The 144,179-nt window shown below is 39.0% G+C and overlaps 1 protein-coding gene across 5 annotated transcripts; it reads right to left on the bottom strand.

Moving 5' to 3' along the window:
* Positions 1-26,648: 26,648 nt before the first annotated feature.
* Positions 26,649-67,652, bottom strand: LRAT (lecithin retinol acyltransferase). 5 transcript variants are annotated; one of them, XR_009540124.1, is made up of 9 exons: positions 67,528-67,652; positions 64,402-64,475; positions 46,462-46,552; positions 34,987-35,098; positions 34,222-34,380; positions 32,202-32,742; positions 28,023-28,474; positions 27,749-27,788; positions 26,649-27,598 (listed from the first exon to the last, which is right to left on the bottom strand). XR_009540124.1 is itself a non-coding variant. In XM_060147154.1 (8 exons), the coding sequence occupies exons 6-7, from the start codon at positions 32,739-32,741 to the stop codon at positions 27,765-27,767; spliced, it is 564 nt and encodes a 187-aa protein (XP_060003137.1). In that variant the 5' UTR covers position 32,742; positions 34,222-34,380; positions 34,987-35,098; positions 46,462-46,552; positions 64,402-64,475; positions 67,528-67,652; the 3' UTR covers positions 26,649-27,598; positions 27,749-27,764. The 5 variants fall into 5 exon arrangements, 3 of the variants coding, with proteins under 3 accessions (XP_060003137.1, XP_060003135.1, XP_060003136.1); XR_009540125.1 differs by lacking the exon at positions 67,528-67,652 and adding an exon at positions 67,063-67,100; XM_060147154.1 differs by lacking the exon at positions 28,023-28,474.
* Between the last annotated feature and the right edge of the window lie 76,527 nt (positions 67,653-144,179).

The raw sequence follows: 144,179 nt of genomic DNA, 5'->3' as shown, positions 1-144,179 counted from the left end.
TTTGTAGTTCCCTTTGTATTTGGTGCCTGTCCCCGGTGGCTAAGTTTGGTTCAGTGGGCTCTGTAGGTTTCCTGGTGCAGGGGACTAGTGCCTGTATTCTGGTGGATGAGGCTGGATCTTGTCTTTCTGGTGGGCAGGTCCACATCTGGTCATGTGTTTTGGGGTGTCTGTGGCCTTCTTATGATTTTAGGCAGCCTCTTTGCTAATGGGTGGTGTTGTGTTCCTTTCTTGCTAGTTGTTTGGCATAGGGTGTCTAGCACTATAGCTTGCTGGTCATTGAGTGAAGCTGGGTCTTGGAATTGAGATGGAGGTCTCTGGGAGATTTTCGCCATTTGATATTACATGGAGCTGGGAGGTCTCTTGTGGACCAGTGTCCTGAAGTTGGCTCTCCCACCTCAGAGGCACAGCACTGACTCCTGGCTGGAGCACCAAGAACCTTTCATCCACACGGATCAGAATAAAAGGGAGAAAAAATAGAAAGAAAGGAAGAAAGAGGATAAAATAAAATAATATAAAGTAAGATAAAATAAAATAAAATAATTAAAATAAAAAATAATTATTAAGAAAATTTTTTTTTAAAAAGTAAAAAACAAACAAAAAAAATGAATGGACAGAACCCTAGGACAAATGTTGAAAGCAAAGCTATACAGACAAAATCTCACACAGAAGCATACACATACACATTCACAAAAAGAGGAAAAGGGGAAAAAATAATATACCTTGCTCTCAAAGTCCACCTCCTCAATTTGTGATGATTCTGTGTCTATTCAGGTATTCCACAGATGCAGGGTACATCAAGTTGATTGCGGAGATTTAGTCCACTGCTCCTGAGGCTCCTGGGAGGGATTTCCCTTTCTCTTTGTTCACACAGCTCCTGGGGTTCAGCTTTGGATTTGGCCCCACCTCTGCGTGTAGGTCGCCTGAGGGCGTCTCTTCTTCGCTCAGAGAGGACGGGGTTAAAGGAGCAGATTCAGGGACTCTGATTCACTCAGGCCAGGGGAAGGGAGGGGTACGGATGCATGGCGAGCCTGTGGCAGCAGAGGCCTGCATGACATTGCACCAGTCTGATGCGCACCATGCGTTCTCCCTGGGAAGTTGTCCCTGGATCATGGGACCATGGCACTGGCAGGCTGCACAGTCTGCCGGGAGGGGAGATGTGGATAGTGACCTGTGCTCGCACACAGACTTCTTGGTGGTGGCAGCAGCAGCCTTAGCGTCTCGTGCCCTTCTCTGGGTTCCACGCTGATAGCCGCGGCTTACGCCTGTCTCTGCAGTTCCTTGAAGTGTCACTCTTAATCCCCCCTCCTCATGCACCAGGAAACAAAGAGGGAAGAAAAAGTCTCTTGCCTCTTCGGCAGGTCCAGACTTTTTCCCGGACTCCCTCCCGGCTAGCCGTGGTGCACTAACCCCTTCAGGCTGTGTTCACCCGGCCAATACCAGTCCTCTCCCTGCGATCCAAATGAAACCCGAGCCTCAGCTCCCAGCCCCCACCAGCCCCAGCGGGTGAGCAGACAAGCCTCTCGGGCTGGTGAGTGACAGTTGGCATGGATCCTCTGTGTGGGAATCTCTCTGCTTTGCCCTCTACACCCCTGTTGCTGAGCTCTCTTTCGTGGCTCTGAAGCTTCCCCCCTCCGCCACCTGCAGTCTCCGCCCGCGAAGGGGCTTCCTAGTGTGTGGAAACCTTTCCTCCTTCACAGCTCCCTCCCACTAGTGCAGGTTCTGTCCCTATTCTTTTGTCTCTGCTTTGTTTTTTTCTTTTGCCCTACCCAGGTACGTGGGGAGTTTCTTGCCTTTGAGGAGGTCTGAGGTCTTCTGCCAGCATTTAGTGGGTATTGTATAGGAGCAGTTCCACGGGTAGATGTATTTCTGATGTATCTGTGGGGAGGAAGGTGATCTCCACATCTTACTTTTCTGCCATCTTCCTCTCCCGGGCCCAAGCATCTTTTCTGACCAAACACTATGAGACTAGAAATCAACTACAAGAAAAAAAAAAAAAACCTGCAAAAAACACAAATATGTGGAGGTTAAACAATATGCTACAAAACAATGGATCACTGAAGAAATCAAGAATAAATAAAAAAAAATAATAATACCTGGAGACAAATGAAACAAAAACACAATGATCTATAATCTATGGGATTCAGCAAAAGCAGTCCTAAGAGGGAAGTTGTAGCAATAAAAGCCTACCTAGGTAAACAAGAAATATCTCAAAAAATGTAACCTTACTACCAAAGGAACTAGAAACAGAAGAACAAACAAAACCCAAAGTTAGTAGAGAGAGAGAAAAATCATAAAGATCAGAACATAAATAAATGAAATATAGACTAAAATAACAAACCAATAGAAAAGATTAATGAAACTAAAAGCTGGTTCTTTGAAAAGATAAACAAAATTGGTAAACCTTTAGCCAGACTCATCAAAAAAATAGGGAGAAAGCCCAAATCAATAAAATCAGAAATGATAAAGGAGAAGTTACGATAGACACCACAGAAATACAAAACATCATAAGAGATTACTTCAAACAACTATAACCAAAAAATGCTCTACCTAGAAGAAATGTACAAATTCCTAGAAATGTACAATCCCCCAAGATTGAACAAGGAAGAAATAGAAAATATAAACAGACCAGTTACCAGTAATGAATTTGCATTAGTAATAAAAAAAAAGAGCTCCCAGTAAACAGAAATGCAGGACAAGATGGCCTCACGGGTTAATCCTACTAAACGTTTAGAGAAGAGTTAACACGTATCTTTCTCAAGGTATCCAAAAAGTTGCAGAGGAAAGAACACTTCTGAACTCATTCTATGAGGCCACACTCACGCTGATACCAAAACCAGACAAAGATATCACAACAAAGAAAATTAAAGGCCAGTATCACTGATTAATATAGATGCAAAAGTCTACAACTAAATATTAGCAAACCAAATTCAACAATACATGAAAAGAATCATACACCATGATTAAATGGGCTTTATGCAAGGATGCAAGGATGGTTCAATATCTGTAAATCAATCAATGTGATACACTATAGTAACAAATTGAAGAATAAAAATCATATAATCATCTCAATAGAATCAGAAAAACTTTTGACAAAATTCAATACCCTCTTATGATTTTTTAAAAAACCTGTCAACAACAACAACAACAAAAACCTGTCAACAAAGTGGATATAGAGGGGACATACCTCAACATACTAAAGACTATATATGATAAGCCCACAGCTAACATTGTACTCAACATACTCAATGGTAAAAAACTGAAAGCATTTCCTCTAAGATCAGGAACAAAACAAGGATGCCCACTCTCACCACTTTTATTTAACACAGTATTGGAAGTCCTAGCCACAGAAATCAGAAAAGAAAAAGGAATAAAAAGAATCCAAATTGGGAAGAAAAAAATAAAACTGTCACTGTTTGCAGATGATATGATACTATACCTAGAAAATCCTCAAGATGCCACCAAAAAACTACTAGAGCTCCTTAGTGAATTCAATAAAGTTGCAGGATAAAAATTAATATACATAAATATATTGCATTTTATACACTAACAACAAACTATCAGAAAGAGAAATTAAGAAAACAATCCCATTTATCACCACATCAAAAAGAATAAAATACTACAAATAAATCTAACTAATGAGGTAAAATACCTACACTCAGAAAACTATAAGACACTGATGAAAGAAAATGAAGATGACACAAACAGATGGAAAGACATACTGTATTCATGAAGTAGAAGACTTAATATTGTTAAAATGGCCATAATGCCCAAGGCAACATTTAGATCCAATCCCTATCCAAATACAAATGGCATTCTTCACAGAACTAGAACAAATAATTTTAAAATTTGTATGGAAACACAAAAGACCCTGAATAGCCAAAACAATCTTGAGAAGAAAGAGCAAAGCTGGAGATATTACACTCTCTGATTTCAAACTACATTACAAAGCTATAGTAATCAAAAGAGTATACGTCTGGCACAAAAACAGACACACAGATCAATGGAACAGAATAGAGAACCTAGAAATGAACCCATACATATGTATAGCAATTAATCTATGACAAAGGAAGCAAGATTATACAATGGGGAAAAGACAGCCTCTTTAACAAATGATGATGGGAAAACTACACAGCTAAATGCAAAAGAATCAAACTGGACTACTCTCTCATACCATGCACAAAAATAAATTCAAAGTACATTGAAAACTTAAATGTAAGATCTGAAACCATAGAATTTCTAGAAGAAAACATAGGCAATACACTCTTTAGCATCCATCTTCATAATATATTTTTGAATATGTTTCCTCTGGCAAGGGATACAAGAGCAAAAATAAACAAATGGATCTACATCAAACTAAAAAGCTTTTGCACGGCAAAGGAAACTATCAACAAAACAAAAAATTCACCTACTGAATGGAAGAAGATATTTGCAAATTGTATATCTGATAATGGGTTAATATTCAAAATATACAACAACTCATATAATTTAATATCAATTAAACAACCCAATTAAAAAATGAGCAGAAGATCTGAACAGACATTTTCCAAGGAAGACATACTGGTGGCTAGCAGGCACATGAAAAGGTGCTCAATATCACTAATCAACAGGGAAATACATATCAATGTCACCATGTAATACCACCTCACACCTGTCAGAATGGCTATTATCAAAAAGATAACAAATAACAACTGTTGACAAGGATGTGGAGAAAAGGGAACCCTTGTGCACTGTTGGTGGGAATGTAAATTGGTACAGCCACTATAAAAAACAGTATGGAGATTTCCCAAAAAAATAAAAATAGAACTACAAAATAGAACGTGATCCAACAATACCACTCCTGGGTAGAGATCGGAAGAAAACAAAAACACTAATTAGGAAAAATATATGCACCCTTATGTTCATTGCAATAGCCAAGATATGGAGGCAACATAAGTGCCCATCAGTAGATGAATGCATAAAGAAGATTGTGTGTGTGTGTGTGTGTGTGTGTGTGTGTAAAAATGGAATGTTACTCAGCCATAAAAAAAGAATGAAATCTTGCCATTTATGACAACATGATGGATCTAGAGAGTATCATGCTAAGTGAAATAAGTCAGACAGAGAAGGACAAATGTCATATGATTTCACTTATATGTGGAATCTAAAACAAAACAAAACAAATGAACAAATGTAATAGAAACAAAGTTATAGATACACAGAACAAACAGGTGTTTGCCAGAGGGTAGGAAAGTAGGGGGAGATACGAAATAGGTGTGGGAGATTAATAGGTACAAACTTCCATTTGCAAAATAAATGAGTCATGGATGTGAAATGTACAGTGTGGAGAATATAGTCAATAACTCTGTAATGTTTTTGCATGGTGACAGATTGTAACTAGACTTATCATAACTAGATTTATTGTAGAGATCAGTCTGTAAGGTATAGACATATTGAATCACTATGTTGTGTAACAGGCACTATCATAGTGTTGTAGGTCAATTATATTTCAAAAACAAACAAGCTAACTCACAGAGAAAGAGATCAGACTTGTGGTTGCCAGAGGCATGGGTGGGGGTGAGGGTTGGTGGAGGGGGAAATGGATGAGGGCAGTCAAAAGGTACAAACTTCTAGTTGTAAGATAATTAAGTACTGGGGATATAATGTACAATATGATAAATATAATTAACTATGCTGTCTATTATATATGAAAACTGTTAAGAGAGTAAATCCTAAGAGTTCTCATCACAAGAAAAAGATTTTTATATTTTTTTAGTTTTGTACCTACACAAGATGAGAGGATTTATGAAATTTATTTTGATAATCACTTCATGATATATGTAAATCAAATCATTGTGCTGTACATCTTAAACTTACATATTACTATATGTCAATTATATCTCCATAAACTAGAATATTAAAAAAAACACAATGAGATATCACCTCATACTTGTTAGTATAGCTATTATCAAAAAGACAAGAAATTACAAGTGTTGGTGAGGATGTGGAGAAAAGGGAACCCTAGTGCACTGTTGGGGGGAATGTAATTTGGTGCAACCAGTATGGAAAACAGTATGGAGTTTCCTCAAAAAATTAAAAATAGAACTACCGTATGATCCAGCAATTCCACTTCTGGGTATTTATCCAAAGAAAACAAAAATACTGATTCAAAAATATATGTGCACCCGCATGTTCATTGCAGCATTGGCCAAGATATGGAAACAAGCTAAGTGTCCATTGATGGATGAATAGAGAAAGAAATTGTGATACACACACACACACACAGGAATATTATTCAGCCATAGAAAACATATGAAATCTTGCTATTTGTGACAACATGGATGGACTTTGAGGGTATTATGCTAAGTGAAATAAGTCAGACAGAGAAAGACGAATACCACATGACCTCTCTTATTTGTGGAATCTAAAAAAAAAAAAAAATGAAGTTTATAGATACACAGAACAGATTTTTGGTTGCCAGAGGTAGAAGGTGAGAGGCCAGAGAGATGGGTGGACTTGTATCTTTTTTTAGTTTAAATAAAATGAATTAAAAAAAATTTAATGTATACAGTTTGCAATAAGAAGCATGAATGGGACCACCAGAATAAGTGTAAGGTTCAATGAGTGGCAACAACCATGAACTTGACTGCTGGAATAAAGTCAAGATTCACTAAGTCAATACAAACAAGAAGATAAACGGTAGAATAAACTTAAAGTTCAGTGTGACAAAACAACCATTAATGTGGTCATTGGAATAAGGTTAAGGCTTAGAGTGTGTCAGCAATCTAAAATATTACTGGTGGCATAGATTAAGATTCAGTGTGTCACAGCTCCCGAGAAGATGCCTGCTAGAGTGAGGCAACATGCAGGTGAGACTAAGCATGGTGCTGACTGCTGGAATAAGGTTAATGTTCAGTGTCCAATAATGCATGTGAGGATGACCATAAGTTTAAGTTTCAGTGCATGACAACAAGCATGATGATGAATGCTGAAATGAGACATTTACCAATAGCATTTTTCACAGAAATAGAACAAAAAAATTTACAATTGTATGGAAACACAAGAGACCACAAATAGCCAAAGCAATCTTGAGAAAGAAAAGCGGAGCTGGAGGAATCGGGCTCCCTGACTTCAGACTATACTAGAAAGCTACAGTAATCAAAACAGTATGGTATTGGCACAAAAACAGAAATATAGATCAACAGAACAGGATAGAAATGACATGTACACACTGTTATATGTAAAATGGATAACTAATAAGAACCTGCTGTATAGCACAGGGAACTCTACTCAATACTCTGTAGTGGCCTATATGGGAAAAGAATCAAAAAAGAAAAAAAAAAGAGTGGATATATGTATATGCATAACTGATTCACTCTGCTGTACACCTGAAACTAACACAACATTGTAAATCAACTATACTCCAATAAAAGTTTTTAAAAATGAAGTAGATAAGTCAAGACTAAAAAAAAAAGTGACTGTTGCCGTACCTGGGTGTGACAGGAACACTTATTCTCTCAGGGAGGAATACACGCAGCTACATTGTTTTCAGTGGCTAATGTGTCCCATCTATGGCTGGAACCTAGGCTCCAGAGAAACAAATTAGTCACTAGGATAGAAGGTGGCGTTCAAGGCGGGAAGGACAGGTCTGAAGTTTCTAGATGCAGTGGGGGTGGGGGGCCTTTCTCCCACCTATAAATTAAAAAAGAGAATAAAAACAGGGCTTCCCTTCTGTTACTTGCAGATATCCTCACTTCACAAGGATCCTGAGAGAAGCAGGCACTTAGCATTCACGGGGAAACAATAAATTGGGTCTGTTGTGTATATAGTACATTTAGAGAAGGAACGAAGCTCCCTGTGAGTGGGAGGCTGCACAGAGTCCTTTGTGTACCATGAATGGTCCTGCTTCTCTCTGTACTCCTTTCTCACCGTGTTTTCAGCTGGCATCTCTTACGTGCGACCTCTAGTGAGGTCCTTGCCCAAACATCAATCACTGTGTCATCAGATGGAGAAAGAAAGGTCCAAGCAAGGCCTGACTCTGGGAGGAAAGCCCTAGCGGGACCTCACAAGTCTATTCTTTGGAAATCTAGCAGTTACTAGGCTCCTCTGTACAGCAGAGACACCTTGACCTTCTGCCCAGTCTAGCTAGGGAGTTAGGAAAGGCAAATGGAAATACACTAAAATCCCAACAGTGGGTGTAATTCCAGGTATATGGATTTTTGGTGATTTTAAATTTCATTATATATTTTGAAGTCTCTAGATCTACATGAGCACATATTACATCTATAGTTTAAAAAGTCATTTCAAAAAGAATAAAAATTAAGCACATCCAGACTTTCTGTATGTTATGCTTTTTTATCAAGTACTAGCAAAATTGTCTCCTACATAGATAATCCATGGAATTTAGGTCAGTGGCCTTGGCTCAAAGTTTCAATGATAATTCACTCTCTTTCCAATAACGATAATAACAGGAAGGAGGAAAACACAATCCAATAGTTTTGTAATGTGGAACACATTACCCCAATAATTTATAGCAAATTAACATTCCCACCAGTGAGGAACCATTCACTGAACAGAAGGCACTTGAATGGAAAGGGAGAGACTAGTCTAGGAGTCAATTCCTTGGGAAAGATCCAAGGAGCCAGACTCCTCTGTAAATTCAGACAAGAGTCACCTCCCTTTTCCTTGAGGGTGGGAGAGGGGTTGGTTTTCCAATTTTGGAGATTGCCACAAAAAACCCTCAGAGAATAGGTTTAAAATAATATATTTAATAAAGTTTCACAGATGTTTTATCATCCAGTCAGAAACACAATGAAGCTGAAACATTTAACAGGAGAACTGACCAATCACAGCTAACATTTGTTTAGGCACTATGCTCAGAACTTTAAATAAATAAGCCTTAAAATAAATAAGCCTTATCTTATTTATTTTTCACTGCAACTTGATAAAAAAGTACTTTTTTTTTTTTTTTTTTTTTTTGCGGTACGCGGGCCTCTCACTGCTGTGGCCTCTCCTGTTGCGGAGCACAGGCTCCGGATGCGCAGGCTCAGCAGCCATGGCTCACGGGCCCAGCCGCTCCGTGGCATGTGGGATCTTTCCGGACCGGGGCACGAACCCGTGTCCCCTGCATCGGCAGGCGGACTCTCAACCACTGCGCCACCAGGGAAGCCCCCACAGGGAAGCCCCCACAGGGAAGCCCCCAAAAGTACTATTTTTTTAATCCATTTTGCAGGGAAGAAAATTAACACTTGGAAAGCTTATATTGGGACTTCCCTGGTAGTACAGTGGTTAAGCATTCGCCTCCCAATGCAGGGGATGCAGGTTCCATCCCTGATTAGGGAACTAGATCCTACGTGCATGCCACACCTAAGAGTTTGTGTGCCACAACTAAGGAGCCCACTGGCTGCAACTAAGATCCAACACAACCAAAAATAAATAAATAAAATAATTTTTTTTTAAAAAAGCTTAGGTTGTTTTGCTTTTTTAACTTCACTGTTGCTGACGTTTATAGATAAGACTTTAGCAATCACTTTCTCTTCAAGCATTGCCTTATAATTCTAATTACAGAATCTCTAGAACAAGTTCTCAGTAACAAATGCCAATACTCACAGAGAAAAAGGAAAAGACAATACCCTGGGTAAGCTGACAGTCTCCATGGGAGACAGGGAATACGGAAACACAGATAAAGAGCTGGATTTTTTAATACCTTTTTAGAAACGTTGGATAATCAATGTCTTGAAATATGCAGGTGGATTATTTCCAAACTTCTTAGTGAGAACCCTGTGGATCATTAACAGGCATTATCCTTGACTTCTGAGCACCACAGTTCTAAATGAAAAATATAACTTTTCATTCATGGAACTGCCATTTTCAACAATATGATTATCATAGTTGTTAACTGCCATAATGTTGGAGGACATATAAATGCCCAGGAACTTGGGCGTTTACTTTGTTCATAAAATGATATGTGTGATGAGATTGTCTACACACACACACAGACATACAGACACACACACAAATATACGTATAGATAACTGAAGCAATATAGTGACCATTTAGATGCTTTGTGTTTAGAAATGGATTTACTCCTCATGAGGCTAGCAGCCCTGAAGGACTGAGTAGGACTACTGGACTGAGACTATCCTGGTAGCAAACTCTGGAGGGGATTCCAAAGGCAAAACAAGCACCGCACTGAGAAATTACAGTGTCACTGCAAAGCCGCTGATCACTGTGTTGACGGGTAGTGCTATACTTAGGATGTTCAGAGCAGTAGAAAAAGATTTATCTTCCAAGTGTTTCTTAAAATTGTCCATAGTTAAGAAACATTTTCTCAGGTAGTTAAGGGAAGAAATTAGTAGAAGATTTTCTTACCCATTTATTTATTCTGTGGGTTCTGATGAACCATCGCCTACTGTTTTCATGGTCCTATACAAGTAAAGGTATAATGTGTACCATCCTTGTCTTTGGTTGGTCTAAGAAATAATTGTAAAACTTCTTATGGACCTTAAAAACCATGATGGTGGTTCTCATATTTGATTGTGTTCAAGAATTATCTGAGAAAGTTGTTAAAAATGCAGTTTTTCCCATCTACAGATTCAATGCAATCCCTATCAAATGACCAATGGCATTTTTTATGGAACTAGAACAAAAAATCTTAAAATTTGTACGGAGACACAAAAGACCCCGAATAGCCAAAGCAGTCTTGAGGGAGAAAAACGGAGCTGGAGGAATCAGACTCCCTGACTTCAGACTATACTACAAAGCTACAGTAATCAAGACAATATGGTACTGGCACAAAAACAGAAATATAGATCAATGGAACAAAATAGAAAGCCCAGAGATAAACCCATGCACCTATGGTCAACTAATCTATGACAAAGGAGGCAAGGATATACAATGGAGAAAAGACAGCCTCTTCAATAAGTGGTGCTGGGAAAACTGGACAGCTATATGTAAAAGAATGAAATTGGAACACTCCCTAACACCATACACAAAAATAAGCTCAAAATGGATTAGAGACCTAAATGTAAGACTGGACACTATAAAACTCTTTAAAACTATAGTTATAAAACTATAAACTTTCCTCTTAGAGGAAAACATAGGAAGAACACTCTTTGACATAAATCACAGCAAGATCTTTTTTGACCCACCTCCTAGAGTAATGGAAATAAAAATGAAAATAAACAAATGGCACCTAATGAAACTTCACAGCTTTTGCACAGCAAAGGAAACTATAAACAAGATGAAAAGACAACCCTCAGAATGGGAGAAAATATCTGCAAATGAATCAACAGGCAAAGGATTAATCTCCAAAATATATAAACAGCTCATGCAGCTCAATATTAAAGAAACAAACAACCCAATCCAAAAATGGGCAGAAAACCTAAATAGACATTTCTCCAAAGAAGACATACAGATGGCCAAGAAGCACATGAAAAGCTGCTCAACCTTACTAATTATTAGAGAAATGCAAATCAAAACTACAATGGGGTATCACCTCATACCAGTTAGAATGGGCATCATCAGCAAACCTACAAACAACAAATGCTGGAGAGGGTGTGGAGAAAAGGGAACCCTCTTGCACTGTTGGTGGGAATGTAAACTGATACAGTCACTATGGAGAACAGTATGGAGGTTCCTTAAAAAGCTAAAAATAGAATTACCATATGATCCAGCAATCCCACTACTGGGCATATACCCAGAGAAAACCATAATTCAAAAAGACACACGCACCCCAGTGTTCATTGCAGCACTATTTAAAATAGCCAGGTCATGGAAACAACCTAAATGCCCATCGACAGACGAATGGATGAAGAAGTTGTGGTACATATATACAATGGAATATTACCCCGCCATAAAAAGGAACGAAACTGGGTCATTTGTTGAGACGTGGATGGATCTAGAGACTGTCATACAGAGTGAAGTAAGTCAGAAAGAGAGAAACAAATATCATATATTAACGTATGTAGGTGGAACCTAGAAAAATGGTACAGATGAACCGGTTTGCAGGGCAGAAGTTGAGACACAGATGTAGAGAACAAACATATGGACACCAAGGGGGGAAAGCTGCGGGGGGTTGGGGATGGTGGTGTGCTGAATTGGGCGATTGGGATTGACATGTATATACTGATGTGTATAAAATTGATGACTAATAATAACCTGCTGTATTAAAAATAAATAAAATTAAATTAAAAATTTTAAAAAAGGAAAACATAGGAGAAAATTTTTGAGATCTTAGGTTAGGCAAAGATTTTATAGAACATACATAAAAAACAGAACCCCTAAAAACTGGATAATTGAATTTAATTCCCTGCTCTTTGAAAGACACTGAAAAGAAAATAAAAAGACAAACCGCAGACCAGAAAGAAAATGTTTGTAAACACATATCTGATGGGAGACTGTATCAATAATACATAAAGAACTTAAACATACTCATTAAAATATTTGAACAGATGCATTACCAAAAAGAAATGATTTGGAGAGAAAACACATAGAAAAGTGCTTTCCATCAGTATTCATCGAAAAATTCACATTAAAATCCCTATGAGATACTACTACACAGCTACTAGGAGAGCTAAAATTAAGCAACAACAACAAGAAAAATTGGCAATACCAAATGCTTGAGTGTGCAGAGCTGGATCCCTTCTACATTGTTGATGGGGTGCAATGGCACAGTCTCTGAATAATCTTAGATATTTACCCAACAGAAATGCAAAAAAATACCCACGCAGAGATTTGAACATGAATGTTTATAACAGCTTCATTCATTATAGCCACATACTGGAAACAACCGAACTATCCACCAATTTATAAAGAAATATACAAATTGGGACATATTGATCTAAAGAAATATGAGCTGAGCAATAAAATGGCACGAACTACTGATGAATAACAGGATTAATTTCAGAAGTGTTTTGGTATGTGAAAAAAGCCAGGTAGTTTATAAAACATTCTAAAAAGGCAAAACTGTAAATACAGAGATCAGTAGCTGCCAGAGCCTGGGAGTGAGGGATTGACTGTAAAGGAACAGGAGTAAATTTTTTTTCTAATTAATTTCTATTGGAGTGTAGTTGATTTATAATGTTGTGTTAGTTTCTGCTGTACAGCAAAGTGAATCAGTTATACATATACATATATCCACTCTTTTTTTGAAGGAGTTAATTTTTGAAGTTATAGAAAGATTTTCTATCTCAATTGGGGTGTGATTATCCTTTATATTTGTCACAGCTCACCAAGCTTCACACTAAAGATGGGTGAATTGTACTGTTTGTGAATCGAATTTCATTAAAACTGACTTAAAATTTTTTTAAAAATGCAGCTTTTCAAGAGATTTTGAATCAGCAGATTTAGCAAGTGGAATTAGGTCAGCTGCATAGAACAGAACATTCTCAATGGCCTAAGTGAAGTAGCAGCTTATTTCCTCTGGAGAAAGCCAGCCCAAATCTGATAAGGTGTTACCACAGGGACCCAAGGTTCTTTCTTCCTTCTTCACCACCTTGGGTACCTGGGCTCCGTCCACAAAGTCATCTCATGTTCCAGAATGGCTGCTGGCATTCTAGCCATTGTGTTCACTTTCAGGCTGGCAGAAGAGAAATAGGAAAAGAAAAAATGCACTGCTTAATTTGCAAGGTGCCTTCCTGGAATTCCTAGACAACACTTCTGCTTTCATTACATTGGTCAGAATACTGTCATGTGGAAAAGAAGGCCAGGAAATGTAGTATTCTAAGAGGTGTATTGCTAACCCCAACTAAATAAGGATCATGTTACTAAAGAGGACAGAGACAATGGTGTTGTAACTAGTAATCTCTGCTACACTGCATGTGGAATGTTGCCCAGGAACCTGCCACTTTGACAAGTTTCCCGGGTGATTCTGATGCAGGTGACCCCATGGAGTTCACATTAAGGAACAGTACTATAGGAAATCAGAATAAGAGAAAATTATAATTGGCTGGTATTAAGGTTTAATAAGCAGTCCATTTGATGGAGGCAATCAAGGCTAATGAAATGTATATCTTGAAAAGAAAATTTATTTATTAAGAATGCTAGAAAATGAGGTGTGGGTATTAATAACATACTTTAGTTGGCTAGGTATTGTCATATTATTATTAATCCATATATGGATTATTATTCCCAAATATTTAGGATAAACACTGAGCATGTGCACACACACACACACACACACACACACACACACACACACTCCTCCCCACACACAAATTGATCACAATTAGCTCTTCCCCTCAGTTGGAATCTTGAATGCTGTAAAACCCCATAGTTATTATCAATATGATTGCTATTACAACTGTACAGTTACCTTATTTCCTAGTTTCCAATTTTGGAAAAGGAGGTTCATTTACAATACAAGCTCTGGTTCCTACTCCTGGCGTCTGTGTTAAGGCCACACTTCCATTTTCCCTCCCTCCTCCTTTCCCTGGCTGCTTCCAAACAAACCCTCCTGTTACCCAGCTTCTACATGAAAAGTTCTTCACTGCCCGTGGCCCTTTCTCTTCATAAAGTCCTTGCTTTAAAAGAGCCAGCACACCCAGTTGCTGTGAGCCAGGCCAGTGTGGCTGCTACTAGGATTTCCTAAAGGTCAGCAGCTGGGGCACATCATTCAAATGGATGGACTGACTAAACGACCACTGGGCCTTGGGCCCTCCACTCCACCAGCATCAACGCACCCTGCGGCTGAGCCAGACCCCCTCTGGCCATGCTCCACAACGTGCGTCAGCTGGTGGGCCAAGCACCAGCCTTGTTTCTGATAGCTAAGTTGTGGTGCAGAAGCTGGAGGACAGGAGAATCCCTTTTAAAACATTAACGGAAGGTATTGATGTGTAGATCCCAAAGGAACTGTAAGCCTCCTAAAAATACTGCTCAGAGTATGCAAGAGGTGATACTAATATACGGCCCCTTGGTTAACATTTATTAAGCATATCTATGTGCCAACCCACTGGGGGGCTCAACATACTTTAAAAGCTTCATGATAATCGTGAGAATAAGTAATATGTTCCCTCACTTATACTTGAGAAGATTAAGCATGAGACTTTGCCAGAGTCTCCAGCTGGTCCAGAGCAAGACTCAAAGCTAGACATGTTCATTTTATCACAAAGGCTCCCCAGTGAAGACTGAATAGACTCGTAGAGGAAAAGTGCAATTATGATAAGCAACAGCAAATCAATGTGATAATGTTTATGAAACAACAGAAAATTAGAGGATTAAACAAGAGTAACATTTCCAATATATATAAATAGATTTTATTCCTATTAAATCGAGGAATAAAATGATTTTGACAGTCTCCCATTAAATCAGATGGTAGGGGCTTCCCTGGTGGCACAATGGTTAAGAATCCACTTGTCAATGCAGGGGACATAGGTTCGAGCCCTGGTCCAGGAAGATCCCACATGCCATGGAGCAAATAAGCCAGTGAGCCACAACTACTGAGCCCGTGAGCCACAACTACTGAGCCTGCTAGCCACAACTACTGACGCCCACGCACCTGGAGCCCGTGGTCTGCAACAAGAGAAGCCACCGCCATAAGAAGCCACACACTGCAACGAAGAGTAGACCCCGCTGGCTGCAACTAGAGAAAGCCCACGTGCAACGTAGCCAAAAATAAATAAAACAAAAACAAAACAAAAGAAACAATGGGGCTTCCCTGGTGGCGCAGTGGTTGAGAGTCTGCCTGCCGATGCAGGGGACACGGGTTCGTGCCCCAGCCCGGGAAGATCCCACATGCCGCGGAGTGGCTGGGCCCGTGAGCCATGGCTGCTGAGCCTGCGCGTCCGGAGCCTGTGCTCCACAACAGGAGAGGCCACAACAGTGAGAGGACCGTGTACCGCTAAAAAAAAAAAAAAACAAAAAACAATGGTGGGCAAGAGGAAAATTTGCAAAACAGAACAGGTTGCTTTGCACTTCTGGCAGCACATCACGCGGGGTGCGGCCCGTCAGCCAGGTGGCCTGGGGGGGATCACGCCCTGGAAACAAATTGGTGCATACCAAAACTTTTTTTGATATTATTTATCTGGGCAACAGAAGAAATTTAGGAAGACCGAAAAGAGCATTTGCATCACAAACCGAGAGCCAAGTCCTAAGAATGAGGATTTTAAACCATGAGATGCGATGGTAGAGATAAGCAAAAGATTAAAAAGGACATTAACAAGGCAGAGTGATAAGTGCCACGTTTACGCATGTGGCTTACAAACCACAGCCTGAACAATGTCACCATCACTACTGTCCGGCAGGGGAGGGAGAGAGACAGCACGGAGCCACCCTCGGCCGCCCTCTGGTGGTGAGAATCTCTGCGGCCTTGAGGGCCACGTAGCCGCCAACCAGGCACAGTGCCTTCCTGGCACCAAGCGCTCTGTGTATACTTGTCGAAGGGTTGTTTAGATGTTTGAATGTAAGTCTGCCGAGGAACTAGAAACGAGAGACCTTTCTTACTTTGGCCGCCTGGCAATAGAAAAAAAAACAAAAAACAACCACCTGTGGGACAGTGAAATTGTACTTGTTCTTTAGAATTGATTGAACACTGTCCTACACACTTAGAAACACTTTAAAAGAGCTTGTAGTTTAATTGGGGAGCGAGACAAGCCCGCTGTCAACAAGGCCAGTGCAAGGATCTCAAACCGCAGTGTGAGGTGTTTCAGGGTGGGCTCGGCCTTTGTGCTCGGCCCCAGCCCCCATTTTAGGGTCACAGATAAAGGGAGCTGCTGGGCCTGCATCCAGTGGTTCACCCCCACTCAGGAGGGGGCACTCCGGTGTGAGCTTCGTTTTTGTTTCCTCACAATGCTGCAAAAATTCTGTCGGGCACTTAACAGGCACTCCTGGGTCCCCATGAAGCTGGGAGGCCTGTCCTTGTCAGAGACTTGTCAGGCCAACCCCCTGGCCTTTGGACAGGGCCATCCTGAGCCCCTTGCCCCGCCTGCTCCCACCTCTGCCTTCTGTCCTATCTCCTAGGCTAATTTCCACTGTAGGGCCTTACCCTTCAGACCCCACCATCAGCTCCGTCTTGGTTTCTCAGTGGCCCCTGTCAACAGGGATTCCAGGGCTTGTTTCACAAGTGGTATAGAGACTAGAGGAAAAATGTTTAGAACTATATATAGGAGGACAATCAATCCTGTCTGTTCTCAGAAAATGGCCAAGACGGATTTCTGCTGAATCAAAAATATTGCATATATCACACATGTAAATAATATCCTTGGATCTGTAACCCAGGCCCCTTATTGTTTGTGATTCGACCACCTGCAATAGGCCTACAAGTTTTGTTTGAGGATTTGCATGGTTGCCTGTTGGTGGAGAGCCAGGATGGTCCACTTGTCATCTCCCCTGCGCCTCAGCTCTGCAGTGTTCACCCAGTTAAGTTCCAGGGCTGTGATTTGGATTGTTAATTTCATTGCCCAGAAGTGACTCCTCACATACCCAGAGGATAAGTCCCAAACACCAAGATGCCCAGCTTAGGGAGCTGCTGTGCATCTGTGTGTGTACCAAAAAGCAGATGGTAGACAGACACACCTATTATTATTGTGATGGGCTTTTGTTTCATCTTAATACCATCTTGGCATTTCTTCACAAAAGGAGGCTGCTTTGTAAACAGTTCACTGTGGAATATGGAGTGTTTCCTGGTGTCGCTCATACCTCCGTCAGAGGACGGCTGAGCTTGAATAGCATCTGGTGTAACTGGGTGCAATTTGCATGGATACCTTAACAAAACTAAAACCAGACATCAACTGTGTCAGCTAAACTTTCAGATTCCAGGGGCAGGGGCCAATCTACCTTTCTGTTTCACTTCCTTGGGTGAGGATTTAAAATCTTAAGAACTGTTACATCATATAGAACTAAAGTTCAATCTCTGTGGCCAGAAAGCACAGGTAAGGACTAGGAAAGTAAATAAACCCCTCCTCATGTCGCGTGACCACCGGCTAGATGTAGCAGTATGATCTTGGAAAGAAATTGATGACTTCATCTGCTTGATTGCACACAAACAGGGCAATGTGAAATAATAGAGAATTTAGAGTAAAAATACCGTAGTTTGAGTCCTGATACTACATTTCTGACTATGGGCTCCTGAACATTTAACCTGCTTAGCCTCAGATTCCTTGACAGTTAAACAAGAATAACACCTTGGTGGTTAAAAACCACTCAATATTTTATTTATATATAAGTATTTATAGGCTCAATATTTATAGGCTCAGTTTCTTCATTATAGGGTAATAATTATTAAATGAGTGAATGTATGTGAAAGCCCTTTGTAAAATAACAAATGCAAAAATGTCTTATTTTCTAAAGTCACTTTCAACTCAGATAGTTCCAATACTATGGTTGCAACATACCTGCTCCTTCAGAGTAGAAACTTTTATCTTCCACCTCTGAAGCCCCTCTGCCAAGCTCAGTGCCTAGGATATCATGGACACTCAATACATGTGAGCCACATGGAAGGAATGAAGCAGAATCTGAATCATTTGTTGCGGGAATGAGTTGGCTGCCTTCAGCAAGTACTTAGTATCCTAACCCTGAAAGTACAAATGTGGAGTGGTTGGTAAAATTGCCAAATGTGGTTGGTAACCACAGGGCATGAGAGCTCCCCCTTCTGGTCTCCCAACTCTGTTTATTTAGGTTTCTGTTTATTAATTTTTTTCACAGATTCTGGGTTGCTAGGAGAGACCTCCCAGACCCCACCATGTCTACCTCATACCAGGCAAAAAATGTGGGCTTAGGAGCACATTCTAACGTGCCAACTTAGGAGCACGTCAGTAAAAGTTCCTTGAGCCTGCCTAGGGAAAGAGCTAAGCAAGGGTGGGGTGGCAGTGAGGGCGGGGGGAGCAGATAAAAGTTGACCTTTTCTAGTTTTTTTCTAGTCTGCCTTGTTATCTAGGTGGGAAGATAACTTTGGGATCAAAGGGATAGCACTTGGTTCCAGAGTGGTCATGAGAATGCGCACTAGCAAAGTAAAGAAATCTGACTGAACTACAGAAGGAGATGTAACAGTCCCTGCAGGGGCAGCAATGGGAAGCATAGGTGTAGCTGTTCACCTACAGAGGAGCTTGTCCCTCAAACACATTGCTGTGGTGCTCTAAACCCACTTCCTTTCTTCTCTTCATTTTCAGATTTTCTCTCTTCTTGTCGTATGTCTTCAATTCCTTTATAGCTTTTAAAATAATTGTCACAAACGTTTTTGTCACTTTATTGTCACTTTCAATCCTCATCCAGGTGTTGACCTGAAACAAATAGACTCCCAGATATTTCTCCAGCAAAGATGGGTTTATTTGGGATCAGCACAGAATTGCAATTTGAGGTCTGCAACCATGGTGAGCCATGTGAAAGTCCCCTACAAAAGTGGAGAAGAGGACTGTTTTATAGAGGGGAACGGAAGTTGGGAGAACTGTAGTAAACCAAGGGTCCATGGCTTTTCAGTGGCTGAGTCCTTCACGGGAAAGAAGAGGAGTCTTTCTTCCTACTGGGGTCACCTATCTTCACAGGGCATGAGAGTTCCCCCTTCTGGTCTCCCAACTCTATTTAATTGAGGTTTCTGTTTATTAATTTTTTTATACAGGAAAAATTAGGTGTAGTATGAAATGAAAAGAATTTACCATTGTTTGAAATAATGCCATTTGCAGAAACATGGATGCAACTAGAGATTATCATACTAAGTGAAGTAAATCAGAAAGAGAAAGACAAATACCATATGATATCACTTACATATGCAATCTAAAATTTGACACAAATGAACCTATCTATGAAACAGAAACAGAATCATTGACGTAGAGAACAGACTGGTGGTTGCCAAGGGGGACGGGGTTGGGGGAGGGATGGAGTGGGAGGTTGGGGTTAGCAGATGTAAGCTATTATATATAGGATGGATAAACAACAAGGTCCTACTGTATAACACAGGGAACTATATTCAATATCTTATAATAAACCGTAATGGAAAAGAATATTGAAAAAAGAATGTATATATATGTATAACTGAATCACTTTGCTATACAGCAGAAATTAACACAACATTGTAAATCAACTATACTTCAATTAAAAAAACAAACAAACAAACAAAAACCCAAAACAAAACAAAAAACAAAAAGAATTTACTGTTGTGGAATTCCCTGGTAGTCATTTGTCTGTGAATTGCTAGAGGTGAAGTGGAGAAAGATTTGTGTGGAGAGGTGGGAGTTTGGAGGAGGTGTTGAGGGAGGCTGGAGAGGAAATCAATCTTGATGTCCCTCAAGTATGTAGCAATTGCTACCTCTTTGGTTTCCACCCAGCAGTGAGACACGTGGTCAGATCAGGTGTCTGGACTAATGTGGAGCTTAGGTTCTTCAGCCTGAGCAGATCCTTGGAGGCAGCTGCAGGCCCAGCCAGGCTTAGCCAACAAAAGCTGTTTATCTGATAAATCTTGGAAGTTCAGCTCATTGTTTGACTCAGTATAAACAAGGAGACTTTCTCAAGAATGCTAACACATTCTTCTTCAAAGAATAGGTGACTCAGTCAAGTGCCAGATAAAACTGTCTCAAAATTCTTCCTGTATTGGGGTCAACATAGGACAAAGGGATAAGAAATCATTATTTTGTACAATTTTTGTTGGACATGTTAGCCATTTGGATTTGTTTAATCTTCCATTATGATTTTTTTCATGAATATTTGTGGAGATTTAATTGTAGAGAATCTGAAGAATTTATGAGGTCATGCTGCTCAAAAAGTTTCCAGAAGCAGTTGAATCTGAGTCTTGTATTATGTCTTGATCTCTGCGCCATCATTCTGTGAAAGGGAGGAAATGGCAGTGGACTTCCCTCAACAGGTTGTTGGAATTAAGAGCCCAAGACTAGAGTCCTGTGCAGTCTGTTTTATATTTCTACTCCTTCCCCATTCTCCTGACTCTCCTAGAATTTCTTTTATTTTTATTTTCATTTTTTTACTGAAATATAGTTGATTTACAAAGTTTCAGGTATACAACAAAGTGATCCAGTTATACATATATATGTAAATATATATTCTTTTCAGATTCTTTTCCATCATAGGTTATTACAAGATATTGAATATAGTTCCCTATGCTATACAGTAGGCCCTTGTTGTTTTTCTATTTTATATATAGTAGTGTGTATCTGTTAACCCCAAATTCAAAATTTATCCCTCTCCCACCTTTCCCCTTTGGTGACCATAAGTTTGTTTTCTGTGTGTGAGTCTATTTCTGTTTTGTAAATAAGGTCATTTGTATCATTTTTTTAAGATTCCACATATAAGTGATATAATATTTGTCTTTCTCTGTCTAACTTCACTTAGAATAATAATCTCTAGATGACCCTGCTAGAATCTCTATCTGAATATGTGTTCTTTTCAAAGAAGCCAGTAGAAATGGGAACGTTCATTGATCTGACTGACCCTCTGATACTAATCACTGTTCTGAAAGAAAAGTACTGTTCTGATGATATTACAAATAGGGTGTCTCTTAGAAAAGAATTATGAAAATTAACTTCTGATTTATGTTCTTAAATGAGGCGTAAAGCAGTTCATAGTATGTTTCATTCCAAGCAAGGCTGAAGTGAAAAAAGACATGTCAGATATTATACTGTTCTCTGAGTCTTTGTGCTTTGTTTCCTTCCTTTCCCCACCAAACTACTACAAAAAGAAGCCCACGCTCCTTTCCCATTTACATTCCGACCTACAATCCGCCTTCTCCCCTAACCTTCCTAACACCCTGCATCTAGCGTTAGTGGGATGCTTACCAAACAAGGTCACTCTGTCTCCTTGTTTGTCAAATCCAATGTGAACAGTCTTCAACCCTTCTCTCTCTTCTCTATCTTGATGCTATTCATACACTTCCTTCTAAAGCTCACCCCTCCGCGGCTTCCTCACAGTCTCTTCTGGTCTGCTCTAAACTTTGTACCATTATTCCTCAGTCTCCTTCTGGAAATGTTCTTGATCTTTCTTCCTCCCTCTTACTTGTTTGTGACTCTAGTCTCCTATCATTACATTTTATTTTAATTCTTCATAGACACCCCAAAATGGTCTAATTCATAGCCTGGGCTACATTTACCACTGTTATAATTCCCAATACCTCTCTGTCTTGAGCGTGAGATTCCAATTTCCAGTTGTTTATATTTCCACCCATGGGGCCCGAGGCTACTCAAACTTTGTATATACCAAACCAGGCTCTTCCTACTTCTTCCAAGGCCCACTCCCCTAAATTAGCCAGTATGGCACAATACGACCAGTTATATTGATGGGTGCCCAATTGTTCCTGTTAGCCCTCAGATATATTTCTTGACTTTCATAGCAGGCTGTCTCCCAGGCTCTCCTGTCAGCTGCTTTCTGGCTTTGTTGGCCAATGCAAGGCCCTCACAAGAGATTGGAGGCTGAGTGGAAGAGAGAAACCAAGGTATCACACACACACACACACACACGCACACACACACACACACACACATACATTTACATCTTGCCAGACAATACCTAGCAAAGTTTGTGTTCTTGGTTGGACACCGTATGAAACACACTCCCCCTTTTACACTCCTCGAATCATTCCTTTCTCTCCTCTCCATCCCCACTGCCACTGACTTACATCATCCAGTCTTCATCATTTCTCTCCTACATCTTGGTGACAGAATGGATGTCCTTTGAGTTACGTCTCCTCATGTAATCCATCCTCTATGTTGTTGCAGACTGAGCTCTCGAAGGTGATGATCAGGTACTACTCTCCCTCTAACCTGGCTGATAGCCATCTGCAAAGGAAAATCAGTTACAAGTAGCTCCTTAGAGTAGCTCCACCATGATTTGGAGCCCATGGTTGTGCAACTTGGCAACAACTGATTGGCCCAAGGATGTCACCTGATCTGAAGGTATCTGACCTAAAGGATATGAGAGTGTCCAGTGGCCCATGAGGCAGCCTGGCTCAAGAACTTTGTTCATTGGAAGCACCAATACTGCACCATGACTAGTCAGCCTAATTAGATCCTTTGGCATTTTCAGTGAGAGATAGAGACCTGGTAGAGTGAAGCAGAAGTGAAAGAAACAGTAAAGGATTTAAGGAAAGTCATGAAGCATCAGAAGCAATGACACACTGAGTGTTAGTAGCAGCAGGCAGGCAGCCATGGGAATAGCAGTTAAAAGCTCAATGGGAAGAAATGTCGGGGACAGAATCTAGAGTCAGGAAAAGGATGGCACCAGGGTCGCTGCTGGGACAGGGGAGCAGCTGTGAGCTGACTGGGGAGAAGGGAACCATAACCTGTTTGAGGAGATTCCTGTACTTCCCGCTTCTCCATCTACCTTAAATAAACCTCTGTCCATAAAATGTTTCTTTTCCTCACAGTCTGATTCCACCCCCATTCATCATGTGTTTCACAAAATTGCACGCTTATTAGATTCAGCCGAGGCACTTGGAAAGTTTAGGAAACATTTTCTCTGTACTCGGGACTTTAACAGTGTAAAGGCCCCCATGGTCTTGCCTCTTGTCTCCAGCATGGCCTGAGCAGAGGAAGTGAGTTCTTTTTAACCCTACTGGGCACCTTTTTCGCAAGGCAACAACATAAACACAGGTGATTGTTCTTAATGACTAGCAGCAATTCAGCTGCAGGAGGGGTCTCATGACTGTGCCTTTGTATTTACTGCTCCAGGTGCCTGCAATGGCCTGAAAAAGGAGTTCTCATTCACGTTAAATGTATTCTTTACAGCTCAGTTAAGGTGTCAGTGAAGCCTTCTCTGCCATCATCCCTCTCCTTTACTGACCGGTCTCATCTCTCTGTTCTTCTGACACCTCTACAAGCTTATCGTTTTGAAATCTATTGACTTGCCATTCTCTCTCCTTATACTGAGCAGCTACAGAACTAAGATTCTAACTAGTTCATTCTTGTGTGGCTCTGCTTGGAGTACACAGAAGGTCTGCAAGAAATTAATACATTCATTGGAGGAAAGCTTGTCCAGTTTATGGGAGGCCTCAGGGAACTGATGTGGTACAGTGGAAAGAAAGCTGGAGTCAAGGTTGGGATCTGGCTCTAATTATTTGCATAATCACAAAGTATCTCAACCTCTGTGCCTGATCTTCCACCTCTAAAATCTGGTTAGAGGTTTAAGCGTTCAGCCCAGTAACTTCTGTGGTCCTTGCAATGCTGTGAATGCATTTCAAGACTGGCCTGGGACTTGTTCCCGTTGATGCCTCATCCGCACCACACCCATGGCCAGTGTAAAGCTGCAGGCTGCGTCGGTAGCATTACACATCTGGTTATAGAGTTCATGCCCATGGCTCTGATTGTTGTTGTTGCTTGATTTTGTGGAATGGAGAAGGGATTTGTTATTTAATATTACACAGAACCCTTTTCTACATAATCAAGGTAGGCTTCAAGATGTAGATAACATAGATTATATCAACCCGAAGGCAGATCCACAAAAAATTTTAATTTCAAATATATAAAACTATGTTCAGTAAGGGAAGCTTTGAGAGGCAAAAACTTTCAGGGTACCATGTTCAAAAAGAGTGTTTTGTTATCTACTTTTACGTATTTCAAATTCAAAGATGAGAAGGGACAGTATGTAAAATTGATTTTATTGAACATGCATGTATACCAAATATAAAACTAGTTGAGCTGACAGATCTAGTTAGGTAAAGCTCTCTAAACAGATCCTATAAAACAGAATATTAGCAGTCATCATTTCTTATAGCCTTCTCATCTATAACAAAAGACTTTTGCCATTGGCATAACTTTGATATTGCCAGAAAACATTTTTGATACTTGAAAGTAATAGTATGAAATATAAAATGGACAAATATGAAATATATATTCTGAAAAAAATATTTTTTTAAAAAACAAATCTATACTTATTTGCTTGTTCTTGGTAAGAAACATAGAGCAGAACAAAGATCTGGAACATCCAATTTACACATGGTCACCACATTCATTTATTTTTCAGGAACCAACTTTCTGGCAGGAAAGAAGGATGCATGACTCCTCCCTGACACCCCACCAGGAGTTACTCATGAGTCAAATATAAGGATTTGGCTAAAGTCAGCTGACATTTCCTTGACATGTTTGCTCTCCGCCCTTACAATTACAGGCCATTACTTGAGAGATTGAGGACCATAACTAGTCTCCTAAGATCCCCTTGTTGTCTTGCCCCATGCCTCCATCTTCTGACATGCTTTTGGGAGTTACCTCTCTGAACCCCAAGTCTCCATTGCCCGTTCATAAAGTCCAAACTTGGTCTACACAAGACTTGCACCTTGGGTTTCCCTGGTGGCGCAGTGGTTGAGTCCGCCTTCCGATGCAGGGGACACGGGTTCGTGCCCCGGTCCGGGAAGATCCCACATGCCGCGGAGTGGCTGGGCCCATGAGCCATGGCCGCTGAGCCTGCGCGTCCGGAGCCTGTGCTCCGCAACGCAAGAGGCCACAACAGTGAGAGGCCCGCGTACCAAGAAAAAAAAAAAAAAAAGACTTGCACCACCTGATCACTCTCCCGGCATTTCTCCTCATCAGCCCTGCTCTGCTCTAGCCTCTGAACCACTTGCACTTGCCTGAATGCCCCATGCCGTTTCAGGCTTTCAGTCCCTGAATTAGAAAGTACCTCACTCTTCTGTGCCAGGCACGGTGGGGGCAGTTCTCGTGCATTTGCTCATGCTGTCCCCAGTGTGTAGAATGTCCTGCCCCAAATCTGTCCTTTTGGAAAATACTCCGATTTTCCAAGTCTCAATACAGTTCCTATAATTTTGACCTTATCAGTGAAAACGAACCACTTCTTTTTCTGTGCCTTCAATCAGCTCTATTGCAGAAAGTCTTAATACATCCTTCTGTGTATATGAGACCATCAGCTTTGAGGAGAAGGTCAATGTCTCATTCATCTTTTCATCCCCAACACCTGCAGAGCACCTGATACTTGCATTATCTCATTTTAGCCCTGGCTAGTCCTGTTCAGCCTTTAGCGAGGTATGGCAAAGAACAAAATAAGCCACCAAAAGCTGTATCAGACACTACTGGATTATCATTTCACAAGTTAGAATAGAAATTTGCAGGACCATAAGGATGAATCTTAACTAATGAAGCCCAGAGGAATTCACTAGAGACATTAATGGCTCAGGGTTTCTTCCATAACCACAATCAAGGATATATGCTTCTCTTTCTACCTTGTTAAGCAACTAATCAAACTGAGCACAACAAAACGAAAACTCTCCTTTTCTCCTAGTAGTTCAACAAATTCTAGGGAATATAAACCTTCCTTCTGGTTCCCTCTTCCCACAAGTATTGGAACACGTCAGTATGAGGAGACCCCCCCCCTTACTATTTCTCTGCCTGATGCTGGTACTTCCTCCTTCACACAGATTTCTCTGACCCTTCAGGAAGACTTCATTTCTTCTAACCCTCATAGCACTCACAGCACTGTGTATACTCTAATACAGGTAGTTAACAAATAATAATAATTCCAGACCATGAAATTGTAATAGGTCAGTGTCTGGCACATAACGAGCGCACGAATGATGAACTGAGTCTTGCTTTAAGGATATGAGTCAAGACTAAATATGTTCATTCCAACCTTAAGTACTTCCCTTGGCTTTTAATGAGGGATCATGATCTTTGAACACAGATTTAACATCACACAGTGGTTTTTGCTACCTGCAATACCAAAGTCTGCAGAAGAAGATGTTAATTATTTATGAGGACACCATCTTTTTTAAATGAATTTATTTAAACAATCGCTACATGAGTAATATACAGTAAGTGAAAAACCACTAATACAATGGAGTTCTCATAGTGGTTGTTTTTATGTATACACACTTAAGATAACTTTAAGTGGTTGGAATAGGCCCATAGAACACTTTATTCTGTGGTGTTTGTCATTTCATGCTTCAATTATTCAAAATATTTAAATAATTAAAGTTAAATCATTATTAAACTCCAACTGAATTTGTTTTAGGTAAATTAGTGGTGATGTACTAAAATCTGCTCTTAAATTTGTTTTGATTTGAGTGACTAACCCCACCCTCCTCATACCTCTCATTATGTGACTCATTATTTTGTAATTCTTGACAGTTTATAAAGCAATTTTAATACTTGAAATGCAAGTCTAGCTTGTAGCTTACTTTTTAGAATTTGGTAATTTTGTAAAAGTACTTGCATGCTTGCTTTAACACTGCTACATCTCAACTCTGATATTAAAACAGCCTCTGTGTAATCAACTTACATGCCTGGTGGTACTAAGACACTTAAAAATGATTTCTTATAGTTATTTCCTTTGCTCCTACTTGTTTGGGTTTTATATATTGCTGAAGCATCATTCTTTTAAGGATGTAAACTATACTGACTTAGCAATGAAATGGAACAACTGAAACAAATCTCAGGGCTTTTACAAATTATACAGTGCATTAGTAAGTGCTTTAAAATTAAACTATCCAATGACGACATACATGCAAGTTACACCACAGACGCAACGGCATAAGAAAATGGATTGAACATGCTTTTATGTTCACTTCTACCAATGCTCTATACTAACTACTCTGGTATGATAATAAAGCAATCAAGAACTAACAATTTGTCTCTCATCGGTCTGAGTGTATGTGGATATCTGTGTATTCAACTGGCACATACGCACTCCAAGTACCCGAATTATTTCAATCCTATGTTCATTTTCCTCTCAGAGTGGTTTACAGTAACTACAGTGAAAAATAAAAGGAAAAAAAATGAATTCCAGGTTTCCTATTAAGTAAAGCCAAATCAAATCAAACTATAGCATTAGTAGCTATTTCTGCAGGAAAACACAGATTTCTATAGTTCTGGTCAGTTACTTTAGCATTAAACCTTACCTTTGTCAATATTGTTTCAAGTAATGAAGTTATTCTTGACCTATTGGAAATTATATATAATAGGTGAAAAAATTGTGATTTTTAGGCCAATCATCAAACATGTTTTGAATAAGGGAAATTTTTTTTAGTTTAATATAATTTTTCAATGAAACAATATAAATTTACAATAAAGTTAGTGGTCTCATTCAGTAAATTTTCCAATCTTCTAATTCAGGTTTAACAGAGAAGAACAATGATTACAGGAGGGAAAAAACAAACAAACAAAAAAAACCACAAATAATCTCCTGCGGCTATCATCTTAGGGGCTGATTTTCTTGTAATGGAGAATTCCAGCACAGGCTGTCACGTTTCCAAGATTCACAGTGCTTTGAAATGGAACTGCCTGGGAAGATTCAGAAGGGCTTTGTTCTTGGGCTTACACGGTAAGCACTTTGTGTGATTCTTAATCACATTTTTATCCAGAACGCAGTATTACAGGTCACATTTTTCTCAACGATGCTTATACTGATTTGTGCTCTATAAATATAAACATATCTACACACAGAATACACACACTGAAACGAGGGTATGAAGTTAGCCAGCCATCCATAAGCAGAATGGAATAAAAATTGCAGGAAGGGTAGTATATGATGCCAAACCCAGACAGACTATAGATGCCAATCCCAAGACTGCCGAAGCAAGAACACTTCTCTGATCACGAATAATTATCTTCACATTCTCACAAAACTGGAAAATAAAATTTAAGAATATTAGAAAAGGTGGCTAAACCTAAGAAGAATCACATATACCGAATAGTAGAGCTCAACTTTCCCAGCTATTTTCTATCTACCAGAAGAATTAGAATTTTTCTCATGATCTTGGAAAGAATTTAAGATGTTAATAGTTCAGTTTCTTGATTCTACATCCCATAGTAGCTGAAATGATTCTTTAGGCAACTAGGTTAATACTGGCAGTTACCTTTGTACATACACAACATTTATAGAAAACCACAGAGAATGTAACCACATAAAAGTTATTCAGGATTAAAGGTTAAAGACAACATTAAACTGCCTCTCAATAACAATAACATATTCTAAAGTAAAATGAGCAAACGATCTCTAATCTCAAGCAAATAGAATTTAGCCTATCATTATTGGTAAATTCAATTCCTACAACACACCATTCTAAAATTTTGTGATACTTTTGATGATAACATTCTGATGTCTCAAAATCTAAAGGCATAGAAAGTCTACTTTTGTTGTCATATCCCATTCCCTGCCAAAATATAGTAAATTCATAATCAGTTATGTGACACAAAATTGACTGCTAGAAATAAAGATAAATTAAACAGGATCCTTACCCCCCGAGGAATGCATTTTTCTAAGATGTATAATTTTTTCTCCCTAGAAAACTAATTTTTCTTAGAAATAATGGCCTATGTCTGAGTCCTGGATCACCTTTTAATCATTTAACATGTCCAGACTACCCTCTTCTCCTCCATGGGAATACTGAGGTTGTTGTGAGGATCAGATGAGATTTTTTTTGCAGGAGTACTTTGTATTCGTCTGCATGCTGTATAAATATAAGGTATTACAACGATTGTTATCACTGATAATCTGTTGACAATTATCTCTACTTCATCAGTGTCGGGGCAGAATTCAGCAATTAATTGCTCCATTTTGCTAAGAGTTTCCTACTCATACTGGTTTTAAGCTCCTTTTCTAGACGTGTCATTGTATATGCTTTTAGGGTCTCCTACAGTGGCGTATTTAGTACTGGAGAACTGGGTTTCCAAATTCTTCATGGAATGAATGCACAAGTCCAATATATTTTAACACACTACCTTCACTGCAAGCCTGTCTCTGTCTGTACTTTTATACAGTATCTCAACAAATATGAAATTTCCTGTTGGTTATCCAGATGTCATTCTTTTTATATGTCAAACATATGATTTGTCTCTTTTTACTAAACTAACAAGACATTGAGTAACAATTACACAATCTTAAAATGATGAGGATCAAACTGAATGACGTTTTCAGGACAATGAGAAAAGCTGCTTGGCAAATAATGGGGAGATATACATTTAGGTAAATAAGAATGTTGTCTTGATACAGTCATGCTTCTTTTTTCTTTTTCCAATACTTTTTAATTAAGGCCAACATAAAATCATTGTGGACTCTGTTTCCCCCAAAAGAAGACTTACACAAGGAGCATCTTGTTTCTAATGTCCTGTTCATGTTCATTTGGCCATCAGTCCAGGAAGTACCCCTGGTGTTGCTCCACAGTAGGAAATGTCCTCTAGGTTCTAGTTGTTAAGAAGCCTACAGGGGAACTTTTGAGCACTGAATCCCCGGAAATTAAAAGGGGTATGTGTATTCATTTTGGCAATGCAAAGCAATATCAGCAAAGAAAAAAAAGCATAAGGAATAGTAACAGTTACTAATTAAAGGGCTTTATAGTTTATGAAATACTGAAACTGTTAACAGTAATATAAAATAGTTTAATTTTATGATTTCTAAACTTGTAAAGAGCATCACTACAAAGAAAAAAAAAAGATTCTCTTCCAGTTCACTTTCACATTAGTTGCAGTGTTTTCCTGAGGGAAAGTGCTCTTGAGAGCTTTTATAAAAACAAATTTAAGTGAGACAACTTTGCAACTCTCATGTTATACTGATAATAGTTATATATATGGAGAACTCATCCATCAGTCCCAGAATTGTCATTCCTTATGTTTCCAAAAAATAGAAACCAGTCCTCCTTCAGTACTAATGACCTACTTCTCTCAGGGCATGTTCAAAAACAGTCCTTAAAAATTGGAAAATTTGGGATGGGGATTTTTTTTTTCCCCGGGAAATCTACTCTGTGGTCAAATTGTTAGACCATTCAAAGTGAAGACAAAAACTCAAGTTTCACAAGAGGCGCTATGCAGCAACAGCAATTAAAGCACTACTCTACGTCCATAAAATCTTACAGTTTCCAAAGAGGAAAAACTACTCCAACTAGTTATTTATGCTGATTAAACATTTTACTACCTTTAAAAAGCACTTGTACTGTGTTTTTTGTTTTTTTGGAGAAAGGTACAATACAGTGCTATATGTGTTCCATGAAAGGGTAACTCCTAATTATGAGAGGGAAATACTGTTTTTCCTTAGAGAAATGATTTGCTTGGGTCCTAAGTAAATCTGACGTGTTTCCTTTTGAACAGTTTTGGAGCCAGTGTTTGTAAATGTGGTGAAGTTTATTTCTAAACAGGCATGGACTGAAGCTGTGATTCTTGAATCACTGCAGAGTGCTCTAACTGTATTTTTATTTTGCTTAGAAAATAATCCCTAGATCGAGACTGTTGTGGCTTTATAAACAATCTGTAAGGAGTTTTATACACAGATGTATACAAGCACTATACGTTCATGATCTGCGACAGGAGAGAAAGATTTTCACATATGGGTCAAAAAATTAAGATGTGGAGCAATAAAAAAATTGGTTATATGGACTTAGATTCTTTTGGTACCCAAATATCTAAACATGAAGAGTATAATCTGAAGCTCATTACGTGATTGCCCAGGTTTTCATTGTGAAGGGTGCGCACTAACAATACCTCGGCTTAAAATTTGATTTTTACAAGTTAGGAGGTTTCAAAAGGCAATAAAAATCCATTGCTTTTCCTTTGCGTTTGTAGCTAATTTAATCATCTTAAATTCTAACAGTTTTTCCCCCCTTTTTATAGTACCCATAAAATTACCTTCGAACATTTAATGGCTCTTCTTGAAAGCCAATTGTTTTGATCTCTGGGGAACCCAGAAACAATGTAACGCACCTGTGGGGCTAGTGTGTAAAGGATGCTTAACAATGGGGAAGTCTAGATGGGAATTAAAGCCAACACAGAAGGAATGCAGAATACCCAGGAAAAGACTTCTCTGGAGCTCAGCCACAGGAGTAAGGGATCTACCAGGGAGGTCTTCTTAACGGAAAATTTGGCAGTTTATCTTAAGCAAAGGGAATTCACTCTCTGCAGCTTATAGATGGGGAAAACAGCATGCTTCCTTGTTTTAAAGGCACAACAATTTGTACTATACAGTGTTACGGATTAAATATGAACTCTAGACACCTTCCTTCCAACTGCAATTCTTGGGTAAAGTTGCAAGCACACGGCGACAGATTTTCTGTGACCCTCCCAGTCACCTGCCCATTGTCATTTCAACTACGCTGGATGGACACCCTGATGACTTCTGCAGCAATAACTGGGCAGCTCTCTGGCATCGCTGGCAGCGGTACTGCATTGCCACACTCTTTCACCGTGCATTTCGAGATATCCTGCAAGGCACATCGCCGTTTATTTATTTATTTGGCTTCCCTGACGAACACCAGAGGGTTCGTTACTAAGTCTAGAACTCAGTCCCTGCTCGCAGGGGATAGGAAAGGTTAGGGATGGGAGGGGGCGTCCCCACCGAGCCCACCGGGGAGTCACACGTGGTACCTTGTCGGCCTGGGGGCTGATCGCGGTGCCGAACCTGCAGTAGGTGACGAAGTGCTCGCAGTTGTTCCACAGGAGGCTGTAGGGAGTCATGCCCAGCAGCTTCTCCGCCCTCCGCGCCACCTCTTCGTTGAGCAGCGCCTTCTTCTTGAGGGACCTATCCAGGTGATTGACCAGGATGTCGGCTCCGTAGGCGAAGTCCTCCACTGTGTCCACGCGGATGCTGGCCACTCTGCCAATGACGCCCAGGATGAGACGCTTGTTGGAGACCACCTTCTGCGTGAGCTCCTTGTCGTCAGTCAGGGCCAACAGGATGTCGGGCATCATATGGGCGACACGGTTGTCGCCCAGGTAGATGCCATAGTGTGTCAGGTGGGTCCGAGGCACCTCCAGCACGTCGCCGCGGAGAAAAGAGTTGATCTCATAGAAAGTGTTCCTTGCCTTGTCTTCGCCCGGGGCGCCTGAACTGAAGAGCTTGAAGTTGGAGATAAGGAGCAGCTTCTCCAGCACTAGTGACACCGCCTCCAGCATTGGGTTCTTCATCCTGCAGGGAAAAGTGTGTCTTGGGGGGACCGTCGCCACTCGGGCACGGCCGGGCCGGGCAAGGTGAGCTGGCCGGACAGGGGCGCTGCGCCGCTGCTCACCCGAAGGCCAGCAGCCCAGTGCCACGGGGCACGCCGTCTGTGCAGGAGGCAGTGAGAGAAAAAAGGGAGGGGGAGAAGCCAGGAGATCGGCTTGGCCGCACCGCACTGGCGACTGAGGAGGATGAGGAGCTGGCGGCGGCTAGCCACGGAATCAGCGGAACCCGCCCCGCAAGCCCCAAGCCGGGAAGCGCACCTGGAGGCGGTGCCGGGAGCAGGGCCGCGCGCGATGCACTCAGCTACGCCTTTTCTGTGGCCTTTTATCACCCTCGAGGGGGCGGGGCCGAACGCCGTCACAGACCCAGGAAGAGATCTGATTGGGCGCCGGCGGCAAACGCCGCTCTCTGCGGTGTAGCGCGGGACCGCAGGCTCTTTGGAAGGGGCGGGTCGCCTCTGGGCTTCTAAGTTCCGCCCTGCGACCCCTTCCACATGCAGGCTTCCTCTTGCGCTGGATACCTTAGCACTTACCGCCTTTAAGCGGCCGTTTTTGGAGAGTAGTGGCCGAGGCGTGACCGCACAAAAGATCTTGCACCTGTCTAGACTGGGGCGTGTTCTGGGCACTTTGGGTCGTTTTCGGTGGAAAGTGCCCTCGGGCGAGATTTCTGAGCAGAACCACCTCCCTCTAAAGGGTTCTCGGAGACCGCGGCTTACTAAAATATTTGCATATACTCTGGGAACTGTGCGCGCCTCGAAAGCTTGCAGACTCCTTCCTAAACTCCGTAGAGGCGTGGCCCCGCACATCGCGCACCCTCCTTCCCTTTAAATGCCAGGAATGCCCCTAGCTTTCAGCTGGCGCGCGGGTGGAAAGCGACCGCGCGGGTGGGAAGCGACCCCGCGGATGATCGGAACCCGCGGCGCCTCCGCGCTCAGAGGCACCAGTGACCGTTGAGCGTACGGCTCCCAACGCTCAGCACGTAAAACGGCGAAGCGCCCAACGTCCTCCTGGAAAGCCAAATTCATGTCAAGTTTATTTCTCCTGCTTCAGGGTCACGTGGATCCAGCTTCGGTTCACCCATCGAAACTTTGCCGCTCTCTTAAAAGCGCAGCCCCCCGGAGGTGACCAAGGAAGGAAGAGGTCCTGCCCCGCAGCGGGCCCCAGGCTTACCGGCGAGGCGGTACTGGGGAGCACTTAGGCTAGGGAGCAGCGGTCTCGGCGTCCGCGCCAGGCTTGGCACGCGGTGTCCAGACCCAGCGCAGAGTTCCGTGCTAACGCATTAAGTAAATGCTTGAATTCCTCGGACAAAGGCCTCAATGGAGAGCCTCGAATTGTTCCACAAAGCCTCCCTGTGTGGGGCTAATAGGTCTCCTCAGCGAGCAGATTCTCCGCTCGCCTGGGGGAGGGGCCTCCCGGCGGGTGATGGATGAAGGGACATTCATCTTACCTGGAAGATGAAGGGGACCATGGAGACCAGACGGGGAGGAGGCCGGCTCCCCATTATCCTCCGAGACCCGGCCTTCGCTCCCGCCCCCTATCTGACAGTCGTCCCGCTTGCTGGTGACTTTTGTTCATTTCACAAACGATTTCGAATCACATTATAGTCCTGGCAAAGAGAAGAAAACTCCATTTCCCACAAAAGAATCGAAAGAGGAAGGCGGGAGAGGCAGTGGATGAAGAAATTTTAAGACATCCATTTCCCCAGTCTTACCCCAAAATTTAAAGAAAAGTGCAATTAGTGGGTAGCTTAAACTAATCAAACTCCTCCGCACACAGGCGCTTGTTAGCGTCCGGCCAGCACACCAGCTCTGTGGCTGGACGGGAGCTCTGGGCAGTCTCTAGATATTTTTAGAAGTCTGATCCAGACCTTGCTGTACACCGTAACTGCAGTTACGTCGGACTGCAGACCAAAGTTTCAGGCTTCACCTTCCAGCAAGAGACGTCCGACTCTTAGGCGCTGCACGCGCTGGTCTGGTCCAGTTCTGGGAAAGCACGGATACCGGGGCCTCCAGGGTCAAGAGCCAAACGGCCCGGGGAGATCAAAGGGGACTTGGTAATTAGCGATTTCCGTCCCTAGTGGTCACTAACCCGGCTTATAACGCTACGGCCGTCTGCACCCGGCGAATTTGCGGGAGACAAAAGCATGGAGAACTGCCTCAAGGCTCCACAGAGAACTCTTTTAGAGCAAAAAAAAATGTTAAGGAGAAATCACCTATAGACCCTCCTCAATGGCCGCATCCCCACGACGTTTTGTGAGAGGCAGGCAGCACCAAGCTGATTTGCATTTTTCTTTCTTTCCCGGTGGGGTTAATTTTTGGGAGTCACTTAAAGAAAAAAGGAGATGAGATTAATATGAGGCATGCATCCGAGTACCTTGCTCAAGATGTAGGCATTCTGCTGTCTTGGGAAATGAATGGTGGTGGCGAGTGCCCATAGTTTCTTTCTTGAAGAATATTTTGCCTGAATGTTATGCTGTTAAATAAATTAATTTTTCTCATTGAAACTGTCCTAAAGCTGCCCTCTTTGCTTGCCTGCGGGAAATTCGGCTTTGAGGAGCCCGAAGGAGACAGTGGAAGGTCTTCATTTGTCCATTTCTGAAGTCTCAGATTTATTAAGCTGGGAGGGGTTAGTGAGGATTAGGCTGCTTTTCAACTGGGAAAATGCAGCGTCAAAAGAGCTCTTGTTGGCTGAACTGATTGCCCTCTCCTATTCAGCAATCGTTGAAAACTTCCCTTGCAACTACTCAACGTTCTCAGAGTTGCATATAAGTATGTCTGTGAGCGGTCACTTTTTGATGGCTCCCTAGAGGCACTCTTCATAAAAATATGTATATACACTAATAGGCTCACATTCCCACTAATACTTTCCTGCCTGAATCAATTTGAGCCAAACTAAGGGAAGACCAATTGCTATTAGAAGGAAAAGCCCAAGAGAAATCTAACATCATAACTTTCTCCTTCCTAAATCAGAAGGGGTCATTTATTCATAGAGGGGAGAATCTGGCTTGGTAGAGAGACCCCTAATTCCTCAGTTGTACGACATTCAACAAGTTTCGATGTGCAAATGCCTTAAATGCACTCAACTGGGTTGCTGGGTCTGGCTGGGGGATTGTGAAAGAGCCGTGGCCGTCCTGGTCAACACGTGGACATCAATGCACTGTGGACTCTCTCCTCGACCACCCCTTCCTGCCATCCCACAGAAACTCGCAAGACAGCCACAGAATCTGCTCAGGCCCAGGTCCATGTCTCCCAGTGGTGAAGGCCAAGATTCCACTGGATTTCTGCACAGAGGAGCCTGGAAACAGGGCTCACAGTGCCCACCTAACTTTCAGGTTTCACCTTCCTGCCATGGATCCCATTGAAGGTCCCAGGAGATAGAGCTCCTGTTTTCGGGGACAAGGGGTGGTGGAGTCCTGCAGAAGCCAGGTAGGCTAAGGGATTTCCTACCTAAAGACTTTTTACCTCTGGAGACCCTCTTCCTCAGAAGTCTTTGGAGTGGAGAATAGGATCACAGTATCATGTGCTTCCTATGCGCTAGGCACTGAACTAACAAGCATTTTCTCAGTCCTCATAGCCCTATGAGGTGTCCTCTCCATTTTACACAGGAAGAAATTGAGGTTATAGCTCAGTCTCTGTCGCCGTGTTAGTGTGGATCAGGACTGAACCACAGGTTCTTTGCTCCCAGGTCCACCACCACTGGGGAAGGTCTGACCTCCCATCACTTCATCCACCTGTCATCCATTCATTTACTGAGTGCCTGCCATATGCCTGGCACTGTGCCCAGTCCTGGAAACTCAGTGAAAAACCCAACCCTAAACTTAGATTCCACAGCTTTTCTTTTTAATTTGGACTTCATTTCCCTGCTTCTCTAGTGCCACGGATTCCAATTTTTTTTTTTTTTTTTTGCGGTACATGGGCCTCTCACCGCTGTGGCCTCTCCCATCGCGGAGCACAGGCTCCGGACACACAGGCTCAGTGGCCATGGCTCACGGACCCACCCGCTCCGCGGCATGTGGGATCCTCCCGGACCGGGGCACGAACCCGTGTCCCCTGCATCAGCAGGCGGTCTCTCAACCACTGCGCCACCAGGGAAGCCCTTTTTAACATCTTTATTGGAGTATAATTGCTAGATTCCAATTTTTAACGTCAGTTATTTTATTGCCATAGAGAAAGATCTGGTTATGCTGCTGGTTAATAGTATACCCTCACCAGGCAGGCCCCAGCACTGGAGTGGCCGGTAGTCCTATGCCCTCCTTAGAAACAGAAATAGGAGCGGGGTAGGTTTTGGGTATCTTGCCCAAGGACACAGAGTCAGAGCAGAACCTAAGTGCAGTGTCCCAGACTTCTTACCTCTTAGAACTTTTCTCCTAAACCTGATAAATCTGGCTTTCTAAACCTCCTGTTTTTGAATTATCATCCTTCAGGATTATTATGTTGTTTTTCTTAGGTTTTTTTAGATTATTACATCATTGGACACATAAATAATGATGGTCTTAACACGTTATTCTTCTGAATTAGCTGCCCATCTACTTTCAGTTCCTTTACATACGCTTAGCTCTGGCCCCATGGACACAAACAGGCCTTAACTAGCTAACTCTAAGGAGACAGGGAGAATAAAAGCTTTTGTGAACTTCCCTCTGGAGGCAGAGGAAAAAGGGCAGACACCTTTTCACGGAGCCTCAGAACCCAGGGCTGCCTGGAGTGTTTTCTGGCAGAATTCCATTACCTCCTGGGAGGAAGATTCCCCAGCTTCCTTCCTGGCTAGCTAGCACCTTATTATGAGGGCCTCAATCCTGCCTAGAGTCTTTAGAAAGATTAAAGGCAGCAGCTCCACCCAGACAGGATTTAGTTGTTTTGTTGTTGTTGTTTTGGAAACCATAAACTAAGAACACTAAGCACAACAAGTAATTTGACAGTTGATGTTGTAGAGAATCACGCCCCTGTAGATGAACACAGCTTACTATGAAGTAATCACAGGTGGGGGAGGCTGCGATGTGTGGGGAAGGGGGCAGAAACTCCGAGCCTAAGGCCTGTGCCACCCTTTCCACCCGCGTGAACTCTGACAAGTCGTTTGCCACCCACAGGCCTCAATTTCATTGCTCTAAAATGGCAGTGATATTTAGGAGGGCAGTTTTGAGGATTAAGCAGAACCACACATATTGCAGCATTGTATGAAGGTTCATACCGTGAAACCCCATCTCTAATATCATCTGTGTTATTCACCAGTGAAGCAGAGTAAGGCAGAGGCGCTTTTCCCTTTCTGCCTGGACAGCATAGTCATCCAAGAATGCAGAGTAGACAAAGGACGTGCTTTTCCTCACAGACCCCTTCCGATGTCTCAGCACAGAGCCACAAGGGTGAGCGGAAAGTAGGCACATAAGTGTTTGGAGCTCTGCTCTCTCCACTGCTCACTGCCAAGGAAGTCCTCTATAATTCATAAAAACAAAGATAAAAACCCGCCATTTGTTCGAAAGTGCATCTCACAGGATGCAAAAAACCCCCAAAGGTCCATTTTAGAAATGGACATAATACCAGAGAATGACTAAAATATCTGAGATGTCCATGACACGTAGGGCACATTTCACTTTAAAATACAAATAGTAAATGGCAAGCAATGTTACTTCCTAATAACTTGGAGCAGATAGCAACTATCTTATAAATTCATCTTTTTTTTCCTTTTGATTCTAATTTACCATTATGAGGCAATAGTAAATACGAATATTGGGGGACCCAGGTTTGTTAACAAAAGCAAATGTGACAATAACCTTTGGCTACATATTCAAAAGACAATTACCACACCACTGTATTCATATAGGAACTGTACAGAGAAATCAGGTACTGTTACGCTTCAAACAGGATAACACTGGCGATTACCAGTAATGCTAACTACCAGGAACGGTGATGAATGCCATGTTATTGTTTATATTTCAAAAATCCTTTCTAAATACATAGACACCCTAAGGGTAAAATGGCAGGTAACTGAATACAGAACTTCCTTAACATCAGTCTTAGCTTTTGCTACTCATATCTGATGGTTTGTGAGATCACTGAGACTCGTGAGGCCTCATCTGTGAAGTGTGCTGAGCTGGATTAGAATGAGATGCTCTCTAAACCCCTACAGTGTGAATGGTCCCTGGACCTATGAAAATCAAATTACTCAGGCCCTTCAGAGAGTCTTAGCTGTTGTCCTTGGTGAATTTTCACAGTGAGTAATTAACAGAAAAAGAAGATAAATCACTGTCTACTAATTAGAAAATCTAAATAGTGTTCACAATGACTGCTTTAAAAAGTGCAATGCCTCAACTGAATTAAAAAAAAATTAAAAAAGAAATCACTCATACTCCAGTGAAGCAGTAATTACACAAGGAGGAGAAAAGAGACTGAGCAGGGGTTTGGCAGCAGTTCATGCTGGAAATCAATGACTCTTTTGATAACATCTGTTCAATCGTACAGAAATTTTAAATAATGTAAACACACTGTTTCATCAATATTTTGTAGCAGTATATACCACTGATTGTTGAAATGAATGTCTTTAATTTCTAAAGTTAATTTGAAGGGAAGTGAGTGTACCGTTCTGGTATTTTTGTAATTACATTTACTCTTACCCACCCCATGCTAAAAGAAAATCCAATGCGGTTCAGCTAAAGCTGATTCATACCTAAACAGCTCAAGCAGTTATAAAAAAGGGAAACTGGATTTTAAATTGTCTCATACTTCTTAACTGGCAGAACTCCAAGTGGGCAGCTCTCTCATGAAGAACCAGGCTGCCTGTGTTCTCCAGGGTAGGCACAAAACTTTGTGCTTGAATTAAGTTCACTTATTTTTACCCTAGTTACCCTCTAAAATGACTTGCCTTTATGTTGGATTACATAAAGTTACTTTCATTTTATTTACACCCAGACTTCACCTGTAAAGAATGTGAGCAGAATAGAAATTGGATCACACAGAATTAATACGGAAAATAAATTCAATAACTTTTTTCCTTAAAGATGAATTAAAAATCTTTGAAATTGTTTTCATCCACATAAGAGTTTAAATCAGAAATCACTGTAATTTTAATGTTCAACTGGTTTAACTTTCAAAAAGAATAAACCAGGATATGCGTCCTCTGGTCATAATTATTTCACATTTTAACACGTGTCTCGCACTTTCTCTTTTCCCATCTTCATTCTTTTACCTCTCTTATTTAATTCCTGAAGGGATGGTTCTGATATTTTTTCATGGTATCCTCTAAGGGCACTATTCCCACTGGAGGACAGATGGCATCCAGAAAATCAGGGTCCTAAGTGTGTTCTGGAACCTGGGAATGCAGGCTCGCAGCACAAAAGTGGGCTCAGGGCCCTTAGATCACTGGCCTCATCCTCTAGGGACTTGCCTCCCAAAGAACAGTAAGTAACCAAACCAGCCAGGCAAGAACCTCCAGTGCCAGGCCAGACCCAGCAACAGGGAAGCCACTGGAGAGCGACCCTGGCGCTGGGCCCAGAGGTTTAGCCAGACTTAGACACCCTCAGCATCAGTATTAGATTTCCTACACTCAGTCCTATATCACCAAGAATATTGTCACAACTTACTTTGTGATTCTAAGTATATTGGTTAAACTTTTCATGCCCTGGTCCGCTCATGTACAGAAGCGGTGACTGGCGATGATGACTCTCCTGAAATTTCTGGAATTCAATGTAGCAATAGCTCTAGACAGTCCTGCACACCTCACCACCAAGTCAAGTATAAGATGACAAATCTAAACTCTGTTTCCTCAGACTATGGTTCCTCCTGCATTTGTGTTTCCTTTTGTTGAAAGGGAGCAGATTTTCTTATATGTCTTTTATGGCTATACCATTTGCTTTTCAAGTAACAATTTCTGATTTTTGTCCTTTAAAAAAATAATAAAGTGAGGCCTCCAATGTAGAATATCTAGCAGAGGTTTATTCTTTTTTCAGAATTACAAATTAAGGAAGAATAACTACAGAAAGAGTGATTATTGATATTGTAAAAAAGATGTATTGCCAAGGAGCTATTTTAATAAATGTACTTGACCAAAAATGTGACTTTTTAAAACTCATTTCAGGGGCTTCCCTGGTGGCGCAGTGGTTGAGAATCCACCTGCCAATGCAGAGGACACGTGATCTCGTTCCCTGGTCCGGGAAGATCCCACATGCCGCAGAGCAACAAAGCCCATGTGCCACAACTACTGAGCCTGTGCTCTAGAGCCAGTGAACCACAACTACTGAGCACATGTGCCTAGAGCCTGTGCTCCACAACGAGAGAAGCCACCGCAATGAGAAACCCACGCACTGCAACAAAGAGTAGTCCCCGCTCACCGCAACTACAGAAAGCCCGCGCGCAGCAACAAAGACCCAACACAGCCAAAAATAAATAAATTAAATAAATAAATAAATAAAATTCATTTCAGCAATATTATCTAGAAATGTATCATCCTTGATTAAAACAGTAGTCATAAATCTTCCAAGTTCATGGTGGGCATTCAATAAAAACTCCTACTTACAATTTTATCTTAACCATTGTATTTAAAATTTTAATTATAAGTTACTCATATTTGGATTAGTTAAGAATCTTAAATCCCTTGGCTAGTATTTCAAAATTATTCCTGTGTTTAAGATTGTATTGCCTTGGGTAAAGGGTCATCTTTTTGAGTGACCTTAAAAGTCCCTTTGATTCTAAACTTCCATACTTCTTTGAGAAAAACAAAAGTAGTACATTTTAGTATTCTCCCGCTAGCCAAATGTCAAATTTATAAAGCAAGTCTTAATGCTAATAAAATAGTAGCATAATTTACATTTTATTTAACTATTTTAAAATTACAGATTATATATCAAAAAATTATTTATATAAGTAAAATATTCCCAAATAGATTAGAAGAAATGTGCTGAGTCATAATATCTGTGTATTCCTGAAGTCACATACATTTGTTCCTCCCAAATAAGTAAAAACCAAGGGGTAGGCTGAGTCAGCACACTCCAAGTAGAAACGGTACGGGGCAGTTGTTAAGAATGTCTACTCTGTAACCAAGTTGCCTGAGTTCAAATTCTGACTCTTTTACTTAGCTCTGTGACCTTGGGTAATTTACTTAACCGCTCTGGTCTCAGTTACCTGCTCTTTAAAATGAGTATGATGATAAATATGACGCCTACCTCCCAAGGTTGTTGTAAGGATTAAAGAATGAACATGCATATATTATTAATTTAAGAACAATACCTAGTTCTTATTCAAGAAATGATGGCTACATAATAGATTTCATTCTGGAACACATTTAGCAATCTGCGGATTATCCATAGCTCTCATGTACATTTGCAAGAGGCGGCAAAGATCCACACAGTAGTAAGAAAGTCTGTGAATGGGGATGGGAGAATTCTAATCTCTAACCTACCTCCATAAGGATTTGCTGAATATTTCATCTCAGGTTCTATGTGGGCTCAGAAATACAACAGTGAATGAGGTGCTGTCTCTTCCCTAATGGAACATAGAACCTGGCCAGGAGGAGACAGGCCTAAATAAACTTACATAATTCAGTGTGATGTGCTGAAACGGAAGCAGGTACTACAGGTTCTGGGAAATGGATGAAGGAGCAATTCATTCTAACTGGGGCAGGGAAAGTGGGAGCTGGGATAACAGCGAAGTGGTACCGTGAGGAGTTTGTTAGGCACACACAGTAGAGGTAAGTTAATGCCAAACGGCCAGGCAGGCTAAGGAAACATGAATAAAGGCAAGATGTTTTAAAAGTGTTTGGTAGGTTTTACCAAGAGCAATAATGCAGCTCAACCAGAATGTAAGGTGTATGCTTCTCTAACAGCAGAGGCTAGAGCCCCACCCAGGAGGTTTGAGGGGGCCGTGGAGGCCCCCTAGACCACGCCAGGAGCTCAGACTTTATTCTGCAGGCAGTAGGGAGCTGTGAGAGGCTTTCAAAAAGGGGAAAGAGAAGGTCTGGGTTGGAGGGAGAAGGGAGAGAAGCTGGAATCAGAAGGCCATTTAGCAGTCCAGGGAAGAGAGCTAGAATAAGGGGAAGGAGATGGAGGGGCAGGGGAAAAGCTGAAAGGTATTTGTGGAGATAGACTGACAAGGTTTGGTGACCATGAGGTAGTGCTGGTGGCCAGAGTGCTCAGAGGAATACGGGGACCCGGGAGGACTCTGAAGTTTCTTGCTGGAACAAGTAGACAAGAGTGAAACCCTTCACGGAGAGGAAGAAGGGAGAAGCAGGAATAGGTTTGTGGGAGGAAGAAAATGAGTTCAGCTTGGGGTCTGTTGTTTCCAGAGTCTACAGCTTTTCAAGTGGGGACATTCATAGGCAGATAAATGGTGAAGCAAGATCTATGGAGAAGAGTCTAGCCAAGAGAAAGAGCTATGGGAGTCGGAAGCATGCGGGTAGCAGGTGAAGTCTTTGGAGGAGGGGGAGCTGCCAGGGGAGGCACTCGGCATGGAGGAGGGGCGGCCAGGACAGAGCTCTGCAGAAAGGGAAGGGGCACTGAGGCATCGCCAAGGTGCCTGAAGCAGGAGGAGAGGCTGAAGAAAGGCGCGGAGGAGGGCGGGCTCAGAAGTGTCCAGGGCAGACAAGCTAGCAAGGGGGTCAAGGGGCCCTTGGATGAGGCAATAAGGAAGGCCCTAGTGCTGGGAAGGGGGCCAGACAGCTGCGGGTGGAGGCAGTAGGGTTAGGCAAGGGGGAGGGCCAGGCGAAAAACGGAGATGATTATTTCCAAAAATTCTGCAGTGAAGAAAAGGAAAAAAGGATCAAATGGAAGGTTTCTTGTTGTTTGTTTCTTTCTGTTTGTTTTAAGGGGGAACACATGAGGATATCTGTACATAAAAGGAAGGGAAATCAGGGGAGAGGAAAAATGTATAGCTGATGGAAGTCAGTCCCAGAGAAAGTGGGACTCTGTGGGACCAAAGCTCCAGGTAGGAGGAGACTTAGAGCTGGTGATGAGTAAGGATTGCTATTCCCCTGAGTCAGGAGAGCAGGAAGAAGATAAGAAACGGAGATTTGGAAACATCTGGAAGTGGAAGCAAAAAGACGACATTGCCCTCACCCACTCACTCTAGTTTGTGCTGTAGACTCTGAAGAAGGAAACTGCCAAACCCAACCCGCTGGCAAAGTCTGAATAGATGCCTCAAGATTTCATGCAACAAGGGAACTCATGCCAGTTGATGGGTGTATAATAAGCTGACACAGTGACAGCAGGCCATTTGCTTATGGCACAGATCTTAATGAAAAATGAGAGAGTTCTGAGTTCCATTCCTATTCAGAGCATTTGTTTACAGTAAATTTTACAAGCATGTTCCCAGGAACTTGATCTTTTTTCTCCCAATTTGTCAAGTAACACTAAGCTCTTCCTTAGTGATGTCAATCTCTAGTATTAAATTAGAGGTGTGGTGGGGTGCTGATGAGGGAATCCTAGTCATGATGGACACTAAGGAAAATTAGAATCATCAGGATAATTCATTAAAATTCTTACACACATTTTTATTATGTCAAATCGCTTCAAAATTATCACCAAACTATTTACTACAAAACAGAAAATATTTATAGTTAAGTTAAAAGTGGTTTGTCCCCTGGACTAAAATGCAAAAATAATTTTATGGCCAACCTTGAACTTAATTTGAGTTCAAAGTATTAGGTCACTATACTATTAACTTTCATCAAACTCTTTCCTACTGAGAAGGATAAAATATTCAAATATTTTCTATTTTCTCAAAATCAGTGTGAGGATACTACGAATGTGTTAAAATTGTATAAGTAATTGATAGACTGCTTCTTTGAACCTTAACTTAATCTGTACACTTATGCATGAAGATTATTTAGAATAGGTAATAAGATGTTTAAACAACAAGGAAGAGGAAGATACTCTTTAAACAAATCACAAGATTAGCCGAGCTTGGATTTGGGTATTAGAGAGAGATACGCTAAAAGTGAATATATTATTAAACAAATCACAGTTTATTAAGATTTTAAAGTGTATGCTTTACAGAATAAAAGAACACCTTTATCAAATGCCTAGAGAATATATCTATCAGTCTTCTTGTCTGTCTCATATGTTAAATCTTTATTGTTTATAGTTCTGTGTTAAAAATCACCTACTCTCTTCTGCTTTCCAGTGACCACATTATTAATGCTGGTATTCAATCCACTCAAGTGGGTGGATACTTATAATGCGTATTTTCTACATCCTTTTACCTTGGATTCAATTTTTCACTTGTACTAAGAAACAATAAGTTTCCCAATGCCAAAACTCTTTATCCATCTACTAATGACTTTAAATCAGGAACACATTTTATCTGAAAGTCCAGTACCATTTGTCCAAGTGCTTTGCCCTCTTGAACAAAACAAACAGAAATGTACTGAATGTTCAGAGGATTCTATTATAGTTACTAATTTTCATGTCACACATTTTTAAAAACTGACCTCTATTTAAATGATTTGGATAAATAAGATTTTATTTGATATAATGACAATTAAGAAATTTTAAAAACACATACTAAGGGAACACAGTTACAAATAAAATATATTACTTGGTAGATGAATTCTAGGTTAAGCACTAATGAAAAAAGTATGACAGTAGAACTACAGAGAAGCTGAACTGAGGATAATTTATGTAGTTCTGGCCTTTTAAAGTTTGGATTGAATAAAATTATTTCTATGACTTCTTATGTATTTTAATTTGAGATATTAAGTACATGATGTGGAAAGAAATATAAAAGAGATACAGAGGAGGATAAAGATCATTCAATTTTTAAAATTTCGTTTCAGGACAGTTCTACTGAGAATATTTTTCCTATATTCGATGCCTCAGAATCACTTTAGGAGCTATTTACAAAGCAGGTTCCTGAGCCCCACATCAAGAGCTTCCAAGTGAGTAGGTCTGGGGTGGAGCTAGGAATCTTCATTCTAACAAGCACCCCAGGTGATTCTGAGGCAGCGAGTCCTCACACTTTGGGAATCACTGAAGCTTGTTTTTCTTCCTTACAATTCTTCCAAACCTTGGATCATTGCTGAGAGGTCATGGGGCCAGGTGAGGTTGACAGTGGAGTCCAAATGGTAAGGAACCCCCACACACATATGTGAGAACCTAAGAGATACGCCCACTAAAAAGGTATTGTAACAATACATTTATTAAAAATTACACAGCCACCACCAGTTGTCAATAATAAGTAAGAAGATCTATCCATAGCAAAGTTTCAAAATAATGGCAAAATTTAAGGCTAAGTGATACACTGGACTGAGTTAAAGTTACAGACTTTTGTTCCTTCCTGGGATGACCCAGGCATATTTGAACCCAAAGCCATAGTATCTGGCATCAGCTTATTCTGCACCATGGTTATAAGATAACAATTTTCTTTACCTCAAATAATGGCTCTTCTTAACCTATAGAATACTAAATACTCTTCAGTTTCAAGATTAAGTCATATATTAACTATTTTCTTAAACGTCGAGATAAGCTAAGTTTTTTCTCTTGTTATATGGTCTTCAAATCCCCTAAAGTGACCCTCACTAAAATGAAAACAATTAGGTTTCACTAAGAGGTTATCTAAAAAAACTTCACTCCTGTTTTATTCCTCATTCTGAACTGAGAGCTCTGTCGTATTAGTGTATATGTTTCATAGAATGTTGTTGATACAGGCTGGCGTCAACAACACATGGGAAAATACGCAAAAGAGAAAGTGCTCACTGTTTAGATGCTTACCTGTGAGTCAGTTCTCAGTGAGGCAGTGCCTCCACCACCAAGGCGATTTTTCAAAACAAAGTTTAATGCATATGTTCCTGGCAATTCATATCTATGGAGTTAAAAAAAGAAAAGATGAATTATAACAAATTTTACCAAATACAAGAACTGCTGAAGGAATTATCCATCTCCCAAGGAAACCCTACAAGTCAGCCTTTGGATAGCCGTGAAAAATTAAGGTTGGAGACTTAAATGTAAATATGAATGTAAACAGATATTTTACTCAAGAATGCAATGAGGCTAATCACCCAGGATATTTTCATTCAAAAAAGAAAGGCACTTGGTAAATGGGAAGAGAAAAGCATTTTTTTCTTTTAACTTTTACCTAATTACAAACTTCTAGAACAGTTGCAAAAATACGAATTCCCTATATTTTTCACTCAGATTTTCCGAATCTTGCTTTATCCTTTCTTTTTCTTTCTTTCTGTGCACACACACACACATACACACACACATTCATAAACAAATATGTACTATTTTTTTCTGAATTGTTTGAGAATAAGCTGTAAGTATGATGCCCCTTTACCCCCAAATCCTTCAATGTGTTTCCTAAAAGTAAAGACATTCTCTTCTATATCACAGTATAATTATCAAAATCAGAAAATTAACATTGCTACAATTATCTAAACTACAGATTTATTCAGAATTTGCCAATTGCCCCAGTAAAGTCTGTTACAGTGAAATAAAGTTCTAAATCATACATTGCAGTCAACCCAATGTCTTCTTTAATCTAGAACAGTTCCTCAGTCTCTTTCCTTCTCGACACTGACATTTTTAAGGAATACAGGCCTGCTATATCCACCAAACTGTATTTGATGTTTCCTCATGATTAGATTCAGGTTCTGCATTTATGGCAGGAATGCACAAGAGCGATGATGTTTCCCTTCTCATATCAGTATGCATGTGATGTTGATCTGTCCCATTATTAGTGAGAATGAAAAAAGAAGTGCCTGACATCTGGGATCTGAGGATGCCACCAGCTAGGCCTTGGTGTTGCTAGGAGCTGGGCTGGCACTCATAGCTGGGCCTTGGTGTTCTATCGCACATAAACTATTTCCCGAAATGTCAATATTAGCCAAGACCACTCTGTGACATTGTGACAAGACCCTTCCATTATCATGCCTGCACACAGACTAAATAATGAATATTGTCATCATTATACAAATGGCCAAACATCCCTCTATCCTAGCTGATATGTGCACCTGTGATTTCTTCATCAATTATAGCTCTAGTTTCAGTCTAGCCTTCCTTCCTCCTGTATAAGATTTAATGAGATACCCAAGACAGAATTACCCCCGCTTCCTGACAGTTTCCAATCCCCAGGCACTTCCTTAACCCTTCTCCCAAGGGTTGACTTAACAAGCCCACATCCTGAGTCCTTATTCACACCCTCTTACTGAGAGGCCCCAGGGTTTCCCACGCGTGCATTTGCCCTCACTGCTTGTTCAATTACAGGAGTGTTCCTGGCAGTCTTAGACTGCAAGGCACTGACACTAGTGATGATAACTTTGATCAAATGGTTAAAGGATGTCTGCCTGGTTTATCCATTGTAAGTAACTATTTTCCTTTTATAATTAACATGTATCTTATAGGGGGATAGTTTGAGACTATGTATATATCCTGGTAATAATATCCAACTTTGTTTCATAGTTTTTGCATCCACTGATGATTCTTGCCTGAATCAATTATCACTAAGGTGTTTGCCTGTGATATTGTGATTTATAATGTTATCCAACTCAGGTTTGGCTCCTTGCCACTTGAGAGATGAGTGTCGGTTGGGAAGGAAAAGTTACTTTATTCAGGAAGCCAGCAAGCTGGGGAGAAGGTGGACGCATGTCCACCAACTCCAAAGATTCTACTTGAACGTTAAAGTTTTTAAAGGGAGAATCATTTGGGGAAGGGGTCAGAGTTGTTATCGTCCACTGTGCGCAGACTTACTTTGATTGGTTGGTGGTAACAGGGCAGTGCTTCAGGTATCTTGTGCCCAGCCTGAAGTTACCATCCTCCATCTGGATGGGGGCCTTAGTTCCTACAGAAGAACTCAAAGGTTTTGTTATGTATATTTCTTGAGGAGGAACCAGGACCCTGCCCCAAGGCTGCACTATTGTTTCCTGACTCTCCTCCTTTGTTTCTGCATCCCCTCCCTTCCCTGATAAGCAACAGTTTGAATCTGCCCTTTGGAACTCAGGGAAGGTCAAGGAGGTTGAATGAAGCCTATTTCCTACAAGCAAGAAACAGAAGACACAGAAAGGATTTGTACCTGGGAGAGCCCTACAGGATTCTGCTCTGTTTCAGTAAGAAATATATATTTGGTCTTCCTCCCCATTTCAGGCACAAAGCTTCTAAAACACTTGGAATTTCTTAAGAAGTGCTGAGAGGGATCAAGGTGTCTTTTGTTATGTTAATAAGGTGACTTTTGGAATGTTCCTAGATCACCTAAGGATGGGGGTTGTTCACTAAAGGAAATAACCACATGATTAGAGAGTTGAAACTTTCAGTCCCATCTCCCTGACCTTCAGGGATTGGAGAGGGGTTGGTTGGACATGGTATCAACTGCCAAATGGCCAATGATTTAATCAACATGCCTATGTAATGAAGCCTCCTTAAAAACTCAAAAGGACAGGGTTCAAGAGAGCTTCCAGGTTGGTGAACACATGGAGATGTGGGGAGAATGGACACCTGGAAAGGGCAGGGAAGCTCTGTGACCCTTCCCCTATGTATCTCTCCCATCTGGCTGTTCCCAAGTTGGATCCTTTTATAATAAATCAGTAATCTAGTGAGTAAATGGGTTTCATGAGTTCTGTGAGCTGCTGTAACAAATTAATTGAACTCAGTGAGGGGGTTATGGGAACCTTTGATTTATAGCCAGTTGGTCAGAAGCACAGGTGAAAATCTGGACTTGTGACTGGAGTCTGAAGGGGTGGGGGGGATAGTGTCGGAACTAAGTCAAACTGTAGGACACTCAGTTGTCCAGAGAATTGGTGGTGGTGTGGGAACACCCTCCCAAGTTGAAATTGGGTCCAGGAACCCAAAATAGTGTCGAATAGTAATATTACTATTTTCATCATTCTTTCTACAGTAAGGAGTTAGATTTCTGTCATAAGGGAAAGCTTTCCATTCTCCCCTACATATTAATGTTGTTTTCAACTTCATTGTATTTTTATTTTATTCAATGGATTACAATCCATAAACATTTAATTTATTTTGATGGTCAAATTATTGCAAGTTTGTCTTGTGGGAGCTCCTTCATAATGGCCCGGGTCTTCTTTTGCTTTGTCTCTGTCATTCTTTGAGCATTTCTCTACTTTCTGCCACCACAAGATGTTCCAAGCTCATCTTTTTCTTCCCCATCCCAGTCTTACAATCACCATTTCTCACAGCCCTTGTTCTACTTCTGGGTAGAATAACATTTAGAAATAAAAATTTGGACACTTGGTATGTTCATTGCTACTGGAGTGTCACTGCTTCTAGACCCTCTTGGCCCACAGAAAAAGGAAATAGCTGTATATACATACACATACATGTATACACAATATATGTATATACACACACGTACATAGGTACATGCACTCATATGTTGTACTCTACATCGATTTCCTTTCTCTTTATATATTAAAAACCATGAGTTTATCCTGATACCTCCAATCTAATCCTGCCAAGGTCCTTCTAGAGTCAGACTGCATTTTAAGTACACTCGAGCATCATGAATAAGAGTACAGAGCATGCCCTCAACAATGGCAGCTGTAATCAAGGAGGCATTTACAGGATAAGGATGCTATGGTCCTTATGGACATGAATGTCCAGTGCTGTGTTTAGCAATCCCTCTGCCTAAAGCCCTGATGAGAGTCAAGTGATAGTTTCTTCCAGCTACTGCCGTACAGTTATTCGTTAGTCTTCCCAAGTCTCAGCAATGGTAATGGTGGCCTTCATATCAGCAACGGGCTTCCATCAATCCTAAATTGATTTTTTCCCACTGTTTCATTGACAATTAGTTTGAAGAAGGCTTAGCCCATGGTAAAACTTGCATGTTAACGTATACAAAATTCTTTCCAGTTTCTTTACTACAGTTTCAGCACCAGCACTAGCACACTGCTATCAGCCTTAGAATTGAAAACTGTTTACCAGGACAAAAAGTGGGTGGTAGAAAAAAAGAAGTCTACACATAAAGCATATCTTGTGTTAATCGTGAGGCTGGTATCAGGATGAATTATTTTTCCTCTGAAATTTTTGCCTTCAAGCTTTTGATCGTGGACTAAACCAGGTACCATGAAGTATATGCTGAAGTCAGAATATCTCAAGAGACAGTTCATGAGAGGGTTCCAGGGAAGATTTATTAATGACCACAAGACAAAGTAACATTGTATCTTCTGTCCAGTGTTCATTGCACTTACAGCATGGGGAAAATATATATGTACACACACCAGGTGGAATGTGGGCTTAATGAGGAGATTGAAAATTATATGAGAACTGTTATTAATCATACTTCTATAATTACTAAAATTATATTCTCAAAAAAGTCTGCTAGTGAATTTCAGGTGATACTGAATTCTCCCCAGACTTTTTTCATTCATTTCTTGATTTACTGGACAAATATTTCTATGCAGGATATATCCTAGTCTTCCATAACAATCCAGGGCAGCGTGTGACAAGAGAATAACATAAGGTCCTTTACGAGCTCAAAGAAGGTTGAAATGTTGGCCAAAATTGATTCATATTATACAAAGCTGAATCACTTTAAGCACATCAGTGCTAGGTCAGGGCAAAGCCCCAAATCCACATGTGCCACACAAGCCATCATGCTTTATAAGCATCAATGTCCAACTAATGCAAGAGAGGTACACCTAGTTACAGAGAGGGAAACTGTGAATGAGATCAACAATTTATCTGCAAAAACAAATAAACATACTTCAGATAACTAAGAATCAAGATACTAACCTTAATATTTTAAAACTGTAAAAATATTTTACCAGAGACTTGAAAAACATAAATTCCAGAATCTTGTTCAAACTAGCACCAAACTAAGCTCATGATACCCACATTATTAAATTTTGGATCACTTTAAACATATCAGTGCTAGATCAAGGCAAAGCCTGAAACCCACATGTATCGCACATCCTGTTACCTTGGAAGCATCAATGTCCAACTCTGCAAAAAGAAATACTGCAAAGGAGAATGTCTGTCACCTGGCTGCAGAGAGGGAGACTATGGGGGCACTCCTCTGGTGAGGTAAGGGGTTGGAGCACAGGGGTCAGGAGCACAGACTGGGGAACTAGACTGCCTGGGTTTGAATCCTGGCTCAACTACTGTGATCTTTGGTAAATTGTTTCATCACTGTACTTCCCGCCCAGTATCATAAGAAGGTTGTGAGGAGGAATAAGTGAATTAATAAGCACTGAAAAAACCCTGAGTAGATCAGATAGACTTTCACTAAATAATTGATACCTGTCAATATGTGTTTATGAGGTCCTTCTACATGCAGGACATTGTGCTGGGGTTTACATGCTACTTCCTGCAAGGATCTTTAATACGGTCAATATAAAATTACCTGTTAAGCTTTAAAAAAACTGTGATTCAGAGACCATTTTATTTGTCAACTAGCTTATGTCTTGTGTATTCACTTCCACTTATCTAATCAGTAGTAAGTTGGGAACACATACTGATGCTGTATGAAGTGCTGCTACTATTGAAATGGAGGAGGACCCTCTGGGGCCTCTGGGTACCAATCCTTTCCACGTTCCCATTTCCCATTTGTAGGAAATAGGTTTCATTCAACCTCCTTGACCTTCCCTGAGTTTTAAAGGGCAGGTTCAAACAGTTGCTAATCAGGGAAGGGAGGGGATGCAAAGACAAAGGAGGAGCAGCTGAGAAACAACAGTGCAGCCCTGGGGCAGGGTCCTGGTTCCTCCACAAGGAATATACATAACAATATATTCCAGTTCTTCAGCAGAGGCTAAGGCCCTCACCCAGGTGGAGGATGGTGACTTCAGGCTGAGCACAAGATGCCGGGAGCACTGCCCTGTGTTCACACCAACCAATCAGAAGAAAGTCACACACCCTGCAGCTCTCACCCCGAAGTTTGCCTATTAAAAACTTCTCCCCGAAAACCACCTTGGAGTTCAGTGTTTTGGAGCACAAGCAACCCATTCTCCTTGCTCGGCCCTGCAGTAAACCTTTCTCTGCTCCAAACGCCAATGTTTCCATTTGTTTGGCCTCACCGTGCATCAGGCACACAAACTTGGGTTTTCTAACACCCAAGTTTGTGGGTGTTAGCGACATCTCTTGGGTCACACCCAAGAGATGTGAGGTCAACTCCGCCTTAGAGGGTCTTAAGTGGTAGTAGAGTAGATAGGACTTACAAGCAAATGATTACAAAAAGGTGGCATGTATCAAGTGATAGAAAATACATTTGTATGGGTAAAAATACACAAATGAACAGTTATTATCAGGGTCATTCTTTTTCAGTTCAGCATGATTGACTCAATTATTTTCTCTTGGATTGCTGTTTCAATTTCATATTGCTACTCAAGGCTTAATGTTTAAATGGGCCACTCCATTTCCAAAAGTTCTATTTCTCTGTGAGTTTGTTTTGTTTTAAATTCCTAAAGAGTTTCAAAGTAACTTGAATGCTGGGTCCATATGTTAATTTTTCAACTATATAGATTATTAAATTCAGTTTGTATTTCTACAACTGGAGGATGATATAGACAACTGGTAGAAAAAATGAAGAGAGCAATAGAGTGAAGAAAGATTTATAGAATAGATTTTATAAAAAGCAAGGAAATTCATGTTATGTAGCCATGAGAAAATAATCTAATGAGTTAGTGTCACTCAGCAGGGTTTGCCTGCTGATCATTTCCACAGAAAGAAGGATACAGGTGATTTGCTGTAAAGTGCATCCAGAATTATTTAAGTTAGAGATCAGAAAAATGGAAAGCATTGCAAAGTAGTGCTACTTAAGCAGCGGTCTGTGGGCAGGCAGCCCCTGCATAGCCTGGAAGCTATTAGAATTGCGTGTTCCAATCCTTGCCCCAGACCTACAGAATCAGGATGGGGGTGGGGCATGGGCAGGGCCAGCAATCTGTTTTAACAAGCCCCTAGACGATTCTGTGACACTGATGCGAGCTCAAGTCTCTTAAGGTCTTCACTAGGAAGGGTGTGTACTTTAAATACTCAGAGGGCTTTTATTCCCCCCGGAGATTGCTAACCTGAAAGCAATCTGACCAACTGAGGGGTCTCTCGGGTCCCACACCTCCACCCCAGAGCTGTGCCTGTCACTGTGAGCGCTGCTCACCAAGCCCTTCAGACTTCTCTGCCTCCCCCGACCCAACACCCCCAGACCCCCAACGTGACACAAGCAAGCTCGCCAGCACCCAGCACTCACCCTGAAAGCTCACTGCCCAGGAAAGGGTTTGGGGAAAAGCGAACGTACTGAAAAAAATGTGATAGGAGGGAAAAATGGCAAGAAGATAAAGTGGTGACCCAAATAGAGAAATAGCTCAGAAAAATGTCAGAATAAGAAATAAGTATGGGGCTCCCCTGGTGGTGCAGTGGTTAAGAATCTGCCTGCCAATGCAGGAGACACCGGTTCGAGCCCTGGAACTGGAAGATCCCACATGCCACGGGGCAACTAAGCCCATGTGCCACAACTACTGAGCCTGCGCTCTAGAGCCCGGGAGCCACAGCTACTGAGCCCGAGAGCCACCACTTCTGAGCCTGCGCGCCTAGAGCCCGTGCTCCGCAACAAGAGAAGCCACCGCAATGAGAAGCCCACATACCGCAACAAAGAGGAGCCCCCACTCACTGCAACTAGAGAAAGCCCACGCGCAGCAACGAAGACCCGACGCGGCCAAAAATAAATAAATAAAATAAATAAATTTATATAAAAAAAAGAAAGAAGTATGAACATGAGAACATAGGAAGCAAGAGAGGAGATTCTACATCAAGTCAAGGTTGGTTTCAATAAGGGGGAAAAGGAGAAGGAGGTGGGGAGTTTGTGAGAGAGTCGCTGCCAGGGTGACAGGAGTCAGCGTGTGGAAGCGCAGGTGCTCGGTAAATGGTGGACACTGTCAAGGGCTCGTCATGACCGTGACTGCGGCAAAGAGAAACAAGGTGGATGAGCAAGAGGTAAGAAACCACATGAGCTAAGCACGTTCCGGGGGGATAGAGGGCAGCCTGTTGTGAAGTACAGTGATGAACCAGATGACCTCTGCAGTCTATCACAATTAACGGTCATTATAGGACTGGTATGTTATACAGCATGTACACACACACACACACACACACACTTACTATAGTGTGTGTATATATAATTAGCTAGAAATACCTGTGGTACTTATTACTTTTTTTTTTTGCAAATTGAATAGGTACTTCTATTGGCATGTCTAGGCCATTTGCTTCAAAAAATCCTCTTTAAGTTACATGAGGATAATTTTAAAAATAAATATTTATAGAGTAGCGTTGCTACTAACAAATTCTTTAAAATTTTTGTCTTAAAATGTAACATACTTTAAATTTGACAGAAGCTCATAAAAATAGAAAAATCCTCTGTTTTGGCTTGACGCAGCATACCTAAACACAATGGGGTGCCTTCGTAGTTACTTCCTTTAATGTGCTGAGCTTGGTTTCAGTATTCATTAGAAATCAGACTTCCAGGTCAATTTCCTGTTAGTTTTGGCTAAATTATTACTGGTGAGTTATATGGAAAAATAGAATATATCAATTGATTATAGGTACTTTCTGGAAAGTATTAAATAAAAACACAAGAAAGAAAATATCTCTGCACAGAATTAGAATAGCAATGACAGATGATCAGACTGAATCTCAGAACACAGCAGTGAAAGTCAGCTCTCTCACTGACCAGTGTTAGTAATAATTGGCACCATATGGGTTTGCTCAAAGCAACTAGAAACAATTTACTTCTTCTTAGTGAAGTTACCAGATGGCCCCACGGAAAGTATACAGTATTTCTCCAATTTTATTTATACAAAAAATTAAAATCTTAAATATATTGCAACTTTCACAATTTCATCATGATTGAGCACACCTAGGAAATGATGTTACACAAAGAAAATCCCAGCCCTTTAGAAATCAATCTAAACATTAAGTTATTCAAATATATTCAAAGAGATGTTTTTTGTGGTATGTCCAAATTACTCTACTATGGTGAGTTTATTAGGAAGAATGACCAACGAAGTCTTTTGTTCTCAGCAAAATTTCAGCACTGCATGTTTGTGTGTGTGTGTGTGTTTCTGTGTGGTGAGGGAGGTGGGTGGGTTGTGGTATTGCTGGCCAGAAGGTAAGCCATGTGGTAGCCACATGCTTGCCTAGGTAACAAAATCAGAAATGGCTTTTCTAGCTGTACACATTTCCCAGAATTTGGTTCTTCAAAGTATAGATTCCAAGATTATCCAAATGCCAATAATGGCCATACTATTTTTAAATTATTGTATTCTGGACTAGTATTTAAATTCAACACCCCATGCTGTTCGTGCTCTTTAGCCCAACTGCCGACCTGATTAGGGAAAGTTGTTAATAAACACAAAGTTGGAATTACACAGGGTAATTATTTTTTCAGTCCCTAGTGCAAATGGCTCTAATCTCAGGACCTCCTACAAATAAGAAAGGGGGCAGTGTGAGAGTGTGGGGATGAACCAGTAGAAACCTTATCAACATCCTTAGAGATCAATGAATATTGGTGTGCTTAAATATTTAAGGTAAAGAGTGGGTGGGTTTAGGTGATTCCGACTTCAGGACACAGTGTGTTTTAGTAAACTGTCTCTTGCAGAAACCCCCCATGTGGGCATAAATCTACACACACAAGATTAAACTTCATTTAATGCTGAATATTTAAGAAACTATTACATTCTTAGGGAATGCACTTTATTACAATACAGAATAGTCACTGAAACAAGCTGAAGAACAATAGAATGTATAAGCCTTGCTTTTTCTGACAAAAATACCTCCATTATGATGCAAACTAATCTCCCTGGAGACAGAAGTGTTTTTCTTTAAAGGCAGAAACCTAAAAAATTTAGAAACATGAAAAATGTACATTTTCCTAAAATGCTTTTATTTTATTACATAACTATTCATAAATGTACATTCACAATGTGTGTGGAAAAAACAGTTGAATGAATCTTTCCACCTACATAAAAATAAATCTTAAAAAGTAAACCTTTAGGAACTAAAACATCTTAACATATTCCTTATAATTCCCTTCCACAAATTAAAGTTTCTAACCTTTCCTCCAATAACTTTACTTTCCATTTCCAAAAATTCATTCCCCAAATGATACAATTTAATAATTCAAAGTATTTTAAAATACCCCCCAAAAAACTGTCAAAACAGAAGTACATTTAATAATTTCCTTCCTAAAGATATTTTCTTATTGAAAAAGATATTTTCTCTTCACTACTAAATTGATAACTAAAAATCGATGAAAAAGTTATCACAAATACTTATAGGTCATCTACTATGTGCCTGGTGCCCAGAAGGAAAGAATGTAAGGACAGGGTACAGGAAGATCAAAACATACTCCCAATCCTTCAAGAAGGTGATGATCCAACAATTTTACTACAAGATGCACAGGCAAGTAAAACAAAGCAGAAAGCGATTAAACAGTACAAGGTGCAGATTGCTTCTGTCTGGGAGAATTAAGGACCATTCATAGGGGAAGGATCATTTGGGCTAGGGTTTATAAGGATAGATATCTGTATTTGGCTGTGAGAAGATGGATGGAAAAGGACAGGTTGTTAGAAACAATGAGATCCAAGACACGGAGCTGGGAAAACCCCAGTTACACTTTGGGGAAGATAAAGTCCAGGCTCTGTAGTGTGGCAAAGAGGCCCTCCATGTCCTGACCAAGGCCCCCATCCTCAGCCTCATCTGTTTCTATATCCTACATGCAAATTCCGTCTCTACTCCCTGAGCTTGGAATGCCTTTCTCTCATTTCCTCCTCCTACCCAAGCCACCTCCTTTCTTCCACCTCAGCAAATTGACACTTATTTGTTCTTCAAGGCTCAATCAAGTATCTCCCACTTTTGCTTCCACCTGCTTCCAAGCCCTTTACCTCCATACACACGAGGCTGGGATCAGTTGCCAATTCATCCTCTGGGCTCCCCCAGTCCCACATGGCCCTCATCACTCAGTAACGGAACTGACTGTTCATTGTCTGTCTCCCTCCCTGGAGCTTGTTCACTGTTGTCTTCCCAGTCTTATCACAGTGCCTGACACACAGTAGGTACACAATAACCATTTACTGGTTATTGAATGAATGGCAGAAATGACCTAGGTTGACTGAAATGTAGGGTGAATGATAAAAGAAATAAACTAAAGAAGATAGATTAGAGAAAATCATAAAAAGCAAGAATGCTATGTGTGGTAGTCAGTGTTGTTTGCCAAATATTTCCAGTTTTACCCCCTTTCAGGCATATAATTGCACTTCCTGTCCCTCTTGTGTTGGGATGGGATCATGTGACTAGTTTTGGCCACTAAGTTAAGCAGAAGTGACACGTGTCATTTCCTGGTCCAAGTATTTAATTGCCAGTACAAGACACTCCAGAGCACTCTCTTCCCTCTGGCAAGAGTCCATCAGCAAGTCCCTGAGCCACTAAAGATGAGCAGTGTCTCCCTGCTGACATGTGATGGACACACAACACAAGGAAAAATAAACATTTGTTGTTTTAACCCACTGAGATTTGTGAACTGTTTGCTAACGCAGCATTGTCTAATTTATTCTGTCCACTGCACCATGCTACAGAATCAGATGTTTGGAAAGTTTATGAGGTAAGTCACTGGGAGCCATTAAGAATTACCAGTTTTTTTTGGGGGGTGGGTGTTGGTGCAGTAAACAAGAGAATAAAGTATCAGAGCTGGATTTCATGAAAACTAGTTTAACCATTCTTTTTAATAATAGATTTGGAAAAAAAGATGAGCTGAAGTCAAGGAAAGCAATTAGGATGCTATTTTGGTAGTTTGGATCTATATTTTCCAAACTTACACTCTATGGAACTCTCCTTCAGGAGATGTAAATTGATGTAACATCAGAAAGATGCTTCCATGGTAAAATAAATCTGCAAAACTCTATATAATAAATTATATTGCTTTTTAAAGATACAATATATTTTAGCCAATTAAAGGTTCAGAGAGGCTGCTAAGTAGAAGGGGGTTCTTAACTTATTCTGATCCCTCCTAAACTCATTTGCTCCTGTTGAGCTAGTTATTTATGTGTTTGTTTACTTAGCATACCTTCTATCAACCCCTGACATACTATGTGATAGCAGACTGGAAAATACTGTTCTAAGTGGAAGCACATACTAGCATGATGACAGTGAAAAAATGTATTAAAAAATTAAAAATAAATAAAATCTTTGAGGGAGACTTATCAGACTTGGTGACTCATTGGATTTGATGACCATAGAAGGATCAAAATGACTGAGGTTTTCACCTTGGCTTCCTAGGAAAATAGTAGTATCATTGACATTGGTAGGAAAGAAAATAGCAGAAGCTGGCTTGGAAGAAGAGGAGACAAATTCATTCAAAAAATATCTGTGTGGTACCTACAATGTGCCAAGCGCTGTGCTAGGCATTGGACCACAGATATGAAGTACATAATCTATTTTTTAAAAGAACTTTAAGTATTCACTCACTCATCAATTTCTTTACTATCAAATAACATTTTGAAAACACTAGATACTAGAGCAAAAATTAAATAAGAAACCATCCTTGTCTTCAAGGAGTCCTTAGGCTGGTAGTGGAGACAGTCACCTATAAAAATAATCACCAAACTTAAGGTGCTATAAAAGAAACACACTAGAATGTTTTAGATTTTATTTTGTTAAATTTAAGGAGTGGTAATGAACCGTTGAATGGAATTATCTGTCAGGTAGCTGGCAGCGTAGCCTAGAGTTCAAGAGAGGGAGTTATGGTTAGTTATATGTGTAGGTTTCAGGATCCTTCACCTAGTTGAGAAGAAGGCTAAGGACAGTGAGTGCAGCCAACACCTGTATCCAGTGTATGGAAAAAGGATGAGGAAAAGGAGCCCTGAAGATGGAACAGCCAGAATCCTGCCCATGTACAGAGAGGGAAATACCAAAATGGAGCTCAGGAAAATGAAGATGCTCGCATGGTGTGGTTGGCCCTAGTCTTCTTGGGAACATCGAGAAGCAACTGAAGCAACGGGAGGAGGAATGATCTTTAGTCAGGGGGTTATCAAGGATGCAGTTTTTCAGAGAAATGCAAGGAATTTGAAGAGCGAGTGGTCTGGCAACTGACCATTTAAGTAACCTTCAAGAGAGCAGAACTGGGGAGTGGAAACCAGATTATGAGGGTTTTGGGAGCCAGTGGATGATGAAGAAATGAAATGGAATGTTAATTTGAGGGGGTAAATAGCAGGTTTAAGAGGTTTTGGTTTTGCTTTTATTTGACATTTGGGATAGGAAAACTTCAAGCACTTTTCTAAGGGGAAGAAGGGACTGGCAAGGCATTGAAGATGCAAGAGACAGAACTGGGATAGCATGGGGTGGGGTGGGACCAACACCTTGGGTGGAACTGTTGCTATCCTTGGAAAGATTTCTTTCTCTGAGAGGGCAGGCAGGAGAACAGGGTGGGTACAGATGGAGAATAGTAAGGGGAAGAGGGGGGGGGATTTGACTAAGTTTTGTTGAATAATATGAAAAGTCTGAGGAAACAAGAATGTGAAATTATGGCAGTAACTAAGTGGTTCTGAGAACAGAAAAATTTGGGACAGTTACTAGTGGACATGCGGCTGGGAGTCAACCAGAGATCTTTACAAGTATTGTCAACCATGGGTGTGCTGTGGGAATTCTATGTGAGGTAACTCTTGGTTTTGCAGGACTGTCTTGCGTGTTACAGAAAGTTTAGCATCACTGGCTCCTGTCCACTCAATGCCAGGATTGTTCACCTGTCATTGTGATAACTGAAAAAACTCCCATTAATTTCTTAATGCCCTGTGTTGAGAATCCCTTATCTGACATTAGGTGGCCTGACACTACAGGAGAATCAAATCACACTGGATACAGCCTTCCCCAGTAACACTTAGAAAACTAATATCAGAGTTCAGTAGTTTTTTTTTTTTTAATGTGCTTGGAATTCTTCTTTTTTTAATTTTTAAATTTAAATTTCATTTTTTAAATTTTTGGCTGCGTTGGGTCTTCATTGCTGTGTGCGGGCTTTCTCTGTTTGCAGAGAGTGGGGGCTACTCTTCGTTGCGGTGCACGGGCTTCTCATTGTGGTGGCTTCTCTTGTTGCAGAGCACGGGCTCTAGGCGCGCGGGCTTCAGTAGTTGTGGCACACGGGCTCAGTAGTTGTGGCTTGCGGGCTCTAGAGCGCAGGCTCAGTAGTTGTGGCACATGGGTTTAGTTGCTGTGTGGCATGTGGGATCTTCCCGGACCAGGGCTCGAACCCTTGTCCTCTGCATTGGCAGGTGGATTCTTAACCACTGCACCACCAGAGAAGCCCAGAGTTCGGTAGGTTTAAAAGCTTTGATAAGGAGACAGTAGCAGAGTTACTCCTAGATTTTTTCCCCCATTGATTGAGGATATGTATGTCATCCCTGACAAACTGCCATAGATCTGTTTCCAGTTGGAGCAATTGCTAAGCACACACAGCATTTTAGAGCCAAATACAGTTGCATGGGAGATTAATTATTGCCAATTCAGAAACATTTTTATAGACAACGTATGTCTAAGCCCTGATTCAAATCCTGGATTTAGAAGCCTGGCCCTTGGCCCCGGATGTGCGGGTGGGGAGCGATCACAGTAATAAAAGTCCCACAAAGGAGGCTTAAAGGAAATCCGAGGACTCAGCCTGGAAGAGGGCCCCTGCTGAGGCCTCCGGGCCGAACACTGCTATCCCACACAAACCCAGCTCAGGGCTTGAGGGTGAAAATATAGCTGCTGATTTGCCCCAACAAACATGTCCTGGAAATAGACATAGTAGCAGAGCCATCTATGGAAGGCTTGACCTTGCCCAGACAGAGGAAAGGTCTAAGTTTAACAGAGCTCACTGAAACGACTTAGAGGAACTGATACTTAGTACTAGCTCAGGGCTAGACCTCAGCTTCTGCTTATCTGGCTGTCTTATGTTCCTTAAGAAATCCTTGGTAGGCCTCCTAACTCATCCGATCATGACCTCAGCCTTCCTGAGCCTGTCCTGTTTGGCTAAAACAATAGGTTTCAACCTGCGAACAGCTTCGCGCTGTTTTGACCTGGTCTACTGGGTCATGGTCCTCTACTGAGACTTGCCCCAGTGATTCTTCAATCCCAGCCCATTTCAAACTCTCTTCCCACTCAAAACACTGATGGTGACCTGTCTGGTTTTGGTTCTTGTCTGTCTTCCCAAAACTCATGCATAAACTGCCTTCTAATTTTGTTTATCAAACTCCAGCAGCACTTTTCAGCCCCAAGAGCTAATGATCTGACATTTTCAGACATCTAATATAAGGCAGAGCACTTCATAAAACCCACCTAGAGTGTGAAGGAGTGCCAGCTAGCTTTATTTTGGGATGGAGCAGTGCCAAAAATAATGTAGAGCCTCCCTGTTGCTTTTAGTCAGGCATAAAACACTAATGAACTAAAATAAAGAAGACTTGCAATGTTTTTAAGTAGGACCACATTCCAAAATCAAAGACTACAGAAAAGATTATTTATATGGAAGTAGTACCAGCTATTATACTACCTTTAGCTTTGAATGTTCTAATCGTTTATAATAGATGGCAAATAAATTCATCTAATTATTTCATCTAGTATTCATCTATTATATAGACTTCAATCCTCTAGTCTTAGATTCAACTAAGATATATGAATTTCTAAAAGTCAGCTATCAGAAAATGAAGTTAAATAATAATGAACTCATAATCTGATTAAAAGAAAAAATTGTATAGTTTATATTTTCATTGCAAATATTATCTTTAAAGAAAACAACATAATCATGTCAAACAATATATATAATTTAGAGTTTTAAAATGTATATACTATCCCATATTTTTAATATATTTCTTATGTCTTTAAAAACTCTAATTTTAAAAAAGTTAGACTATTTACATTTCACTTAGATTGAGCAACCAAAAGAAATTTACATTTCTTTAATAAATATTCTCTGGCATATGATTCAATTATATTAAGATTCTGAAACTGAGGCAACATTTAAAGGGCCAATATACCATTTCCATCATGTTTTTCCCTAGCCCATGGCACACAGCTCTCTCCCATCTCCCAGGTTTAGTATTTGGACCACCCAGTTCAACATGTATCAAAGGGTCTCATGTTGACCTCTAGATGCTCCAAATCTTGTCAATTGAACAGGTGTAGAAAGCATGCCAATTTAGCAAGACCACCAATTCATTTTGAAGAATAAAGATCAAGTCTTCTGCTTTTTTGTTCTTCCCATAATGTGGGCAAAAGATAAAAGTCCTAGGATCAAAATAAAAGCTATTGATCTCCTAATTCAAAATCAACACCCTCACCTATTTATAAGTCCTAAATATAGATGTGGTAATTCAATCACTTCAGATGAGCCATACCTTATAACTGAATTCCCTTCAGGCAGTGCTTTATGCAGAATATGCTGGAAATAATCTTCCATGGCTTGAGCAGTTAGAAATCTTTTTAAGTACGGGTAGTAGAGAGGGTGCCGTGCTATGATGCCTATTGTATACAAAACAGCACATTCATAAGCACTTATGCTGAAGATCAATCAAGATGACTTGATAATTTGAAGTATCTTACTCTGATTCAGTGAGGATACTGTGTGTCAGGTGGGGATGGGAGAGATGGGGGGACTTGGTGGGAACACAGCGTCAAATTGTTGCCATCAGAGTGAGTCTCCTGGCGGTGAATGTCATTCTCCCTGTTTTGGCAATGTCCAGAGTTTCTCTAATTTAGGGTTGCCAGATTTAGGTATGTCTAATTTAGGGTATGGGGCATACTTATACTAAAAATTATTCATTGTTTATCTGAAATTCAGATTTTACAAAGCATTCCTTGTTTTATCTGTCAGCTATAATTATCTCAAGGGGTATTATGAAATTCTAAGAAAATTTATTTTCATTCCTTTACGTTTTGAAACTAAGCATATATCATATAAGGGGATGGAAGTTAGATGCAAAATCAAATGAAGGATATTAACTTCAAAAGACTATGAGTTTTAGAGGTCAAGGACCTTGACTATCATGCTCACTTGCTCTATTCCCACCCACAACTGATATTCGAGGGAATTTTTTTTTTGAGTAAAAATTAGCAGATATAAGTATCTCAATTTTTTTGCAGATGCAAACTCTTCTCTTTTATCATCAGGAATAAAACGTTGGCTAATCCATTCCTTTTAGTCACCTCAACTCAAACAGCTCAAATAAACATAGCAGGTGTTGGTAAAGCTGACACACACACACACTAACTGTGGCTATAACCCTGATTGCTTTCCTGGTATAGATGGAGTGTCAATGTAGTCACTGTTTATAGGACTGAAGACACAGGCACCTTTAAAAGGAACTTGTAGATGTGCCTTCTTTACTTTACTATTTAGAGAACATTAGGGAAAGGAAGATTTAAAGGGAACTCTTGGCAAAAGGCCAACTCAAAGAAGAAATGCATTATAATACTATGAAATAGGACTGGATTTTCTGGCCAGGTGTGTTTAAAATATTTATTTTTGGTGAAAATGATTTATTATACTGAGAGCCATGAATTATTTTAAGCACACATTTTTGTTTTATTTATTTGTTATATCAGTAAGAAAATAGCTATATAGTATTGGACAACTTAATGTAACTTAACCAGTATAGTGAACAAAAACTTTAATTGTTTGAACCCAAATGAATACTTACTAAATGACTGAAATCAATTTTAGAGATGTAAAGACTAGTTTTTATAAGCAAAACATACCTATATTCACAGAGTTGTCTTTGTCCCCACTTCTTGTATAGGCCAGATCTTCTAAGCGATAAGTCAGTGAGCCGCTTGGTAGATATACCAATGGAAGAAAATTGAAGAGACATAAAAAATTAAGAGGTGGTCATATGGAATATGGCTGTTCCAATTTGGGTGTTATACAGAGCAGCTTCTTTGTTCAAAATTAGATAATCTCTTTTTGGAGGAATCTCTCAGTACTGTAGGTTGCATATATGTTCCTTTAGACTTCTAAGAAAGCTTAACGTTTATGTGGCATAAATATGCTTTGCTTTAAAAATCCAATTTTTATGTAAAGCCAATAATAAAATAAGAGTAGGTGCTGCAATGAACATTGGGGTGCATGTATCTTTTCAAATTATGGTTTTCTCCAGGTATATGCCCAGGAGTGGGATTGTTGGATCATATGGTAGCTCTAATTTTAGTTTTTTAAGGAACCTCCATACTGTCCTCCATAGTGGTTGTACCAATTTACATTCTCACCAACAGTGTAGGAGGGTTCACTTTTCTCTATACCCTCTCCAGTACTTATTGTTTATAGATTTTTTTATGATGGCCATTCTGACTGGTGTGAGGTAATACCTCATTGTAGTTTTGATTTGCATTGCTCTAATAATTAGTGATGTTGAACATCTTTTCATGTGCTTTTTTGGCCATCTATGTGTCTTCTTTGGAGAAATATCTGTTTAGATCTTCCACCCATTTTTGGATTGGGTTGTTTGTTTTTTTGATATTGAGCTGCATGAGCTGTTTGTATATTTTGACCTGCTGTATAGCACAGGGAACTCTACTCAGTACTCTGTAGTGGCCTATATGGGAAAAGAATCTCAAAAAAAAAAGAGTGGATATATGTATATGTATAACTGATTCACTTTGCTGTACACCTAAAACTAATACAACATTGTAAATCAACTATACTCCAATAAAAATTTTTTAAAAATCAGAAAAAATAATGAGAGTAGGTGATGATGTCAGTTGAGATATTCACAACATCCTAAATGAGTTGGACCTGCATAATTGCTAGAAAGTTAAATATCTACAGTGCCATTTAACAAATGGGAAGAAGAAATATTCAGATTTTTTCTTTTTATGATACCAAGTAAAAATTGTCACTTGCCATCGCCTCTACAAGGATTAGGTCACTAGCCACTGCAGTCGCTGACCTTCAACACACCCTGAAAGGAGTTCACAGTGGAGATCAGGAAGGAGGCACTCTGTGCTTTGGAAAAAACTGGCAAATAGGCTTTCAGATAGTTGATATTTTCAGAAGACTGTATGAGCCCAATTTCTTGTATCTTCTCTTGAAGATACTACATCTTGAAAAGGCACTAAAATCATTAATGGAGACATCTGCTCCTCGTGACTCTGCAAAATGTGTGTGTAACTGCTCATAGCCCCTTCACTAAAATCATATATAACACCGACTTTCCCCCTACCTCTTCAGAGCACTTCCTCAGAGCTATTTGAGAGGCTGTCTCCTGGGCTGTAGTCCTCATTTTGCCCCAAATAAAACTTAACTCACAACCCTCATGTTCATTTTTTTTTTCTGTCAACAATAATGCTTTTGTAGGAAAATAACATTTTGTTTAGACACTAAATTCACAACTCATCTTCCTGGGAAAACAAAATTTTATAGATATTCTCTAAGGTTGAAGAGCATTTAATTTAATACAGGGAACTATGCAATAAATACCAGTTCACCAAGATAAAGATAAAAAATGTGCAATACCAATAAGACCTCCTTAAAATGAATTAATAAGAAAACTAGTCCAAAAAGCGGGAAAAAAAATCCTCAATTGTAAAATACCTTTAAAGCAAATTTCATAAGCATACAAAAATCAAATTTATGCCAAGAAGCACATGGACAATTACACTGTAAAAGCTTTGAATACATAGGCAGTCCTCACTTTGCACATTTCCAATATGCAAAAATTTCAGTTATCAAAATTTGGTTGATTAACATTAGTCCCCCAACAGCATGGTTCTGATTTCAGTTACCAAGATATATCGACTGGATGTAATTGCAAGGTCATTATTCAGTTCATGCACACACAAAGTGTGTAGTTGTGTTGCTTCCCTGTCTGTCAGTGACAAACCCACACAACATTTTACAAAAATGGATCACTGGAAGAGAGACCTGGCCAAGAAAGATGAAGGTGTACCAAAAAAAGGATAAGTGATATCAGGGGAAGTAAAATTCAGATCAGTTGTAAAGGAATTACAGAAGGAAGAGCTGACAGGAGGAATGCTGACACTGTCAACATTTGAAAGACTAGATGGGCAGCCAGAAGAAATGAGTGAAGGCAAACTTATCAACATAAAGGAAGAAAATGATTGTGATTGAAAGGATGAAGATGTCCCAGAAGAAATGATGCCTGCTGAAAGAAAACCTTCACCTTAAAGGAATTCTTAGAGATATTTCACAACAGTGAAAGCACAAGGGATAAAATGTTGGAAGCTGATCCAAACGTGGGGAGAAGCATGACAAGTCAGAGTAGACTTGTGGATTTATTTTAGTTTCCTGAAACTGAGTCTCTAAAAGGCTGAGAGCCTTCCTAAGCTCTCCCTCTCTTTCTGATTCAAATGCTTCATGACTATTTCCCATAACCACGACTGCCTTTTGTGTGCCCTTCCTACCTTCACTAGAGTGTTACCTCTCCCTCCTCGTAGGAGAGGATCATTTTTCTGAACGTTTGCCTCTCAGAATCCAGGCTAAAATCTAGCCTTCCATTTGTGCAGACCAATTCTTGATTTATGCAACAATAACCTTTATATTTGCTTGGATCCTTTCATCCTGGAAGAGAGGAGAGATCAAGTGGAATTGTAGGCTCATCATCTTTCTCCCTGAAAAGTGGAGCCTGTTCGGTCTACTCAGTCTCTTTCATGAACTAAACCCCCAGCTCTGTCCTGCATGCTACTCCCAGGTCTCACCAGGCCCTGGCCTCAGGGAAACCACACTAGTACTTCTTGCCACAGTGTCCTACATACTTGCCATATCATCTTTATAGACCCCAAAACATACACTGGAAGAAAGAATAAGTAATGTAAAATGGAGAGAATACTGCTTTGGCAGAAAATACCAGGTAGCGAAAATGAACATACCTTTTAGGTCATCTATCTTGGGTAAGTTTGGTGGAGTCAATGTGTCCAGTGTAAAAGTGAGATCTTCCTGAAAAGTTTCAACATGTTCTCCATTAATGTAGATATCAACCTGAAAAAAAAATTTTTTTTAAGCCAGGAAATGGGGAAAATAGATATTATGAGTAAGAAAGTCTGCACTTATTTAGTTTAATTGGAATACGAATTGGTTGGTTCTTTACTCCCCCCTTGGAAGTTCTGTTTTTGAAGCTTTTACAAACTGCACGGAGCTGACTGCATTGTTGCTCCTCAGTGCAAACAGATAATGCATAACCTGCTTCCAACTTCTATTTTCTTCTGCTTCTGAGCAAGCATTCCTCTCTCAGGCATGCTTGCCTCTGCTTGCTGTTGGTGAGGACAGAGTAACAATGAACTCTAGCTGGTAGTCTGGGGCAAACTAAGATGAAGAAGCACTAACAAGTATGGACCTGTCACTGACACTGGAATCAAAGACTTTGTTTCTTGAGAATTAATGACTGATGGCTGCCTCACTGGTACAGCTCCCTGGAAAAGCATTTCCAGCTTCCTTACCCTGTCTTCCAAGAATTGAATCAGGTCTGAGGCATACCTTTTCTCCAGTGCCAGAGCCTCACAATGGAGCTTTCTGTGTCAAAAGCAACGTCAGCCTTATCTTTTTATCAGAGTAGGGTGAACCTGGCTCACGCACTAATGAACAGTCAACTCACATTTTGACAGGGAGTCTAGAGTAGCATGTCTTTTATATTGTTTTATATGGCTGCATTAATTTATATGATTATATGAGGGTGGAGCCGTAGCTGCTTGTTCTATGAGTCCTAACGCCTAGACAGTCAGTTCCTGCAACATACAAGCTCTCAGTAATTGTCATACTAAACTTAAGAATTTTGTTTGTTTCTCAAAGCTTCCCTTGCAGTTACTCTTGATCCTCTTCATCAGCAATCCCCAACCTTTTTGGTATCAGGGACTGGTTTCATGGAAGACAATTTTTCCATGGACGGGGTAGGGGGACGGTTTTGGGATGATTCAAGCGTATTACATTTATTGTGCACTTTATTTCTATTATTATTGCATTGTAATACATAATGAAATAATTATACAATTCACCATAATTCAGTGGGACCCCTGAGCTTAATTTCACTTGCCACTCACTGACAGTGTTTTGATATGACTCTGCAAGCAATTGATTTATTATGGTCCCTGTGCAGTCAAACCTCTCTGCTAATGATTGTCTGTATTTGCAGCCACTCCCCAGTGCTAACATCACCATCTCAGCTCCACCTCAGATATCACACATTAGATTCTCATAAGGAGTGCACAACCTAGATCCCTTGCATGCTCAGTTCACAGTAGGGTTCGAGCTCCTATAAGAATCTAATACCACCGCTGATCTGATAGGAGGAGGAGCTCATGCAGCAATGCAAGCGATGGTGAGTGGCTGTAAATACAGATGAAGCTTCCCTCACTTGCCCCCTGATCACCTCCTGCTGTGTGGCACGGTTCCTAACAGGCCACAGACCAGTACTTGTCCGTGGCCCAGGGGGTGAGAACCCTTGCTCTTCATGACCAATGCAAGTGTCGTGAGAACTGGAACCAAGTTGCACAGAGTAGGCAGGCAATAAACCAGTTGCAAGGGTATTCTGTATATATTCCAGGATGATTTTTGTCTCCAAGATGTTCCATCTAAACAAATGGCATCTTCACTCTCCTCCCAGCCTGTCCAGCTGGCTTAACACTGCTGCTTAGTTTTTCTTGCTTAAGGTTACTAAGGCAAAAGCAACTGATTAACTGTGCCACTGTCATTTTAATATACAAATGGTTCACAGCTTGTTCATGCTTCTCACCATTGCAAGCTCTGGGCAAAACTGAGCTCTCTGACAATAACTGATTTCACTCATTTTACAAGGTGATATGGCAAAAATGGACGCAGCCATACTGAATGCTATTACTAGTACTTCCCTACAGATTCTCATTCAGGATATGCTTCTTCCAAATGTTAAGAAATATACTGAAGCAGAGGCATTTGAATATTTACTCTGATAAATTATCTTTCAAATATTTCCAGATGGAGACCTTCACTAGCTGTGAATTACTTTATCATCCATTTTTCTATTGTTTATGACTTCACAGTGGCTGATGAGATTAAATTAGCAGTCTTGACTCTTCATTAACAGGTGAAGAGGAGGTTTTTTAAAATCAAATGATAAAAATGAGCTGTAAATCCCTTTTAAAAAGGTAGCTTTATACTCATGCCATACATTAGCAGTCCTAGAAACTCCTTGTCTATTTGTTATGGCCCAAATTTCCAATATCTATATAAAAAATCTGCAGATGGCATTGATTGGTGATGCTACCCACTCCTTTTCCATCATGGAACATTTCCATCATTCTCTATGATCAATGAGACTGGGTCATCTTGATGACAGTCTAGTTTCAGTGATATTACAGATAATTGAAAACTTGGCAGCCATATTGCCAAAAATCAGGTTGCCGTGAATCCCACCAAATGAATTCATCAATGTAAAATATTATATTGTGTTATTGTACTTTCTCAAACTCTAAGCAATTTGCTTTTCACAACAGAGGACAATTCAGGAAGATCACAGTTTAGGTGGATTATAAGGACAAGTCCAGAAATCCCTACACAGGATATATTTTCTATGGCCTTTGACAAAGATGAAGTAATTTCTAAGAAGCTTATTTTTGAGAAAAGTAATAGTCTCACATACTTCCATTTGGAGTTAAAGGAGAAAATAGAAAAAGAAAAGAAATTACTTTGAGAGATAGTGGCTTACAAATTTCCAGAATGAATGAAAAGAACAAATTATCTGGTACAAGAAACCCAATGAATCTCAAACAAGGTAAGAAGGAATGGATAGCTAGACACAACAGGGTGAAACTGTAGAATCTCAAAGAGAAAAAGGAAAGGCCAGGAAAGAGAAGTGGCCTTACCACTGAAGGACCGCCAAACTGAGCTGATTTTTCAGTGGCAATAGTGGAATATCAAGTGCTACCACATCCAGTCTACAAATATTCTCAGTAAAATTAACTTTCAAACATAGAGGATAAATAAGCTCATTTTTTAAGACTTTACCCTTTACCCCCACATATGCACAGCCTTCCCCACTATCAACATTATCCACCAGAGTGGTATATTTGTTACCAAGGGTGAAACTACATTGACAGCGTTATCACCCAAAGTCCATAGTGTACTTTAGGGTTCATTCTTGGTGTTGTATATTCTATGAGTTTGCACAAATGTATAATGATATGAATTTTTTTTTTTTTTTTTTTTTTTTTGTGGCACGCGGGCCTCTCACTGTTGTGGCCTCTCCCATTGCAAAGCATAGGCTCCGGACGCGCAGGCTCAGCTGTCATGGCTCACGGGCCCAGCTGCTACGCGGCATGTGGGATATTCCCGGACTGGGGCACGAACCCATGTCCCCTGCATTGGCAGGCGGACTCTCAACCACTGTGCCACCAGGGAAGCCCTGATATGTATTTATCATTACAGTATCATACAGAGTATTTTCACTGTCCTAAAAGTCCTATGCTTCACCTAGTCATTCTTCCCTCCTCCCTATCCCTGGCAACCACTGATCTTTTTACTGTCTCCATAGTTTTGCCTTTTCCAGAATGTCATATAGTTGGAATCATACAGTATGCAACCTTTACAGATTGGCTCATATCATTTAGTAATATACATTTAAAATTCCACCATGTCTTTTCATGGCTTGATTAACAATAATATTCCATTGTCTGATATACCACAGTTTACCTATTTACCTACTGATGGATAATCTTTGTTGCTTCCAAGTCTTGGCAATTATGAATAAAGCTGCCATAAACATCTTTGTGCAGGATATTGTATGGACATAAATTTCAACTCACTTGGGTAAAGGAGCATGACTGTTGGACCATATGGTAAGAGTATGTTTGGTTTTGTAAGAAACTGCCAAACTGTCTTCCAAAGTAGCTGTACCATTTTGCATTCTTACCAGCAATGAATGAGAGTTCCCGTTGCTCCACATCCTCACCAGCATTCAGTATTGTCAATGTTCTGGATTTTGGCCATTCTAATAGGTGTGAAGTGGTAACTCATTGTTTTAATTTGCATTTCCCTAGTGACATATGATGTTGAGCACCTTTTCATATGCTTCTCTGCTATTTGTTTATCTTCTTTGGTGAGGCATCTGTTAAGGTCTTTTGCTCATATTTTAAGTAGGTTATTTGTTTTCTTATTGTTGAGTTTTAATAGTTCTTTATACATTTTAGATAACAATCCTTTATCAGATATGTCTTTTGCAAATATTTTCTCTCAGTCTGTGGCTTATCTTCTCATTCTCTTGACAGTGTCTTCAATGGAGCAATTTTTTTTAATTTTAAAGAAGTCCAGCTTATTGATTATTTCTTTCATGGACTGTGCCTTTGGTGTTGTATCTAAAAAGTCATTACCATACCCAAGGTATATAGGTTTTCTCCTGTTATCTTCTAGGAGTTTTATAGTTTTGCATTTTACATTTAGGCCTATGATACATTTTGCATTAATTTTTGTGAAAGGTGCAAGATCTTTGTCTAGGTTCATATTTTTGCATGTGGATGTCCAGTTGTCCCAGCACCAGTTGTTGAAAAGGCTATATTTTCTCCATTGAATTGCTTTTATCACCTTTGTCAAAGATTAGTCAACTGTACTTGTGTGAGTCTATTTCTGGCCTTTCTATTCTCTTCTATTGATCTGCCTATTCTTTCACCCATAGCACACGTCTTGATTACTGTAGCTTTATAGTAAGCCTTGAAGTTGAATTCTCCAACTTTGTTCTTCTCTTTCAACATTGTCTTGGTTATTCTGGGTCCTCTCCACATAAACTTTAGAATCAGTTTGTCTATATCCACAAAATAACTTACTGGAATTTGGATTGGGACTGTGTAAAATCTATAGAGCAAGTTGGGAAGATCTGACATCTTGACAAGATTGAGTCTCCCTATCTGTGAACATGAAATATCTCTCCATTTATTTAGTTCTTTGATATCTTTCATCAGAGTTTTGAAGTTTTCCTCATACAGATCTTGAACATATTTTGTTAGATTTATACCTAAGTATTTCATATTTTTCTACATGCTAATGTAAATAATAATGTGGGTTTTATTTCAAATTCCATTTTTTAATTGCTGGTATATAGGAAAGTGACTGGCTTTTGCATATTAACCTTGTATCTTGCATCCTTGCTGTAATTGCTTATTAGTTCCAGGAATTTTTTTGTTGATTCTTTCAGATTTTCTACATAGAAGATTATCTCATCTGTGAACAAAGGCAATTTTCTTTCTTTCTTACCAAACTATATACCTTTTATTTCCTTTTCTTGTTTTATTGCATTAGCTAAGACTTTCAGTACAATACTGAAAAAGAGTGGTGAGAGAGGACAACCTTGTCTTTTTCTTGATCTTAGCAGGAAACCTTCATAAGTATGCTTTTTTAAAGACAAAAACTGAGATTGCCACCGACAGATCTGCACCAAGGAAATTTCCTTATTAAAAGTTTTTTTTTGCCCCCTAAATGAAAAGATTGATTAATTTTGCTTTGGGGGCTTCCCTGCTGGCATAGTGGTTAAGAATCCTCCTACCAATGCAAGGGACACGGGTTTGAGCCCTGGTCTGGGAAGATCCCACATGCCATGGAGCAACTAAGCCCATGTGCCACAACTACTGAGCCTGCGCTCTAGAGTCCGCAAGCCACAGCTACTGAGCCCACATGTCACAACTACTGAAGCTCGTGCGCCTACAGCCTGTGCTCCGCAACAAGAGAAGCCACTGCAAGGAGAAGCCTGCACACCGCAGTGAAGAGTAGCCCCTGCTCACTACAACTAGAGAAAGCCCACGTGCAGCAATGAAGACCCAGCACAGCCAAAAATAAATAAATAAATAAAATGAATTTTTAAAAAATTTGCTTTGGTTTATGCATCTTTGTTTTGTTTTACTTATCTCACTCCCTTACTGAAACATGATGGTGGTAGTTGAAACAGTTTTTGCATTCTTGGTTGCTTGCTATTTTTTGTTTTTAAATTGCACTTTTTTCCAAAGAGTCAAGCAGTAGTAGAAGTAAAGGATAATCTTCTTTGCTAACAGTTCTCCAATTTCTCTTGTCTCCCCTTGTGTAGAACTATTTGGTCTATAAACCTTCTAATTATTTCAGCTGCACTAAGAACAGCTACCTTGAAGAGTCAAAAGCTGCCTCTCTGAACCTTTAAGATGAAAAAAAAAAATCATTTGGTTTTTTCAAATTACCTGACTGAGACCCTACATCTGATGAATCTACTCTGAATTTGGATTAAACTGTCCATGACCACATTCATGATTAATATAAAGTTTTTGCAGTAAGCTTCATTTCAGTAGATGCATTTCCAGATAAAACCTGATTCACATTTTGAAAGAACCTATTTTGTATGCACTGGAGTTTTAAAATGTAATTATGAGATGCAGATTTCCAATTATGAGTCCATGGTACAGTTTATAATTACACCGTAAATTTCCTTTTGTATGAATGCATATTTTCCTCATGTCTATATTTCCTAGAGCCACAATTTTCATGAAGAGGAAGAAATAGCTTTGTAAGACAGGAGGCTGGTTTCTCAGAGCTTTATAGTATTAGTACTTTATGTAACGACTCTTTGGGCCTTAATTCTAAGAAAATAAACAGGATTTAATATAATCCGAGCAAAAAGCTTCTCCTTTGAATTATAATGCCTTCTTACATTCTTGGGTTCTTGGTTTTTAAGGTAGTGTCTAGTAGGTAACAAAAAGAAAGAAGAAAAAGGAGAGTTTCTTCCAACAGGTAGTCATGACCCCCAAATAAACTGGTTTGCCGGATTGCCATAAAGCTTACTAATGCAGAGCAAAAACAGAACCACATATTTTTCAAGATTGCATGTTTTAGTTTCTTTTCTACAATTCTTAGTCAGAATGTGTATAAGTTCTCTGTAAGATGCAAATTAATTCCTTCATGTGATTGAGTACTTATAGTTAATAATTAATGTAACCATTTATTTTAAAAGTCTACCACACCCATTTCTAAAAAGGCCTGAGGCAGTTTACACATCAACACACAGTTCAAAGGCACACTATTATGTTTAAATACCCAATAAAATACACTCTAGAAAACATAAAGGAGTCGATGCTGTCAAGGACCAGTCATGTCCTGTCTTTTTGAATGGCTCCCCACCCCAGACGCTATCTCCTCCCTGCACTCTTAAGTGGAATCTGTTTGTTCTTGAACTTTCCACTTAACCACAGGGGCTGGCCAGCCTTGTCCAGCAGAATCAGCAGGACAATGACATGGGTAAATGTGTGGACTTTGTTGCCTCACTGCCTGGACTGGAATCATGGCTCGGTGTTTTGAGCAAGTTATTCAATGTCTCAGAGCCTCAGTTTTCTCATCTGCAAAATGGGGGATAATAATAGTACCCATCTCACAGGTGAGAATGTAATGAGTTTTGTAAAGTACTTGGAACAGAAAGTGGCACACAGTAAGTGCTAAATGACTGTTAGTACTTGCCCATTCAACATTCCTCCAATCTCCTGCAAAAATCCTTCTTCCTTTGAAACTTGTGCCTCTCAAATGTACTGTCCTCCAGCCCTTCTTATTGTTCTTGTATGCATCAGAGATTTTGGAACTTGGCTTATGATTTTTCTCTCCACCTCAAGTTTGCCATAATCCTGCTCTCCTTAATGTTCATGTGGACGGCCCTTCCAATACCTAGTACCTTGGCTTCAACTTCAATGACCTGCATCTCCACAGAGAGATGAACAACTCATCCCTTCTCCCGTATTATCACCTGGAGCTGCTCCACCTGTAAAATCTTAAACCAGTTGGTTCAACTTTCTCATCATAGGATCCTACTATCCTCACTGTTTGAACTGTACCTGTGTATCCATGAGAATTGTGACTAAAGTCCTATTCTTCCCTCCATGTATTAGAGTTTCTTTTGTTTTTACTTCCTTCTCTATCTCACTTTGGTTTAGCACTTCAATCTGTATCTTTAAACAATGCCTCCAACTTCTTGCTACTCTTGCTCTTTTTTCCTTCTGCAATACTTACCCAAATGTGGATCAATCCAGTCTTCTTTGCTTCTAATACCACACCAAGTACATCACTCAACCCTGTGCACTGGAGCCACTAAATCATGATCTCTTGGGAGAGATGCTGACCTCTCCCAAGCCCTCAGCACACAGCCTGGCAGTCTCCTCCACACCCCTCTCTAGCCCTGCTTTTCTTTGCGGACTTCCTACCCCTACTCTCTAATCCGTCATATCCAGTCACCAAGTTCCATCTTAACCACATGCTAAATATCTGTTGAATGTAACAGGCTCACTTCATTTCTTCTCTCCTTCTCATCATCTCTAACCATCTCTTTCCCCTGCAAAATATTCTTCCTGCTGCCAAAGTGCATCATGTTTTGTACATCCTTAATATCCTTCAGTAACTCCCCAGTGCTTGCATAACTTGACCCCAGGGCCTCTGTTCACCTCTCTAGACCCTTTCCCGATTCTTCTGACCTGAACCTTACACACCCAATTACTTGTGCTTCCTCAATTGTGCCACATTCTCTCAGACCCCCAGTGCATCTCATATGCTACCTCCTTTGCAGGGAATGCCCTTTTCCCTCTTTTTCTACCTGGATAACTCCCACTGGTCTTTTAGGGTTCCATTCAAATGTCCCTTCTTGGCAGCTCTGGTGTAGAAACTTCCCTGACCCTTCCTCTTTCTGAGCAGGCTGGCTGAGTGTTTCTCTTTGTTCTATGTTCTCCTTTTCAAGTATTTACCATGTTCCTGGAGCTTGGCACCCAGTAACTGGTTAGTGAAGACAACCCATTTCCATAAAATAATGATAAAACTATAGTAGCATTTCATTTTATGTGCCCATTTGGAATAGAGATTTTTAAAACTGTGGTGGAGTTTGTTTTAACAGAGTCAGTATTGCAGAGTGACTGCCACTCCAGTTAGCTGGTTGGCAGCCATGCTCTCAAGTAACTGGCTAACCAAAACCAAGGACTTGATTGATAGTTACCACCTGCTGAGCAACCCTGGACACCCAACAACATATCAGGCACTTAAGCATGTCTTCTGGCTCCCCTCCTGACAGCAAGATGGCTTCAACACTCTGGGCATCACATCCCACACAGAAGCACTTAGCAGTCAGAGAAAGGTCTGTTTCTCTCTTGTATTTCTTTGTTAAAGAGGCAACAAAAGTCCTTTTCCAGAAGCCTGCCCCTGCCCCCACCGTCAGAATAGTTCCTTCCAATCGCACTGGACAAAACCAGATTCCAAACCCCTAAACTGGTCACAGGCACAGGGAACGGGGGCATTATTCTGGTTCCGACCAATCAGGATTTACCTGAGCCACCTGTGGGAATAGGACACGAAACAAAATTGGGGTCTGATTAAGGACGAGGAAAGAAATGGCTGTTGGGTAAGCAACTGGCAGTCTGCCAAAATGAACGTCATTGTTGAACAAGAGCTGGATTTCGTGTCAGGCTCAACAGTGTGAGTCCCATCTCTGCTATTTCCTACTTGTGTGACCTTGGGCAACTCTTTATCCTCCCCAAGACTCGGTCTCCTCATCTGTAAAATGGGGATTCCAAAACCTAACTTTTAGCATTATTGTGATTACACAACATATATAATGTTGCTGACCCACAATGGACATTCATTCAGCCATTTAAAAATCTTTTGTGGACACCTACAATGTGTCAGGCATTAAGCCCAGGATATAGTGGTGAATAAGATAGGTATGATCCCTCCCTTCATGTAATTTGCTAGTAATACATGTTAGTTTTTAAAATTTCCTAATTTTGCTGACTCAGAAATCTGTAAGCACTTTGATTACTTTGACGATCACTTTCTAAAGAAACTCAATGTTTTTAGGAGTACTTATGGCTTCTGAAATTTTATATTTAATGTGTGAAGGTTTATAAACATTTACTTTCTCTTGTTTGGTTTATTCTGTTTCAATAAAATTATCAGAGATATTTATATTTTTATGAATATATTGTCATTGTGAATGCTATCCTGATTCTTAGACTAAAGATGATTGGTAAAGTGCCATATTTAAAAAAATGAATAACTGAGACAATATCCAATATAATCTCAGAGCCCTGAGGAAAGACCCAGATGCAACAGCATGCAGTCTACCCATCTGAGCAATCATATACTTGGTCTATAGTTAAGACAGACCCAATTCATGGGGAGTGTTAATTTTCACTTAATAGGAACAATCAGGTAATTAGGGTGACCCATTCCCCAACTATACCCCTTAACAGCTTTTCTCTTTTTAGTCAAATAAACAAGATACAGTTGACCCTTGAACAATGTGGGGATTAGGGGTGCCAACCCTCCTCATGGTGGAAAATCTGCATACAGATTATAGTCAGCCCCCTGTATCTGCCAGGTCCTCATCTGCGGATTCAACCAACCGCGGATTGTGTAGTACTATAGTATTTACTACAGAAAAGAAATCCACATATAAGTGCGTTTCAAGCTCCTGTTTTCAGGGTCAACGGTAATTAAGGAGACTTGCCAAGAATAACCTCTCCCCAAACCACCCATATCACATATGCTTGAAACTATAATTAAGATACTATTGAAGCAGATTAAGGCACCTCTCTTACCTTAACATTTTTGGGGGCATACAGGAAGAAAAATGGTTTTAGAACAGGAGATCTAAAGACAAAATACAAAAGAGGTGACAATAAACATTAGGTTTACAAATCTGGGGCCCCAGAAAAGAGGGAGACCTCTGCTCACTTGTCACACTTGACTCACGTCTATCTAGTTTTCTATTGACATATACACTGATCTGTTTCTTGTTTGCATTTCCCTTTGATCCTACCAAGGAGCACTGATATGTCTTTATCAGAAACTGTCTTTATATACACAAAAGCTAAATGGGTCATCAGACGTTGAAGTTGTTTTTCTAGTACTACCTATGGATTTTCACCAGTGTATTCCTTCGTCCAGTCTAAGGATGAAGTGAGTACTAAGTGAGTACTTAAAAGAAGTATGGGTGGAGCTAGGGCATAGTTTCTAGGCATGGGCAGAGATAAATGGCCTTTTAGTGTGATGTAATATTTAAGCTTAACCTTAATCACAAATATAACAGTTGGAAGGAAATCTATTACTTATCCAGTGTGGACAGACAACAGTTAGAAGAAAACCCCACAAAAGTGATAAACAGGAACACAGAGATAGAGAAGGCATTGAATACATGTGGGCTGAATTAACTGAGAATTGAAACTAGAGACAAAGTACATTATTATTAAATTTTATGGTGTGTAAAGATTAAGTTGATGGGACTAAATATTGTGGGATCCCTAGACATTTTAAACCTTTAATAGCAAAATACAATTCTTGTAGAGAAAAGTTCAAGGAACAAATATGTAAAGTTTGATGTCTTATCACAGAACAACGTCCATGTACTTACCACCAATGTTACCTGGTTCCCTCCTGCTTCTCCCAATCACTACCACCCCCAATAAAGGTACACACTGTCCTGACTTTTATGAAAATCACTTTCTTCCTTTTATTTATGGGTCTTCCACATAAGCATGCATCTTCAAACACTAGTTTTTTTGCCTGCTTTTTGAACTTTATATAAATGGAATTACAGTACATATTCATGTTCCTGACTTATTTCATTCAACATTGTGTCTATGACATTCACACATGATATTGAGTGTAGCTGTGATCTGTTCAGCTACATAAAATGCTATAAATTTTCATTACTGTCTAGTATTCATTGAAATAATATACCACAACTTATTTAACCATTCTATTCTTAGATGTCTTAAAAAGCCAAAGGAGCCTTAATATATTTTTCTAACTACTTAGACTTTCATTATGGTAAAGACTACCTTTTAATTTATGAAGTTGATTCATTTAAGGGAGAGAAACAATGAAAGTTTCTTAAATTCAGTGTGTTTCAGAAAAGGGGTAACTGGAGAGTGTTGATTCTGATCGAGCTGGCAGAGAGGGAAGATGCAGGGAGAACCAAGGTTTCTCTCCCCCTTATTCCCCATTGCAGAAGCACTTGAGGCCCTGCTCCAAACCAAATAGCTCTGTCTTCTGCCACTGAAGGAGGAGTGAGGAAACTGTGGCTCCATGGCAGAGTGACTGTGCTTGGTGAGACAGAAAGAGAATGTGTGTGTATACACGCACAAAAGGGCTTCAGTTCTGGCTGTTATTACATTAATTCTTGATATTGGTTTTGATGTATTTGCTGTGTTTTGGTCATAAAACCCAAAATGTTCTATTAATTACAGACTATTTTATTACAAAAAGTGTTGTGCTTTGTGTTGTACCGGGTTATTTTTCAGCAAATACTCAGCCCCTTCCATCTCTCCCTTGGAATGAAGTCTATTTTCCTATCTTTGGGCTTGGCCATGTGACATGCTTTGGCCACTGGGAAATCAGCAGGTGTGATACAAACAGCAGCTCTAAATATGCTTGAGTGGTGGACTCATGGTCTTGTGTTCCAGTGATTTGCCAGGACAAGAGCAAGCCCTGGGTGGCTTCTGCCCCTGGGCCCCAGAATGAAAAATTTGGAGCAGACCTGAACCCATCCATGCCAAAGCCTAACTGACCCACAACTTGAAGCAGAGCTGCCCAGCGCAGCTAAGCCTATGTCAGCCCAGCTGAAGTTGACCATGTGCTCGAGAATAAGTGCTTATTATTGCAAGCCTCTGAGTGTGGAGTATTTTGCCATTATAGTGGTGAAGATTGTTTTATAGCTATAGATGTAAAGGTCAGGTCGTTATCACTCAGTAGTGCTCTTGGCTCCATTTATTTCACTCTGCATTTGCTCTATGAAACCAGAGATTCAAATTTCAAGATTTTTTTAGTGCAAATCCTAAATACCCAGGGGACTCCTGCCAAGTCCCTTTGGAATTTGAAGAAAAGGGCTGATAGGAGATGGAAATAAACATCCCTGGCATTAGTGGACATGAGCAAGGATCAGTAAGGAACTTCTTGCCATCGTTACACTTGGCAAAACGGCAGAAGAGATTACACCTGCATTCAGGTGAGCATGTATGTTGTTCTGAGCTGACTGAGAAAGGTGGAAGATGCCCTACTTTGGTGGGAGGTATACAGAGTTAGAGCATAGATAAGTTATGGTTTTTAGCAGCTAACTGTTGAGGTCAACAAAGCTATAACCTAGGAAAAGTGAAACTTTAGAGGTAAAAACTGCACATTCGTGGAGGAATGGTAAATTTCATACCCTGCTGTGAAAGTGTAAACTGGTCTAAACACTTCAGAGAACTTGGAGTAATTGGAGGTTACTTTGGAGAACAAGCATATATTAAATAAAGTTGAAGATGTTCATCTCTTAAGACCCAGTAATCTGGTGCTGGATGTGTCCCAGTGGGACTCAACAGGACTGGTACCACACCTGCAGGGCATTTTTGTTTATAAGAGTGATGGGGAGCTTGTTGTCAGGTAGTGGATGGGAGCCAGGTATCCCATATGTCCTGCAAGCTGAAGGCTCATCCCATTCAAAAAAGAATTGTCCTGGGTCCTCCATGACTTTAGAAGGTCTACTAGAACATTCATGTAGATGAAAAACCTGTTTATCTAAGGGTATAACAACTTGATTTTATTTATTTATTTATTTTTATTTTATATTGGCGTATTGTTGATTTATAATGTGTTAGCTTCAGGTGTACAGCAAAGCGATTGCTATACATATACATATATCTATTCTTTTTCAGATTCTTTCCCCATATAGGTTATTACAGAATATTGACTAGAGTTCCCTGTGCTATACAGTAGGACCTTGTTGCAGAAAATCCTTTTTTGGCTGTGTTTCTTTCATGGAGATATCTTTCCCTTCCGCCAAAAACCAAAATGTAATCAGAAATTTTTAACCTTCTCCTCAAATAGAAAATTTTAACCTGAACTATAGAGTAGAAAAAATGAACTAACTTTTCTTTCTGTCTGCCCATACACACCATCTAGTGGATTTATAACTTAATTGAAAACAGGAATGAGAAAAGAGCTATATGATCTAATAATTCAAGTTGTAGATGCTGGATAAAAAATATTGCTTTATAAAAACATGGCAAGGAGGGCTTTCCTGGTGGCGCAGTGGTTGAGAGTCCGCCTGTCGATGCAGGGGACATGGGTTCGTGCCCCAGTCCGGGAAGATCTCACATGCCGCGGAGTGGCTGGGCCCGTGAGCCATGACCGCTGAGCCTGTGCATCCGGAGCCTGTGCTCCACAATGGGAGAGGCCACAACAGTAAGAGGCCCATGCAATGCAAAAAAACAAAAACAAACAACAACAACAACAAAAACATGGCAAGGAGAATATTACAAAAAAATTAGGGTTTTGCTTTTTAGAATATCCTGTCTGTATATTAAGTACATCTTTGAATGTTAGGTGGATATCTAGGTATTTGACACATTTGTAAAAGGTAAAGAAGGAATCAAACAACTATACTGTGGAGAATAACCATAGAGTTAAGTTACTCTGAAGAAAGAAGTTAATTAGGGCTTCCACGGTGGCGCAGTGGTTAAGAATCCACCTGTCAATGCAGGGACATGGGTTCGAGTCCTGGTCTGGGAAGATCCCACATGCCGTGGAGCAAATAAGCCCGTGAGCCACAGCTACTGAGCCCACATGCCACAACTACTGAAGCCTGCACGCCTAGGGCCTGTGCTCCACAACAGGAGAAGCCATCGCAATGAGAAGCCCATGCACCGCAACGAAGAGTAGACATTGCTCACCACAGCTAGAGAAAGCCCGCGTTCAGCAACGAAGACCCAACGCAGCCAAAAATAAATAAATAAATTTTTAAAAATTAAAAAAAAAGAAAGACGTTAATTAAACTTTCATTCATAACATAAAATTATTTTATACAAGCATGCAATATTTAGGTGCATTTCATATTATATAAAAAGTCCACAAGCATTCAGTATTTATGTGCATTTCACTGTACACTCTATACTCATAGCATTCTAATACCATCAGTTATAGGGCTTTAGAAATCAACTATTCTAATTTTCTTATTTTATAGACAAGAGAATTAAAGCCCACAGAAGTTAAGTGATTTGCTGAAGGCCATAGTTATGCAGGGGTAGGATCAGAACTCAGATCTCTTGAATCTCAACAATATGTGTTTTTCCACTACCCTAGCTTGATAAAATAGAAAGTGCCTCACAGGACAGACACTAAAATCCAAACAAATAAATACAAAATTTCATCCTTCTATGAGAGAGACTAATAGGGAACCTAATTTAGATTGAAAAGTTTTCTCTGTGGAAGAAGGGAATAAACAAAGGAAAGAAGCATTTCAGGTGGCAGGAAGAATCTAAACAGAGGTGCACGTACATTCTCATTCCTGAAATTAAAAAAAGACATGGCATGTTAGAGGAACTGACAGCAGGGCTGGAGTGTGGGGACTCAGAGAAGTCCTCAAAAGGCTCCCTGGGGAAATGGACAGAGGCTGGCCCAAGAGTGGGGCATGGCGTCCTGGACTGGGTTTTATTCTAAATACAAAGGAATCCACAGAAGGATGCTAAGCAGAAGGGCCATGTACCCAGTATTTTGACTCTTTTAAAGATGACTCTTTAAAAGAAATAGTTTTGCCTCTTGAATGTGTAAACTATATACAATATCAAGTTCAACAATAGGGTATTCATTAAAACTCACCTCTCTCATTCCTGTCTTACAACCACCCACTTCTCTGTCCCAGACCAAACAATATTACTTTATTTTCCTTTTTTTTTTTACAAAAATTGTAATTTACACATTGTTTTGCATTTTCCTTTATTTCCTTAACCATCTTGGAGCACTTTTCACATCAGCTAATTTAGAGCTGACCAAAAGCTACATAGTATACTATTGCATGGATATACGAGTCTTTATTTTAAATCAATTTTCCATTGACAGACAATGTAAATTAGTTAGCTAGTGGGAAGCAGCAGCACAGTACAGAGAGATCAGCTCAGCGCTTTGAGACGACCTAGATGGGTGGAATAGGGAGGGTGGGAGGGAGGTTCAAGTGGGAGGGGATATGGGGATATATGTATACATATGGCTGATTCACTTTGCTGTACAACAGAAACTAACACAGTATTGTGAAGCAATTATACTCCAATAAAGATCTAGTAAAAAAAAAAAGACATTTAGGAAATACACACACACACACACACGTACATATACATATGTTGCACTGAATATGCATATACCGTTTTGCCCTTCTGTAAGATACCTGAAGGATAAATTCCCAGAAATAGGGTCATAAAGGCTTTATATACTTTTAATTTTGATAGATATTGCCAAGTTGTTCCCTGAAGTGAGTAAATTAATTTATACTCTCACCAGTGTATTGAGTGCCTGTTATCCTATACCGCTTGCCAACACAACATATGATCAGAAGTTTTGAAATTCACCAGTCTGATAGGTGGAAAATGGCATCTCATTGTAGCTCGTATTTCTCTTATGATGAAAACAGATTGCACGTGGGAATGACTTGAAGCTGGCAAGAGTGAAGTCAGGGAGACCAGTGAGCAGCTACTACAATAAGCCAAGTGAGAAGTGGCTGGGGTGTAGCAGTGGAGATGGGGGGAGAGGAGAGCACCACATACTGTACAGGTAGAACTGGCAGGATTTGCCCATGCACAAGCAATGGTTGTAAGTGTCAACGGTGACTCTCGAGTGTGTGAAACATGGTGGGGGAGGGATTTGGAAGTGACAGGTGAGACTGAGGGAAGACGTGGAGCTCCTTTTAGGACAAACACGTGCTACATTAGAGCTGCCTGGGAGACATGCAAGCAGAGATGTCATGGAGGCATCTGATGTGCAGGTGTGAAGCTCGGTCCAGGCTGGGGAGGTACATTTAGCATGGTCCATACTTATAATAGACTACCTAGAGAAACTGGGGAAGGGTTTAAGATCATTCACGCTGAATCTGTGTGACCCTCAATTGACCTAAACATAAAATCTATAAAAATATAAAAATATGAGTTCCTTAAGAAATCTTGGTTCAAGTACTCTCAAAAATGTAGGTGGAGCTAAAAATGGGAAGGATGCATCTTCTGAGTAAAGGAATATATATTTTTTGAAAAGTTCTTATTAAAAATAAGCCATATCCCCATTCTGACATTTTTCAGCCTTTCTTTATTTATTAACTCTTTTTTAAAAAAAATAAAAGGACTTTTGTAGCACATTTGGGAAACACAGAAAATCATAAAGAAGCAACATAATCCCATTAATCAGAGACAGTATCACAGATTTAGTTATCTGTATAATTCTATGGCATAGTCTTTAACATTATAATGTGAACATTTACATGCCAGCATTCTTAAAAATATTATTTAAAACTGTAACCTAATTGTCTCCATATAAAAGGACCTTTAATTATTTAAACACTATCATTGTGATTTATAATTAAAAGCAACTTTTTTCTAGATTGCACAGATGTGCTTTTCATTTTCATTTCTTTATTTTGTAGCAGAGTTCACATTTTGACATGCTTACTGGCTATGTGTATTAATGAGTTTTTCTCATTTTATTCACAGTTTTTGAAATCAGTGATTAATGTTGTGGAAGAATATCTACAAATAATACCTTGCTTTCCCTTAAAAGCACAGCTGGCTTTATAAGCCATCATTATCTATATTTGCTGTTTTTTCTCACTTTCACTAGGTACTTTGAACTTTGATTTTTGTGAAGATTAGCACCAAAATATCAAAAAGCATATTTTCCTTTGCTTCAGATCAACTTACAGAGTAATGAAGCTCAGTTAATCTAAGTTAACTTTTATTCTCTTATCAATACCACCTAATGTTAATTTTTCTCTGTCCTAGAATAAATGGGCCTGTCCTAAATATACCGATCTAATTTGGACAACTTTATTTTCTGACGTTTCCATGCCCATTCTAATATTTTTGAGCAGAAATATAAAAAGATATGACCTCATACATATAAGGCTATGACTAAAGCACTGTTTATAGGACGAAAGGACTGGAAACAACTTAAGTGTCCATCATAAGGTACTGTCACATTCATAGACAGAATATGTGACTGTGAAAAGGAATTGAGGAAATAAGGAGGAATGAAACTATAATCTCTTAGGTTAAAAAAGCAATGTTTAGTATGACTTGCACTCTATCTGTATGAGAAATGGAGGCATTGTATATAACACTATTGTTTGTATTTTTAACAAAGAGTTGTATATAAATGCCTGTCCACATATAGAGGGTTTACAAGAAGGTTTTGACCTTCCGGAGGGGAACTGGGACTGGGAGTTGAGGTGGGAAGCTGACTTAATTCTCATTCTATTTTCTGTTGTATTGTTGGAATTCTGTACCTTGTGCATTTTTGAAAAATGTAAAAGTAAACATAGAAAAAATTACTCATCTCAGCCTATGCCAAGCATGCTGCCTCCCTCCTCTTTCACTCGCTGCCTTGTGGAAATGAGCACTGCCTTCTCTGCCCCTCGGGTCTGCACTCACGCCCTGAATGCATGGCCCTAGTCAGACTACACTTTTCTGAATTAATTCTTCACTAATTGATGCTTATGTCTTTTAGAAATGTTACAAGCTTCCTGGGAAAGCTTCTGCCTGAACTCTGTACTGCTGATAATCTTTGTCTATTCTGTCCAATAACAAATGACACCATTCTGACTTTTGTTTATCACTCTTGCTTCCTATTCTCCCCCACTGTCATCCCAAGGTTTCCTTGCCCACAGAAAACTCCAAGTAACTATTATATAACATTTACAATAAACAGTAGCTTGAAGGAGATTTTTTAAAAGTTGAGACACTTTTAAGGAGGAGTTTGATAGTGGTGTGCCCTTTGGAATACCATGAGACTAGAGTTTACAGATGATCTGTCCATGACAGACATCTGGTCCCTGGGAGTTCTCCTTGCTCTAACATGTTCTGTTGTAGGAGAGGAAGCAGCTAAAATAAATATTAGTGATGAATTTTCTACATACTATTGCTATTGGCATCTCATACATAAAGTTAATTTGGAGCAGAAGCCGTCTTATTACCAAACGACAGGAATCTGAAGCTTAGGTTTATGCACAAAACACAATAGTAATTTACATTCCCAGTATTAACTTCCAGTCGTCGTTCTGTTGAGTTCAACTACATGTTTTTAATTATTCTATTTCCTCTAAATCCAGAAGATAAAACTTTTTTGGGAGGGGGGTGGATAATTCCCTCCAAACAAAAGAGGAGAATGTAACCAACTGTTAAGCCAAGGACCTTTCTTAAAGCGTTTTCCAACACACTTATGAGATCAGTCATAATATTTATATATACTCAAGCACTTTGAAATCTCAAGCTGTTTTAACCAACTGTCATTTTGGTGTCAAACTCCGGTCATTTTAACGTGAAACAAAGGTCAACAGAGGGTTTGTCTTATTCTTTTCCTATTAGTGAGATGCTCTAGAGTTACTGGACTCTGATTAAAACCCCCACTGTAGTCCCCACTGCACACTGCTGTTATCCAGGTCACGTGGGGTTTTATGAATATTTACAAATAAAATACAAAGAAATGGAGAAAAGTAAAACGATCAAATTAATATTTTAAGGTGTTATCAGCAACCAAAAATATAGCCAACCCAGTATGGTCTATACAAGTTTGGCACTGATTATTAGGAAACATTTATATGTAAGAATGATATCCAGTAGGTATATCATGCCAATTCAATTTTTTCTCTGTATCTAAAATAAGATGGCACAAACTTAAGAGGTACAGACTTCCAGCTGCAAAACAAATGTCACGGGTGTAAAATGGACAGTGCAGGGAATATAGTCAATACCTATGTAACATCTTTGTTTGGTGATGGATAGTAACTAGACTTATCCTGGTGATCATTTTCAAATGTATAGAAATATCAAATCACTATGTTGTATAACAGGAACTAACATAGTGTTGTACTATGTTATACTTCAAAAACAAACAAACAAACTCATAGAAAAAGAGATCAGATTTGGGGTAACCAGAGTGGGCAGAGGAGGAATTGGATGAGGTCAGTCAAAAGGTATAAACTTCCAGTTATAAGATAAATAAATACAGGGATGTCATATACAGCATGATAAATAGAATTAACACTGCTCTATGTTAAATATAAAAGTTGTTAAGAGAGTAAATCCTCAGGGAAAAATTTTTTTTCTATTTCTTTAATTTTGTATCTGTATGAGATGGTGGATGTTCATTAAGCTTATTGTGGTCATCATTTCATGATGCAGATAAGTCAAATAATTATGCTGTACACCTTAAACTTATACAGTGCGGTATGTCAATAATATCTCAAAAAACTAGAAGAAACCAAAAGGGAAACAATAAAAATAAAAAATAAGATGGCAAAGTCCTTTTTTCATTGCTCAGTCTAGCAACTACACTGTAAAGATCATTGTAAATTTTGCTAAACTGTTGGTCTTTAAAAATATATAATTTATTTCTAAAGCTTATTCTCTTGGTTTACTGTTTAACCCCCAAATTCATATGTCAATATCTACTTCTGGCTTTTTTCTAGACTTTTGATTCTCACCTTAAAAATGTTTTGCTAATCTGCATCAGGATAATGAATTATATGAAATTATTTTATTAGCCATCATATTAAAGAGTAAGGGCTTAGAATTATACATTCAAATCATGACAAAGGAGGAAAAGTATTTGAAGGTATCTATTTGGTTCCCTTTAAGTGAGGTTCTGAGTGATGCACTCTCCCAGCTAGTATTTTGCTGTCATTTGCACCTAGTTCATTCATCCATTCATTGAATATAAATGTATTGAGCATCTACTGTGAGCCTGGCACTACTGTTAGTGCTGGGGAGTTGATGGTGAATGATAACAAACACTTGTCCTTTGAGAGCCTACATTTCAGAAGGGAGAGACAGACGGTAAAGATATGACAAATAAATAATGTAATTGCAGACCATGGTAGGTTTTATGATAAAAAGAAGTGGGATAACAGGCTAGAGAGTGACAAGGGAGGTGCTACTTGAGGTGTGTTGATGAAGACAGTGTCTCTGGGGAGGTCCATCTGATACCTAACTCATGAGAAGACATCAGGATAGAGCAAGATGAGCATGAAGCCTGAGATTGGCATGTTCGAGGAGCAGAAAGAAGGCAGTTAGTGAGAGGTAGGAGGTGGGTCAGGGAGATGGGCAGGGTCCCACAGGTGAGGCTCCGCGGCCATGGAAGGAGTCTGTATTCTGTTCTAATGGTTGTGGGAAACCACCACATGAAGATCATTCTGGAGACTACGTAGAAACGAGGTGCAGGGTTGCAAAGATAGTGACTCTAGGAAGACAGAAGGCTTTCGAAACAATCCGGCATGAGAGGACAGTGAGGAACTTCCCTGGTGGTCCAGTGGCTAAGACTCCGTGCTCCCAGTGCAGGGGACCCAGGTTGGATTCCTGGTCAGGGAACTAGATCCCACACGCATGCCGCAACTAAGAGTTCTCATGCCACAACTAAAGATCCCACGTGCTGAAACTAAGACCCTGTGCAGCCAAATAAATAAATAAAATATTCTTTTTAAAAAAGAGAGAGGACAGTGATTTAGACTGGAGTTTAGCACAGGATATGGTAAGAAGTGCTTGGCCTTGGAGGTAGCACTGAAAACCTATGGTAAAGAACCTTAATATTTCTTATACTTCAGCACTTTTCATTTCAAAGAAAACTAGTAATAGCTAACAAAAAGCATGCACATTGCTTTCTCCCAAATGTGTATAATCCTGTTTCTCTAAAAGCACCTTACTCATTGACACCATTTAATCACAGAATATTAGACTTGGAAGAGATCACAGAGTTACATAATCTAATTATCTGTTTTGCTCTAGCTTGAACAGGTTGGAATCAAAGAAAGCACAGGGAATATCACAAGTGGCCATTAATGCCTCCTGCTATGATTATAATATAAATACTAATATGCAAAAATAACAAATCTTTTTTTTTTTTTTTTTTGCGGTACGCGGGCCTCTCACTATTGTGGCCTCTCCCGTTGCGGAGCACAGGCTCCGGACGTGCAGGCTCAGCAGCCATGGCTCACGGGCCCAGCCGCTCCGCGGCATGTGGAATCTTCCCGGACCGGGGCACGAACCCATGTCCCCTGCATCGGCAGGCGGACTCTCAACCACTGCGCCACCAGGGAAGCCCAGAAAATCATTTTTTACGTTCACAGAAAAATTCAGAATGAACAAGATTTCATTACAAAAATTCTTTCCCTTGAGGCATAATTCTGTGAGCAGCCTAGATTTCTAATATAGCAATGGGCTGACCATAACGATATATTTTCCTTTAATTGTGTGTTTCTAGAGGATATCTTTAACTTAAAATAAAATTACCTTTTCACGACACCAGTTTTAAATTACTCAAATTTCTGAGACTTTTCTTAATAAGACCCCAAATAAGATCCTACAGCATAGCTTTAATCATTAGAAAAATAGTTGTGAATAAATAAACCTTATATATGGAAATGCTATACTCGAATATAGAGTTGAGTAAAACATTAATACTGAAGGGTGTTTGCACTTACAACTATAATTTAAAACAGTACGTTTCTGAATATTTTATGTTAAAAACTTCATAATCTTCATCTCCTAGAGACAGTGAAAAATCTGTGTGAAATAGAAGAAATGATTTATTCAACAAATATTTATTGAATACCTATAGGGCCCAGGCATTGTTCTAAGTCATTGAGGATACGGCAGTGGTCAAGATAGACACGAGTGCTCACCTGCATGCAACCTACATTCTGATGGTGGGAGAAACACAATAAAAAAGCAAGTAATTTTTAATTAATTCATCTGGGGGTGATAGTGTCATGGGGAAAAATAAAGCATGGGAAGTTGATGAGGAGTGTGGTAGAAGGGATTGCTATTTTATACATAAGAGAAAAAGATATTCAGAAAAAGAGCACTCCACACAGGCAGAGGGGACAGCAAGTGCCAAGTGCAGGAGGAGGAATCATGTCTGGTGTATGGGAGGAATCACAAGAAGAGGTTGGAGTGGGATGAGGGGTGTGTGGTGGGTCCCAGGTCACAGAGTTAGGCAGGGGCCAAATTATGGGGGCCTCATGGACCACTGTAGAGACTTTGGCTTCTACTTTGAGTAGGGAAGCCACTGGAGAGTTCCAAAGAGAGGACCATCACGATCTGATTAAATATGCTCTAACAGGATCATTCTGGCTGCTGTTTTGATCATTGTGAGTATGTGTGTACGTGTACATGAGAACACATCTGTGCTGGGGATGGGGTACGCAGTGATGGAAGTAGTGAGTGCTGTTAAGACACTACTGCAAAAATCCAGGCAAGAGAAGGTGATGGCTTGGATCAGGATGGACAACGTGGAACTGGTAAGAAGTGGTTGGGTCCTGCCTATCTTAGATGATTCGGTCAATGAATCTGCCACTGGAACAGATGTGGCTTATGAAAGAGAGGAGTGAGGGGTGACTCCATGGTTTTGGGCCTGAGCAACTAGAAAGATGGAGTTGCCCTTTACTGAGGCGGGGAGACTGTGAGAGACAGGTTTTGTGTGAGCTCCAGGAGCTTAGTTTTTGACATGGTAGTTTGGAGGTACTCACTAGACATCCAAGAGGAAATGTTGAGAGGCAGTGAAGATATGAGTTTAGCAGCTGAAGGGAGGCTGGGGCAAGAAATATAAACTGAGAGGCGTAAACTTTCAACAGCATTTAAAGCTGTGACATTAGAGACCATTTAGGGTATGGACTCTTAAAGATTTTTGTGCCATGAACCCCTTTGAAAATCTGTTAAAACCCACAGTCTCCTTCCCTGAATGACATTTTAAATGCACAAAATAAATCTTAAATATATTTTGGTATATATAACTGGTGTAAAGAAAACCAATTATAATAAAGTATGCCATCAAAACATTTAAAAAGTTACACTGTGATAAAATATTTTTTATTGATACACTAAATAATGAGATCTAACAGTAAGCAAAATAATTACAGTCACTTCAAAGAAGTCATGTGCATAAATATTTCAAGATATCTGTAACAGCTATAATGAGATGAAAATATCTGCAATAAGTCACGGATACAGCTGATATTACCGTGGTTTGGTTGCCTGTGTTCACAGTTGCAGGAAATGCAAAGTTCATTTAGAGGTTCATTAAAATAAAGAAATGTTTCCCTTTCAAGATCACAGAGACCAGGTCCGTGGACTCCAGGTTACCAATCCCTCACTTAGGGGTGAATGTAGCTAGAGAAGAAGGGAAGGCCAAGGTGTGTAACCTGGGATTCTCCAACATTAACAGGCAAGGAAAAAGGAGAAAGGCAAAGAAAATGGAAAAAACAAGATAAAATATGAAAATTAAAAGGAGACAATCTAACTCTCTAAATCAAGGAACTTGTTCCTGTTTAAATATCCTCAATCTTGCTCCTGCATTTGGCAGACAGCCTCAATGTACGCACTCTGTTTCTTTATCAAGTCTTTTATTTACATGTCCATTTCCATGTGGTTTTAGAATTCCAGTTCCTAGATAAGGAGTTATGTTTGTATTATATTTAGGGAAACCCAGTGTTTCCTATAGTATCTTTCATCCCAGTGGACATAGTCACTAGCATTTTCAATTTTACATAGAGTAAATTGATTTTCTGTATGACATGCTTTTCTCTCAGTCACCAGGTTAGATTTTATCCGAAGCTCTAATACCCATAAAATAGCTACTTTATCCATTTGGACAAATATTAAGTCACATTTACCATCTAAACAATGAAAGTAGCAGTTTATAATATATACTCAAATGTAGACTTTAACTGGCTTGTTGAGGAGATAATGCTGGTAACTTACGTGTTAATGCTGATAACACACAATACTCGTCCACAGCCAGAAATGGAGGATGGAAAGTTTGATCATTAAACTGGGCAATAAGAGGATACTGCTATAGTATGTTGGAAAGATATAACTGTAGGTTTTATATATACACACATCTATAAGATACTACAAATTGTTGTGTGCATCTAAAATGAAAACCTGGAAAGATTGTGGAAAAGCCCTGACAAATGGCAACACAATTTCAACATCAAGCCTACTACTAAAGGGCACTTCAAAATCTGTTAAAGTAATTTAAAAAATAGATATAGTTTTCAAATATTTTCCTCCAGACGATTCTTTGGGTTGAAAGACACTTTGAGGACAACTGGGAAATGTAAATGCATACTGAAGATTAGACGATGAATTGATGTTAATTCCCTAGGGTGCAGCTATGCTGCTGTGGTTACATAGGAGGTTGTCTCAGTTACCAGGAGACGCATGCTGACCTGTTTAGGGCTGACTTGTCACAGTGCCTACAACTTAAAGTTTGAGATGATTCAGGAAAAAAATGTGTGTGTGTGGGTGTGTGTGTATAGAGAGAGAGAGAAAAAAAAGACATAGAGAAACAAAGAAAGGAGACAGAACATGCAAGAAAGTGTTAATTAGTGAATGTTAGTGGATAACATAAAGATATTCATTCTACTAGTCTTCAAATTTTCTTATAGATGTGAAAACTATCAAGCTAATGAGCTGTGGAAAAAAATTCCACAGAAATGTATATACATTAATACAATTAATGTCCCACAACATTGGTATGTAAATCTATAATAGACATACCTAAAACAAGGAGGTAACAATTTATACAGCATAAATTAAAAAATTTAAAAAGAATAATAACATGAATTTCATATAAACTGAATTCAAAATAAAAATGATTAAATAGGGCAATCATTTTATTTGCATCAATAGTGTGACACACAGGGAAGAATAACTTCCTGATGTCCCGTGGTCACTCACTGAGAAGCCACAGAGTCCCCTAGTCATGCCCTACGGATCCAGGGTCTCTAATCTCAACTGAACCTTATTGTTGCTCAAAAATTATCAGTCCTCAATTTCTCCAAATGTCTAAAGAGGGCATTTTCTATTCACACCATTCTCAAATGTTCCATTACTCTCTGAGCAGATGATCTCATTTCCAAGTTCAACGAAAATAGAAATACCAGATGGGAAGTCCTTCACCTGCATGCTCTATGGTAGACACTGCCATCTGGCTGATCTAACTGCCATTCCAAGTCCTGTGACTTCGTCTACCCGAGGATAGGAAAGCTTTCTCAGCCTCCCTTGTGGTGAGTTGTGGTCATGTGACACAGTGCTGGACAATGAGATGTAAGCAGAGGTCTCCTGGAGGCCTCTGGGAACACGTTCCTGATTAAGGGACCAAGTATAGCCAACACCATCCCTTCCCCCTTTTTCCTGCCTTGCTTACAGCCTGGGAGGAAAAGACGAACGAAGTGATGTCTACCCTCTCAGTGCTGACATTACTGACTGCAGAAGCCATGACAGCAACTGCTTACCTGAGAGAAATATTGTCACAGGATAAAAGTAAACCTCTGCTTGAGTGAGGCACTGTTAGTAGCTGGATTTTCTTCTATTTGCAATGGAAAGTTTTCCTAACTGACACTGAAGCCATTCTTCCCTCCATTCCACAGTTAAAGAGAGGCCCCTTATCCAGCACTATGTTACCACTTCTGCCTTCTCAGAGGCTCTCCTCTATGGACTGCACCCCCTCCCCTTCAGTATCTTCAACCTTTCTCTCTCCACTAATTATTGCACATCATCAGTGTTTAACACACTCAAGTCTTGCCTGTATTAAATAAAAACTTTGCTTATAAAATAAACTCTCTCTCAACCTCCCATCTTCCTCTAGCTTCTTCTACCTTATCTTTATCCCTCCTTTCACTAATATTCTTCTTAAAAGAGCTGTCCACGTCCACTATCTCCAAGTCCTTATTTCTTATTCATTCCTCAACTCGCTTCATCTGGAGTCAGCCCCAGACACTTTACTGAAAGTGCTTTTGCTAAGGTCATCGGCAACATTCTTATTGCAAAATCCAATGGGAATTTGTTGGTTTTTATCTTCATTGACCTCTTTGTAGCATTTGACACCATGAGCATTCTATCCTTTTTGAAATACTTTCTCTCCTGGAATTTAAAAAAATATTCTGTCTTAGCTTTTCTTCCTCCCTCTGGCAGATCCTTCTAAGCCTCTTTTGAAGGATCCTTCTTGACAAGTCCTTTGTATGTTGGTATGAAATAAGTATCTATATATTGCTGTCTCCTCAATCTGTATCTCTTCAGCAGCTCCCTACTAGAGACCCTAAAACGTCCCACAGACTCCCCTAACCCTGCCTCTTCCCCCATGTTCTTTTTCTCCATGAGTGGTACCACCATCCACTTAGCGCTGCAAGCCAGATTCCAGAATGATCCTTGATGCCACTCTCTCCCTTGCTCCTCAAAACCAGTTAATCAGTAAGCCCTGTGAATTCAGCCTTGACCAGCCCATTCCTCTCAGTCCTGTTAATCTTCTCCCAGGTTAGCCTCTCCTGTCATCAGTTTCCTAAACCTCTCTTTCAGCTGACCCCATCTCTGTGCTGTTGTTCAGGGGAACTTCTTTTAATTTCTCCCAAACTGCCACCCTCTCTTTTACTTCTGAGCTTTCATGCATTTCCTCTGATCACAATTCTTTTCACAAGGCTAAGTACTAACCTTTCAATTCTCAGTTTAAGTTTCCACTGCTTTGGTACCTTAGGCTGGGCTGGGTGCTCCTGCTATGTGTTTGCATAACATCCTATACTCCCACTATCATGGCTTTTTTGTTTTCTTTTGCTCCGTGAGGACACATTTCATTTCTAATAACCCATTTCTCCAAATGGATTTCTCAGTTAGATTATAATGCTAAGATTTTAATTTTCTTGGCACTAAGACAACAATTCTCTATATGCCACTGGCATTCATTAATGGCTGTGGATTGAATCCTTGGAATATTAAGGATTACCATTTAGTTTTAAAAGTCACTTAATCTACAATGAAAAAGGGACATAAATTCTGAGATAAATAGTCATTAAAATGACTTTGGTAGTCATTAAAACAGTTATATTCCACTTATTAGGATTGATATATCTTACTTTTGTAAGCAAGGAGTGATCCTGTATTATCCCTGAAGTGTATAAATTAGTTATTGCCTATTGCAATAGAAATTCCAAGAAAAATAATTAAACAAAATATGTATAAACTACTAACTACATCTATATGGATTGTCCACAAGGAAAAGGACGTAAAATGCATTCAGTCAGTCCAATGTTGGTGAGACTGGAACTCTCATATACTGCTGGCAGGACAGTAAGATGATACAATCACTTTGGAAAACTCCTTAACTGTTTCTTAAAAATTAAACATACACCTATCACGTATCCCAGCCAGTAAAAATGCATGAGGAAAAGTTGTAGAGTGACAGAAGTGTACTATATAACTTGATTGTGACAGTACTTTTATGACTCTATACATTTTTCAAAAGTCATCAAATTGTATACTTATATTTGGTGACTTCATCTTATGTAAATTAATTAGATTCTATTGATTTTTTTTTTTTTAAAAATTGCAAACATTTTGACTGGTAATTTGATGAACTAAAGTACTATTTTTAAGATACAATAATGTTATTTTGTTTATAAAAACTAAAAAATAATTTCCAGTAATTTACAGTTACATACTAAAATACAGATAGAATGTTTTAATGACTAACATTTGCTTAAAAATCATTCATAGACCAGACGTGTGTGGAGGTATTTAAGAAATAAAACTTATCATACATTGAGAATTACTGAAACAGGGTGACCAATATGTGGGATACACTATACTATTATCTCTACTTTTTGTAGCCTTTTGAGAATTGTTATTTTAGAAAGTAAAATAAAATAAATAAAAATGTAAAAAAAATTTTTAATGCATTCAAAAGCTTTTAATTAAATAAAATCTAATTAAGTCAATCTAATTTAATCATCAGAGAAACAGAGGTCAACAAGACTAAAGTAATTTAAAAATAAGACCCTTATGTAACAGTTTTACACATAGATTCAGAAATAACAATGTGACATTATTGAAACATGGGATTATTACCAGGATTTACTGCAATTAGTTTTTTCTACTTAATATGCATGTGCTTCAGATTACAAAACCAAGAAGTTCCTTTGTACGATGAACCAAAGGCTGACACATTGATCGGCTGAAACTTTTCACACATTTTCAACAATCTAATTGCCAACACAATATAACTTAATATACAAAATGCTATCTGCATCCCAGATAAATTTTAGGGTGAGCTACCTATTCCTTGATTCCAAGGAGAAAATGGATTTTTTTCAGGTTATACAAGCTATGTTCATAAAGTATATGACCAAAGGACCATATTATCCTATTTATTGCTAAACAAAATATATTTCAGAACAATAATGTAACTTTACAAAGAAGATGCTGTCTATATACCAACATAGTAAACATCTAAGAAAAAAGATCAGGCCAAAAATTCAAGAAAATAAATGTCAGCTTTACCAATGATGTTTCAAGCCAAATATGATTTGGGACAAAATGCCTGGCAAAAACTGTTAAATTCTTGCATCCCTTCAAGTTCCATATTCATCTGCTTTAGAATTTCAGATCTTTTCCTAAAACTATTATACTGTTTACAGTTAGGACTTCCATGACTCTATTTGCTTCTACCTCTATAATTAAATTGTAAGCTCCCTGAATGAAGGTGCTCAGTCGTAAACGGTGTTTGTGTCTCCCATTAAGCCCCACACAACATTGGGATTCACAAAAATAAAAGCCTGAAGACGAATGAATAAAGCACACATCGCATACTGTGGCACACTAGATCTTAGAGTCTGCAGTGGTCACAGATGGGGGTGGCTGACTGCTTCAAAACAATTCTCAGGTGGCCATGCCTGTGTGACACCCTTTCTCTGGTTAAAGACTTTATCCTCTGGCCACAGAGCGTGTACACAGACCAAGCTTGACTAATGAGAGTCCTTCTTCTGGACCTTAGAAATGGATTCTGGGAAAGAGGCATCCTTTTCCCCTATAATCTCAGAGTTTTTTGGACGTGAGCTTCAGAGCTATCAGGGGCTGCCTCTCTATTTTCACGGAGAAGCTGGTTTCTACAGCCAACACACAGAAAGCAGAGACGGGAGACAGTGAGTGTTCGGATGGGCCAGGCACCCCTAAAGTCAGCTTTACCCCTGCCCTTCCCACAGTTAGGTTCACGTAAGGATTGCATCACTAGAAGACAGAATTCTAACTAGCACAGACACAGATGTGTATTACTGTAAGGACTCATGGAGTCCCAAATCCTTATGTTAGGTATTAGGAAAGGGATTAGAGAGGTTAAGTACCTCGCCTAAAGTCTGACAATGAATTCGTAAGAAAGCAGGAAACTCTGGAGGATTCTGCAGGTGGGCTCACCCTCACTCATTCTAACTCCAACATTTTTCAGTGCTCTTGCAGCTAGGGTGCAGGCACGTGGCCTAAGTTCTCGGCAAGCGGAGCCGTCTCGCTGGGACTTGAATGAGAAATATGAAGTGAGAGGCGATGGCTGCTCAGGGAGCTGGTGTCTTCTGGGAGCCTGGAGGTGGAGCTGTGTGGTGCTTCTGAGACAACAAAGGTGGACCCCGCACACACCTCCTACCTGCCCGAGGCAGCAGTGGCTCCCTAGCACCACTCTGTGCGTGTCTGTGTTTTGATTGAGTACCACACAAAATTGGTGCTTCCAAGGTTCTAGGAGCCACCTAATAACTTTCAATAAATTTCTTTCTGCTTAAACTACCTAGAGTTCTGCTTGAGACCAAGAACCTTGACCTACATAGAATCTGGTACCTGGAAATGGGGTGCTGCACCTAAAATGTGGAACTGAATTCTGAAGGAGGTAGAGCTTTGAGCAGATAAGGCACAGACACTGGGAGCAGAAAGCTGGCAACTCTTATTACGCAGTGATGCAAAATTTTGTCAAACTATCCCCTGCTGTACCTCAGAAAGCAGACTAGATGCTGTGAATATTCCATTAGGGAAAATAATAAGAAAAATTTGGCCTAAAATAAGGATATTGAATAGGAGTACCCAGAATTCCTAAACTCCTTCCCAAATTCAGTATCACTTAGAAATAGTTTTTAGCTGCATCAGAAGCTAAAAAATCAGGGACTTAATCAAATCGGGGATTTTATTTTTCTGAAACCTGAAGATTCATGGACACTATAACGGGGAGTCAGTCTATGCACTTCATATCTTGAAAATGGCTATCCCAAATCATCAAGAAACAGTAAAATGATGAACAGTTTGCTAAGAAGAGACAGAAGTAGGTCACATCTATAGCAAGAGTTCATTGAGATCGCTTCCTATTTTGCTCTTGTATGTTGCTTTGCAGCCTAAAATATACTTTCACATATTCCTCCTCTCTCCCCTCTCCTCCTCCTCTTTCTACCTCTTCTTCCTCTTTCTCTCTCTCTCCCTCCCTCTCTCCCTCTCTCTCTCAATTCCCTTTACTTCCCCCACTTCCCTTCTCCCTCTTTCTTTGAGAACCCTATAAGGCGTCTGGGCAGGCATTATTCATTATTCATTATTGTTCTCAAAGAAGAGAAGGAAATGGGGCTTTAAAAAGTTTTATAACTATTTTAACATTAAAAATCAAGTGGCAGAATCATTAATTAGAAGTGGAGCAGATCCAGTTTTGTGAGGCCTGTAGGTAATACAATTTGCAGAAACTTTGTTAATAAAAATAATACAAAATTAAAAATATAAAATCAGATATGAAAGTGAATGAGAAAAAAATCACAACAAATTATAAATTTTATAAAGCTTATAAATACCACTAATGGCACAGAATATAGCAAAAAGGATAATTTTTTATTAACTAACTCTCTAATATCTTCTCCAATATCTTTTCATACATGTCTATGTTGCATACTCTGATCATCTCTTCAAATTCAAATAATTTCTACATATAAATTTCTATGTAGGTAGTCAAAAACTTTTTCATTTTTTTATTCAGCACAGCAGATTGAAATGTATTCTTTATTATTAATAGGTTTGAAAAAAATATTCAGCTTCACAACTCTTTTATGTCCCGTAAGCTTAAGTTTGGGAAAGAAGTTTCTTTCATGACTGAGTCATAAGATTTCAGGACATTTCAATTCTCTTGTGCAAGATAATCTTGAATGCTTTATGATAACACTCAACCAGCTTGTAATTGATGGTTTATTTTGTGGGATATTATGAATTTTATGCTATTTTATTGATGACGGTATTTGTTGTGAAATCGGTAAGAAAGTTAAATCTTTTTCTAGTGTGTTCATATGATTCATTACTCTTGATTAACTGGTTTCTATTTGAAATTTATCTCTCTCAATGAGTCACTGCTTTTGATGTGGTCTGAAAATTTGCTACCATTTCTTTCTTTTTCTTTTTTCTTTTTTTTGCGGTACGCAGGCCTCTCACTGTTGTGGCCTCTCTCGTTGCGGAGCACAGGCTCCGGAAGCGCAGGCTCAGCGGCCATGGCTCACGGGCCCAGCCGCTCCGCGGCATGTGGGATCTTCCCGGACCGGGGCATGAACCCGCGTCCCCTGCATCGGCAGGCGGACCCTCAACCACTGCGCCACCAGGGAAGCCCTACCATTTATTTCTTGATAGAAGAGTATCTATTGATCACATACAGAAAGATATTAAAAATAATTTCACTTTGGAGTGTTATTATAATTAGAGATGTTTCTGTCAATTATATTTCTGAGAGGGGAAAACCTCCAGTTTTGACTAGGTGACAATGAGAACTGAATTCTGCCTACGCACCTAGTGAATTTCACGTGCTTGATGAATTTTACGTACCTAATGACTGGAAGAATTTTCCACATATGGATTGGCTTATGATTACACACCTTTCAAACCTCTTTCTCCTCCACTACCCGTATATTTCTGGTGCTGGGGGCTAAAGACTATTCATACAGCAACTAACCTTCTGGCTCCACTGTCAATATCATGAAATGAGATGAGTTTGTGTGGTTGGGCAGGACTCTGCCTGTGGGAGCACAGCCTACACCAAGAAGGCTGACAAGAGCAGACACAGAGCAGCCTGAGGGGCACAGAGAGGTTTGACAAAAGTGGAAAAGTGGATACAGATAAAACACTTTACTCTTGGAAAATTTACAAAAACATTTGCCTAGTTGAGCACAACAGTAGGGCGCTGGAAGGGGCCCTTGCAACCGAGGGGCCCTGGAGTTTAAGCTTCATTAGCTTGATGGTGAACATGCCTCTGCTTTTTCTATAATGTGGTTCTTGTTTTCATTTAACTTAATTCTTTTGCGGCTTTATTGAAATATAACTGACATACAACATTGTGTAAGTTTAAGGTGTACAATGTGATGACTTTATACATGTATATCTTGCAAAATGTTCACCACAATAAGGGTGAGTTAACAAATCCTTCGCCTCACATAATTACCATTTTCTTGTTGTTGTTATTAAAGTTCTACTCTCATAGCAACTTTCAAGTATACAATACAGCAGTGTCATCTCTAGTCACCGTGCTGTACATTAGATCCCCAGAACTTATTCAACTTAGAACTGAATCTTCTCACCCTTTGACTACCACCTCCCCATTTCCCTACCCCTAGGCCCTGACAACCACCATTTCTACTCTCTGTTTCCATGAGCTCAATGTTTTTGATTCCATGTATAATTGAGATCATACAGTATATGTCTTTCTCTATCTGACTTATTTGAGTCAGGCTAATGCCTTTAAAGTCCATCCATGTTGTCACATGTATATATCACATTTTCTTTATCCATTCATCTATTGATGAACACTGAAGTTGCTTCCATGTCTTGGCTATTGTACATAATGTTGCAATGAATATGAAGGTGCATATATCTTTTCAAGTTAGTGTTTTCATCTCCTTTGGATAAATACTCAGAATTGGGACTGCTGAGTCATATGGCACTGCCATTTTTAATTTTTCAAGGAAACCACATACTGTTTCCTTAGGGGCTGCACCAATTTACATTGGTGTACAAGGGTTCCTTTTCTCTACATCCTCACAAGCACTTGTTAGCTCTTGTCTTTTTGATAATAGCCATTATAACAGGTAACAGGTAATGTCTCATTGTGTTCCTGGTTTGCATTTCGCTGATGATTAGTGATACTGAGCACCTTTTCATATACTTGTTGAACATTTGTATGTTTTCTTTGGAAAAATGTCTATTCAAATCTTCTGCCCATTTTTAAATTGGATTGTTTGGTTTTCTGCTGTTGAGTTGTACAAGTTCCTTATATATTTTGAAAATTAACTCCTTATCAGATGTGTGCAAATATTTCCCCCCATTCTGTAGGATGCCTTCTCATTTTGTTGTTTCTTTTGCTGTGCAGAAGCTTTTTAGTTTAATGTAGTCCCACTTATTGATTTTTGCTTTGTTTTAATTTTAAAATATAAGTCTTGCTTTGCCAAAATTCAATTTTCCGCTCCACTTTAATCATTGGAGAGGAAGAGGAAAGAAGTGTCAATAGAAGTTTTCCCTGTGACATTAATATTACTAGAAAATTTTCCTTCTCTTCTTGGGAGCCAAAGGAGGACACCTGCCCTCTCTCATTTTATCCACTTCATCTCTCTAAGCCTCAATATCTCCATATGTAAAATGTGGGAATTCAAGGCCTTTCAAAAGTTACGTCTGAATGAATGAATGAGTTCCTTGGATTAGAAAACTGAAGCCTCTTGAGAGGCCTGGTCCTGTGATCATGGAAGGTCCATTTCAGGTTTCAGGGAAAAGCTAGAGCACTATCGGAACGGGTCCTGTGTGTCTGGGGGTGGCATGGCACATGGCATCATGAGACCTCGTTACAAGCACCAGGAAAGAAGAGACCATCCTGGAGAAGTGGATCCGAATGTGGGGGCTGGTAGCATGGGCACAGAAAACCCAAAGCGAACTTTACCATGTTGCTTTATCTGGGACTATCACCTAAATCTATCATTTGGCATACATATAATGGGAAAATACAGATAGCCACACAATGTCAGGAGGTTTCTAAAATTTTGATAAACTTGATATAAGTATTACAAGAAGAAATATATATTCAATGAATGTTTAAAGGTATTAAAATGCTCAAAAGCTAAAGGGGTATGAGTACAACACAATCCATGTAGCTTAGCACACATTGCCAAGTTCAGAAGGGCTAACCAATGAATATTATAATTGAGCTGGTGATAAGAAAGCAAGGGATTCTTAGAGCTGTAACTGTAAAAATATGTACATTTACCCATTCCAGTCCCTGCTGGTGCAATTTCTCTTGAAAAAATTTTCACCGCTGCCTTCTGTTTGTGATGTACTGAAAGCCAAAGGACTACTTCTCAAGGACTCTATTAACAAAGAGTAGAAATTAACAAATGCATAGCTCAAAATAAGGCACAAATCTGTATCTGCATAGCATGAAAGATTTTTTTCTGGACCATATAAATATCTCTAGTTTACATGATTACTATAAAGAGTTTACTATTATGTTTTCCTGATTATGCCATGCATATCCACAAAAATAAACATCCTATTAAAAACAGGGACTTCCCTGGTGGTCCACTGGTTAAGACTTAGCCTTCCAATGCAGGGGTTGCAGGTTCGATCCCTGGCTGGGGAGCTAAGATTGCACATGCCTTGCGACCAAAGCATAAAACAGAAGCAATATTATAACAAATTCAATAAAGACTTTTAAAATGGTCCACATCAAAAAAAATCTTTAAAAAAATAGATAACTCTGAGTCTCCATAAATTAATAACAATTAATTTTATCTTAAGAATACAACTTGAGGACTTCCCTGGTGGTGCAGTGGTTAAGAATCTTCCTGCCAATACAGGGGCACGGGTTCGAGCCCTGGTCCAGGAAGATCCCACATGCCGTGAAGCAACTAAGCCCATGAGCCACAACTACTAAGCCTGCGCTCTAGAGCCCGCGAGCCACAACTACTGAGCCCAAGCACCACAACTACTGAAGGCCACGTGCCTAGAGCCCCTGCTTTGCAACAACAGAAGCCACCGCAATGAGAAGTCCGCAATGAAAAGTAGCGCCTATGTGCAGCAACTAGAGAAAGCCCGCACGCACCAATGAAGACCCAATGCAGCCAAAAAAAAAAAAAAAAACAAAGAATACAACTTGACACATGGTAATAACAGCTTGGAAAAATTGCTAAAATTGCATTTGTAAAATTCCTTTTTTTTCATTTTTCCTCTATTATTTCATTGATACTGATTACTTTCTTTATATGACAGGTGATTTTAAATTGTATGTGTGTAACTGCTATAGCTCAGTTTCTCCTAAGAATATTTACAACATAGATGATCTATAGTCACTGGATAGTTGTTTATTACAGAATGAATCAATTATCCTACTTTGAAACAGAATTATAGTTTATAAGTATGTAAATAAAAGTGCCTTATTTGAAAATTTTAAGAATTCAACAATCACCTTCTTCGAAAAGTGTGGTCATTTGGAAGGTCACTAAAAGGGAGTGGAAGTCTGAGACTAGTTCTGCCTCTTCTTCCAAAGATCTGCTTGTCTTTAATCAAGTCAGTTTACTTTTCCATAACATAATTTTCCTTTTTAGTAAAATGCAGATCATATCAGCTTCCTAACTACCGCATAGAGCTATTATGATGAAAATAAATGGCATCAGATGTGAAACATTGCTTCAAGTACAAATATGAGATATAATTATTTTAATAAGACCAGTAATTAAACTTCTACTTTTCCCATTACGTTTACTGTCAATCTCTCTGTCTAAAACCAACTTAATGACTCTATTTGACAATTTAATTATGTGACTAAATGTAGGTTCATGGGCACATCAAGAAAAATAGACATAGGCACTGTTTTCCAGCATCTTTTAATGAAGAGCAACTTCCAAACAACAAATTAAAAGTTGGCTTTCACAATAACCTTTCATTTTCAGTTCTACATTCAATAGCTCTTATTCAGTGAATTAAATATGGTAATTAAGCCACCTGGAAACTAACAGAGCACACATTTCCATGAATAGTGAAATATCTACACTTTGACACCTGGTTCCTGTTTCTGGGTTTTATCAAGCTTCTAAAATTTCCTATATAACTCTAAATGGGCCCTAGTTTATATCCTGACCTTACCACACACTAGTCGTACAAAATAAAACACAGGAGTTTTTGGCATTTGCAGGGTTTTATAAAATGAAATGAATAACAGACTGCAAAAATTATGAAACCAAGAATTCCTTCTCTAAAAAGTGTTATTGAAATAAAATATTTAGTCAATATCTTGTTGGGCTTACTATTTCATACGGAAGAGAAAATTTCTAAATAGAAAAGAATCTCAAAATTTGAACAGATATTTGAGTTATTTAATATATCTAGGACTATGAATAACAATATTATTTTTCTCTTCTAAAATTTAATAAGTTATCATTTTATGTTATTCAAGCCTTAATAATTCAGTCACAAAGGTCTTAGGTCTTTTTAATTCACTCCACACTAAAATAAAACTCTTGCTCTTGATGGTTAAAAGTGCAGATGCTAGAATTAGACTGTAGGGGGTGCAAATCTGGTCCTGTCCCTCAGTAGCTGTTTGATCACAGACAAATTATTCAACCTCTGTGTGCCTGAGTTTCCTCATTTATAAAATGGACGTATTAATACTAACAGATCTACCTGAAAAGGTTGTGAGAGCTAAAGGACAACACAAGTGAAGCACTCAGAATACTGCCTGACACTTAGCAACCCCTCAGTTAGTGTTGTTACTGTTACTATTGTCACTGCTGTTTCCCATACATTTTCCCATCTTTGATTAACATAAGTGAAAGCAATCACTATAAACCAGAATATCTACAAATACTCTGGTCAAATCTACAAATAAGATGGTCAAACCATTGTGAATATGACTACTGGGGTTAAAAAGTCCTAAAAAGGGTTAACGATGTGAACAGAAAGTTTATATAAGACACATCTGTAATAATGCTGCTAGGAATAAACATATGAATACAGAAAAAACTACCTAGACAAGGTCAAATTAATTAACCATAATTTAATGACATTGATCATATTTCATTTTATTTAATTTAGCTATCTATATTTTTTAAAATAACCTCAACATATCTTGGATTAAATTAGATTAATGAAATTGATTTCTAATGGATGGTTACAATAGATTTTGACATATTTTATATGTTGAATTTTTTTAATATAAACAAATACTTAATTCTAAATCACTGATCTGTTTTCTAGTCAAGAGTAGAAAATTTCCAGCAAGAATGGAAAAAAAATACTTCTGTTTTTACTGCTAAAGAACAAACAACATATATTAAAAACAAGTTAGAAGTTAAAAATTTTAAATTCATAACTCTAAAAGCTTTTGAAGAAAACCATATACGTGACACCCAAGAGCCTAAACATAACTCAGATATTAAAGGTGGAGCAAGAAAGGAAGGGAATGGAATTGGGGTAAGTTTTGCCATAGGCAAATAGAATATTCAAATAGAATAATAAGCTTGTTATAAAACTACAGATTTAAAAAAAAATACATGCTGTAAAATAGAAGTAACCCAAAATTCATTACCCATTAAACCTTAGCTAGGCTGGGCTTTACAGTAAATACTTTCATACATAACTGAGTAAGAATACAGTAAGTCCCCTACATACAAACGAGTTCCATTCCCATTCTGAGAGCATGTCCGTATGTCCAATTTGTTTGTAAGTCCAACAAAGTTAGTCTAGGTACCCAACTAACACCATTGGCTATATAGGTTTATAATACTGTACTGTAATAGATTTATAATACTTTTTACACAAATAATACATAGAAAACAAACACAAAAAATAAAGAAAACATTTTTAATCTTACAGTACAGTACCTTGAAAAGTACAGTAGTAACAGCTACCTCACCGCTGCTTTTACGCTTGCTTCCAGACATCCTAGGCTTGAAATAAAGATACTGTACTACTGTACACTATACAGTACTGTACAGTAAAGTACACAAAAGCACAACTACTATAGAGGATGCACACACATGACAATGTACGCCAGACACGTGAACTAACTTCTGTGATTGGACATGTGAACGCACATTAGCATCTTCCAAAGTTCGCAACTTGGAGGTTCACATGTAGGGGACTTATTGTATTTCAACCCACTAATATGCACTGGAATGAGAAATCTGTTCTACTTACTCCATTTAAATTTGCTTTAGCTTGTGCTCCGTATGTTTCCCCAAATCCTAAAATCTGAACACGAACCTCACTGTAATCTTCCAAGCCAGTTTCTTCAAACATGGGTCGAGTTCTCCAGCAAAGTAAATACGATTAAAAAATATTCATGAATTTATGGTAGATCAATTCCAACAATCCCTTAATTTTAGTTAGTCATCCATTTTGGATGTCAATAACAATTACAGTGAAAGCAGGGCAATCTAGGGCATTTAAGGCCATCAGGCACTCTTGAATGTAGTTTTAGCTTCAAACCACAGCATTTGATGTTATAGCCTCAATGTCCTTATTTTCTAAACAGACTAAAATTGAAGATTTCTTCTTTGACCCAATAATTATATGTACAAGTACTTTTTATATTTCTAAGGGATTAGAGTTTTTGGTTTTGCTTAAAGTTTAATTATTAATTTGTTGTATCACATATGGTCAAAGAATGTGGTCTGTAAAATTTCTACTTTCTGATACAGATTATAATAATCGAGGATGCTTGGAAATAAGGTGCATACTTGTGGGAGAAAATATTCTATCTGTAGCTATTAATTCAACACTGTTATATTATGTTCTAATACTCTATGTTCTTTTTAATCAACTTGATAAATATTAAGATCTGTTGAAATCTTCCACAGCAATTGTAGTTCTCTACATTTCTCTTTAGGAATCTAATAGTTCTGACTTAAATATATTAATGCTATGTTATTTATGTACATGACAGTACATGACTACATTATCATTATTGTGTAGATACATTTTTATGCCATTTGAATCCTACTTTACTATTAATATCATCTCCCCCTACTTTTTTCCTTCTCATTCTCCTCCTCTTCCCTTTCTACCTCCTTGTCCTTCTTCTACTTGCTCCTTGCCTATTCTGATATTTCTCACCCTTGCATTGTTACTGCATCATAACACTTAGTTGGACTTTGATTTTAACCTAAGAGACTTCATCTTCTAATTGGGCAGTTTGTAGCATTTATGTTTATTTGCACAACTATGATTTTGAAATAACTTTTGAGATTTTGTCTTATGCTTTCTGTTTTAATGTTTGCTTTGTTTTCTGACATTTAGTATAGCATTCATTCATTCAACAGTATTTACTGAATACTGTGTGTCAGATATGTTTTCATTGCTTTCATTTTATTTAAGTGCCTAAGAAGGTACTCATCTTTCAGGTTTCTCTGTTCAAACATCACTTAATAAAGCCTTCCTTAATGCTAAATTTAAATTATGTTCCCTGGGAATTCCCTGGTGGTTCAGTGGTTAGGACTCAGCACTTTCACTGCTGTGGCCTAGGTTCAATCCCTGGTCGGGGAACTAAAGATCCCACAAGCCACAAGGTGCGGCCCTCCAAAAAATATGTTCCCTTATTATTCTTTTTCATAACACTCTTTAATATTTCTTCAAAACGTTTTTCAATTCTTTATTTGCAAGTTATTAGTCTAACATCTATCCACATATGAAGCTCCATCAGGATAGCCACCTTCTCTGTCCTGCTCACAAAAATACACCCAGAACCCAGAGTGATTGCCATGTAGTAAGGAACTCAAATGTTAGTTGAAAGAGAGGATTCATTCATTAATTAATAATCTAGGTAGTCTTAAAAATTCAAACTGTAGTTGTCTTTAATTTAAAAATGCTTTGAGGGAATTCCCTGGAGGTTCAGTGGTTAGGACTCGGCGCTTTCACTGACGAGCCCAGGTTCAATCCCTGGTTGGGGAACTAAGATCCTGCAAGCTGAGCAGCCAAATAAATAAATAAATAAACAACACTGATTCTATATTGAGTGATGGGATTGTGCACTATTTTCATTCATTTTCCTGTTCATATTTTTTTGTACTTTTAAATGTTTTATGATCATTATTGTTGATAAAGAATAAAATGATTTGATAAGTCCTTCCCTATGAAAGAAGAAATTAGCACTAATTTGTCTCACCAGTACTTACTTTTTTTTTTTTTTTTCCGGTATGCGGGCCTCTCACTGTTGTGACCTCTCCCGTTGTGGAGCACAGGCTCCAGACACGCAGGCTCAGTGGCCATGGCTCACGGGCCTAGCCGCTCCGCGGCATGTGGGATCTTCCCAGACCGGAGCACGAACCCATGTCCCCTGTATCAGCAGGCGGACTCTCAACCACTGCGCCACCAGGGAAGCCCTGCCACCCTTTTTTGTTTATGCTAGTTTGAATTTAGTTTTTGTCTCTTGCAATCAAAAAAGTCCTAACTAGAACATTTGTAAGTTATTAATGAAAAATTAATTTTAAAAACTTTGGTTAACAATTTGCTTTTTTAAAACTGACACCTTATTTTTAGAAACAGCATCACTTTATAGCCTTCAGAGTCCTTGTTAAAGCAATAGGATAAAAGAAAAAAGCACATATGCCTAAATTTTATGTTTTCTGCCATGGACATATCATGTCGAAAAAGTAACATTATACTTACAGATATACGTTGTTTGTACTAATACTTCAGAACCTACCCTGCAGTCCTTCTCTATGATGCTCTATAAACATAGTACTACCATACACATCTGTATTTTCAGATAAATAATGATTACCCTAAATTGAAGAATTTCCCTTATTGTAAGTGTAATCATAAGTTTTGGAATCTATATATACCAATTAATCTTAACCAACACCAAGAAACCAAAGATGGTCTCTGGGTTTATCCTCCCACCATGTTTTTTGCCCACTTTCTACAAGAAATTAATACTTTATCCCTAATTAAATTCCCTATGTATTGTACAGAGGCAAATTTATGCACTTCCTCCCTAACTGGGTAACAAAATAATACAGTGAAAAGACCTTATAAGAGGAAGAAGAAGAGACCCCTTTGCTCCTTGAAACTGCACTGCTCCACCTTCAATACCTAAACAATGGAGAGAGAAACAGCATCATTTATTTTAATATAAAACCTGTTCACAACATTTAATGAGAAACTATTTGTAAAAATGAACTCAAAAATAAAAATATGGAGAATATTATAAATTCTTTTAAAATGAGTAACAGAACTTATTTTAAATTCCTCTCCGTTTAAATTGCATCACTGACAAGACCACAACAGGCCTTTTAAGCTTTTGAACACATCCTTGTGAAACGCAAAGTTCTTTATCTGCCTCGCCAATGATACTGTCATTACTAAGTGAAGTGTCAGGAAAGTTGGGCTAATTACAGCTTAACACAGTTCATATTCTGATCTTATAAATGCAGTTGTGTGTTGTTTTATACATGTCTATGTCCATTAAGTATAATCTCCCTCTGAACTAAATGACATCTAAAACATTCCTCAGGATGAATAAATTATGGTCTGAGAATAAAGTGGGTGTTAATAAGAATTGATTCTAAGCAAGAAGATGCATATCAATGGATAAATGATATACATGCCTGCATTATTTGGTAAATGTAATATATGTATATATAGTTTTTTGCAAACAACAGAAAACTCAAGAGAAGCAAAAATTTTAAGTTACTATTTTCATATCACTGGGAGCATTCTGAGAGTTTTTCAATCTAATTTATTTATTAATATTGTGCAATAAATACAAAGAAATAAACTCTTTAAATTCTCGAAACAAAGATTATAAAAGTATTATAGCTTTATCACACTTTTATCTTTAACATCTATTTGAGCAAAGAAAACATTTTGTTTCTAGGAGCACGAAATTGCCAACAATTCGTCCTTCAAAGGAGCAAGGATTTGAAAGTCTAGGAGACCTAGATTTAATTCCCAGTTTATCTGTCTCTTCTCAGGCAAGTTACTCAACCTCTCTGTCTCCTTTCCCTCTTGTAAAATGAGAGGGTAACTACTTCGGAAGAGAGATGTAAAGATTAAATACCTATAAGGAGCCTATCTCTCAACACAGCAGTAATAACACAATATTTGGTGCTCAGTTAATTTTCCCCTTCCTTTCCCAAGTGACCCTTCAGAACCTATGTGCATTTTGAACGAATTCCTAGCTGCAAACTATTCAGAGGTAAAACATTATAGCCGATTCATATTCTAAAATCTGAAATGGATCTTTAAAAGCCCCTAGTATCTAAATAATTTGAAACAACCATATTTCAACAGGTCCAATAAAGTTTTCTTAGAATTTGTTTCACTTTATGACCCAATTAGCTTCGTCTTTAAATACATATACAAGTACTGGTTTAAAATCAAGATGCTGGTCAAACAAAAATATAACAACCTCTGAATTCAGGCATATAATGGAACTAAACAGCCTGCAGTACCATGAAGTCAGCAAAGTAAACACTGGAAAGAGATAGTAGGCCTTGTTGACTCTATTAAACATGTCAAAGTACTGCATCTAAAAATATTTGAAAAATCTGCCTATGTTCCATCTGTTGTATTTCTCAGAGGATAACTGAAAGTTCATGTAAAAGTTCATTGTAAGTTCAAATATGTCATATCAGGTCATTTACAGGGTAAAAGTTCACTGGGAGTTTATTAAAGACTGAAGTGGAAAAAGAATAAATATACTAATTGCAGCTATGGTATATTGCATTATGACCACTGCATTTTTAAGCTTCATAAATAAAAATTATAAAATTTAAAAGACCATGTGCAATGAATAATGGCAACAACAATGATTACAAGGAAGGGTCCTAAGATAGCACCCTTGGGACTGTTCTTAGAGAAGCTGTAGATGAATTTTGGTTGCTCTGATATTAAAGTACAACAGTTGTCATATTTTACACTGTGCTGAATAATTTGTTTACACTATTTAAATACAGTAATATAGAGATAAAGAAAAAAGAGTGAAACATTAGAAATAATAAATGAATATCTGCTGAATAGAGATGATTTTTAATTTGCAATTGCTAAGAATGCTATTTGAGAACACCATAGGAAGCCAAGAAAAATATGTATGATTTGGAAGAAAGTTACTAAATCATTGAAAAAAATCTAAATCGAACAAATATTAATCAATATTATTGGAATTGCTGAAGCAAAAATTAAGATTTTCTTTTGAGTAAAACCTTCACATTTTCTGAGAATGTTTAGAAAATAATTTTCAAGGAAAATAACAGTGAATATGTGTACAAAATTTAGGACAACTTCTGGGTTCACAGAATAAAAACATTTTCTTTCTATAAAGTACTGGCACACATTAGAGTTCAGTGCAAGGTTCTAAAGGGATTGAGTAAGGGTGCAGCCCATTGGTTCCCAATTTCTCCTGTCAAATGTGTGGCCTCAGCTTCACAATAGAACTTTAAATCTATAACTTGCTTCTTAAATTGAAAAGCACATTTGGTTCTCTCTATATGTCTATGTTTTCTTCATGATGTATTGTCAATTGGTTTTAATGGATCATAGCATTTATTCATTCATTCACTCAATAAGTATTAATTTAGTATTTATTATTTACAAGATGCTGTACTAAGGATTATAAAAGGCACAAAAATTAACCAGACAAAAGTTTTGTTTTCAAGAAGGCTACAGTAGAAGACATATGAAATTTAAAAAATATATCAATAAGTAAATAACACAAAGTTGAAGTCATTCAGTGCCATGTGAGGGATGTAGGTAAATTATTTGGAAGTGGGTAGAAGACACTATTTCTAGTCAGCAAACTAATCTTGGAACTAATTGCTAGCTGAATATGTAATTAAGATGCTAATTTTTTGGTCAAATTGTTAAACATGAATTAAGAGCAAACTTTAAAAAAAATCTCTTAACCACCTCATCTCAACTACTTTCTAATATATGCCATTGATCACATCCCAGAATTGTCAAGTTATTTCCACATTTTGCTTAGAAAAATGGTATTGGATTTGGAAACGATTACTCTTTTATTTGTTAAAAACTTCTAGAAAGAGAAATAGAATGTAACATTTAAAAACAAAAACCTATTAGTAGTCACTGACCTGGAATTTCAGTAGTAGAGACTTGAGAAAAGTCACAAGTTACATCAGGTAAGAGGAAACGCTGCAGGTTGCTGATTTCATACAATAGCTGTTCAGCCACTGAACCGAAGGAGACTAACCACCCCATGCCAGGGGGCTTGGACAGGATGAACTGTCCATCAGGAAAAATTCCAGTACAGGAAATCCTATATTGTGCCTAGGTGAAAAACAGGGGAACTATGGTTTAGAGAAGTCAGGAGGAAAACATAAGGAAAAGAGACTACATTATACCAAACAATACTCTGATGAATATAATTATCCAAAACTCACTGTGCATTTTGCATATTCTATTTTTATATTTAATTTTATACCTTTCAAAATCACACAATGATTTATTAATGTGTGATAAGTACTGAATACAGATGATATCTGGGGTCCAAAGAGAGATAAATCATATTGAGAAGAATGCAAGAAGATTTAGAGTAGAAATTCAGATACTGTTTTTCAAAAGGTTTGGAAATGGTGTCTAGGTCCTCTTGATGTGAGAGTGATGAGAACTCCAGCTGATGATATTCAAGGATAAGAAGTCAGGGACAGCGAGACTACAGAAGCTGTGATGGCTAAGGAGGGCTACACGTCATGAGATTCCTGCCCAGTTGGATTTCTCTGGTCCCTAGTGAGCCTCAGCCTGCTTACTCCACTGGTGGCCAGCTGGGTTTCCCCTCCCTCCACTTACTGCTTGTCATAAACCCAAGCAGGTGGGACATGGGCCTCAGTTTTCAAATAGCCTTTAATTTATAAAGTCAATCTTTTGTTCACTAAGAAATATAAGGCAATTAAAAGATGATAAATAAAAAGGAGAAATCCAGGGTAATTTAGAGATACAGCTTGTAACCTTAGTTTGGTCCTAAAATGGTCATTTAGCAATGTTCAATACTGAACATGATCATTTTGAATAATAAGAAAAAGACTCCTCTTTGATTCTGGGAGAAAAGAACATTTCATTGTGGTAGACAATAATATAACTTTAAAAGTCAAAGTGACAAGGTCATAGATAAAATAATAATGAAAGGGCTTCCCTGGTGGCGCAGTGGTTGAGAGTCCGCCTGCCGATGCAGGGGACACGGGTTCGTGCCCTGGTCTGGGAAGATCCCTCATGCTGCGGAGTGGCTAGGCCCATGAGCCATGGCCGCTGAGCCTGCACGTCTGGAGCCTGTGCTCTGCAACGGGAGAGACCACAACAGTGAGAGGCCCGTGTACTGCAAAAAAAAAAATAATAATAATGAAAGCTGATGCATTTTATTTCAATTTTCTAAAATGTTTTGAAAAACAATAAAACAACATCTTTTTTTAAAAAAGATCTTTCAATGACAAAACAAACCACCTTCTTAGATGGAAAGACATTAATAAAAATGTCATTTCTACCAAATTTATACACTCAAAAGAAATCCAACTGGAATCACCTTCTTTAGATAAAAGACTATTAAGTTTCATGTAGAAGAATAAACTTAACACGTGCCAGAGAACAGCAAAACACTTAACCGATGAGGTTGTGAAGAAGGACTTTGCGCATCAGATATTAGAACATTTTATCATGCACCAATACGTGAGTATTTGTATATGCATTTATATCCACATATGATTATCTGAGGATTAATAAAAAGTATGAAAGAATGTATGTTAGGTCAGTAACGTGATTACATGGGCAGAACTGGTACAAAGAACAAGAGAAAAGATTAGTGGGAAAATGGAGCCAAACAAAACATTTTAAAAAGCTACATTAGGGGGCTTCCCTGGTGGCGCAGTGGTTGAGAGTCCGCCTGCCGATGCATGGGACACGGGTTTGTGCCCTGGTCTGGGAAGATCCCACATGCTGCAGAGCGGCTAGGCCTGTGAGCCATGGACGCTGAGCCTACACGTCCAGAGCCTGTGCTCCGCAACAGGAGAGGTCACAACAGTGAGAGGCCCGCATACCGCAAAAAAAAAAAAAGAAAAAAAAAAGCTGCATTAGGAAAAAACATAAGAAAAACACTCTTTGACATAAACCATAGCAAGATCTTTATTGACCCACCTCCTAGAGTAATGGAAATAAAAACAAAAATAAACAAATGGGACCTAATGAAACTTAAAAGCTTTTGCACAGCAAAGGAAACCATAAACAAGACGAAAAGACAACACTCAGAATGGGAGAAAATATTTGCAAATGAATCAACGGACAAAGGATGAATCTCCAAAATATATAAACAGCTCATGCAGCTCATTATTAATGAAACAAACAGCCCAATCCAAAAATGGGCAGAAAACCTAAATAGACATTTCTCCAAAGAAGACATACAGATGGCCAAGAAGCACATGAAAAGCTGCTCAACATCATTAATTATTAGAGAAATGCAAATCGAAACTACAATGAGGCATCACCTCACACCAGTTAGAATGGGCATCATCAGAAAATGTACACACAACAAATGCTGGAGAGGGTGTGGAGAAAAGGGAACCCTCTTGCACTGTTGGTGGGAATGTAAACTGATACAGTCACTATGGAGAACAGTATGGAGGTTCCTTAAAAAAACTAAAAATAAAATTACCATATGACCCAGCAATCCCACCACTGGGCATATACCCAGAGAAAACCATAATTCAAAAAGACGCATGCACCCCAATGTTCATTGCAGCACTATTTACAATAGCCAGGTCTTGGAAGCAACCTAAATGCCCATCGACAGACGAATGGATAAAGAAGTTGTGGTACATATATACAATGGAATATTACTCAGCCATAAAAAAAGAATGAAATTGGGTTATTTGTTGAGACGTGGATGGATCTAGAGACTGTCATACAGAATGAAGTAAGTCAGAAAGAGAAAAACAAATATCGTATATTAACGCATGTATGTGGAACCTAGAAAAATGGTACAGAAGAACCAGTTTGCAGGGCAGAAGTTGAGACACAGATGTAGAGAACAAACGTATGGACACCAAGGGGTGAAAGCCACATGGGGGGTGGGCATGGTGGTGTGATGAATTGGGCGATTGGGATTGACATGTATACACTGATGTGTATAAAATTGATGACTAATAAGAACCTGCTGTATAAAAAAATAAATTAAATTAAATTAAAAAAACTAGTACTAAACTTTCTTTGGGTTATTTGTATGAAAATATGTTAATATAAATGTTTCAGACATTACATGAAATTCCTAAAAATCTTATATGTTCTGGTATAATGTTATAAGTCATAATTTTAGTTATTATTTTAAAATGTATATCTCAGAAATAACTAAATTTCTTTGCCATTTGCATTATTATGAACTTTCATCAAATCTTTAACCATGGTCATTTTTAAGTCTTTTGTCATTTACAGACAGTTCTGGGTGTACTCTGATGCTTTTGCAAAAATGTTCCTATAAAAGTGTTTCATCTTCAAGGAATTCATGGAAAAGACTCTGACAAGCACAGGTTTCTGGTAACTGACTATACTGCTGAACTGAATGAATAAGCATTTTCAGAACTCTAATGGAAAACTGATGAATTCATAAAAGTGCTAACAAAAGATCAAGATAAAAAAAATTAATTACATGGTACTGAGTGAACTGAAAAAAAGTAAGTTATCAGTTTGTTACAGAATATAAATGAGCATAATAAAGGACAAAACTTGAAAATGAAGTCTATTTTCTTATTTATAATATCTGAGTCTAAAAAGCTATGAAATATATTAAAATCTTAGCAAAGTTTAACCAAAAAAAATTATTTTTTGTTGTTTTGTTTAAAAAGAAACAAAAAACTATTATTAAAAATCAATTTCCCCTTTGTCCTTCATGATTATAAAAGGTCAAATAATTTTTTCTGTAAATAATAATTAACTTTGAATAATTTTATTAGAATTTGTATTTATAAAACTTAAAAAAAAAGCTGCATTAAAGCAAGCAGGTAGGATAAGATCACATTTACTCATTTATGATAAATACTGTGTGTGTATCTATCCATTTAGATCTATCTATCTATCTAGAGAGATGTAACATTTTTAACTGTTAGAGAAGGAAAGAAAGGCAATTCCAAGGAAGAAGGAAAGATGAGAAAATGCCTGGGAAATGGCTGGCCATGGGTGGGGGCAGACCACGAGCTGAGCTGTCTTCCTCAACCACTTGACTTCTTACTCTTTGGCACTCTCTAATCATAGCTTCCCATCTTAGAAAGTATCTTCTTCCTCCCACTATCTCTCAATTTCCTGATAAGAATTTAAACTGTACTCTCCCCAGGACTCATCTTTGCCCTCCTCCTTGCCCTCCCTGGCTTCCCAGATTCTCCGTACCCTCCAAGCTATGCATCCCTCCCATGGCTTCAACACTGGGCTCTCACTGAATGTCATGTAAATCTATATGTCTTTTCCTCACATTCCCCCAAGCTACTTTCAATTGCTTATATGTCCCACAGTTATCAAAAACTAAATGCAATACTGCTTCCACCTCTATTACTACCATTACCATCACTGCTACTACTGCTTCACTAATGTTAGTACCAATATTATTACTGTTTCCACTGGGTATCATTTATTAGTGTTTACTATGTGGCAGGAGCTGGACTCATTCTTGCCAACAGTAACCCATTTATTGTAATCTATTTTTTATCTTTTTTTTTTTGGCTGCAGTGCACACCATGAAGGATCTTATTCTGAGCAGGGATCAAACCCCATGTCCCCTGCAGTGGAGCACAGAGTCTTAACCACTGGACTGCCAGGGAAGTCCCATATAATCTTTACAAGGCTATGAGTAGGTATTATTATCTTTATTTTATACTTGAGGAATTCAACAAGACCCAGGACTACATCATCATAACTGAGACATGCAACACACGTTCAGATAAAATAAAAGCATGCTTCTATTCTTGTGTTAATGTAATTTACCTTTTACTAGACTACAATATTTGATGAATACTGAGGTGCAAAACAATTTTCTGGAACTCTTATTATATATATTATATATATTTTAGTGCTATTCTAAGTGCTTTACATTTATTACTTTACTCACACACCCTTTCATAATAACCTAATAAAAGTAGACATCACGGTTGTCTTTATTCTGCAGGTGGGTGAATTGAGGCACATAAAGGCTGAGTAACTGGTTCCATTTCACAGAGCTAGTAGGTGGCAGAACCGGGATTCCAGGCAATAAGTCTTTAGAGTTTATGCTCTTTAATTGGTATTCTGTGCTAGGTGATGCAATTCTGATAAAACCATAGGAATGCAAAGATCCATGCTCTCAAAGAGTTTACAATCTGTTGAATAGATAAAACCAAGATGATAAAATCTAGGAGGCCAGATTTCTGGCACTTCAATTCCTGTTTCACAGTTGGAAAGCTGTTTCACTGGCAACAAGAGGCATGGAGACCAATTAAAAGACTATAATAATAGTCTTTGGAATCTAGATAAGAAAACTGGCAAATCCAGATGAAATATGAAAGGAAGAAAATGAATGCTGTTATGGGTTGCAAGTTGACCTTCCTGGTGATTGGTGAGATAAGGGAGACCATGGAAGAGAACAAAGCTCACCAGAGTTCAGGCCAGTGGGAGAATGACTGTATCACTGTCAGAAATGCACAAGTCTTAAATAGAGGATGATAAGTTTGAGGTAAGGGTAAAATTGTAAACAAAATCAAACCTATCCAGATATTTCTAGTGGAGTTGTGATGCAGGGCAACAGATGTAAACCTGGACATCATTTGCTGTCAAGTAAGGGTCAGAGATGTGAAAGCAGATGATCATTCTGAGGGAGAGAATACAGAGCGTAAGAGCAAAGGGCTGAGGACCATTTCCCATTGGTGTTAAAACCCTCACATTTCTATTGTTTCCTACCAGCCTGGCATCAGATGACAGTCAAGGAGGAGGAGAAAGAAGAATTAGAAAGAAGAGTGTGCAGCACCGGCCTGGCTCTAGACAAGGCTCAGAGGAAGAGTGGAGACAAGAGTGAACAGAGCCACTGTCTAGATGGAGTGGGGTCTGGACTGTTGTCTAGAGACTCCTACTTGACACTGGAGGTAAAGACCTATGCACTGTAAGCCTCACATTGGTGAGCTGGCTCATGTTGTAGGAGCTTCTTAGAGTTGGGACCAAGAGCCTTCTGGTACTAAGAACAAAGCCCTGGGTGGAATAGGGTGTTAGAAAAAGTGATTTACTAGCATATCCTGGTATTTCAAGATTCCACTATATTTAGTGTATTTAGTCCTTAAAGAGAGAGACTCTATTTCTAGATTAGGTGCTGTATTAGTTTCCTAAGGCAACCATAACAAAGTACCAAAAACTGGATGACTTAAAGAAACATTTATTATCTCAGTTCTGGAGACTGGAAGTTTGAAATCAAGTCAACAATCAGGGGTCTGCTCTCTCTGATGGCTCTAGGGGACAGTCTTTCCTTGTTCTTTCCTAGCTCCTGGTGGTTGTCAGCAATCTTTGGTGTTCCTTGGTTTGTAGACACATCACTCCAATCCGGTCTTCACATGGTGTTTTCCCTGTGTGTCTTCACATTGTCTTCCCTCTGTGTGTGTCTTTATGTCCAAATTTCTACTTTTTTATAAGAACAAAAGTCTTATTGGATTATGGCCTACCCTAATGATCTCATTTGATTTGGTTACTTCTGTAAAGACCTTATCTCCAAATAAGTTCACATTTTAAGGTACTGGGGATTAGAGCCTCAACATTATCTTTGGGGGACACAATTCAACACTAAGAGGTACAAACCTCAGCTTAATAATAAACTAAAGACCATAGTAATAGGAATATAAAAACATAATATATTATTGAGGGAAGTGTGATTTTTAAGATGCCAAAAGGAATGCTCCTGAAACTTAGATCTGAATTCTTATTAGATAATTATGGCTAGCATATAAAATTTGTCTGTGTTTCACAATACAAATAAAAACAATACACAATACAAATAAAAAAGACACAAATTTAAAAAAGCAATAATTAAATATGGTTAAATAAACAGGTAATAAAATTTCTAACATGTAGATGTTATATGACATCCTATAACCTTTATAATATATGGATTGCTTCCTACCAGTCCGACACCAAATGCCAATCTGTGAATATTCCACCAGTACTCTGAGGACCACATTCAATGAACTGGCCTGCAGGACTGCAAAGCAAACAAAAACTGGCATTAATATGATGAGCAAAATTTTCAATACTTTTCCAAATATAAAATAATAGGTTATAAATAAAGTTGGTTTTCAAGTAATTGTCATAAAAGTGGGAAAAAATGTGGTGATTTTACATGGGTGCCATTTTTTTGTTTGTTTGTTTCAATAAAGTAAGTTAAAATGTAGAAAGGCTATCTTAGAATAATACAGTAGAAAAGACACTGGTCTAAGAATCACAGAAACCGAGGCCAAATGATGGACTTTAAGCAAAATGGGACTAATGTCTTACTGGTGTAGTTGTAAGAATTAACTGAGACAAAAATATGTGAAAGCACCATGAACGCTGAAAAGTGCTTCAAATTGTAAGTTATTATCAGATAAAATGTGACATTAAATTGTCATTATATTATAGAATAGGAGAGACAACATATATAATATTACTATCATATTTGATATGTTAATGAACTAAAACATATCTATAAATACACTGTTAAAACTCACTCTCCAAAAATCTGGAAGATCTGAGAAAGCTGTTTTTTTTTTTGAGTTGAGAGCTTTAATCAGCATGGTATAAAAAAATTATTTGGGTTTTACTTATTTGGCCTGTGTGAATCCTGGTTCCATCACTTAACTGCCTCTGTAACTTTGGGCAAGTTATACAATCCTGTTGTATATCAATTTCCTCATCTCTCAAATGGGGATAACAATATCTGCCTAATAAATGAATTGTAAAAATAAAATATTTTATGAAGTGCCTATCACATAGAATGTACTCAATAAACAATGGTTGTTTTGTTTCATAAAATTTCTTGAATCTTTGTATAAGACATTTCTTTAGCTTTAAAATTCTGCAGTATGTTCAGTTTAGGATGTATTTAGTATGACCTACCAGACACATATATTTTAATTTCTGTAAAGCTTAAGTTAATTTTATTGTTATATAGTCAAAAGAGTAAAATTGCTACTAATATTATTATTAGTTTTAACTTCCAGCTGCTAATTAATCAAAGTCGTTGCTTTTCCAACCAAACTATGAGAAAAAGCAGAAAAACTAATTATTTTGTTTATAATACAAGAATTTATATATAAAATCTTTACATAAGTATGTGTTCAAGATAATTTATTCCCTACTTGATCTAAAGTATAATTCAAGATTACTGTAATAGATTCAAATACAAAATTATATGGAGAAACTAACAAAAACCTTTCACAAAGACTTGAAATAGAAATTTCACTCTGGACAAGACAGAATAAACTGGACCAAATTTACACTACTGCCTGAAACAACTAAAAAAAATGACAAAATATATGAAATAGTTTTCAAGACACTAGACATCAGGCAACAAAGAAAATGTAAAACAAAAAAGATGGGCCTATAATTGCATTTCCAGGCCATGTGTTGGGAGGGGGAACCCAGGTAGAGCCAAGCAGGTTCCCTGAGTCCCTGGAACTGAGAGACCAGGGAGGTCTAGGTGACTAGAGTTCCCAGGATAGATTATCATAGAGGAGAAAGCTGTACAGATAGACAACTCTAGAGAGCTGCGCAGGGTCCCTTTCGAGTATCTGGCAGAGAAGCAGCAGCACATGGGTGTGAAGAAGCTTCCCTCATCTGGGAATAGTGCCTATACTCACTAGCCAGACTGAAAAATCCCATAATTCATAGGAAAAGTGGTAGAGCATTTATAAGGGCCTTGCCTCAATAGTGGGAAATAACCAGTCCTAGACTAAATGCTGCTCTGGTCCCATCTAACAAATACTAAAAGCAAGACCAAAAAGGATCAAATAATTTCAAAGTAACATCATATTTTGAGACAAAGCTCAAAAATATTTACAGGGATATGAAAATCCAGCAACAAACAAGATAAAATTCACAATATCTGGTGTCCAATCTAAAATTACCAGGCATGCAAAAAAGCAGGAAAATGCAACCCACATTGAGGGGGAAAAAAATCTATCAATTGAAACAGATGCATATCAGACACAGATGTTTAAAACAGCAGACAAAGAGTATTACTCTAACTGTATTCCATGTGTTGAAAAGAAACATAAAAAAGTTCCCAAACAAAAACAAAAAAGTTATCCAAATTTGAATTTTTAAAGAAGAAAACTACATGACTGAGAAGAAAAAATACTGATTTTAATAATGGCAAATTAGACATTGCAGAAGAAAAGATTAGTTAACTTGAAGATGAAACTATAGAAACTATCCAATAGAAACTATCCAAAAGTTTCATGGAGAGATAAAAGAATTTTAAAAAATGAAGCTGTCAGAGAACTTTAAGTGACATAATATATGTGTAATTGGAGTCCCAGAGAAGGGAGAGGAACATAAAAAGTATTTGAAGAAATAAAGGCTAAAATGTTTTTAAATTTGATGAAAACTATAAATTCACAGATACAAGAAGATCACAAACACCAAACACAAGAAACATAATGAAAAGTCACATCTTAATAAAATTGCTTAAAACCAGTGATAAAGAGAAAATCTTAAAAGCAAACACATGTAGAGATGTAAAGATAAGAATGACAGCAGATTTCTCATCAGAAGCAATGTTGAGAATGCAATAGAGCATCAACTTTAAAGTACTGAAAGAAAAACAACCTGTCAGCCTAATATTCTATACCCAAGGAAAATATCTTTCAAGAACAAGGAAGACTTTTCTAGACATACAAAAGCTGAAAGAATTAATCACCAGCAGACCTGTATTATAACACTCTAAATATTAAAGTCCTTCAGGCAGAAGGAATGTTACTAGATAGAAATATTAATCCATACAAAAGACTGAAAAGCCTCAAAAATGTTAACTACTTGGGTAAATCTATAAGATTTCTTACTTATTCTTAGCACCTAAAGCACTTTAAAAGATTACAGTGCCAATAAAATATAAATAACAATAAATAAAAACATAATATTAAATAATAACAATGAATTGTTGAGTTTATAACATATATACAAGTAAAATGTATGAAAACAAAAGTACAAAAAATGGGAGAGGAGAAATAGAAGTATATGATTATAAAGTTCTTATACTACATGTGACATCACTGAAAGTAGACTGCTATGTTAAAGATGTGTATAACAAACACTAAAGCCACCACTAAAATAACAAAGAGTTAAAGCTAATAAGCCAATAATTGAAATAAAATGGAGTCATTAAAAAAAAATCTCAATCTCAAACAAGGTGGAAAAATAGGAAACAAGGAACAAAGAATTAGATAAGGCAAACAGAAAACAAACACAAGCAAGATGACAGATTTAAACCTAACTATATCAATAGTACCATTAAAGCGAATGGTCTAAATAGCCTAATTTAAAGGCAGAGATTGTTAGATTACATTAAAAAAGCAATACTCGAAAGTTGGTGTGGCTACATTAGTATCAGACAGGATAGATTTCAGAGCAAAGACCACCACCAGGAATAAAAAACATATCATTTTATAATTATAGAGGTCATTCATCAGAAGGAAATAATAATTAATTATGTAAATATAATTGTCATTAACAGCTCACTAGAGCAGTAACTGTGAAGGAGGGGAGGGAAGACCCCTAGGTGTGTTCAGAACGTTCAGAGATGGGAAGAAGCAGGGGTAAACAGTAGAGTATACTGTGTAAAAGTTTCCCAACCCCAAGACTTTATTGGTGCAGGAGAGAGAAGAAATGGACCACTGAGGAGCCCTAATTTAAGAAAATATAAAAGCTTAGACACAGGCTTCCCTGGTGGCGCAGTGGTTGAGAGTCTGCCTGTCAATGCTGGGGACGTGGGTTCGTGCCCCGGTCTGGGAAGATCCCACATGCCGCAGAGAGGCTAGGCCCATGAGCCATGGTCACTAAGCCTGTGCATCTGGAGCCTGTGCTCCGCAACGGGAGAGGCCACAACAGTAAGAGGCCTGCGCAACGCAAAAAAAAAGCTTAGACACAAAGCCAGAATATAAACCCAACTCTGCAAATTGGCTATTTCACCCTATTATGCCCATAAATTTATGGCACACACAAGCACACACACATAAATATACACTATGTTCAGTAATATGATTTGGGTTTTTTTTAAAAATCACCTGTCAGTCTCTGTGGTTCAGGCTCTGTGGTTCTAGAACATGTATAATATTTGGGTTTTTAAATAAAAATCCTGCTTTGTCTTTTTTTTTTTAATGTAAACTAATTTTTAAAATGTCAAACTAAACCTAAATGTTTTTCACCAAAAAAACAGTTCAGCAGAGAAAAAACTGCTCATTAACACGTCACAAATAACTAGAAATGTATTGGTGCCACCCTGTGGTCAACCTCACACCTTATAAATTTTTATACAAATGAAGAGGCTACATTTATTGGTTTTAGCTGTCTTCATTTTTTTTAAAAATCACAGGTTTTAACTTGCAAATATTCTTCTGAATCCCTTAGTGTATCTGGGTGTCTCTGAAAACAAGTTTGATGTCTTTTGTATTGAGGACCCCCAATACCTGCCCACAGCACGTGCTCCATCAGTGATCACCCTAGTGAGCTGAACGTGTGTATAATTCATTAACACTTAAAACCAGGAGAATTTATTTTAAAGAAATAATTTTAAAAATACACCAAGATTTAGCTACAAGTATATCCACTGTAGCTTATTTAAAATAGTAAAGACCCACATGCTGCGGAGCGGCTGGGCCCGTGAGCCATGGCCGCTGAGCCTGTGCGTCCGGACCCTGTGCTCCGCAACGGGAGAGGCCACAGCAGTGAGAGGCCCACATACCGCAAAAAAAAAAAAAAAAAAAGGAGTACAGAAAAATTGGAAACAACATATATGTCCACTTATAAGTTGGTTAAATCATTTGAATCATATATCAGTAAAATATGCAGCCATTAAAAATGATGTTTTAAAAAACATTCGATATTATTCCTGCTCAAAGTACATTATTTAAAAAATCAGATTCTTAGCATTTATAGTATAATCTCATTCTTGTTTGAGATATATAAGTTAATATTTTCATGTTAATAGTCCACAGTGTTGTGGTTACCACAAGGAGACTTGATGGACATCCTCTTCCAGCTCCCACCAACTGAAGTTGGTTCACATGCAGAGACTGATGATGTGCCACACACACACACACACACACACACACACACACACACACACACACAAAGAGTCTAAGAAAAGGTTTATTACTCACATAGAGAGGCTCTCTGGGGACAGTAAAGTCTCCTAAGCGGATCTAAAACCGGCTTGAGAGTGCAAGGAAAGGAGACTGGATTGTACTTTATTGCGATTCAGGGGGAGGGCTGGGGTGAGGTTCCCACGTGTGAGCTTTGTGTGTTTCAACTTGTCACTGGAACCAAAGGAGGGAGCAATGGCTCTTTCTCATCAGCTTACTCAAATGTAGGGTAGTACAGGAAGGGGGAATGGGGGTGCTCAACAGCTGTCAGCATCCACACATCAAAAATGGAGTCAGGCTTTTTACTACACATATATAATGATGGGTTTTAAATGAAATATATGTGTATATATCCATACATAGATGATAGGAAGAATACATACCAAAACGTTGACTGTAGTTATATGAAGTGGGATTATTATTGCATTTTACTTTCCTCTTTTGATCAACCATATTTTCAAAAATGAACCTGCATTACTTTTACAAAGAAACACACAAAATGTGTTGTCTAAAACAAAATATTATATAAAAACCTAGAAATTTAAAAACAAGGCATTATCCTACCAAACACATTAAAAATCTTAAGAAAATGAAGATGCCCAGTGCTGGTAAAGATATGTTTAAGCAAACATAGTTATACTTCTGGTAGGAGTGAGTACAAATTGGTACAAGACTTCTACAAAGTCAATTGGGAATACATTATAAGAACCTAGGAAATGTAAAATATTCATAACCTTCAACACACTAATTTGATTTCTTGAAGATAACCCAAGGAAATAATTCTATATACAGAAAAACAAATTCATTCATTTGTTCAAGCAAGTGTCTTGATAGCCTACCATGTATCAGGCCTTGAGGAAATGGACTGACCAACAGCCAACCCCAGTCCCTCTACAACGCTTGGTGTGGAAGGATGAGAGAGATACAGTGTTGAGTGACAGTGGTTACATGCATGGGTCTAGCACTCAGGAGACCTGGAGTCCTGGACCCCTCTGTCTCTTAGGGTTTCCACACATGGTGGTGCAAACTATATGGGTTCACAGCCAACACTTGGGGCAGCCCTATGTAACTTCAAGTGAGGATTAAATGGGCTGCCACATGGTGTTCAATACAGAAAAGCACTCCAAACATTTTAAAACTAGTTAATTCCCAACAATTAGCAGAATTTAATGTAAACAAAAAATAAATAATGCAACTTTTCCTTTAAGAAAATAGCTATGCAGCCTTGTCTTACTTTCGACATGCCACAAATAAAAGTTTAGATTTACACAAGTAACACAGTACAAGTGACAAATGCTTTTCCTTTAAAAATAGCTGTTCCTGTCCATATTATTTTATTGTATAAATAAATTTCTTACTATAAAAGTAATTCTTGGTCATCCAAGAAAATTTGGAAAATAAAAAAGAAGAGAAGAAGAAATTACTCATTAAGCCACTATCAACAACAGCAGCTAGTATAAATTCCTTCCTGATCCTGCCCTATGCACAGGAATTTAATGTCTATTTTTTCAACATATTTTAAGTCAGACTATTGGTATACTTTTATGATTATGGTTTACTATTTTCCTGAAGTTAAATCATATGTCTCTCCTATGTTTTATAATTGTTATAAACATAATAACTAATGATGGTATTATTTAATAGAGCAAAATGTTTGCTTAAGCATTTCATTATTATTAGATATTTTAAGATGTTTGCAGGTTTTGTGTCTTATTATTTTTTAAAAATGTAATTTTGGTGCTGTGTCCAAAAGCCTGGAACCACTTCTCCCCGACCTTGTACATCCCCTCTACTACCAAATCTTGCCAGTTCTCCATCCTAAGATATTCTTCAATCAATACACTTCTCTTGGTTCCTTCGTTTGCTGAGGCCATTGGCTCTCAACTGGCCTCCAGCAATAGCCTATTGTTCCTGTCTGTTGCCCAGCTCCTTCTCTCCATCCCACCACTCAGAACTTCTCAGCTCTCGCATCACTCCAGCACATGCTTTCAGGCCCTGGGATGTACAGTGTCGTTTCTTCTACTTGGAACCTTCGTTTTTCCCCAGAACAAACTGTCTTCATCCTGAAGTTCTCAACTTAAATGTCACTTCCCTTGGAGGACCTTCCTCATCCCCACAGAACAGGTTAGGGTCTGCTATAAATTTCCTAGGCTCCTTAAACATTCCCTACCATAATGTTCATCATATGTAGTAAAAACTAACATGTTTGTTGGGACCTTACAGACACTGAACTAAGGCCTTCACCTGCATTCTCTTATTTAATCCTCATAATAACCTATGTGGATATGAAGATTAAGAGGCAAAGACCTGGCAGTTACCAAAATCACACAATTAGTAGGAGATAATGAAAAATACTGGCAGCCTCCTGAGTTTACATACTATACAATTTGATCAAAACATTAGCAAAACCAAGATTACAAAGAACAGTACTAATTGAGTGGGAGGAAGAAAAGAGAGGAAAAGAGAGTCAGTAAGAGCCAGGCCCTAAAGAGAGAAACTGATAGGAAAAGGCAGGGAAGGAGGTGACTGCTGGAGGAATAGCAGGGCCCAAAGGTTCATGGATCTGAGGGTCAACGTGAGTGATCTGGCTCTAGAAGCAGCCTCCTGTGGGGGAGTGTAGACTTAAAACTAGAGAACTCAACTTCATAAGAGCAAAGTTAAGACCCCACTGGGTTGGGTCTGAATGGGTAAACAGGGCAATCCTAGAGGCCAGAAATATGGATCTTCCTTTCTACCTAAATAACACAATGACCATCATTCTCTCTCCATATGTAAGGAAAGAGGGCCCACTAGCCTTGAGAAACCCAATTTGACTTGAGAATATTTTATAACAAAGAACCTCAAGCCCCTAAAGAATTTAATGGAGGCACATCAAGAGTTGGGAATTTGACTGGGAAAGGATTACTCCACCTAATTTTAGGGGAAATTACTATAAAAATATTAACATAGGAGGAGGAGCTTCAAGATGGTGGAGGAGTAAGACGTGGAGATCACCTTCCTCCCCACAAATACATCAGAAATACATCTACATGTGGAACAACTCCTACAGAACACTACTGAACACTGGCAGAAGATCTCAGACCTCCCCAAAGGTAAGAAACTGCCCATGTACCTGCGTAGGGCAAAAGAAAGAAGAAAAAACAGAGACAAAAGAATAAGGACGGGACCTGCACCAGTGGGAGGGAGCTGTGAAGGAGGAAAGATTTCCACACACTAGGAAGGCCCTTCGCAGGTGGAGACTGTGGGTGGCGGAGGGGGTGAAGCTTCGGAGCCACAGACGAAAGCGCAGCACCAGGGGCATAGAGGGCAAAGCAGAGAGATTCCCGCACAGAGGATCGGTGATGACCAGCACTCACCAGCCAGAGAGGCTTGTCTGCTCACCCACTGGGATGAGTGGCGGCTGGGAGCTGAGGCTCCAGCTTTGTAGATTGGATCCCAGGGAGAGGACTGGGGTTGGCTGCGTGAACACCGCCTGAATGTAGCTAGTGTGCCACAGCTAGCCTGGAGGGAGTCCGGGAAAAAGTCTGGAGCTGTGGAAAAGGCAAGAGACTTTTTCTTGCCTCTTTGTTCCCTGGTGCATGAGGAGAGGGGATTAAGAGTGCCTTTTAAAGGAGCACCAGAGATGGGAGCAAGCCGCAGCTATCAGTGCGGTCCCCAGAGATGGGCATGAGATGCTAAGGCTGCTGCTGCCGCAACCAAGAAGCCTGTGTGCAAGCACAGGTCACTATCCACACCTCCCTTCCCGGGAGCCTGTGCAGGCCGCCACTACCAGGGTCCCGTGATCCAGGGACAACTTCCCTGGGAGAACACATGGCATGCATTATGTTGTTGCAATGTCACACTGGCCTCTGCTGCCACAGGCTCTCCCATCATTCCATACCCCTCCCTCCCCCTGGCCTGAGTGAGACAGAGCCCCCGAATCAGCTTTTCCTGTCCTGTCTGAGTGAAGAACAGATGCCCTCGTGCGACCTACACGAACAGGCAGGGCCAAATCCAAAGGTGAACCCCAGGGGCTATCTGAAAAAAGAAGAGAAAAGGAAATCTCTCCCAGCAGCCTCAGGAGCAGCGAATTAAATCTCCACAATCAACTTGATGTACCCTGTATCTGTGGAATACCTGAATAGACAGAGAATCATCCCAAATTGAGGAGGTGGACTTTTGGAGCAATGATATATATATTTTTCCCCCTTTTTCACTTTTTGTGATTGTGTATGTGTATGCTTCTGTGTGATTGTCTGTATAGCTTTGCTGTTACCATTTGTCCTAGGGTTCTGTTGGTCCATTTTTTGTTTTTGTTTTTAGTATAGTTTTTAGTGCTTGTTATCATTGGTGGATTTTTTTTTTTATGGTTTGGTTGCTCTATTCTTTCTATTTCTTTCTGTCTTTTTTTATTACTTTAAAATTTCTTTTTAATAATTTTTTATTTTAACAACTTCATTTTATTTTATCTTCTTCTTTCTTTCTTTCTTTTTTTCTCCCTTTTAATCTGAGCTGTGTGGGTGACAAGTTCTTGGTGCTCCAACCAGGCATCAGGGCTGTGCCTCTGAGGTGGAAGAGCCAAGTTCAGGACACTGGTTCACAAGAGACCTCCCAGCTCCACGTAATATCAAATGGCGAAAATCTCCAAGAGATCTCCATCTCAACACAAACACCCAGCTCCACTCAATGACCAGCAAGCTACAGTGCTGGACACCCTTTGCCAAACAACTAGCAAGACAGGAACAAATCTCACCCATTAGAGAGAGACCACCTAAAATCATAATAAGGCCACAGACACCCCAAAGCACACCACCAGACATGGACCTGCCCATCAGAAAGACAAGATCCAGCCTCATCTACCAGAGCACAGGCACTAGTCCCCTCCACCAGAAAGCCTGAAAAACCCACTGAACCAACCTTAGCCACTGGGGACAGACACCAAAAACAACGGGAACTACGAACCTGCAGCGTGCTAAAAGGAGACCCCAAACACAGTAAGTTAAGCAAAATGAGGAGACAGAGAAACACACAGCAGATGAAGGAGCAAGGTAAAAACCCACCAGACCTAACAAATGAAGAGGAAATAAGCAGTCTATCTGAAAAAGACTTCAGAATAATGATAGTAAAGATGATCAAAAATCTTGGAAATAGAATGGAGAAAATACAAGAAATGTTTAACAAGGACCTAGAATAACTAAAGAGTAAACGAACAGTGATGAACAACACAATAAATGAAATGAAAAATTCTCTAGAAAGGATCAATAGCAGAATAATTGAGGCAGAAGAATGGATAAGTGACCTGGAAGAAAAAATAGAGGAAATAACTACTGCAGAGCAGAATAAAAAAAAAAAAAAAAAAAGAATGAAAAGAATTGAGGACAGTCTCAGAGACGTCTGGGACAACATTAAATGCACCAATTCGAGGTATAGGGGTCCCAGAAAAAGAAGAGAAAAAGAAAGGGACTGAGAAAATATTTTAAGAGATTATAGTTGAAAACTTCCCTAATATGGGAAAGGAAGTCGTTAATCAAGTCCAGGAAGCACAGAGAGTCCCATATAGGATAAATCCAAGGAGAAACACGCCAAGACACATATTATTCAAAATATCAAAAATTAAATACAAAGAACAAATATTAAAAGCAGCAAGGTTAAAAAAAAAATAACACACAAGGGAATCCCCATAAGGTTAACAGCTGATCTTTCAGCAGAGACTCTGCAAACCAGAAGGGAGTGGCAGGACATATTTAAAGTGATGAAGGGGAAAACCCTACAACCAATTACTCTACCCAGAAAGGATTTCATTCAGATTTGACAGGGAAATTAAAACCTTAACAGACAAGCAAAAGCTAAGAGAATTCAGCACCATCAAAACAGCTTTACAACAAATGCTAAAGGAACTTCTCTAGGCAGGAAACACAAGAGAAGGGAAAGACCTACAATAACAAACCCAAAACAATTAAGAAAATGGGAATAGGAACATACATATCGATAATTACCTTAAATGTAAATGGATTAAATGCTCCAACCAAAACACATAGATTGGCTGAATGGATACAAAAAGAAGACCTGTATATAGGCTGTCTACAAGAGACCCACTTCAGACCTAGGGACTCATACAGACTGAAAGTGAGGGGATGGAAAAAGATATTCCATGCAAATGGAAATCAAAAGAAAGCTGGAGTAACAATTCTCATACCAGACAAAATAGACTTTAAAACAAAGACTATTACAAGAGAAAAAGAAGGACACTGCATAATGATCAAGGGATCAATCCAAGAAGAAGATATAACAATTGTAAATATTTATGCACCCAACATAGGAGCACCTCAGTACATAAGGCAAATAGTAACAGCCATAAAAGGGGACATTGACAGTAACACATTCATAGAAGGGGACTTTAACACCCCACTTTCACCAATGGACAGATCATCCAAAATGAAAATAAACAAGGATACATAAGCTTTAAATGATACATTAAACAAGATGGACTTAATTGATATTTATAGGACATTCAATCCAAAAACAACAGAATACACTTCCTTCTCGAGAGCTCATAGAACATTCTCCACAATAGATCATATCTGGGATCACAAATCAAGCCTTAGTAAATTTAAGAAAATGGAAATTGTATCAAGTGTCTTTTCTGACCACAACACTATGAGAATAGCTATCAATTACAGGAAAAAGTATGTAAAAAATACAAACACATGGAGGGTAAACAATACACTACTTACTAACCAAGATATCAGTGAAGAAGTCAAAGAGCAAATCAAACAATACCTAGAAACAAATCACAAGGAAAACACGATGACCCAAAACCTATGGGATGCAGCAAAAGTAGTTCTAAGAGGGAAGTTTATAGCAATACAATCCTACCTTATGAAAGAAGAAATATCTCAAATAAACAACCTAACTTACACTTAAAGCAATTAGAGAAAGGAGAACAAAAAAACTCCAAAGTTAGCAGAAGGAAAGAAATCATAAATATCAGATCAGAAATAAATGAAAAAGAAATGAAGGAAACAATAGCAAAGATCAATAAAGTTAAAAGTTTGTTCTTTGAGAAGATAAACAAAATTGATAAACCATTAGCCAGACTCATCAAGAAAAAAAAGGAACAAGAGTCAAATCAACATAATTAGAAATGCAAAAGGAGAAGTAAAAAATGAAACTGCAGAAATACAAAGGATCATGAGAGATTACTACAAACAACTCTATGCCAATAAAATGGACAACCTGGAAGAAATGGACAAATTCTTAGAAAAGCACAACCTTCCAAGACTGAACCAGGAAGAAATAGAAAATATGAACAGACCAATCACAAGCAATGAAATTGAAACTGTGATTAAAAATCTTCCAGCAAACAAAAGCCGAGGACCAGATGGCTTCACAGGTGACTTCTATCAAACATTTAGAGAAGAGCTAACACCTATCCTTCTCAAACTCTTCCAAAATATAGCAGAGGGAGGAACACTTCCAAATTCATTTTAGGAGGCCACCATCACCCTGATACCAAAGCCAGACAAAGATGTCACAAAGAAAGAAAACTAGAGGCCAATATCACTAATGAACATAGATGAAAAAGTCCTCAACAAAATACTAGCAAACAGAATCCAACAGCACACTAAGAGGATCATACACCATGATCAAGTGGGGTTTATCCCAGGAATGCAGGGATTCTTCAATATATGCAAATCAATCAATGTGATACACCATATTAATAAATTGAAGAATACAAACCATACAATCATCTCAATAGATGCAGAGAAAACTTTCAACAAAATTCAACACCCATTTATGATAAAATCCCTCCAGAAAGTAGGCTAAAGCGAACTTACCTCAACATAATAAAGGCCATATATGACAAATCCAGAGCAAACATCATCCTCAATGGTGAAAAACTGAAACCATTTCCACTAAGATCAGGAACAAGACAAGGTTGCCCACTCTCACTACTATTATTCAACATAGTTTTGGAAGTTTTAGCCACAGCAATCAGAGAAGAAAAAGAAATAAAAGGAATCCAAATTGGAAAAGAAGAAGTAAACCTGTCACTGTTTGCAGATGACATGATACTATACATACAGAATCCTACAGATGCCACCAGAAAACTACTAGAGCTAATCAATGAATTTGGTAAAGTAGCAGGATACAAAATTAACGCACAGAAATCACTTACATTCCTATGCACTAATGATGAGAAATCTGAAAGTGCAATTAAGCAAACACTCCCATTTACCACTACAACAAAAAGAATAAAATATCTAGGAATAAACCTACCTAAGGAGACAAAAGACCTGTATGCAGAAAATTATAAGACACTGATGAAAGAAATTAAAGATGATACAAACAGATGGAGAGATATACCAAGTTCTTGGATTGGAAGAATCAACTTTGTGAAAATGATTATACTACACAAAGCAATCTACAGATTCAATGCAATCCCTATCAAACTACCAGTGGCATTTTTTACAGAACTATAACAAAAAAATTCACAATTTGTATGGAAACACAAAAGACCCCAAATAGCCAAAGCAATCTTGAGAAAGAAAAACGGAACTGGAAGAATCAGGCTTCTGCATTTCAGACTATACTACAAAGCTACAGTAATCAAGACAGTATGGTACTGGCATAAAAACAGAAGTATAGATCAATGGAGCAGGATAGAAAGCCCAGAGATAAACCCATGCACATATGGTCACCTTATGTTTCATAAAGGAGGTAAGAATATACAGTGGAGAAAAGACAGCCTCTTCAGTAAGTGGTGCTGGGTAAACTGGACAGCTACATGTAAAAGAATGAAATTGGAACACCATACAAAAAATAAACTCAAAATGGATTAAAGAACTAAATGGAAGGCCAGACACTATCAAACTCTTAGGGAAAAACATAGGCAGAACACTCTATGATATAAATCACAGAAGTATCCTTTTTGGCCCACCTCCTAGATAAATGGAAATAAAAACAAAAATAAACAAATGGGACCTAATGAAACTTAAAAGCTTTTGCACAGCAAAGGAAACCATAAATACGATGAAAAGACAGCCCTCAGAATGGGAGAAAATATTTGCAAATGAAGCAACTGACAAAGGATTAATCTCCAAAATTTACAAGGAGCTCATGCAGCTCAATATCAGAAAAACAAACAACCAAATCCAACAACAGGCAGAAGACATAAATAGACATTTCTCCAAAGAAGATATACAGATTGCCAACAAACACACGAAAGAATACTCAACATCATTAATCATTAGAGAAATGCAAATCAAAACTACAATGAGATATCATCTCACACCAGTCAGAATGGCCATCATCAAAAATTCTACAAACCATAAATTCTGGAGAGGGTGTGGAGAAAAGGGAACCTTCTTTCACTTTTGGTGGGAAAGTAAATTGATACAGCCACTATGGAGAACAGTATGGAGGTTTCTTAAAAATCTAAAAATAGAATTACCATATGACCCAGCAATCCCACTACTGCGCATATACCCTGAGAAAACCATAATTCAAAAAGAGTCATGTAGGGGCTTCCCTGGTTGCGCAGTGGTTGAGAGTCTGCCTGCCGATGCAGGGGACACGGGTTAATGCCCCAGTCCAGGAAGATCCCACATGCCACGGAGCGGCTGGGCCCATGAGCCATGTCCACTAAGCCTGCGTGCCCAGAGCCTGTGCTCCGCAATGGGAGAGGCCACAACAGTGAGAGGCCCACGTACCGCAAAAAGAAAAAAGAGTCATGTACTACAATGTTCATTGCAGCTCTATTTACAATAGCCAGGACATGGAAGCAACCTAAGTATCCATCAACAGATGAATGGATAAAGAAGATGTGGCACATATATACAATGGAATATTAGCCATAAAAAGAAACGAAATTGAGTTATTTGTAGTGAGGTGGATGGACCTAGAGTCTGTCATACAGAGTGAGGTAAATCAGAAAAAGAAAAACAAATACCGTATGCTAACACATATATATGGAATCTAAAAAACAAACAAAAAAAATGGTCATGAAGAACCTAGGCGCAAGACGGGAATAAAGACACAGACCTACTAGAGAATGGACTTGAGGATATGGGGAGGGGGAAGGGTAAGCTGTGACAAAGTGAGAGAGTGGCATGGACATATATACACTACCAAATGTAAAATAGATAGCTAGTGGGAAGCAGCTGCATAGCACAGGGAGATCAGCTCTGTGCTTTGTGACCACCTAGTGGGGTGGGATAGGGAGGGTGGCAGGAGGGAGATGCAAGAGGGAAGAGATATGGGGATATATGTATATGTATAATTGATTCACTTTGTTATAAAGCAGAAACTAACACACCATTGTAAAGCAATTATACTCCAATAAAGATGTTAAAAAAATAATAATAATTATGTGACATGATAAAGGTGGTAACCCTTGCTACAATGACAATCATATTATCATGTATAAATGTATTAAATCAGTATGTTTTGCACCTTAAATTTACACAATGTTGTATGTCAAATACATTTCAATTTTAAAAAACCTGTATGGGTTTTTTGCTCTTAAAGGTATTGAATCTGTATTTTAAATTCAGTCTGCAAAATAAGGTCCAGGCACTTTTACCAGTGGTGGGAAAAACAAAATTAACTTAAGCAAAATAGTCCCCAAAGATGCAGAAGGGTCCTCAGTAAAGACTTTTCTAATTACCCTAAGATTCTAAAGAATTGCAAGGTATTGAATAGAAAACCGGGGGATATTGAATATAAAGGTGCAGAAGTTATTATAGCAACCACACATCTCAGTTTATAAACCAGCTTCACACGGTCATCTCTGAATAATTTGGTTAACAATAACCAAAAAATGTCTACCTTTTTTTTTTTTTTTTTTTTTCGGTACGCGGGTCTCTCACTGTTGTGGCCTCTCCCGTTGCGGAGCACAGGCTCCGGATGCGTAGGCTCAGCGGCCATGGCTCATGATCCCAGCCGCTCTGCGGTATGTGGGATCTTCCCGGACCAGGGCACGAACCCGTGTCCCCCGCATCGGCAGGCGGACTCTCAACCACTGCGCCACCAGGGAAGCCCATGTCTACCATTTTTAATGGAACACTATCATTGTATAAAATTGGATTTGAAATTCACTGTGTGCCTTTTGCTACACTAGGTATTAACTTCAAATAGGAAAGAAATTTATTTACTTTGGATTGCTTTTAATGTTTTAAAGTTAACAAATTGGCAGCTGAAAACATATTTTGAAAAGGCCAAAGAAAATTAACTGTGTGTTAGTAAGTAAAACAAAGATGATTTGCTTCAGCTGATAAATGTGCTCTCCCCTTAAACTCACAGCATGAATGTGGGGTCCCAGCACCAAAGCACTGTTCACACACCTCCCTGTCAGAACCAGGTCGGCACCAAGATCCAGGGCCCTGCTTATTGGTCTTGCTCTTTGGGAAGTAGGACATCATTGTTTTTAATCCAGGTCAGATGAAAGCTTTTGACTAAAAGAAGCAAAATGGCCAACGTTATCATTTCATCCAATGACACAATATGTTTCAAGTAATTCCAGTCATAAAATGATGTGGGTAAAAACAGGACCTTGCAGTTTATCCATCCTATATGTAATAGTTTGCCTCTGCTAACCCCAAACTCCCAGTCTTTCCCTCCCCTTTGGCAACCACAAGTCTGTTCCTTGAGAAAGTCCTTTTGATACTCCTAAGATTTCTTGCTGCTACCTGGGCACCCTGAGAGAAAGGCTTTTTAAATGATCATCACTTTGAAGCCATATGTATCCAGCTACACTCTGAAGGGAGGAAGGATTGACAAGAGAGGGAGGGAGAGAAATAAAGAACATAAGAGAAGGCCTTGGGTAACCAAGGTACACATTCATGCTTTTAATAGTGTCTGGAAATTTCTTCTCACTCTTTATATCTGTGATAGCTGATCCTTGCAGAGTCTCCTTCTATAAATATTTTGCAAAAAAATGTTTAAAATCTTTATTCATAGAAATCTTACTTTTTATTATACATGCTAAAACAATAAAAACATGTAATATGTAAGTAGAATCCTATACATTTCATTATTGAAATAAAGAAATTAATATGTATTGAGAAAGGTATTCTGTTTCAGGGACTTTTCATTCAATGTTTCATCTAGGCAGGTATTATAACCCCTCACTTGATAGATGAGAAACATGAACCAAAGAGAGGCTGAGGAAGCCAGAACCTTGCAGGCTCTGAACCTTGGGCAACCCCTGGCTTCTCCAAGTTGCCTCCTCTTTAAAGTAGGACACTGATAGTATCTGTCTCATAGGATTGGTATAAATAGACAGATAATCTCTTCTTGTTCTTACAAAGTGATTTACCAAATTTGAAAGGTTCTATAGGCAATTTATCTCCAGTAAAGAATCATGCTTCCTACAAAGTTAAGAATAAAAGTTACCAATACGTGTCCCTGAAAGATGTGAGTTTTGTTTTGGTATTTCCCCCCATAATCATGAGGTTCTGTGCTCAGGGACCCCTGACACAGGCATGTCTTCCCAGGCTGAGCACTGGAGAGAACATGGTTATAGGGGGATCTCTATAGCCTCCCCCAACCAGTCTCAGGCTAGAGCTATGGAAACCACGACAAAGGACATAGAAATTGTGTGAACCCCCAGAGCACCAGCTGAAGCTGCTTAGCTATGGTCATTCATATGCAATCGCGTTGCAGAGGCTCCAAAGCTGCCAAGGACACTTCCTGTTACTCTCAAGCCTGTGCGTGGCTCAGAGCGGCACCAAAGCCAAAAGGAACTCCATCACCAGAAGCTAAAGCTAAGACTGCTCCACGCTAAGTGGAATCTGGTGTTACACACGATGACATATATGTAATATAAAACATATATATATATATATAATACAGAACATATAAGAACATGTTATATATTATGAGAAGTATATTTTGTATTGTGTCAGTTACCATTACAACAGGGAATAGGTTTAGGCTATGAAAGGTCAAATGTTGTTATTCCTAAGGGGGGGACCTGCTTCTCAAGGTATTACTGTTTCCATATTTGTTTTCTATAAACACATTAAATAAGTTTAAATCTCCCGAGGAGTATCTTCCTTTCCATAAGAGAGAAACATGCCTACAGTTTAATTCTCTTGGATAAGATTTAGCATGTTCGTCATCACATTGGGATTATTAAAACAGAAGTCTGGGCTTCCCTGGTGGCGCAGTGGTTGAGAGTCCGCCTGCCGATGCAGGGGACACGGGTTCGTGCCCCGGTCCGGGAAGATCCCACATGCCGCGGAGCGGCTGGGCCCGTGAGCCATGGCCGCTGGGCCTGCGCGTCCGGAGCCTGTGCTCTGCAATGGGAGAGGCCACAACAATGAGAGGCCCACGTACCACAAAATAAAAAAAAATAAAAAAATAAAAAACCAGAAGTCTGTCACATGTTAATGTTGCATCAGATTTAAAATATATCAATAGATAGTTATGGCAGCAAATTCACTCATAGCAGTTACTTTTTAAGTAGTGTAAAAATAAGAACCTGTTTTAGAAGAAGGACACAGATGAACTAACAATACACTATCTACACAGAAATAGGATGGCTCCCAAGGTTCTCTCCACAGCAATTTTCACAAATTGTAAATCTAACCCTGCAGATAGTACATTTAGCAGGCCTGGCTCTAAGAAGATAAGCTAATTATCAGATCTGTTCTGTTTACACTCCAAAAAATGAGTCAATTCGTTTTCTGTGGGTTCCTGACAGCTATTACCAATATTACAAATATCCAAAGACCCACAAAAAAATTTGCATTTCACAAGTGCGATTTTACATCTTTTGCATTTTACCAGGAACCAAGCTCAGATGGTACTAAGGAAAGAGTGCCATGCAAAACATGATGCTTGCCTGAAACATCCAGCTTTTCACACTGAAGTGTTAATAAAAGAATTTATTAATTTAATTTCCCTTCGGTTGTGACACAGAATGTATCACTTGCAGCAAAATCCATCAGCTGTAATAAAATGATGGTAAGATTAGAGCGGTAGATAATGACTTATACCAAATAACTTTATGTTTTGTAAGAAGCACAATTTCAATTTAACCTTCATGTCCAAAGAAGGATCCAGAGTCATTTTAAACACTGCCTTCAATGAATCAATAAATCTTTCATACCACACATAAGTGGTTTAAACATAAATAATAGACATAAATGGATAACCAATCTAGGCAGCTTTTTTTTTTTTTTTTTAGCGGTACGCAGGCCTCTCACTGCTGTGGCCTCTCCCGTTGTGGAGCACAGGCTCCGGACGCGCAGGCTCAGCGGCCATGGCTCACGGGCCCAGCCGCTCCGCGGCATGTGGGATCTTCCCGGACCGGGGCACGAACCCGTGTCCCCTGCATCGGCAGGCGGACTCTCAACCACTGCGCCACCAGGGAAGCCCTAGGCAGCTTTTATAGGCAGTTTTTATAGGCAGCTTTTATAAAGTAACAGATCAGAAAGAGATTTCTAGAGCTCAGTCCTGAGTTATACCAAAACCCAATAATTAGACCAAATTAAATTATGGTAATTGTTTACCACATGATATAACTTCTTGCTTAAGAGGTATCACATAAATGTCAGTAACCTCTCCCATGATGTCCTCTCCAGTGACAACTGTTATTTCCCAGTGACAACTGCTATTTCCCCTGCATCGGCAGGCGGACTCTCAACCACTGCACCACCAGGGAAGCCCAGAAATGATTAGTTTTAATCTTTAAAATTCTCTGGATTTTCTAAATAATCCTCTAGAGAGGACTGATCCAATCAACTACCTTTCAGAAGCTCCAATCTTTAACTCCATGTCTGACAGTGATTTGCTAAGACAGGCCATGTGGAGCACTAAAGCCTGAGAGGTGAACAAAATTCCAGAATTCTAAAGAAGACAGGACTCTAGTGATCATCTATTACACTAGTTCTTATCTTTCTAAGGTTCATTATCCTTTGTGGAATCTGATAAAAGTTATGGATCCTCTCCTTAGAGGGGAAAAACATTTTTCTGTTTATAATTTAAGGGGAATCTCAGATTCCTTGAAGCCCATCCTTGGAAATCAGATTAAGAAACCTTGACCTCATCCAATCACATCATTTACAGATGAAGAAGGTAAGGTGAAGAGAGGCTAAGTGCCTTGTCCCAGGCCACAGCTTGTTAGTGACAGAGGCCGGATGAAACCCCACTCTTCCCACTTATTGTACAACTGCTGCATCTGCGGGGTCAGACTCTCTATGGACTTTCGCGTGTGGGGAGAGGTGGGGTTAATGACAAGAGCCATCGACAATATCTGCAGAGCTTTGGGTGTTCTGCTAACCACTCCTATTAACTGTCCAGAGAATGAGGAAGTATACGCAGTTAGAATTCATACCCACTCATCCTCTAACAGAGGACAACATTCTTTCTCTGTTTTCACACTCCTCAACATATTCAGCTACATCTGAACCAATCCCCAACCTCCTTCCCTCCTCCCTCCACCCACCAACACTTTCTTAAAACTCCCTCCTCCTTGAGCTCTGGTGACTGCGCTTCCAGGTTCTTCCCCTCTCTCTGCAAGGGCTCACCACCTCCGCCCCCCTCCTCTTCCCAGGGGTTCCCTAAAGCTCAGCCCTACCTTCCTTCATATCCATTCTCACCCTCGCACAGAAATCCTTCCCAATAAGGGCTTCAATTGCTACTTCCATTGAATGAAGCTCCCTCCTCCAAACCAGCTTCTGCTTCCACCCTCTCCTCTGAGGAGAGTGTCTTGGGCCTTATTTGTAGGGGAACATTGCTCTCTGCAACGTAGCAACAGCAGTATTAATTCTTGTGGATTAATAGACATTTTATTATTTCAGGATTAGACAATATAAATAACCAATACCTGGGATTCATGAGAAGTTTTGGTAAGTCTGACACCTTGCTTTGTTTTTGCCTTACTTTTTCTGGGTAACTAATTTTTTAAAACGGGATATAGCCCCTCCTGGTGGAAAATAATGATATTAAAAAACCAGACCCTCCTAACTGGTGTATTCTGAAGTGCATCAACAATAAAGCTAATGGGCATAACTACATCCAGACTATTAATTATTCAAAGCTCTTCCTCTTATGATCTTAAATAACAACATACTCCAAGGGATTTATCCTTCTTAAGCAGGGATACATTTTCAGTACTTAGAAAAGCAATATTCAGTAATGCCACCTCTGTACCCAACTGTAAGACTTTCTTTGTTAGTCCAATAAATCACAGCATTGTGATAATGAGGCCAGAGCCCTGGATTTGGTTCAAGTATGGTTGGCACCTTTTATGCGTCCTAAATCCACAAGTTTCACCCTGAGTCCAGCAAGTCATCTTAGTAAGATTTGAACTGAGCCGCAGAAGACCCAGGGTGAGAGAGAGCAAACAACCACAATTCTAACCCTCTGACTAGACGTCAACCCAAGTATGCTGGTGAGTTAACAGTGGCCATATTTTAAGTATTCTAATGGCAACTGCCTTCTTTCCTCAGAACTACATCAATGTGGTTAATAAAGCTCTTTTAATAAATGTTCATTGAGTTATTTATTTACTTTCAGTGACTATATCAGTCAAACAGTTATATATATATATAAAATTTATTTATTCATTTATTTATGGCTGCGTTGGGTCTTCATTGCTGTGCGTGGGCTTTTCTCCAGTTGTGGCTAGCAGGGGCCAATCTTCGTTGCGGTGCACGGGCTTCTCACTGCGGTGGCCCCTCCCGTTGTGGAGCACGGGGTCTAGGAGAGTGGGCCTTAGTAGTTGTGGGCCAGAGGCTTAGCAGTTGTGGTGCACAGGCCCAGTGGCTCTGCGGCATGCAGGATCCTCCTGGACCAGGGCTCAAACCCGTGTCCCCTGCACTGTCAGGCAGACTCTCAACCACTGCGCCACCAGAGAAGCCCCTATATATTTTTTATATATAAATCCTCTCATTCTTAAAAGTTGACATGGCACTGAAAACAGGAAATTAAGATGATTTAATGACAAACATTTTTCAGATTACCTTTTCGATGAACGTCCTTTATATATGGAGCCATGGCAGTTTGTACAAAATCAGGAACATAGCCCATGTCCTAAAATATAAAAATAAATGTGCTATGCACTATAAAATGTATGTAATCAACTCAAAGGCAACAGACTAATCAATCTTTTAATTACTTGCAAAGCTACATTAAATATTAGGTAATTGTAATATTTATGTTTACAATCAATCAATGAAAAGGTCTAACATTATGTTCAAAATAAATGGAACTTTCATCAGCACCGAAGTGATGAAATAAGGATAACTTTAAAAAGTAATCACTTCTCTTTTGTGATCTATCAGCAATTTTAATTCCAAAGTTACATTAAAATCTAAAATTTCCAACACTATACATGCCCTGAGCATTCATTATGAAAATCCAACACTAATTCTCAGTAGAAACCAATGAGTTCACATGTAATTGATAGATTATAGAAACAGATGCAAAAGACCAAAAAGGTAGATTGGGGTAAGAGTCACCAGGAGTGATGTAGTTATTAAAAAGTAACTCATTTTCAGTCAAACTATAGTTTAAAGCACAAACTAGATAATTAGTTATGTTACTATGGGTTCATTTTATAAAAATTAATTCTACCAAGTAAAAGCAGGTACTTACATAGACTAAATAACAAAGTTGTAGTAAGACTTTTACATATTCTCTAACAAGCTAAATCATGTGAATGTTTCTCTAGTCTGAATGGAATTTCTACTGGGATAATCCATGCCTCAGGCCAACATCTAGGCCCTCCATACTAATATAAGAAAATTTAACCCACTGGAACTAATAGAACTAACAGAAATATTTCAAAGTTAAGACTAAGACATTTATCATGTTCCATACGTGACAGCATATATAAATTTCCTTGCTAATAAAGCTTTTCATAAACATAATTTTAGTGGGTATATAAGCTTTCATTGCCTTGATCTCTCATCATTTATTTAATCACTTCCTTATTGTTGGGCACTTAGGTCTTTAGTTTTTTGTGTATGTTATATATAAGGCTGTACTATCCATCTTTGAGAGCAAAGCTCTTCCGCAGTTAGCTATATTTCCTTAAGACAATTCTGACAAACTGATGGTAAATAGCCAAATGACTTACATTTTTTTCCCAATAACAAGAAGACCTCACATTTTAAAGTCTTACAATAAGTCACATAAACATTGTCTTGTATAATTAGCCATGTGTGGCTACATGGCCGTTAAAATGACCACAGTACTTAACTTACAGACGATTTTTCTTTTGTAGCAGTTAGCAGACACATCTCTGAGAGATAATCAAAAACAAATAATCCAGCTGCTCTCCGTATAGTAGCTGAGGAACTGGAAGTAAAGCACAAAGTGTAATTTACTTTTTAAAATTTAAGTTTAATAATAATTTAATCAAAATTGGAAAAAAATGTGTAAGATCTCATTTGCTTTACATTTTCCAAATACAGAAGCTGTAGATATATACTTATGCTTTTGGGGGTTATGCCCTGGGAACCCTTTCTATCGCAATGGGTTTTTGGTCATTGTACCTTACATCTAAGCACTGTCATTTTAGGGTGAAAATCCACATACTGAACCCTGCTGATTAAAGGAAAAGTAAATTATTGCAGGATAACAGAGAAGACAAGAAAACAGAAGCATATCTATAGCAGTGGTAGCAGATATTCCTATTCTCAATGTGTTCCAAAAATTATTTCCCTCAAATGGCAAGGATCTCTTGGTAAAAGAAATGATATATTTCTAATCCATCAGGTCTTAAATCTTTGCTATTCCAAGCTTATAATCAATTCAGGCAAAAATCAACACTGCCCCTCACGAAACTTGGTCTGATGCAAATATGAGAGGTCAAAGGGGAAATCTGCTCTGACCAAGCCCCTAGTTTTGCTCCTTCCATGGTTCTAAGATAATTGGCTGTCTTCAAGTTATTTCCTAATTAAAAACCTCAAAGGCAGTTCCCAAAATGCAAAACAAGAGGTATAAAAAGTCTAAAGAACAATACTATCAAAAGATATTGTTTTCTCCTAAACAGTGGCATGTTTAAAGGGAGGAGCTTTGTCTTAATGTGGGGTCCTGAAATCTCCAGCACTGTACCCGATGGGCACTTAGCAAAAGTTGGTTGAATTAACGGCTGAATGAATAGAGAATATATTTCAAAACAGTTCTTCTTCTTAAAGGTTTCTTCACATCGTATCTCTCATTTTTCATAAGCAATTATGCATAACCAAGGGGTACTTAAACCTCTAATTTCTTATTAACTGCCATAGGATCCCTTTCTTCTGACCTGCTGAAATTCCCAGACCTACCGTAAAGATTCTATGTAAAAGTTTTTCACAGGGAAATATTTTCCACTATGTCAGAGACCTTGGCATAGCAAAGCCTTATGTGAATACATAAAATAAGTGCAGTGTAGAAGTATTGCTTAATTACTGAGAAGTCATTTACACATTTTTCCCTATATAATGAAGCTACAGTATG

The sequence above is a fragment of the Lagenorhynchus albirostris genome, chromosome 4 (assembly GCF_949774975.1).
Source record: "Lagenorhynchus albirostris chromosome 4, mLagAlb1.1, whole genome shotgun sequence".
Taxonomy (NCBI): Eukaryota; Metazoa; Chordata; class Mammalia; order Artiodactyla; family Delphinidae; genus Lagenorhynchus; species Lagenorhynchus albirostris.
This window is presented reverse-complemented; position numbering and strand designations above follow the sequence as displayed.

Bases quoted from the DNA above. Each gene is read 5' to 3' on its own strand.
- LRAT (XM_060147152.1), bottom strand. From the start codon at position 32,741: ATGAAGAACCCAATGCTGGAGGCGGTGTCACTAGTGCTGGAGAAGCTG. The intron at 28,475-32,201 runs GTACCACGTGTG...TTTATTTTCCAG, and splicing joins TCAGCCCCCAGGCCGACAAG to TTTTGTGAGAATGTGAAGAT.